This window comes from Mus caroli, unplaced genomic scaffold, assembly GCF_978045245.1.
Source record: "Mus caroli unplaced genomic scaffold, Mus_caroli_1 scaffold_6, whole genome shotgun sequence".
In the NCBI taxonomy this organism is placed as follows: Eukaryota; Metazoa; Chordata; class Mammalia; order Rodentia; family Muridae; genus Mus; species Mus caroli.
Window position 1 is genome coordinate 80,212,184 of NW_028227261.1, and position 144,179 is coordinate 80,356,362.

At 37.9% G+C, this 144,179-nt stretch overlaps 1 long non-coding RNA gene and 2 pseudogenes across 1 annotated transcript; all 3 read right to left on the reverse strand.

Moving 5' to 3' along the window:
• Window positions 1-13,867: 13,867 nt before the first annotated feature.
• On the reverse strand, window positions 13,868-120,399 carry LOC110293773 (uncharacterized). The gene is made up of 3 exons (XR_002377846.2): window positions 120,344-120,399; window positions 111,424-111,479; window positions 13,868-14,279 (listed from the first exon to the last, which is right to left on the reverse strand). It is a non-coding gene; the product is annotated as an uncharacterized LOC110293773 (long non-coding RNA).
• LOC110293772 (transmembrane protein 92 pseudogene) lies at window positions 50,339-50,797 on the reverse strand (annotated as a pseudogene).
• Window positions 120,400-130,874: 10,475 nt separating the features above from the next.
• LOC110293343 (fructose-2,6-bisphosphatase TIGAR pseudogene) lies at window positions 130,875-133,277 on the reverse strand (annotated as a pseudogene).
• Window positions 133,278-144,179: the final 10,902 nt, after the last annotated feature.

The window sequence follows — 144,179 nt, forward strand, 5'->3', positions numbered from 1 at the left end:
TTTATCAATTAGCAATTCTTTATACTAAAATCTTTGCTCCAACATCAGGTGTGGATCTAGGTATTAGACATATCTACTCTCCTGGTTGAGCAAACACTGCATCAAGTACTACGATAATTTTTTAATTCAGAAATATAATTCATAATTTCTCAGGTAAGTAAAGAATTACGTTTAACAGTAGCAGATATGGTTAGTGGTCATAAACTACAAGCTGCGCAGTCTAGAAGAACTATTTTCTATATGATGTATCAATCTCCAAGATAAACTGAATTTAGAGGACTCTGTCCCTTGTAGAAAAAAGTTCATCAACTACTGAATCCTGGACTAGCATTGTCAATACAAAGTTTCACGGAGGGAAAAATTTTCTGTTTATATTGTCTAACAGTATGACTACTTGTCTCATATACTTGAGTACTTGAAGGTAAGCTATGTGATGGAGGGTTTTATTTTAGAGAGAGGAGATTTTGCTTCGTGATAGTGTCTGTTCTGTAGGTCAGAAGATATGGGAATTAGTATATAGCTCAGATTACATTCAAGTTCACAGAAACCCCTTCTGTCTAAGACCTGCAGGTGGTGTGATTATAAGTATGAGCTACCATGTGTGGCTAGGATCTGTTTTTTAAAATATCTATGTATTTTTGTATGTGTACGGTTGTATGTTAGTTCCATGTGTATCTGTGGGTGTTTTACTTGCATGTAGAGATCAGAAGGAGACTTTGGATATTCTGGTAGAAGTGTTACAGGTTGTTGTGACTCGCCAAGTGCTGGGAAGTGAACCCAAGTCCTCGAGAAGAGCAGCCAGTTCTTCTGACTGCTGAGCCATTTCTCCAACCCCTGGAACAGGTTTTTAAATTTCCATAAATTTTAAGTTAGGTACTCAACTGTAGCTAATGATGATATATGGGCAGTTGTGAGGACTTCTGTTGTAGCACAGGCATAGATAAAGACACATTCTCTGGCCTTCTGGATCTGTAATTGCATAGCAGATTCAGACAGGAGGATTGTTGGACTGTGTGCCTATGTGACTTGTGAGTGAGCTTTCACATATGAAAAGACTACCAGCAGCACATCATTCATGCTGGGGCTCACCTCCACAGGTGCCAGGGAGCATCTTGCCGTGGGGAAGAAAACAAATCTATATACTCTGTGATTAGTGTGTGATTATGTCTTACAGATAGGCATCAATGCCTGGTGATTTGATGTGCTTGGCTTTTATCTTGTGAGGTTATTTAAGGAAGCACACACATGGCTTAAAGCCTCAGGGAATGATGACATGAAATAGGAAAGTGTAAGAGGAAGCAAAGGAAGCTGCTCCATCCGTAAAAGGCTCACTCTCCTTTCGGGTACCTCCAAATCTACCACCTGCATCTCTTCTACTTTTAAGCTCTTTGTCTAGTTAAACTCTTACAGAATGCTTTCAGTACCGACATACAGGATAAACTTCATGCTGGATTGTACCACACACAAGATTTTAATAAAAGATGGAAATATGGAGGGATGTTGACTGGAAGATGGAAGTTAAGAAGACAGAAACAGGATGTGATTGTGTTTATAGTGTTTTTATTCATTTGTTTGTTTTCATATACACATTTACAAACATTCAATTATATGTGTCCATATTTGTACTTTACTAATATTTATATCTAACTGCCCTTCACCATTGTTCCTCTCTACTTCAGTCACTGATCCTTTTCCTTTCTCAGACAGTCCCCATCACACAATTCGCACACACACACACACACACACACTTATTTCTGCCTATGAGAAATGCATGCAACATTTGTTTTTGTCCACCTGGCTTATGTTGCTTGATTTGATAAGCTCTAATTCCATTCATTTTTCTATTAGTGACATAATTTCCTTCTTTTACCTTTGAATATATGTGCACTGTTTCCATGTCTCTTTATTCGTTCATGTGCTTCTGGGATTTTAGTGTTATTCCATTCTTACTTATAGGAGCAATAGACAAGTCTGCAAGTCTCTGTGGTCTGATGCCTAAGCTTCCTTTGAGTCTCTACCCTATAGTGATATTGCAGAATCATATAATAGTCCTACTTTGATATTTTGAGGACACTCCATATTGATGCCCTCAGTGTCTGTACTTGTGGACAAACCTTCCTCATTTCTTGCACCCTCTACATATTTGGGTTTTGTTTGTTTGTTTTATTTTGTTTCCAAGGTGATAGCTATTCTAACTGTGGTGACATGAAATTGGAATGTACTTTTAAATTTAAATTCTCTAAGGGCTATGAATGGTAAACTTTGTACTGATGTATTTTTTGAATACTTTTATTTGTTCTGAGAACTGTCTGTTCAATTAATTTGTCCATGTGATGCTTATATAATATTTGAATTTTTTAGTCTTTTATGGATTCTATGTATCAATTCTAAGTTATGTGTGTAGGTGACCAAAACTGTCTCCTACTCTATAAACATTTTCTGCACTCTGTCGAATGTTTATTTTGTTGTTTAGAAGTTTTAACAAATCATTCAATCCCTTTCACCAATTCTTGCAATCATTTCCTGAATTGCTGGCTCTCTTAGTCATTCCTTGGCTTTGTCTGTATCTTAAAGAGCTATACCTGGTTTCCTCTAGAAGTTTTAGTGTTTACAAGGTTCTATATTAAGCTCTTTAATTCATTTTGAGAGATATGAATCAAAATGTATTCCTCTACATATGGATATCCAGTTTTCTCAGCTCCGTTGATCAAAAACACTATTTAAAAATTATATTTTTTTATGCAATAAAAATATTAAAAATCAAAAAAAAAAGATATGCCCATTTTACTATGGATGTTAATTTCCTATCTCTCTTTTACTACTCCTTAGTTTCCGTGTGGTCTTCAAATAATTTTTCCATGTTTTTGGTTGTATCAATAAAATATGCAAAAATGAAAAAAAAATTATATTTTTAGAAACCTTATCAAAATATAAGTTACTACAAATGTATAGATATATTTTCAAATCTTGTATTTAATTTTATTGGTCTATGTATCTGCTTCAATGCCAGTATAATGTGTTTAGCGACCATGTTTCTGCTACAGAACTTGAATCCATGTCCATACTTGCATGGTTTTCCTTTAAGTCAGGATTGTTTTGGCTATCCTTGGTCTTGTTGTACTTTCAAACACACTTTTGGATTCCTTCTCTAGGTCTCTGAAGTATGTCACTGGAATTTTGAATAGGAATAGCACTGAATCTACAGATTATGCTATTTATCTTGGCACTGCATAAGCACAGGAAGCCTTTCTGTCTTCCTCCAATGCCTGCTTCAATTTCATTCATTAGTGTTTGAATTTTTTATTATAGACTTTCTTTTTACCATGGCTGGATTATTTATTTACTTTTATTTTTTATTTATTTATTTATTTTTGTTTTTTTTTTTCAAGACATGGTTTCTCTGTATAGCCCTGGCTGTCCTGGAACACAGTTTGTAGACCAGGCAGGCCTCGAACTCAGAAATCCACCTGCCTCTGCCTCCTGAGTGCTGGGATTAAAGGTGTGTGCCACCATGCCTGACGGCTGGTTTATTTTTAAATTAATTACTTTATTTTATGAATGTATACAACAGAAGAGGGCATCTGATCTCATTACAGGTGGTTGTGAGCCACTATGTGCTTGCTGAGAATTGAAATCAGGACCTCTGGAAAAGCAGTTAGTGCTCTTAACTACTGAGCCTTTTCTCCAGCCCTTGGTATGGTTTATTATTAAGTATTTTGTTTTACCTTTGAAACTATTGTAAATATGATAATTTTCTTGATTTCTTACTCTGTAAAAATTTTATTTATGTTTAGGAAATCTACTAATTCGGGCAAATTGATTTGATATTCTATTCAGTTTTCTCAAATTGTTTGTCAGATTTGGGTGGTATGGTAAATTGTATATGGTTTTTTTGTTTTTGTTTTTTTAGTATACTGTCATTTCATTTGGAAACAGGAATATTTGGAGTCTCCCTTCCGATTTATGTATCTTTCAGAACTTACTTATCTGTGCATTGCTCTTTAAAACTCTGGAGGAATTTGACAATCTGTCTATTACAACCTCGTTGTAATTAGTTTTTATACAGCTGGCTTTTTTTTTTTAATGTCACCTTGTTTTGATTTATGTAGGGAATAGTATCAAGAAATGTATCCACCTTCCTGACTTTTCTTTCTTCAGAATACATTCTCAAAGTATTATTAATAGTCTCTGAATTTCCTTTGTATCTCTTGTAGTACCCTGCTCATTTATCCAGCTGCTGGCTATGGTTTGTCCCTCTTACTTGTTTGTAAGAGTCCATTCTTTGTTTGGCAGAGTCCTAACAAAGACTCTAGGAGGGTCCTTTTCGTCACTACTCTATTGATTTCTGCCTTGGTCTTTATTAATTTTTGCAAGCGCAACTTTTAGGTTTGGTATGTTCTTGTTTTCTGAGAAGCCCACGATACATCATATATTCTTTTTTTTATGATCTAAAATTTTAATCTGAACACACAGAGCTGCAAATATTATCTTGAACTACCTTTAATATATTTCAAAAGTGATTTCAATTTCAATTAACTTTTAAATGTTCTCAATTTTTTCCTGGAATGTATTAGAATATGAGCATGAACACTTAAATATCTAAGTATTTCCATAATCTTGTAGGTTATCTTGCCATTGGTTTAGTGTTTTACTCCACCATAATATATAAGAGAAAATAAATTATCTTAAATTTTTGTGTTTTAAAATTTTCCTATGTACCCTTAAATATAATTCATTTCCAGGTTCCATAAGCCATTTAAAAAGTTGTATATTCTGTAGCTGTGGGTGGAAGATCTGACAAGCTCATATAATGTATAGTAATGAGAATCTCTGAAGTTTCTTTGCTTGTTTTTAACTCTATGCAGCCTATCTGTTGCTGACAGTGCAGTATTGATTTCACCTACCATTATTGTATGAGTATCTATCAGTCCTTTCACATCCATCAACATTGTTTTACGAGTTGAGAACTTAACTTTTATATATTTATAGCTCTTATACCTCCATGATATTTCATGGAGACTCTTAAGAAGTAGGATTTTAATCTGATATGTTTGCTGTTATATGGTGTTGTTTTCCATGCAGCTTTGCATAGCCTTCATTTTGTGTATTTGACATATTAACTATGATGCTACAGAGTGCTTGTTCTTCAGTCATTTTTCTTTGAGTTTCTAGATGATTGTTGGCTTAAATATTTTTCAGTAAAGAAAAGAATCATTTAAATAAAATAGATGAGTAAAAGAGAAGGAGCAACATGTGAGAGACTTTATAAGCTATGCCAAAGTCATAACAGTATGAAGTTATAGTAAAGGGATAACACAAGGCATACAATTTAAGAAGTATATAAAGGGAAGAAATCAGATTGTCCAAATATAAAAACTAAAGTAAACAAAATCTAATAAATGCATAAGGCCTATAAAAGGTTAAATATTATATACGTTTAAATTCACAATACTACTAAAACTAAAGGACTAAAGGGAGAATCAATGGGAATAAATAAGTGAAAGAGGGATAATTTTGAAAAGTGTTGAGACTGCTTGGTCACATCTACCTTTGCAGTTTGTAGTTTGTAAAGGTTTTTATTCTCTCTTGAGACGCCTTGGTTCACATACCCTGGGGTGCCCAAGTAAGTACAGAGCACTGAGATTACCCATATCCAAACTCTCAAAATCCATACTCATCCACCATCCTGCTACCTTGTACAGCTCTGGTCATCAAACAGCCCACACAAACTTTGGAGTTCCTAGTCCCAACAGTAGGAATCTCCTGCCACAGATGTGGCTCCAGAGAGTAATCCACCAGGGAACTGAGATCTGGGGCTATCACATTCCAAAGATATTCTGAGAGATGGGAAAATGGGGTTGTCTCCTAGGTACTGAATACTCTAAAGGACTTCTTGAGATGACCTTTAGCTGCCTGAATCTTGTAAAGTACCTCTCTCTGTTGTCCCCAATTTCTACTGCTCTTTCCTGTGACCATCTCTCACTCTTGAGCAGTGGGAGGATTATTTTAGGCTCTTTAATTGATTACCGTTCATTGATCTCAGACTCCACTGTACCTCAGTTTTAAAGAATATGTTTATTGTCCAGATGGTGCACAGCCACAGTTTTCAGAGTCAAGAGAAGTGACAAAAAAATTGTTCTCCCTTCCTGTCCCTTCCTACTGCCAGAAAACTCAGTGACTGTAAAGTCCTAACTGGATTTGAGACTTGTGGATACTGTATGGTAGTGTTGTGGTAGAGCTGTCTATAACTTTCTCCCAAGTGGCTTAGTGTAAAATTTGAGGCTTCTGCTGCCCCTGCTTTGCTTAGGGCTCCAGGAGGCTAGAGTCAGGTCCTGATTACTTTTTTTTTTTTTTTGCATGCATTCTGTTTTTGTTTGTTTGTTTTGTTTTAAAATCTAAATGCTCCCTTTTCTATGTGAATTCCCAGTGCTCTTCACATTTTTTCTTTAAAATCAGCACATTCTTTGTTATTAATCTTACTCTTCTCTTCCCATACATTATATGCCGGCTGTTTCTAATCTACCTCTTTCTCAAAATATAAAAAAACTTAGCCTTGTTTCTAGATAATGAGTAATAACTATTTTTCCACTGTGGTCTCATTATGTCTTTTTTCCTGGACTGGAACTCATTATGTAGATCAGGCTGGTGTCAAATTCATAGAGAACCCCTTCTTCTGTACACTCTGTGTTAGTATTAAAAATATGACTGATACACCCAGATGATGTGTATTTTTCTTATTTGTGACCTCATAATATAATTACATCATTTCCCTAATCTTTTTCATCTCTCTAAACCCTTCTGTAGGCACCACCTTCTTTCAAATTCATTGTTTATTATTTCACTTAGTGCCACATGCCTGTGTGTTTATATATAAATATATATTCCTAAATACATAAACATAACCTGTTCATTCTATATAATGTTACTTTTATGTTTTCATGGCTCACCATTTGGGATTGGGTAGCCAATTGATGTGTCCTTCCCTGAAAAGACTACACTAACACTCACAGCATTCCTCAGTTGACTACTCCTCTCTGTGTAAGGCTGAGAACCCACTGCCTTTCCCTCATTCACTTTGGCATATCTATTGTTGTCCCTGTTCTCCTTCTGTTTTTCAGTCATGCTTGTAATACTTTAAGGATGTAACTTCTGATATTACTAGCAAACACAGTCTCGCAGCAAACTTTTTCATCCTCTGGCTTTTATAATCCTTCCAAATCATCTTCCAAAATGTTCCTTGTATCTTAGGAGTGGCAGTAGTTTTGTAGATGTACCCATTGGAATGGACCTCCATAACTCTGCATTTTGATCAGTTCTGTTTTTCTGCACGGTCTCTGTCTATTTCTGAGACTTTACTTGATGAGGAGTAAGTAAAAGTATAAATATTTTGAATGTGTTTAGGGATTATGTCTGTTAAGGTAAGTGGTGGTTGTATGTTCTTCTTCGTGTATGTCCATTTGTATACCTATTGTTATTTTTAAAAATTCCCACAATTCAATGTTTATTTTTTTCAATAATATATAGAAATAAATACACTATAATCTTTCATAGTGTCCTGCTTTGCTTTCTTATGGTAGCTTTTTCAATTATGACTCTTCCGTGGCTGAAGGACCCTTATGATATCCGTTATGTTATGTTAATGGTGTCCAGTGACCATTTATGTTCATTTGGTATACATTTGGAAAAGTAGCATTTGGTGTAACTTAGGGAATATTGTATAATTTACCTCTGTTTTACCCTCTACATGTATGCATTACCTTATATGAGTTTGCATACTACTTTATAGCCTGTAAAATGTAAGATACTTCATTAAAGTTCTCACCATTTAAATCATGGAAAGCAAATAGGTTAAAGTTCAGAACTAATGGTAAAGGAAAGACAGAAACAGAACATAGCAAACCTATGTTTTAACAATAGTATTTAAAAATAACTGCTTCTTTAGATTGGTTTCAGCTTCCAAAATTTCCCTTATGAGAACCAGAAATTGTTGTATTTATGTGATCACATTTGCCACTTTTAGTGTGAAGTTGATGGACTTTGATATCTATATATCGACTAAGACATTCTTTTTTTTTCCTTTTTAAAAATATTTTTATTAGGTATTTTCCTCAATTACATTTCCAATGCTATCCCAAAAGTCCCCCATACCCTCCCCCCACTCCTCTACCCACCCATTCCCACTTTTTGGCCCTGGTGTTCCCCTGTACTGGGGCATATAAAGTTTGCATGTCCAATGGGCCTCTCTTTCCAGTGATGGCCGACTAGGCCATCTTTTGATACATATGCAGCTAGAGTCAAGAGCTCCGGGATACTGGTTAGTTCATAATGTTGTTGCACCTATAGGGTTGCAGATCTCTTTAGCTCCTTGGATACTTTCTCTAGCTCCTTCTAAATGATTTTGTTTCTGTATAGCCTTCTGGGAATTGGACTAGTTCCAAATGTGAAAGAGGAACCACGACTTTCTAAGATCATCTCAAAGCTTTAACTGAAACATGTTACTTCTGGAAAGGAATTTTCCTGCCTCTGTCCTATTTTGCTGGCATTTGTTAAATGGTGGCCATACTGGAATGACATGAATTATGCCTTTAGGAGAATAATTTCAATTTTCTTTCTGAGTGTTCATATATGAGCATATCAGAGCTATCATGCATGGATCTTTATAAATATTATTACTTGATATAAAATCTTGGAAATAGGCCTGGTAGATGCTGAAGTAAGAACAAAGATATAAAAGCAGAAATTATTCCTACAAACATCTTCTGTGCCAACAGTATAAAGAGGTATTTTGCTTCATAGAAACATCACTTTACTGTTTATGGTGGTAATTTTTTTGCTGTGAAAAAAATTTTTGTATCCAGTCTTTGGCTACTTTGTGAGTTCTTTTTTAATTTCATGCTTCTCCACCCCTTTTCTTACATAAATTCAACCTCCTAATACTTGATACCAAAGGAAAAAAAAAACGGATAGATGGGAAAGGAAGTAACATTATCATTCGACTGTTTCCTGCTGAGTAGTGGCAAGGAGCTCCTTGGGGAAAGTTTGATCTTCGCCATCAGGATACCTAATTTGTTCTTATTATTCTTTGTGCATGACACTTTAATAAACAGCAACCAACAGCAGTCAATGAACAACCCAACAACAGCCAATAACTTTACCTCTTAGGGCCCTAGCATTCATATACCTTCTGAAAAATCCCCAGAATTCCAAATATCACACACTTGCAAAAACTGTGTAGAGACAAGAAATGATGCAGTTCCCACATCTGGAACAGAGCCACCAGGCATGGGCCTCCACAAGTATTGATGGCTGCTGTGGATATTAGGTTTATTTGTATAAATCTGGAGTTGAGGGTATGAATAATGTCTCAGCAAAATGATAAAACAGTGAGACTTTCAAGGCAGCCCTTTAGGTTGTGGGAAAGAACAATGAAAACATTAGTTCAAAATATATAATTTCCAACTATGTAAAATATAAGAATGTAATATGAATTGTATAAGGAGTGTCCCACATCTAAAGGAAGAGAGGCAGCTGTACTATGATCAAACTTATCAGAAATCTCCTAAGGAAGGAGATAAAGAGATTCAGGGAGTGGTGATCATAGGGCAAGATCCCACCCAACTAAGTTTGTTTATTTGATTGCTTATTTATGCTTTTTTATTTGATTGCTTGTTTATGCAGGCATTTTCCTGAATTCAAGGTCAGCTGGGACAGAGGGAGTCTAGGTTCAGATCCTGGTGTACTAGGAACAGTCATTTCAGTGTGAGATCCCACCCAGCTATCTTATTGCCTATGCTTATGCTTGCTGTCTCTTTCTAAGAATCAAGGGGCTGGTGTCATAGGATGTTGAATATGGAATAATTAAAGGAAACTAGGGTAATGACTGAAATTCTATGTAAATTTAAAACTATGCTTTTGATCTGCAATGTTGTTCTTAATGTCTGAGTAGTTCTCCATTATGTAAATGTACCATATTTTCTGTATCAATTCTTCAATTGAGGTACATCTGGGTTTTTCTAGTTTCTGGCTCCTATGAATGAAGGTGCTACAAACATAGTATGTTCTTGTGGTATGGTGGAGCATCTTTTGAGTATATGCCTAGGAGTTATACAGCTGTTTCTTCAGGTAGAACTATTTCCAATTTTCTGAGAAACTACTACAGAGTTGTTATACAAGTTTGAAAGGATCTGAAGGGGATAGGAACTCTACAGGAAGATCAACAGAGTCAACTGACCTGGACCCCTGTTAACTCTTAGAGACTGAGCCACCTACCAAAGAGCATACATGGGCTAGACTGAGGTCCCCAGCACATATGTAGCAGATGTTCAGCTCACTCTCCATGTGGGTCCACCAACAACTAGGAATGGATGCCGGCCCTAAGGCTGTTGCCTATCTATGGAATCTGTTCCCCAACATGACTGCCTTGTCTGGCACCAGTGTGAGAGGATGTACCTAGCCCTGTAGAGACTTGATGCTTCATGGTTGGGGGAAGACATAGGGGAGGACTCTCTCAAAGAAGGCAAGGGGATGGGAGTAGGATACTGTGATGGAAGTACCAGGAGGGGTTCAGTGAATAGGATAAAAATTAATTAACTAATTAAAAGAAAGGAAAAGGAATGATTAATCAAAGTTGCTTTTAAAAGGTTATGATTTAATATGGGATGCAGTCATCTTATGTAAAACAAACTCTAAATAACTAGGCTACTGAAAATAGAAATATTCCACACGATTGGGAAGGAATGGTGACGTTGTACTAGACACTGATCCACATCTCCAATGGTTAACATGGTGGAGGGAAAAAAAAGGCCATAAATATTGAACATCAAAATAGAGCACGGGGAATGAATATAGTCAAAGATCAGTTGCTGGGTAAAGAGAAGTACTTTGATATACAAGAATGAATTCAAGTTGATGATACGTCTATAGAAAAATGTAGCCTAAGGGCTTTAAGAACTTGGGACAAAGTTGAGGAGCCTGGATAAAGGTCAACCTCATTTTTGAAGATTATGCTAGGCTCTGGAGAAGTCTTTACTGTTTTTTGTTTGTATTTATTTGTTTGTTTTAACAGATTAGTCTCAGATGTTAACAAATTTGTATCAGACCCTGATACAAACAAGAGAGGTGTTGATAGAAACCTTGGTGTATGAAAATATAAATTGTTAGGACCTATGTAAAATATTAAGATCTGGATAAAATGTTAAGGCCTTGGAAAAGTGTTTCCTGGCTAGCCAGCCATTGTAAGGAAACATTCTCATGTACTTCTGCTGTTACTAGGAAACATTATATATTCAGTAATGTTTTGTACTGTTAGAACCTAGTGGGGAAACCCCCACTCAATTCCCGATTCCGCCTGCACCCAAAAAATCATGAAGGACCATCCTGATGTAATTACATGAGGACGTTTAATAACGGAGCTCCGTACCAACATGCATCCCACACAGGAGATAACGGATGTTGGCCCCGAGGCTCAAAAGCTAGGGATTTTTATGGGGTAAGGGGCTTAGAGGTGTGGAATTCAGCATAGCGACACACTATTGGCTTATTCAAACATTAACAGAAAGATTACATGTCAGCAAAAGGGCATCAGGACTTTGTTCCTGTGGGCTGGGGGCTTATCTTTGTTCACATAGTAACCAGTTGATGTATGACTTTACCCGGCGTCAAGGGGCAGTAGACAGAGGGGAGGTTCCAGCCAGGTGGTGTTGACCCAGACAAGATAGCCCTGCTTGTCCTTGCTTTTTTTTCATTTTTACAGTCAAGCTGTTCTTAGGAATGTCTTAACAACAACCCTGTCTGTTCTGCTTTGTTCTCGGCCCCAGGCAGCCTCTAGGCTCACAAACAACCAGCAATTTCTGAGTACTTTATATGACTTACAGGTCTTGAAATTTCATCTTTCTTTCAGTACCCTTGGAAATGAATAGCGAGCTGGGCATGGTGGCGCACACCTTTAATCCCAGCACTCAGGAGGCAGAGGCGGCGGATTTCTGAGTTCAAGGCCAGTCTGGCCTACAAAGTGAGCCCAGAACAGCCAGGGCTATACAGAAATCCCTGTCTTGAAAAACCAAAAAAAAAAAAAAAAAAAAAAAAAAAAAAGGAAACGAATAGCAATAGAAATCAGTAGAACTGTTTTGTATAGTTACCCACTTGCACCTGAACCAACCACCCAACAGCACTCCCTATATATAAGGTTTTATGGTATCTGTAGGAAGGCAGGACTCCCACTGGAGGAATAAGCACACTAACCCATTCACAAAATTTTCAACCCAAAATTTGTGATATCTAAAATTTGCAGGTACAAAAATAGAGCAGAGAATAAGGTAATGGCCAACCCATAAGTAGCCCAACTTGAGTATCATTCCATGGGTAAACCACAATCCCTGACAGTATTATTACTGATATTCTGTTATGTTTGCTGCCAGGAGGCTTACAGACAGGAGCTTAGCCAAACTGTCCTCTGAGAGGCTCTACCCAACAGCTGACTAAAATAAATGCAGATATACATAGCCATAAAGACAAACATTGGATGGAGATCAGGGACTCTTACGGAAGAGTTGAGTAAAGGACAAATCTGTTATTTCTACAGGATGTTATCCTATCTCATCATAAACTTGTTCCACCCTGTTAGCAGGCATATGCTCTTCAACTACTGGGGAATCTGACGGTGGTGATCTCAGAAGCCATGGCCACCCCTTCTCTAACTCTAGCTATGCATTTTGCTCAAGATTATCTCTTCTTTTGAAATAAGCTGTTTCATTAGATTGTTCTCGGGCTTTTCAGCTTTCTGACCTGACTGTCCTCCAGACTAGTTTCTTTCCACCTTTCTTCCTGTAGGAGGCTCTCATTTTTGTGTTTAGTCACTGGGACTGAGCCTTTTGTTCTCCCTTTTCCAGTGAGCCTCACCTTCCCAGCACTTTCACTTTCATACACATTTTTTTTCAGTTGCACCTCCAATTCTGCAACCTTTTCAGAAAAGAGCAGAGCAAAACCTTTACTTTTGCCATTTCAGCCACTATATTTGTTGTTTTCCAGGTCATACTATTTCTACCTGCAATTTTTCCAACTGCTCAGACATTTTAACTTTTTCTAAAACAGAATGTAGGAAAAAAAAGGAAAGGAAAGGAAAGGAAAGGAGGAGGAGGAGGAGGAGGAGGAGGAGAAGGAGAAGGAGAAGAAGAAGAAGAAGAAGAAGAAGAAGAAGAAGAAGAAGAAGAAGAAGAAGAAGAGAAAGAAAAGGAAAGGAAAGGAAAGGAAAGGAAAGAAAAGAAAAGAAAAGAAAAGAAAAGAAAAGAAAAGAAAAGAAAAGAAAGGAAAAGAAAAGGAAAAGAAAAGGAAAAGAAAAGAAAAGCTGTCTGAAAGTAAAACTAGGGATTTATCCCCAGTGGTTGCAGCTGCAATAAACTTTTTGCTATCCTCTTGAAAACATATAGACATTCTTTGTCTTCTGCCATTTCCTTTATAGCATTTAAAATCAAATATCCTATTATGCCTAGTCCTCCACCTTTGTACCACTAGTAACCATACTTTGGATAATTTGTTGGTTCTTCTTCCTCCTACAGTTCTTCTCAGCTTTTCTTCTACCCTTTCAACCTCCAAAAACTAGATAGGAGAGAAAAACAGGGTAGAGCAAAAAGTTTGATCTTCCACATCAGGATATCTAAGTTCTTCTTTTCTCTTTGTTCATGACTACTTAACAAAATGCAACCAACAACACATGAGCAGCCAAGAACTCTTATCTTGGGGCTCTAGCATTTATATACCCTCTTAAAAGTCCCCCAAATTCCATACATTTGCAGAAACTATCTGCAGCTGGCAAAATTCAAGCTCCTACTAGAGCACGAGGCAAATCATAGTTAGCTGCCACGGGCAATTAGAAGGATCCCCATATCCCATAACTGTGATTGAAACAAAAACAAACTTCCATAATATTTCTGTATTTTCAAAGAAAACAAAATTCTTACTGTGTCTTTGTGCTTGTTAGTTCTCTTGTCAAACTGACAGATTCTAGAATTATTTGGGAAGAGGTACATCAACTGAGAAAATGCATTTATCAGATTGCTTTCATGAAATTCTGTGGGGCATTTTCTTGATTAATGGTTGGTTCATTTTACTTCGGGTGGTGCTACCCCTTGGTAGATGGTCCTGGGTAATATAAGATAGCAGGTTGAATAATCCATGGAAAGCAAGCTAGTAAGTGACTTCCCTCCATTGTCAATGCTTCAATTTCTCCTTCCAGGTTCCTACTTAGGCTCCTGTCCAGACTTTCTTTCTTGATGGATTATAAGCTGTAAGCCAAGAGAAGAGAAACACTAATGTAAAACTTTTCATTTTCTAAGACAGTTGATGTTAAGCAAAGCCTGAAAATCATCTAAGATTTCTTGTATAAGTACTAAGAAATTATATTATTATTATTTATTATTATTACATACATATTGCACTTGCAATTGTCTGCATATGTGGTGTGCTTAGGAGAAAAAAAAAGATTTAACTATTTTTAGATACAAATTCTACTAGTAGCCTACATCTCCATTTCTCTTCCTTCTCTCCCCTTCCTCCATTTTCTTCATTTATGTTGTTCATTTTTGACAGTCTCCCTAATTAGCTCAAGCTAGCCTTTACTTTTACTAGCTATATAGTCATACTTTTGCATCATAAGTATTGGAATTGTAGGTGTGGTCCATCTTGCCCAGATCATTCTGTATTCGATATTAATATTCTTTCAAATGTTTTGTTTCTTTAAAAGATATGAATGAAGTCAATATTTCCTACCTTCACACATACATGATATAATACCATTGTATTAGAAATGGCCAAACTATCAGCCCAATTTGGGCTCTATTTCATGGAGGGTACCATAGGCTGACAGTACTACTGATGGTATATTGTTGTTACAGATAGAAGCCTAGCCTGGCTGTCCTCTTAGAGGCGCTACCCCAGCTGACCAAAACACATGCAGATACTAGAAAGCAACCATCAGACTAAGGTCAGGAACCCCTATGGAAGAGTTACTGGAAGGAATAGAGGAACTAAAGGGGATGGCAATCTCATGGGAATACCAACAATCTCAACAACCCAGACCACTAGCAGCTCCCAGAGACTAAGCCACCAACAAAGGAGTATAAACAGACTGGTTCAAGCCCCCACTCTGGCACATATTTAAGAGAGGACAGCCTTGTCTGGCCTCAGTTGGAGAGGGTATGCCTAATTCTGTGGAGACTTGAGACCCCTGAGGAGGGGGTTCCCCAGGGCAGAGGGAGCACCTTCTCTGGGGCAAAGGAGAGGGGGAATGGAATGATGAATTATGGGAGGGGGAACTGGGAGGGGCCAACATGAGGAATGTAAATAAATAAAATAATGAAATAAAATAAAATAAATCTATCCATAAAAAAGAAATGGTCAAACTATTATAAATGAATATTAGTAATTTTTCTTATAAGCAATTGCATAGTTAATTTTATTAACTTTGCCATATTAAATGAAAATGTTTCTTTATGTGCTAAGTTGTCACAATGAGATATTTAGAAAAATCTGCACATTTCAAATATTTTTGCCATCATTTTATATCATAGCCTTTGCAAAATTAAAAAAAAAGTCTGGATAATGCTATACTTCTAAATTGTGTATGTTACATTGCTTCACTGTGCTTTTGTGAACCCAGTGTTCTATGCAGAAATATAATCCAATAGACTTCATCAAACTAAACAACTTTTGGTAGTCTATGATGAATTACTTCATTTTATTAAATTATTTGGGCAAGATGATATTTTCCAAGCATTTCCATAAAATGATTGTCACAAGAAATAGACTTAAAAGTATTGTTTTCCCTCATAAAGTATGCTTAAAAAATATAAATAAAATCTTATAAAGGACCCAGATATGGTGGTTCCTGCCTGTAATATCAAAACTTGAAAGCTAAGGCAGGAAGATTGCCATGAATTTGAAAAAAATTGCCTTTCATAATCAGTTCTAATCCAGGCTAGAACATATAGCAATACCCTGTCTCAAAATAAAATAAAATAAACAAATCAAGTAACTCAAGAAACGTCAAGTTTAATAAAGTGTTTGCTATACAAACAATAGGGCCTAAGTTCACCCTGTAACACAAAGACCGAAAGGAGAGTTTGGTGGTAGACTTCTCATTCCAGGGCTGAGAAAGCAGATGGTTTTGGTCCCAGGGGCTTGCTGGACATCCAGCATAGATTAATCAATAAGCCATAGGACCCAGTAAGAGATCTTGTTTTATGAAACGAGAAAGACAACAGTTAAGAGTCTCCACAAGCCGGTGCACACACATGTACACATGCTCCCACATACATGGGCCTTAATACACACACACACACCCACACACACCACATACACACATATACACACTCATTAGAGACAAAAGAAGACATTTAAATAGACACTAATGAAATGCAGAGGATATTGGAAAATTCTTTGGGAATTTATGTTTAAAAACAACCACAGAACACATGAGAATTCCTAAAAGAAATGCATATATTCTTGAAGATATATGACTGAAAATTAAAATTAGTACATTTACACAGATAAACATAGTCTCTGTCTCTCCCTCTGTATCTTACTCATACACACAATTAAAACTCCTTCATATTAACAGTTCATTAATTTGACTAATTCCTTTTAAAATATGTAACCTATTAGTAAAATGAAATATTTATGATAAAACAGCAAATATAATGTGACAGGGAAATATTTTTGAAAAGTAGAATAAGAAAGACCCAAAGAAGAATTGCAAATCATTCTAAAAGTGAGAACAAGAGAAATAAAAGACAAGAAAAGAAAAAAAAAGAAATTTAAAAATAAAATAAGTTAAGCTAACTTTAAAGAGCAAAGTTCGAGGTGTTTTTCTAGCAGATGTCAACAATAGCCTTAATGCTCAAGTGATAAAAAGAGTGTGGTGCATAAGAGCACCTGAAGAGACAATGATCAGCCAGACAGAGCCCCCATCTGGACACAGTCCCACTGACAGATCAGACGACCTGACACAAATATATTTCCCCAATCTGACAAAGATGACTGCAGACATCATCAGAGAGCAGGACTAACCATGAAGCTGACTGCAGTTAGGAAAATAATAAAAGTAAGATCTGACAGCTGTTTCACATCATACGGAAAGTCCAGCTGCATGGAAGCAATAACTATAAATAAGTGTGGCCTAGAGTCCCAGGTAGTTGGGTGGCTGAGGCAGGAGAAATTTACTAGTTCAAGAGTCTGAAAGCCTTATAGAGAGCATGGCAGGACACCTTCTTAATGACAAAATTGACTAAATATAGAAAATCCACATTCTAATAGGCCACAAAACACTCCCCCAAATAAAATCCCACTATTTTTTTTTCCTGGTTCCACATGGGGAAAAAATCTTAAATGGGTAATTAAAGAAAAAGGAGTAATTCAAGTTTAATTTTTATCTTTTAAAGACTACTAAAGTTGTAAAGATCAGAAATTCCTTTCAAAGTCTTTAAGACTTTATAAGGAGCAGAACAAAATAATGGAATTCTCATAAACTAATAAAGATTAATATTCAGACTTAAGAAATTCACAGTTCCTAAGACATCAAACACCCTGAAGGAAGACTAGGATATGAAGGACTGTGTAGAGTGAGCAACAGGAGCTGCTGCTGGTCTGGGAATATGCCTCCCTTTAACAACCATCAAGCTTAGCTTTGCAATGCTTGTGACAATGATCAACAAAAAAAAATGCAAGGGGATCATCTGTCATTAGCAAGTAACTGCTTCAACATATCAATATCCTCAAACAGACATATGTTCAGTGTACCATTTGACACAGTAAAAACCTAAAGCCATCCCATTATATAATGTTGAAGATCCATAAGCCCAGCATGTGAGAGATGGGGAGAACATCAGGATTTCAGAGGCTAAAAAAGACTGCTCTTAAAACAAAACACATGAAAACATCCCTAAGAGTTCATAAAAGGGATTCATGGTAGAGTGGTCACACAATACAATATGCAATAGTTACAACGATTGAATCATTGTCATGAGGTCACATATCAAAACAGAGTATAGAGTAAAGCAAACAGTTTTCAGAAAGACGCACAATATGCTTTACTCGTATGCAATGCACTTGAAAATGGACATGCTAGGTCTGTAAATATGAGTAAGCAATGGATGCTCATAAACTGATGCCAAAGTGGGAAGGAGTCAAATGCAGTTTTCCATGTCACTATGTTGTCTGAATGCTTACTAATAGCTGAAGCACGTGTAGAAAATATTAAGATGTGCTCAGGCTTCCTAAAGCATCCATGGTGATTTGTTACACTATTCATTAGAGCTATAGATTTTTAAATATTTAACAAATACTTTGGAAGAAAAGGTGAAGTGAACTTTATGAGAATCAAATACTAGCAAATACAATAAGTGAGTAGCCTAACTCAAGATTGGCCTAGACTTCAAGGTCAAGACACCACCATTTGTTGTTTTCTCCCAGCCCTTTCAGGACTCTCTCAACACTGTTCCTGTTTTCAGTTTGAATTGTTCAACCCAATCAATCTTTGGCTCCAGCCTCATATATCACATGTCAATATGTGTGATGTACTTACTACATGGTTCTTTGTTTCTTTCCTCAAGCCTAGCAAGTTTTATAAAAACAAAACAAAAATCCCAAAATAAAAAAAATCAAATAAACAAAAACAAAACCCCCCAAAATCCACTGGTTTCAGCAGGTGTCTTTAGTCCAATATAGCATTCATTTATATTCCTTTACAGACCATTCCCTGGCCTCTATGCTCAGGTATATTCCTAGCTCTTAAGTAGTTGTAGATCGTACTTACTCTAGAATACTACAAGGCTGTTAGATGAATCCCAGCCATATTATTTTACCATGGTAATACCAAACATAACAAGGAGCAAAAGAAGCCCCTTTCTCAATAACTGTTCCCATGGCTGTCCTGATGCATTGTAGTTGCTGACAACCTGACCCCAACAGAAAGTGTGGACTGTCCTTGTCTTCAAGATGGGGCAGCAGGAGTGGCAACAATGACCAGGGCAAAGCTTCCATTCTCATGTTTAATGAAAGCACAGATAGAACACAAATTTATATCGCTGATAGATTTTTAACATTGAAAAAAATTACATGGAGAGAACAAAACTAGAAAAGAAGAGAGAAGAATGAAAATAGATTTTAAAAGAGTCACAATTGTGGCTAAATTTCTCTCCTTATTTTCGTATCCCATCAATACTGTTATATGTTTGTGTAACAAGTTATTTCATGATGTTAAAAAAATGTAGGTCTGCAGACAGAATCAATCTGCAATTTTTCTTGTAATGAACAGTGAGTTTTCTCTGAGTTGGTAATGGGATTCGATTCTATTGTCAGAATGGCAGTTCCTTATAATTCCAAGACAGCCGTTTCCTAATGCCCAGAGATCATGTGTCTTGGAATGGGTAAGACAGAAAGGACTGCTATATTACTGATTTGTCTGAAAATTTCTTCACATTTTGCTTTTCAAGATCTATTAAAATTTAATTATTTAATTTGCATTATAGGAATAATAATCACAGGTTAGTAGTAAGTAGTTTGCATTGGCATGAGCTAATCCTTTGCCCAAATATTTAAATATACAGTTGCATAGAACCAGCATAGGACAGTAAAACCAGCAACAGGAGAACAATGAAGCAATTGTAGAGTTAGAAGTATGACAACTAGTGTGGTCGTTTGAATAGGAGTGGTCCTCATACACTTAACTGTTTGAATGCTTGGTTATTAGGTAGTGGCATTATTAGGAGTTAAAGCTTTCTGGGGTGGGTGTAACCTTGATTGAGGAATCAATTCACTGTAGGTGGGGTTTTAGGTTTCAAATGCTCAAGCCAGGCCCAATGTCTCCCTATCCCTGCCACCTGCCAATCCAGATATAGAACTCTCAGTTACCTTTCTAATACCATGTCTGCTTGAGTGCTGCCATGCACCCCACTATGATGATAGACTAAATAGATGAACTGTAAGTCAGCCCCAACTACATGTTTTTCATTATAAGAGTTGCTGTGGTCATGGTATTCCTTCACAGCAACAGAAATTCTAAATAAGACAACTGATCCAAAGGATAGAATTTGGTGGTCACAAATTCTGGGTTCCAGGTCTAGTGAAACTTTGAGCATTTGGTTGTTCCTTCTAAGTTTACTTAAAATCTGAAGATGGTGAAGAAGGACAGACAGTGTTCATTTGATGGAGAAATGTGAGTATGAATTGAAACAGTGTGTATAACAAGCAGCAGGCCAGAAGTAGAGGCTCAGGAAATAGTGGCATTTATTTCCACCTGCTCTATTTCCCCTAAGCTCTATTAAATGTGATCACTTAGTAAATATGTGGGCCAATTCCAAGCAGACTTTCAGATAGAGTAGTAATTGTCACAAGCTCTAATGCTCAAGGATGTGGCAAATATGGTGAATACCATTATTTGAAGAGGAACCATAGCTGTGGGTTTATAGTAGGGTCCAATTCTCATTTGAAATTTTTTTTTCTCGTTGATGCAGGGATGGTTTATTTATTTATTTTTATTAGGTAATTTCCTCAATTACATTTCCAATGCTATCCAAAAAGTCCCCAATACACTCCCCCCCCAGTCCCCCACCCACCCACCCTCACCCCTTGGCCCTGGCATTCCCCTGTACTGGGGCATATAAAGTTGGCAAGTCCACTGGGCCTCTCTTTCCAGTGATGGCCTACTAGGCCATCTTTTGATACAAATGCAGCTAGAGTCAAGAGCTCTGGGGTACTGGTTAGTTCATAATAATGATCCACCTATGGGGTTGCAGTTCCTTTAGCTCCTTGGGTACTTTCTCTAGCTCCTCCATTGGGGGCCCTGTGATCCATCCAATAGCTGACTGTGAGCATCCACTTCTGTGTTTGCTAGGCCCCGGCATTGTCTCACAAGAGACAGCTATATCTGGGTCCTTTCAGCAAAATCTTGCTAGTGTATGCAATGGTGTTTTTTCTACCTAGAACAAACCTTTACATATGACCACTATAACACAGTGACCTGAGCTCATCACTGCCTGTAATTATCTCAGACACAGTTTTGAGTGGCTAATACTTCAGTAGCCCACATTATCCAAGAAAATAATTCCAATAAGTAAATAGTCTGCATCTAATAGTTTCCCGGCACAATTATAATGAATATGAGCATATCTTTGTTATTAGTTACTTTTTCTATCATTGTAATGACAAAAATAGCTTAAGGCAGAAAGGTTTTACCTGGGTTTACAATTTGAAGGGATTCATTTCATCATCATAGAGAAGTCATAGCAATAGGAGCCTGAGACAGCTGATCACACTTTTATTTAAGTCATAACATTTCTCTTTATTCCTTTTTGAATAATTTACAAGTATTATTCATAAATGCTGTTTCCTGATCAAGGAAGTAAAAGCGAAAAGGGAGAATGGACTGATAGTTTTGATAAGAACTTAGAAAAATCAGGTTTATGTGTGACACTCCTCTAAGACACCAAAGGCTAAACCAACAACATTGTAATATCCTTTCTGGTGGGGAACGTTTGCTCAACTTAAGCGTTGTAAGGAAACCTTCCTCTCTCACTCTCGTCAGTGCTCGCTTTGCTTGTTCTCTCTGAACTTTGTTTATTTTCATTAAAAAAAAAAAAAAACAGCTCTCACAGTAAAGGTTTTTATTTTCCTCCAGGATATTTTAACCCATTTGCATGGGGAATAGTGCCTAGAAAACCATTGGCAATTAAATTATAATGCAAAGAAAGTATCAGAAAACCTCAATCTTTTGTGGTTTCATATTGTTCATCTTAACTAACTCATGATGTCTGGGATTACAATAAATATATGTACTATTGCATAATTGTGGGACACCTAAAAGGTCCTGAACTGGTGTTTTGAAATGGAAAGAGAATGATAGAGTGGGAGCCATGGGAAATATGCATTGTATAAGTTTATCACTCCCAGCAGTCCAGTGCCTCAAAGTCCTATACCACCATCCACACCCCAAGACCCCTTTATGCTCTTTGCATAGGAGTAGGTAATAACATTTATCAATTTCACTTCTTATACTTTTTATGAATATTTTGTTATTTTATATTTTATTTTATGTATTCATTAATATTTTATACATGAATGCAGTGTATTCATATCCAACCTGTTTCCCCCAAATGAGAACTCCCATTTCCCCCATTTCAAACCTCCTGTATTTCCACATACATTTCTTCATTTCCTCTTCTTCCTTCTTTCCTCTTTCTCATTTCCTCCTCTCCTCTTTCCTTTCCTCTCCCACCTCCCTAGTTCCTAAATCCAGCATCAATCTTTTTAGCTGTCATTTCTCCTTTACCTCTGTAAACCCCAAATTTACAAAACAGTAACTTTTGTCTCCCCAGGCTTCTACTGTTGTGGCTTCTTTGACTCTTAATTCCTTCCTGATTCCCAAGTACAGATCTTTACCATATGAAATATATGGAGACATGTTATACAACAATATATGCAGATAACATCTTCAGACACAAATATTAAAAGCAAACAATTTTCTAAGAATTACTAGAAAAGGCACTAGGTGCTGCTGTGACTGGGAGTTGGTGTGATGTTATGGAGGGATGCTGGTGAAATTCAAAGCTCTCCTTGTATTTCTGTTTATGAACATGTATACTTTGTTTCCCTTTATTTAGCCACATTTCAGACTCAATTAAACCATGATTTGATATATCAGCTGCCAATTTTGTTATTCTTCTACTTATTGTTGGCATACCTTGTTAGAAATGGTATTTAAATACAAAACAAAACAGACATGTTTGGAATGGTACATAGTGACATTAATTCCCAGCCTGCTCTGAACATTTATTCAGAGTGTAGTCCCCTCCCATTCCATTTTCCCTACATCTCTGGCCACGGAACTATCCTCAACTCAGTGTGACTGGGGGATCCTTAGATAGCAGGACACTCGTTTTATGTACCCACAGAACTGTTTCTTTGTCCCTTTCCACTAATCCCAATAGAAAATGCTAATGTCCTGGCAGAAACGGAACACAGGCAGAGTGCGAGGCATTGCAGTTTTACTAGACAGAGCCAGAAAATAACCCTTTCACCATAAATATAGAATCTGGTAGGCCTAGTGTGAGTTCTAGGTACCTGGGGCCTCACCAAATGGTAGTCCTATTTTCCCTCTGACTTCTGTACCTGGTCCACATGGCCTGGCTTTATGCCTCTGCTTCCTGCTGAGACTTGAGCTGTTCACTGAGTTCCAGCACTGTGGACACAGGCTTTTCACGTTGCTCCACTCCTCAAAGACCTTTCCCCTGGGGAGAAGAAAAATGCTCCAAGTTCTTGCTCTCTCTCCTTCCTTGCTGCTGACATTTGCTGACTTCCCCACAACTGGCTCCACTCCTGTCTGAACACAGACTCCCAGAGGGGTATCAACCATGCAGTCTTAAATACATCCCGGTGGGAGAAAGTAGCTGAGCCAATGTGTTCAGTTTCATCTGTCAGCATGCAGGAAGGGAACAGAGAGTGTTCTTATCCCCTTCAAGTGTTGTGTAACCACAATCTGTGACAAATTTCACACAGAAAAGGAATCTGAAACTCATGTGAAAGGCTGAGACAAAACTCAATGGGATAATTATGCATCCCTTAGTTCTACACTACTTTACCACATTCCTGATGTACAGGATGCAAATTGTTATGATATATTCTCATTTCAAATATTTTTCCACTTCAACATAAGTCTCACCACTCCTATATAACAATTAACATATCAGTTACTCACTATAGCAAACCTGTATTCAGAGGCCAAGAAGGGAGAGCCACATGGCTAGTTTTAACCTTTCATTTAACATAAGCTACATTGTGTGTCTAATTGTAGACCCAAGACCTTAACCAGTCTTTTTCAAATAGTCCTTAATATTTGAAGTTCATTAGATTATTCTCCCTACTCCTAAATGTTGCCAGATTCTCCCCACATTCCCAACCATCCAATCACCCACAGCATTTGTTTCTGTCTTTCTAAAGAAAACAAATTAACAAACCACAAGAAACACACACCATACACAGATACACACCACAAAAAGCACAAAATCAGAAACCAAATTTTACAAGCAAAAGCATAAGAACAACACGCAAACCAAGCAAGGTATATGACACATAAAGTCCACAAAAATATTACTGAATTCATTTTGTGTTACTCATCTACTTCTGAGGATGGGACCTACCCTAAGGTGTAGTAAATATATCCCATGAGACTCCATTAGAGAAGACCAATGTTCCCTTTGCATGAAGGGACCGATTGCATAGAACTTTTGGGGTAGGGGTGGGAACCTAGGTCTACTTCTCCTTTGCAGCACTTGGATCCTGTCTGGTCTGAATCTATGCATGCTGCCAAGGTCCATGTGAGATCACAGGGATATTAGTCCTATTGTGGCTGGAAGTGTCCTTAGTATAATCTATCCTTGTTGGCTTTTATTCCTAAGAGTAGCCTTACATGCTTCCTCTTCCACATAAGTCCCCAAGCCTTGAGGGGAGGGTTTGATGAAGACATTCCATTTATGACTTAGTGCACCAATATCTCTCATTCTGCACATTTGTCTGTTTGTTGGTTTTAGTTTTAGTTTCTGGGGATTTTCAATGGAAAAAGTGTGGGAGTACAAACCTATGACTATAACATGGAACAGAGATACAGAAGAGGGCTATGAGCAGAGATTTATGAGAAATGAGACGTTAGAGGAAAACCCTTCAAAAAGTTTTTTTTTTTTTAAACTCTAGCTAGTGAAATCTTAGATGGTTATATTTAAAAACTTCTGATATAATCCAGGCTCCCAGTGAATGGCCTTGCCTTTTCTGAATGTGGGTTGTCTATGCACCACAGCGACACAACATTCCAGAAAGGCCTATACCAAGAATCCTACAACATGCTGTGGAAATTGTGCAGTAGTAAGAAAATATAATCTGGTAAATTAGGTGTGACCAAAACAGGTTTACTTTTCAATGGAAGAGCTTATGCACTCCTGCATGCATGCTTGTTTAGTTTTCATCCTGAAATCTCAAGAGGTTCCTTTGACATGTGAATCCAAAATGGGAGCATAAAAGTTGTTCAGGGTCCCCTGGAGTCAGAATTGTTTTCTCATCTGTCTTTAGTCCCTGTTAAGACTTAGATGAATTACTTCTTCCAAACTTAAAATTTTATTGTAACCATCAGTTAACAGAAGCAACAGTAAAGACTTGGTCTTTTTTAATTCATTGGTCACCTGTGTGTATGTATATATATATATGTATTATATGAATGTGTATATGGATTCATGTGTTTGCTCTTCATATATCCACTAGTCTTATTGTAATTTATACTCAAACTATAAATATTGAAAAATCACAAAAGCATACTGTACTGGCTATTTTTGTGTCAACTTGACACAGCTGGAGTTATCACAGAGAAAGGAGCTTCAGTTAAGGAAATGCCTCCATGAGGTCCAACTGTAAGGCATTTTCTCAATTAGTGATCAAGGGGGAAGGCCCCTTGTGGGTAGGACCATCCCTGGGCTGGTAGTCTTGGGTTCTATAAGAGAGTAGGCTGAGCAAGCCAGAGGAGGCAAGCCAGTAAAGAACATCCCTCCATGGCCTCTGTATCAGCTCCTGCTCCCTGACCTGTCTGAGTTCCAGTCCTGACTTCCTTTGGTGATGAACAGCAGCATGGAAGTGTAAGCCGAATAAACCCTTTCCTCCCCAACTTGCTTCTTGGTCATGATGTTTGTGCAGGAATAGAAACCCTGACTAAGACAAATTGGTACCAGCAGAGTGGGGTATTCCTGTGACAACCTGACCATGTTTTGGGGAGGACTGTGGAAGGACTTTGGAACTTTGGACTTGAAGATCCATTCGTTGTTAAGAGCTCTGTCAGATGTTGTGTAGGAGCTTGGAAGATAATGTTGAGAACAGTGCAGAAGATAGAAGTCTGGTTTGTGAAATTTCAGAGGGAAAATTAAAGACTCTTTTCAGGGCCATTGCTGTTTTGATTGTGAAGATTTTGTAGTTCTGGTTAGCTGGGGCTGAAGAATCAGCTGTGATTAACAAGATACCAGAACTACTAAAGCAAAAACTTTGCATTACTGGGACTATTGATGCTGGTTAGCTGGAGCTAAGAAATTAGCGGTGATTAAGAAGAGACCAGCATCATTGAGGTGACATCTTCTGGGAAGTGTTTTCTGAAAGCACAAAGAGGCTGTGTTCCAGAAATAGGCAAGGTTGTACTCCTTCTGCAGCGGGACTTGGTAATGTGTAAGGGTCACCCAGGTGGTACTGGTTTTGAAAGCATGAAGGGGTCATGCAGAGCAGCTGAGGCTCGGCACTGTGAGAGGCCATGGAAGGCCATTGGTGAAGGTGCAGCCTCAGTTGTAATTTAAGGCCCAGGACTGAAGGGGTCATGCAGTGTTTTGGAGATGCCAGTACCATGAGATGTCCACCAAGAGCAGCAGCACCAGTGGAGTACAGGCATCTGGAGCCCAGAGGACAACGTGTGTGCTACAAAGGGCTTGGCTGGAGAAGTGACCCAAGCCCTTGGAGGAGCCCAGAAGATCGTGAGTTGGATCCCAGACATTGGACGGTTGGAGATTGATTTTTGCTTTGATTGTGACTGTGCCCTGATATTTTCCCTCTTGAAGGAAGAAACTGTTTTAGTGGAGCCCACAGTTAAGACTTTTAATTGTAAAAAGACTTTGGATTTTTAAAAGAGATGGATATTTTAAAGAGATTGAAATTTTAAGAATATGTAAAGACTGTGGGACTTTTAAAGTTATTTAGATCTTGGGGATGAGTAAGAATGTAAGGGTTGAGGCTTACTAGTGATGTGTTTGTGTGTCAAGTTGACAAGGGGTCAATTGTACTGGCTATTTTTGTGTCAACTTGACACAGCTGGAGTTATCACAGAGAAAGGAGCTTCAGTTAAGGAAATGCCTCCATGAGATCCAACTGTAAGGCATTTTCTCAATTAGTGATCAAGGGGGAAGGCCCCTTGTGGGTAGGACCATCCCTGGGCTGGTAGTCTTGGGTTCTATAAGAGAGTAGGCTGAGCAAGCCAGAGGAGGCAAGCCAGTAAAGAACATCCATCCATGGCCTCTGTATCAGCTCCTGCTCCCTGACCTGTCTGAGTTCCAGTCCTGACTTCCTTTGGTGATGAACAGCAGCATGGAAGTGTAAGCCGAATAAACCCTTTCCTCCCCAACTTGCTTCTTGGTCATGATGTTTGTGCAGGAATAGAAACCCTGACTAAGACACATACTATGTCTTAACTGTTCAATCATAATCACAGTCTAACACAGGTACTGCTCATACTCCTATTTTATGCATTATCACATTAAGGCTTAGGAAAGTAAATCAACAATGCATTCAGTAAGTGATAGAGCAATCTTCAAATTACCTTAGTATTTGAGAAATTTATCTATCCTATTTAAATGAAGGTATCATACTCTGCTATTAAATTTTGATTTACAGTGAAAACTGGGGATGGAATTTTATACTTGCTTTTAAACAGTGCATGCATTATTAGATGCATGTTAATATATTCTTTAGTATACTTATAATGATCATGTTTCATGGCAGAGAGGGGTCTATTTTACTTCTTTTTTATGTTTTCAAAACAATTTTCCTTAAATATTTTTCTTTTTTTAATTTTTTTATTGGGTATTTTCCTCATTTACATTTCCAATGCTATTCCAAAAGTCCCCCATAACCCACCCCACTCTACTACCCACCCACTCTCACTTCTTGGCCCTGGTGATCCCCTGTCGGGAGGCATATAAAGTTTCTACGACCAATGGGCCTCTCTTTCCACTGATGGCCAGCTAGGCCATCTTCTGATACATATGCAGCTAGAGACACGAGCTCCAGAGGGTACTGGTTTGTTCATATTGTTGTTCCACCTATAGGGTTGCAGTTCCCATTTGCTCCTTGGATACTTTCTCTTAGTTGAAGGTTCATTTACAGTATTCCAGAATATCAAGGCATAGTCTGAATATACTGACAGAGAAACCCAAAGCGTGCCATCCCTAAATAGCAGTTTTCTTTTCTTTAAACTTTACTTTTTAATTGAGTTATAAAGTATTTGTTGTTCTTGTGACGTTTTAATGTACACATAGTTTAGGCTAATCTCTCCACATTTATCATTCTTTTCCATTTCTATGTCCATCCTTCTCACTTGAAACTTCCACCTTTAGTACTTACTCTTCCATTTCCATGTTTTTAATACGTGTAATCATCCTAGTTAATGACTCTTTTACATTCTCAGTGGCCCCTTTCTAGTGTCCTGGACTCCATATATACTTACTGCCACATAACTATACATATATAAAAATTAGGAGGTATGATCTATATATAATAAACAGGTGGTTTTCTTTACTGTGCCTGGGTTGAATTATTTAATATATTTTCCAGTTCCATAATTTTTTCCTGTAGATTATAAATTTAATTTTTCTTTGTGGCTGAATAAATTTCACTTTATAAATGAAACATATTTTCATCATCCTTTCATCTGTTGATGGGCATCTAAGTTCTTTCTATTTCTTTGAAATGTAAATAAAACAACAATAAACATCTATGTACAGGTATCTCCGTGGTAGAGTTTGAGGTCCTTTGGGTATATGCGAAGGAGTGATAGAGCTTTGCCATATGGAAAGAAATTTTCCTTTAGCTTTTGTGTTTTGAAAATAATGTTTTATTTGAGAATTTCATACATAAGTAAACTGTATTTACATCATTTTCACTTCTGCTACCTCCCTCAAACACTTCCTGTGTGTCCTCATCAGCCACTTGAAAGTCATAACTCTTTCTGCTGTATTTAGTTGATTGTGTGTGTGTGTGTGCATATGTGCCCACTTAAGACTGGGGCCTTGTCCTTGATAAACAATAACAAAATAGTGAGAAAATGTTTCTCCTTCTCTTGGCAGCCACTGCCTGTTTGCAGGATTTTTATTTAAGGGTGGGGCCTAACCATAAAGTTGGAAGTTGCTGAGAGCAACATACCTGTATTTTCCAGAAGAAACAATCACACAGCACTTGTTCTGCTCCTTGGGCTCATAAATGGTTTCATCCCATCTTCCATGACATTTCCTGAGCCCTGGGTTTAGGGATGTATTATAGATATCCCATTTGTGTCTGAAAATGCCACAGTCATTTATTTGGCTCATTTTGGCTAGATACAGATCTCTGCTTTTTTTTTTTTTTTTTTTTTTTTTTTAGCAAGCTTCCTTGATGAGAGGTGAGAGGCATATTTACCTATAAATGTAAGAATAGGTACTTAAACAGTAGCTGAAAACTATAGTTTTTTAATAATATGGTAGTAGTAGTTTCATCTTTAGTCTCTTCAATCATGTGGTCTTGGCTAGGTTTACAATAGTAGGCATTAGTTCCTGTCAGTCTTGTGGCCTTTCTTTTCTTTCTTTCTTTTTTTTTTTTTTTTTTGGTTTTTCGAGACAGGGTTTCTCTGTGTAGCCCTGGCTGTCCTGGCACTCACTTTGTAGACCAGGCTGGCCTCGAACTCAGAAATCCGCCTGCCTCTGCCTCCCGAGTGCTGGGATTAAAGGCGTGCGCCACCACGCCCGGCATGGCCTTTATTTTCAATTAGACAGATATTGGTTACCCCCAAGATAGGAGTGTCATGGCTGAGTCAGTGTAGATATCTTGACTGTTGTTGTAGTATAGGCATTGACTTCATAGTTAAGGATAAAAGAAACCCAAAGTAAAGCAACCAGTTTCTTGACTAAAAGCTAGAAATGTCATTTGTACTCCTAGTAGTTTCATTATTTATGCACACCAAAGATCTAAAGGTGCTTTGGAGCTGTGACCTCCATTCTGATTTTAAGAGGTTCAAAGATCTTTAGGGAAGGAGAATTTAGCTATGAAGACCTCTTAAAAGAAAACTTCTGGTCAAGCGAATAGAAAATTTGGCCTAGGTAACAACCCAATATTCCAGTGGGGCCAAGTCAGTCTGCTCTATTTTAGGAATTTGATGACTTGGGGCAATGACCTCCATTGCCTTCCTCCTTCATTACCTGTGTGACTTTTCATAGTAGCAAATTGAGTAAGATTGTGAAATTGTTTATCATCAAAAAGTTTAAAGAGAGAGCCACCACCTGAGGTAGAATAAAGAGAAATATATTCCTGTCTTTGTGTGTGTGTTTCTGAACATATCCACTTTACAAAAGAAAAGATTACCTTGTCCAGAAATACAATTTCAAATTTTCCAACTCCATTTTTCACAGAAATATTTGTAAAGACAAAATCAATAACTGCAAAGTCCTTTGAATAAGCAAAGAATCAATGTTGTCTCTTCCTGCCAGTATACAAAATAGCTGGAAGTGTTGCAATACTTGATTGTTTTGAAACCACTAAAATAGGTAGTATGATACTTGTTGGGTAATAGCCTCAAGGAATGAGAAATTTTATTGTTTTTAAAACACAAAATCCCAAACATTCAATGTTCTAATTAACAGTGAAGACTAGGGAATTACAAGATTGGGTACAAGCCTGCTAGCTCAGAGAGGAAGAAAAATCATCCAGCTGACCTTCCTACTCCACTGATGTCCCAAAAGAAAAATCCCTTTCTCCTTCTTCATGCTGTCCTAAATACCCTTTAACTCAAAGTTCCTCCTTTATCTTCCCTGGGTTTTCTTATGTTAACTCTCAACTGGTTGCTTACTTGGCCTTTTGACCTATGATTGACTTTATTTAATCCTTTGATTAAAGATAGTGCTAGAGCTGAGCCGCACCACAACAAGAAACAATTTTCTAGTACACAATTTCACCATGTTATCAAGTATCCTACGGCACTTTTGGATTAAAGGTGTGTGCAAAGGCTGAGCCATGCCACAACAAGAGGCATTTTTTTTTTTCAGTATACGATCTCAGGGTTCACATTATGATCAGATATATCCTGCAACAGACTTAAGTACTGGTCAATATACCTGAGCAATGAAGAATTGCTTAGCTCTAGTCTGACCATTCTGCTCCACCTGCAGAAATAATATGCTAGGGTATCAAAGACAGCCCACACTTCTTCCAGTCAACTTCCCTCATATACACATAGCTGTAACTTGCTAGTAGCTAGTAGCTATCTAAATATACATGTGTCCTAGCCCCTCTAAATGTCCTCAACCATTATTTCACAAAGAAGGTTGAGTGCTCCCCCTCACTCTTTGAACAAAGCAGTCTTATCCTCTTGAAGTTGAGTCTTCCTGCTTTTCTGCCTCATTTTTCTCATAGTCCCAACACTAAAATACACACACATAAGTTAATGGAATAAAATGGAGGAACTGGATCTACATCCACACATATCTATATACATCTATTTTTGATTTTTTGAAACAGATTCCTAAAATATTTATTGGAGGTAAATAAACTGTTTAAACTGTTTTAAATTGATCCTTGTAAAACTTAATATCTACCAGTAGCAAAAGAAAACTAGATTCTTATTATTTACCGAGTAGAACATAAGATTTAAAGTTCTGAAATTGTTGTAGCTAAATTAAAAAAAAAACAACTTCAAATTATAGCCATATGTAAGAACTTTTGGAAGACACTTCAGTTTTCAGAATATAAAGTAAACAAGCAATACAATTGGAACCTTGTGAAATTAAATAGCTTCTGTAAGTATAGAAAACAATTACTTGAGTGAAGATACAGGCTATAGAGTGGGATTAAATGTTTGCCAATTATATGTCTGGCAGAGGATTCATATCTAGTTTACACACAAAACTTAGCGAGGGAGAAAGAGAGAGAGAGGGAGGATGAGAGAGAGAGAGAGAGAGAGAGAGAGAGAGAGAGAGAGAGAAACAGTACAACCAAAACTCTAAAATCAAATGCACAGAGAGATCTCAAAAGAAGAAATAGTCAATAAATACTTTTAAAAGTTGCACACCATTTTAACCATCAGAGAAATACAAACTAAAACTATGATTCTGTCTCACTCAAGTCATCAGGATAGCAAAGAACAACAAGAACTGGCCTGGAGAAAGGGCAGTCCTCAGCCATTGTTGGTGGGAGCATAAAGTGGTTTAGCTGCAGTGTAATCAGTGGAGACGTTTCTCAGAAATCTAAAAATAAACAGCTCATATTTTCTCTTATGTGTGAATCCTTGATCAGGTTTTCTTCTGGTTGCTGGAAGCAGCTGTCAAAGACAGGGATGGATACAGGGAAAGTAAAAAGTAACCACTGGAGACAGCCTGGAGCAGGTGAAGGAGCAGGACACATAAGCCTTTGTGCCTCCTTCGAGAGCCCAAAAGACCAACCAAGACCCGACTCTGATGCAATCACATTAAGGTCTCTATTACAAACTGGAGCTTGGACTTAGTCACTGCTAACCTGCAGGGTTAGTTTGGTGAAGTAGGTCCGAACTTTCATCCGGACAAGGTTTTATAGAAAATGGAAGCAAGCAAGGGGTTGTCCATCCTGGCAAGCATTTAATAGAATGACTGTTGTAAGCCAACAGGTGGATGCTCTGAAGCAAGACCAGTTAACAATCACAAAGGGTCTGAAAGTACATCCGAAACAATCAGACTAATCTTTGATAAACCATTGCTAGGAAGTAGCTAGGGAGCAACTCTGGGGTATGGGGCAAGGGCAAGTTGTGGGATCCTTCCTGGTACTTGAGTGCAGCTTGGGTTCAGCTGTAGGTCAAGATCTCAAGCTCCCTGCCACCCTTTTTACTTTTAAGATGAAGTCTGGTCCCAAGACGGAGTAGGACTGGCCTTTCAGTGTAAAGGGGGAAAGGTAGAAATGAGGATGTTTAAGTGACTATGTGAGTAGGAGATAATTCAGATAGATTGGGAGAGATGAAGAATCTATGGTGTCATGGGTATCGAGAAAAGCCACAGGGAGAACTCTGCATATATACACATGCTCACACACATGAAAAGTGTATGGGTAGAGATCATAGGACAATTTTGAAGAGTTAGTCCTCTCCTTCAACCATGTAGGTTCCAACAATTGCATGCAAGTTTTATGATCAGGCTTATGCAGTGTTTTTATCTGCTGAGCTATTTCACCAAGCCCACAATATTCATTCTTTTAGTTCAATAATTATAGAGATCTTTCTACCTTTCATTGTGATAAGGTAAGATGATATCAACCTTCAAATTTTATACTGAGTATAAAAGTTTCCACGATAGAGGTTTATAAATTCCTTAGGATGATTTATTGTCCTCATAATAAGTTTTCTTTGTGTCTCACTATGATCTGTTTTAAAGAAAGATAGCTGCTGAAAACAGATTCTGAATTGTTTAGATGGAATGTTCTGTGGCTGTGTAATGATTCCATTTCTACTATCATGTCGTTTAGTTTAGATGTTTCTTTCTTTAATTTTTTTTGTGCAGATTACCTGTATATTTGTACCAGAGTGATATTGAAGTCTTCCATTTTGTTTGGTGTTAAAGTACGACTGTATTTCTTGTAATATTTATTTGATGAGTCTTGATATATTGATATTTGATGTGTAATTTTTAGAACTATAGTGTCTTTTGATAGAAGATTATTATAAGCAGAAGAAAGTAATCTTTAATTTTATCTCATATGTTTAATTTTACTTGGAATCTAGTTTGTCAAGTAGGACAATGACATCTGTTTGATTCCTACTTCCATTTACTTGGAGCACTTTTTTTGGTGTTGTTTCAAACGGTCACTTTAAAGGCTCATTTGGTTTTTATAACTAGATGCATTTCATCAAGAAAACAAACAGGAACACTTTGCTGCTTAATAGATTGTTTCAATTGGTGAGATTGAGGTCATTGATATACAGAGTGATTCTTTTTAAAAGTATGTATTAATTTCTGTCATGGTGCTAATATTGTAGTATTTGGTGTATTCCTATTCTGTTGCAAACTGTGGTTTATTCTTTGTCTTTGTCTTCTGGATGTTTCTGCTTCTCATTATTCTTCAAGTACATTATGTATGGCTTGCCTATTGGCTATGAATTCCTATAGCTCTTTTTTTTTTTTTTTTTTTTTTTTTTTTTTTTTTTTTTTTTTTTTTTTTTTTTAATTTTTAATATTTTTATTACATATTTTCCTCAATTACATTTCTAATGCTATCCCAAAAGTCCCCCATAGCGCCCCCCACTTCCCTACCCACCCATTCCCATTCTTTTGGCCCTGGCATTCCCCTATATTGGGGCATATAAAGTTTGCAAGTCCAATGGGCCTCTCTTTCCATTGATGGCTGACTAGGCCATCTTTCGATACATATGCAGCTAGAGACAAGAGATCCGGGGTTCTAGTTAGTACATCATGTTGTTCCAACAATAGGGTTGCAGATCCCTTTAGCTCCTTGGGTACTTACTCTAGCTTCTCCATTGGGAGCCCTGTGATACATCCAATAGCTGACTGTGAACATCCACTCCTGTGTTTGCTAGGCCCCAGCATCGTCTCACAAGAGACAGCTATATTTGGGTCCTTTCAGCAAAATCTTGCTAGTGTATGCAATGGTGTCAGCGTTTAGAAGTTGATTATGGGATGGATCCCTGGGTACGGCAGTCTCTAAATGGTCCATCCTTTCATCACCGCTACGAACTTTGTCTCTGTAACTCCTTCCCTGGGTGTTTTGTTCCCAATTCTGAGAAGGTGCACAGTGTCCACACTTTGGTCTTCATTCTTTTTGAGTTTCATGCGTTTAGCAAATTGTATCTTAAATCTTGGGTATCCTAAGTTTTGGGCTAATATCCACTTATCAGTGAATACATATTGTGTGAGTTCTTTTGTGATTGTGTTACTTCACTCAAGATGATGCCCTCCAGGTCCATCCATTTGGCTAGGAATTTCATAAATTCATTCTTTTTAATAGCTGAGTAGTACTCCATTGTGTAAATGTACCATAATTTCTGTATCCATTCCTCTGTTGAGGGACATCTGGGTTCTTTCCAGCTTCTGGCTATTATAAATAGGGCTGCTATGAACATAGTGGAACATGTGTCCTTTTTACCGGTTGGGACATCTTCTGGATATATGCCCAGGAGAGGTATTGCTGGATCCTCCGGTAGTACTATGTCCAATTTTCTGAGGAACCGCCAGACTGATTTCCAGAGTGGTTGTACAAGCTTGCAATCCCACCAACAATGGAGGAGTGTTCCTCTTTCTCCACATCCTCGCCAGCAACTGCTGTCACCTGAATTTTTGATCTTAGCCATTCTGACTGGTGTGAGGTGGAATCTCAGGGTTGTTTTGATTTGCATTTCCCTGATGATTAAGGATGTTGAACATTTTTTCAGGTGTTTCTCTGCCATTCGGTATTCCTCAGGCGAGAATTCTTTGTTCAGTTCTGAGCCCCATTTTTTAATGGGGTTATTTGACTTTCTGGAGTCCACCTTCTTGAGTTCTTTATATATATTGGATATTAGTCCCTTATCTGATTTAGGATAGGTGAAGATCCTTTCCCAATCTGTTGGTGGTTTTTTTGTCTTATTGATGGTGTCTTTAGCCTTGCAGAAGCTTTGTAGTTTCATGAGGTCCCACTTGTCAATTCTCGATCTTACAGCACAAGCCATTACTGTTCTATTCAGGAATTTTTCCCCTGTGCCCATATCTTCAAGGCTTTTCCCCACTTTCTCCTCTATAAGTTTCAGTGTCTCTGGTTTTATGTGAAGATCCTTGATCCACTTAGACTTGACCTTAGTACAAGGAGATAGGAATGGATCGATTCCCATTCTTCTACATGTTAACAACCAGTTGTGCCAGCACCATTTGTTGAAAATGCTGTCTTTCTTCCACTGGATGTTTTTAGCTCCCTTGTCGAAGATCAAGTGACCGTAGGTGTGTGGGTTCATTTCTGGGTCTTCAATTCTATTCCATTGGTCTATTTGTCTGTCACTATACCAGTACCATGCAGTTTTTATCACAATTGCTCTGTAGTAGAGCTTTAGGTCCGGCATGGTGATTCCACCAGAGGTTCTTTTATCCTTGAGAAGAGTTTTTGCTATCCTAGGTTTTTTGTTATTCCAGATGAATTTGCAGATTGCACTTTCTAATTCGTTGAAGAATTGAGTTGGAATTTTGATGGGGATTGCATTGAATCTGTAGATTGCTTTTGGCAAGATAGCCATTTTTACAATGTTGATCCTGCCAATCCATGAGCATGGGAGATCTTTCCATCTTCTGAGATCTTCTATAATTTCTTTCTTCAGAGACTTGAAGTTTTTATTATACAGATCTTTCACTTCCTTAGTTAGAGTCACGCCAAGATATTTTATATTATTTGTGACTATTGAGAAGGGTGTTGTTTCCCTAATTTCTTTCTCAGCCTGTTTATTCTTTGTGTAGAGAAAGGCCATTGATTTGTTTGAGTTAATTTTATATCCAGCTACTTCACCGAAGCTGTTTATCAGGCTTAGGAGTTCTCTGGTGGAATTTTTAGGGTCACTTATATATACTATCATATCATCTGCAAAAAGTGATATTTTGACTTCATCTTTTCCAATTTGTATCCCTTTGATCTCCTTTTGTTGTCGAATTGCTCTGGCTAGGACTTCAAGTACAATGTTGAATAGGTATGGAGAAAGTGGACAGCCTTGTCTAGTCCCTGATTTTAGAGGGATTGCTTCAAGCTTCTCACCATTTACTTTGATGTTGGCTACTGGTTTGCTGTAGATTGCTTTTATCATGTTTAGGTATGGGCCTTGAATTCCTGATCTTTCCAAGACTTTTATCATGAATGGGTGTTGGATCTTGTCAAATGCTTTTTCCGCATCTAACGAGATGACCATGTGGTTTTTGTCTTTGAGTTTGTTTATATACTGGATTACGTTGATGGATTTCCGTATATTGAACCATCCCTGCATCCCTGGGATGAAACCTACTTGGTCAGGATGGATGATTGTTTTGATGTGTTCTTGGATTCGGTTAGCAAGAATTTTATTGAGGATTTTTGCATCAATATTCATAAGGGATATTGGTCTGAAGTTTTCTATCTTTGTTGGGTCTTTTTGTGGTTTAGGTATCAGAGTAATTGTGGCTTCATAGAATGAGTTGGGTAGAGTACCTTCTGTTTCTATTTTGTGGAATAGTTTGTGAAGAACTGGGATTAGATCTTCTTTGAAGGTCTGATAGAACTCTGCACTAAACCCATCTGGTCCTGGGCTTTTTTTAGTTGGGAGACTATTAATGACTGCTTCTATTTCTTTGGGGGATATAGGGCTGTTTAGATCATTAACCTGATCTTGATTCAACTTTGGTACCTGGTATCTGTCTAGGAACTTCTCCATTTCATCCAGGTTCTCCAGTTTTGTTGAGTATAGCCTTTGGTAGAAGGATCTGATGGTGTTTTGGATGTCTTCAGGATCTGTTGTTATGTCTCCTTTTTCATTTCTGATTTTGTTAATTAGGATGCTTTCCCTGTGCCCTCTAGTGAGTCTGGCTAAGGGTTTATCTATCTTGTTGATTTTCTCAAAGAACCAGCTCCTTGATTGGTTGATTCTTTGAATAGTTTTTCTTGTTTCCACTTGGTTGATTTCACCCCTGAGTTTGATTATTTCCTGCCGTCTACTCCTCTTGGGTGAATTTGCTTCCTTTTGTTCTAGTGCTTTTAGGTGTGTTGTCAAGCTGCTAATGTGTGCTCTTTCTAGTTTCCTTTTGGAGGCACTCAGAGCTATGAGTTTTCCTCTTAGAAATGCTTTCATTGCGTCCCATAAGTTTGGGTATGTTGTGGCTTCATTTTCATTGAACTCTAAAAAGTCCTTAATTTCTTTCTTTATTCCTTCCTTGACCAAGGTATCATTGAGAAGAGTGTTGTTCAGTTTCCACGTGAAGGTTGGCTTTCTATTATTTATTTTGTTATTGAAGATCAGCCTTAGTCCATGGTGATCTGATAGGATGCATGGGACAATTTCAATGTTTTTGTATCTGTTGAGTCCTGTTTTGTGCCCAATTACGTGGTCAATTTTGGAGAAGGTACCATGAGGTGCTGAGAAGAAGGTGTATCCTTTTGTTTTAGGGTAAAATGTTCTGTAGATATCTGCCAGATCCATTTGATCCATAACTTCTGTTAGTTTCACTGTGTCCCTGTTTAGTTTCTGTTTCCATGATCTGTCCATTGGTGAAAGTGGTGTGTTGAAGTCTCCCACTATTATTGTATGAGGTGCAATGTGTGCTTTGAGATTTACTAAAGTTTCTTTAATGAATGAGGCTGCCTTTGTATTTGGAGCATAGATATTCAGGATTGATAGTTCCTCTTGGAGGATTTTACCTTTGATGAGTATGAAGTGCCCCTCCCTGTCTTTTTTGATGACTTTGGGTTGGAAGTCAATCTTATCTGATATTAGAATGGCTACTCCAGCTTGTTTCTTCAGACCATTTGCTTGGAAAATTGTTTTCCAGCCTTTCATTCTGAGGTAGTGTCTATCTTTTTCTCTGAGATGAGTTTCTTGTAAGCAGCAAAATGTTGGGTCTTGTTTGTGTAGCCAGTTTGTTAGTCTATGTCTTTTTATCGGGGAGTTGAGTCCATTGATATTAAGAGATATTAAGGAAAAGTAATTGTTGTTTCCTGTTATTTTTGTTGTTAAAGTTGGCATTCTGTTCTTGTGGCTGTCTTCTTTTAGGTTTGTTGAGGGATTACCTTCTTGTTGTTTCTAGGGCGTGGTTCCTGTCCTTGTATTGGTTTTTTTCTGTTATTATCCTTTGAAGGGCTGGATTCGTGGAGAGATAATGTGTGAATTTAGCTTTGTCGTGGAATACTTTGGTTTCTCCATCTATGTTAATTGAGAGTTTGGCTGGGTATAGTAGCTTGGGCTGGAATTTGTGTTCTTTTAGTGTCTGTATAACATCTGTCCAGGATCTTCTAGCTTTCATAGTCTCTGGTGAAAAATCTGGTGTAATTCTGATAGGCTTGCCTTTATATGTTACTTGGCCTTTTTCTCTTACTGCTTTTAGTATTCTATCTTTATTTAGTGCATTTGTTGTTCTGATTATTATGTGTCGGGAGGTATTTCTTTTCTGGTCCAGCCTATTTGGAGTTCTGTAGGCTTCTTGTATGTTCATGGGCATCTCTTTCTTTAGATTTGGGAAGTTTTCTTCTATAATTTTGTTGAAGATGTTTGCTGGTCCTTTGAGTTGAAAATCTTCATTCTCATCCACTCCTATTATCCGTAGGTTTGGTCTTCTCATTGTGTCCTGTATTTCCTGGATGTTTTGAGTTAGGATCTTTTTGCATTTTCCATTTTCCTTGATTGTTGTGCCCATGTTCTCTATGGAATCTTCTGCACCTGAGATTCTCTCTTCCATCTCTTGTATTCTGTTGCTGATGCTTGCATCTATGGTTCCAGATTTCTTTCCTAGGGTTTCTATCTCCAGTGTTGCCTCATTTTGGGTTTTCTTTATTGTGTCTACTTCCCTTTTTAGGTCTAGTATGGTTTTGTTCATTTCCATCATCTGATTGGATGTGTTTTCCTGTTTCTCTTTAAGGACTTCTACCAGTTTGGTTGTGTTTTCCTGTTTTTCTTTAAGGACTTGTAACTCTTTAGCCATGTTCTCCTGTAGTTCTTTAAAGTCCTTCTTGATGTCCTCTACCATCATCATGAGATATGCTTTTAAATCCAGGTCTAGTTTTTCAGGTGTGTTGGGGTGCCCTGGACTGGGCGAAGTGGGAGTGCTGGGTCCTGATGATGGTGAGTGGTCTTGGTTTCTGTTAGTAAGATTCTTACCTTTACCTCTCGCCATCTGGTAATCTCTGGAGTTGTTATAGTTGTCTCTGTTCAGAGGTTGTTCTTCTGGGGATTCTGAGTATCCTCTCTCAGCAGACCTGTACAGACTAAGTTCGGCGGAGTCCCGGAGCCAAGATGGCGCTCCCTGCAGGGCAGGTCACTGTTCTCCGGCTGGGAGGGTGTCGGATGTCTGCGGCCCCAAAAGGGTGCTGCCTCAGCGGTTCTGTGGCTCCCGCCTGTCCCAGAAGCTGTCTGCCTCTGTGGTCCTCACTCTGACCTGTACAGACTAAGTTCGGCGGAGTCCCGGAGCCAAGATGGCACTCTCTGCAGGGCAGGTCTCTGTCCTCCGGCTGGGAGGGTGCCGGAAGTCTGCGGCCCCAAAAGGGTGCTGCCTCAGCGGCTCTGTGGCTCCTGCCTGTCCCAGAAGCCTTCTGCCCCCGTGGTCCCCACTCTGACCTGTAGAGACTAAGCTCGGCGGAGTCCCGGAGCCAAGATGGCGCTCCCTGTAGGGCAGGTCACTGTCCTCCGACTGGGAGGGTGCCGGATGTCTGCGGCCCCAAAAGGGTGCTGCCTCAGCGGCTCTGTGGCTCCCGCCTGTCCCAGAAGCTGTCTGCCTCTGTGGTCCTCACTCTAACCTGTAGACTAAGTTCGGCGGACTCCCGGAGCCAAGATGGCGCTCTCTGCAGGGCAGGTCTCTGTCCTCCGGCTGGGAGGGTGCCGGAAGTCTGCGGCCCCAAAAGGGTGCTGCCTCAGAGGCTCTGTGGCTCCTGCCTGTCCCAGAAGCCGTCTGCCCCCGTGGTCCCCACTCTGACCTGTAGAGACTAAGCTCGGCGGAGTCCCGGAGCCAAGATGGCGCTCCCTGCAGGGCAGGTCACTGTCCTCCGACTGGGAGGGTGCCGGATGTCTGCGGCCCCAAAAGGGTGCTGCCTCAGCGGCTCTGTGGCTCCCGCCTGTCCCAGAAGCTGTCTGCCTCTGTGGTCCTCACTCTAACCTGTAGACTGAGTTCGGCGGACTCCCGGAGCCAAGATGGCACTCTCTGCAGGGCAGGTCTCTGTCCTCCGGCTGGGAGGGTGCCGGAAGTCTGCGGCCCCAAAAGGGTGCTGCCTCAGAGGCTCTGTGGCTCCTGCCTGTCCCAGAAGCCGTCTGCCCCCGTGGTCCCCACTCTGACCTGTAGAGACTAAGCTCGGCGGAGTCCCGGAGCCAAGATGGCGTTCCCTGCAGGGCAGGTCACTGTCCTCCGACTGGGAGGGTGCCGGATGTCTGCGGCCCCAAAAGGGTGCTGCCTCAGCGGCTCTGTGGCTCCCGCCTGTCCCAGAAGCTGTCTGCCTCTGTGGTCCTCACTCTAACCTGTAGACTAAGTTCGGCGGACTCCCGGAGCCAAGATGGCGCTCTCTGCAGGGCAGGTCTCTGTCCTCCGGCTGGGGTCTTTTTTTTATCATGGGAAGTTTTCACTCCTTCTTCATTTATGACAAAAAACTTTGCTTTGTATATCATTCTGCCTGACAATAGCTGTGTCTTAGAACTTTAAATTTCATCTCTCCAAGCTCTGTTACCTTTAAAGGTTTTGTAGGAAATTTTATTTGTTCTGATGGGCTTGTTGATACATGTGACTTGGTGTTTCAAACATGCTTTGTCCTAGTTACTTAGTGGTTATTTATAATACAACAGGGTAAAGGTTTATCCATCTTGTCTCAGCTGAGGTCATTTTGGTTTTCTGCCTCCTGCTGTGGAAAAGACCCATGGAAATGCACCTAACCCTGTTCTAGAAACTCGGGGCAGAAATGCCCCAGCTAACTGCATGTTCTTAGCTCTTGTTAAGCTGCTTTTTGCTTCCCCCTGTGACTGCCAACCAGAATTGTTTGTGTGTATGTGTGTGTGTTCTCTGACTTTAAAAACTCCTTGTAATATGTATTCAGGGCTGCTCTGTGGAAAGTATTTCTCTTCAGACTGTCATCAGATTCTCAGTAGTCTCTAGGTTTTAACACATAACAATAATACGATGATACATTTTTTTGCTTTAATTTTATCTAATTTTTAAAAAAAAAATTTAGTTTTTTTTTTTTAAATTTTCCAAATGCCACCTGTATCAGGGGTAGCAATCTCTATTCCCAGCTTTGAAAATTTCTCTAATAATTTCATTTAACATGTTTTCTATGATTTTAGAATGTAATTCTTTTTCTATGTGCATAATACTCAGATTTTTGTCTCTTCGATTTGTATTTTCATATAATGTACCTTAAACTACCAGTCCACACTTCTAATTAAATCCTATGCGCTCTTGTGGGAAATTTTCAGAAATTCCACTTGTCATCAGGTTCAGTTACTCTGTTTTCTTTGATCAATGCTATTGATGGGGTTTTCTTTTCTTTTTTTTTAATTTATTTTTTTTATTAGGTATTTTCCTCGTTTACATTTTCAATGCTATCCAAAAGTCTCCCATACCCACCCCCCCCAATCCCCTACCCACCCACTGCCCCTTTTTGGCCCTGGGGTTCCCCTGTACTGGGGCATATAAAGTTTGCAAGTCCAATGGGCCTCTCTTTGCAGTGATGGCCGACTAGGCCATCTTTTGATACATATGCAGCTAGAGACAAGAGCTACGGGGTACTGGTTAGTTCATATTGTTGTTCGACCTATAGGGTTGCAGTTCCCTTTAGCTCCTTGGGTAATTTCTCTAGCTCCTCCATTGGGGGCCATGTGATCCATCCAATAGCTGACTGTGATCATCCACTTCTGTGTTTGCTAGGCCCTGGCATAGTCTCACAAGAGACAGCTATATCTGGGTCCTTTCAGCAAAAATCTTCCTAGTGTATGCAATGGTGTCAGCATTTGGAAGCTGATTATGGGATGGATCCCTGCATATGGCAATCACTAGATGGTCCATCCTTTCATCACAGCTCCAAATTTTCTCTGTAACTCCTTCCATGGGTGTTTTGTTCCCGTTTCTAAGAAGGGGCAAAGTGTCCACACTTTGGTCTTCTTTCTTCTTGAATTTCATGTGTTTAGCAAATTGTATCTTATATCTTGGGTATCCTAAGTTTCTGGGCTAATATCCACTTATCAGTGAGTACATATTGTGCGAGTTCCTTTGTGATTTGGTTAACTCACTCAGGATGATGCCCTCCAGGTCCATCCATTTGCCTAGGAATTTCAAAAATTCATTTTTTTAATAGCTGAGTAGTACTCCATTGTGTAAATGTACCACATTTTCTGTATCAAGGGGATAAAAATTGGAAAGGAAGAAGTCAAAATATCACTTTTTGCAGATGATATGATAGTATATATAAGTGACCCTAAAAATTCCATGAGAGAACTCCTAATCCTGATAAACAGCTTCAATGAAGTAGCTGGATATAAAATTAACTCAAACAAGTCAATGGCCTTTCTGTACACAAAGGATAAACAGGTTGAGAAAGAATTTAGGGAAACAACACCCTTCTCAATAGTCACAAATAATATAAAATACCTTGGCATGACTCTGATTAAGGAAGTGAAAGATCTGTATGATAAGAACTTCATGTCTCTGAAGAAAGAAATTAAAGAAGATCTCAGAAGATGGAAAGATCTCCCATGCTCATGGATTGGCAGGATCAACATTGTAAAAATGGCTATCTTGCCAAAAGCAATATAAAGATTCAATGCAATCCCCATCAAAATTCCAACTGAATTCTTCAACGAATTAGAAAGGGCAATCAGCAGATTCATCTGGAATAACAAAAAACCTAGGATAGCAAAAACTCTTCTCAAGGATAAAAGAACCTCTGGTGGAATCACCATGCCGGACCTAAAGCTGTACTACAGAGCAATTGTGATTAAAAACTGCATGGTATTTGTATAGTAACAGACAAGTAGACCAATGGAACAAAATTGAAGACCCAGAGATGAACCCACACACCTATGGTCACTTGATCTTTGACAAGGGAGCTAAACCATCCAGTGGAAAAAAGACAGCATTTTCAACAAATGGTGCTGGCACAACTGGTTGTTAACATGTAGAAGAATGTGAATTGATCCATTCCTATCTCCTTGTACTAAGGTCAAATCTAAGTGGATTAAGGAACTCCACATAAAACCAGAGACACTGAAACTTATAGAGGAGAAAGTAGGGAAAAGCCTCAAAGATATGGCTACAGGGGAAAAATTCCTGAATAGAAGAGCAATGGCTTGTGCTGTAAGATCAAGAATCGATAAATGGGACCTCATAAAATTTCAAAGCTTCTGCAAAGCAAAAGACACCGTCAATAACACAAAAAGGCCACCAACAGATTGGGAAAGGATCTTTACCTATGCCAAATCGGATAGGGGACTAATATCCAATATATATAAAGAACTGAAGAAGGTGGACTCCAGAAAATCAAATAACCCCATTAAAAAATGGGGCTCAGAGTTGAACAAAGAATTCTTGCCTGAGGAATACCGAATGGCTGAGAAACACCTGAAAAAATGTTCAACATCCTTAATCATCAGGGAAATGCAAATCAAAACAACCCTGAGATTCCACTTCACTCCAGTCAGAATGGCTAAGATCAAAAATTCAGGTGACAGCAGATGCTGGCGAGGATGTGGAGAATGAGGAACACTCTTCCATTGTTGGTGGGATTGCAAGCTTGTACAACCACTCTGGAAATCAGTCTGGCGGTTCCTCAGAAAATTGGACATAGTACTACCGGAGGATCCCGCAATACCTCTCCTGGGCATATATCCAGAAGATGTCCCAACCGGTAAGGACACATGCTCCACTATGTTCATAGCAGCCTTATTTATAATAGCCAGAAGCTGGAAAGAACCCAGATGCCCCTCAACAGAGGAATTGATGGGGTTTTCTTAGGAGGTTTTTGATTGAATTGTTTGTTTTTGTTTTTTGTTTTCCCTTCAACATTTCTTATATCTTGTGTTGAGTTCATTGTTTTATTTAGCTTTTTATCTCTTGTTGGAATTCTTGCAAAAAATTATTTTCTTCTTTGACTTCTTTGAATATATTCTTATTTAATTTGAGTTCCCTGGGTTTTAATAACCTAGCTCACTGTCATTAGAGGCCACTCTGAGATCAACAGTTTTGAAAAAGTTAGGGTTTTTGTTGTTTGTTCATGTCTCTGATTGGTTGGTTGAGTTTTTTGTTTGTTTGTTTGCTTGTTTGTTTTAGTGGTTGTTGTTCATATATTGCTTTAGGGTTTCTACAGTTGGCTTTACTTTATTGCTTAGATTTATTTTCAGAAATATAGCTTCAGTATTTTTAAAACATAGAAAAAGCATGTATTTATTAATTTTGCCATTTAGAGGATACATACTTGCCATAGTATCTGTGTGGAATTCAAAGGAAAAGTTGCCAGAATATGTTCTCTTTTTTACATAATGCAGGCTCCTGGGAATGAATTCAGGTTGCTTTGTAGAATCCAAAATAAATTCAAGACCACCTAACCCCTTCCCCTCTAATGGGACTTCATAAACATAGCCATCAAAATGACTGAGACTACAGCTGCCAAAACAAAATTAGCTGTTCTCAGAAAAATAACCATAACAAGATTAGCAGTTCCCAGAGAAATTTCCCCTACCCACCCCACACTGAATTCTGAGAAAAAACACAAACCGCCCTGACCTTGCTAGAATTCCCTGTGATGATAATCGCTGTGACATTAATAGGTGACCCATAAGTTCAAAATATACTGCTGCTTTTCTGACCAAATCATAATAAACCACCATAAGGGCAGGCAGAGTGAGTCACTAGGCCAAAGGTAGTCACCCTATTCAACCAATCAATGTCTGAAAAGGTTACTTGCTACACCAATGAGAATAAGCCAGCTAGCCCTGTTGCCTAAATCTGCCCCTTACAAGGTATACAAAGTGTGTTCTTTGTTTGTTCTGAGTCTCTCCTCTGGCCTGTGTACTCCCCTAGGGGGAGGGGGAGGGGCCACTGGTCCCTAATGAGTTAGATCAATAAAAATCCTCTTGCAGTTTTCAGTAATGGCAGTCTCTGTGGTCTTTGTGAGTGAGGGTCTTTTGATGGACTCCAACAGCTTAACTTTGCAGCTAATATATTTACAGCTCATCTATCTCACTATGCAAGCATCATACTAGGCAATTAACATTGGTCCCTTTCATGTCAATAAATTTTGTAATGTATTTCATATAGAGAAATTTTAACCCAGCAACATGGCTATTCTGATACCATCCAAAGAAGTCTATGTGATCTGGTTGCAGTACAGACACTCCAGCATAGAAGTATATAACTTTAATTCTTCTGTCTGTAATTCTTTAGGAATAGCCCATTCAGTCAGTCAACAACTTCTCCAGTGCAGGAGCGAGGATTGAAAAGAAAAAGACAATTAGACAATGCTGCAGCATGACCCCAGTCAATGAGACTGAGACTGAAGCCAGATTTATTTCTACCAATCCACTTTTATACAATTTTAATTACAGGCAAGTATTAAGGGCAAGTGATACAATAAGGAACTAGCAAGGCAATAAGCAAAGTCCAGCGATTACTCCCATGACAGTTGTTTCTAAAGACTTGTAAGAATGACCAAAATATCTGAGCCCACTTCCTTGTCCAAGCCCAAAATCTGATTCTTGCCTGAAGCCTATTTCTTTTGTTCCACCCTAAGATTAAAATTCCTGCCTGAACCTACTTCCCTATTATAGCCTAAAGTTAGATTCTTGTCTGAACTTAATTCCTTGTCATGCCCTAATGTCAGATTCCTGCCTGAAGCCCATTTCTTTGTCCTTGGCCAATGTCAGATTCCTGCCAAGTGGTCTCCCAAAGGCTCTCCACATAATCCAAAACAATGACATCTATTTCAGGGGAAGACAAACTGACAAATCAGAGAAAGAGTTAGACAATGAGTTAGATAGACACCCAACTCTTTTTTTTTAAATTTCTTTTTAAATTTTTAATATTTTTTTATTATGTATTTTCCTCAATTACATTTCCAATGCTATCCCAAAAGTCCCCTATACCCTCCCCCCCACTTCCCTACCCACCCATTCCCATTTTTTTGGCTCTGGTGTTCCCCTGTGCTGGGGGATATAAAGTTTGTGTGTCCAATGGGCCTCTCTTTCCAGTGATGGCCGAACGCTGACACCATTGCATACACTAGCAAGATTTTGCTGAAAGGAACCAGATATAGCTGTCTTTTGTGAGACTATGCCAGGGTCTAGCAAACACAGAAGTGGATGCTCACAGTCAGCTAGTAGATGGATCACCCAACTCTCTTGAGAACAGCACAGGAGAGAGAGGCTGTTTAAGAGCAGAATATGGAGAAAGAGTTGGAAGTCAATGAGGTGAGTGCAGGTCAGTGGAGTTGAGTTTGTTTGTGAGTTTATGCAGTTCAATGGAGGTCATCCAAGACAGTTGAAGCCAGAGAATAAGCATCCAGGAGTTTAGAGAAAAAAAAATTGCTAGAGGTAGTTTTAGGTGAAGCAGAACAATTTATCGAGAAGCCGAGAGAAGCCAGATTGAATCAGACAGTTTGGAGAGAAGTTTGAGCACTAACAGCTGAGATAAACCAGCTAGCTAGAGTTCACAAAAACTAGAAAGAGTGAGCTTATTCAGCAGTAAGCCTCTGAGATGACATTTTCTCCAGATGAATAAAAGTTACTTTTAGATAAAAGTGCTTTTTACAGTTTCTGAAAAATTTTTGTTGACTAGTGATATAATTCTCAGCTTCCTCCTTGGTAATCTCTGTAGCTCAGCTCTAGCCATTTTCAAAGTAATGTTAAGAAGAAAAGCAAGAGCTAGGAGTTATCATTTGCAAAAGATCAGTATTGTAATTTTAGTAATTTTAAATTCTAGCTACAACTTAATAAGTGAATAGAAGAAATGAGAAAATTCTCCATCATGGTATGATTTTTCTTGCCTATGGAATATTCAAGTAAAATATACTGCAATCATCAATGAAGTTTGGAATTAAAATTAAAAGGATGTAATATGTTTCATAGGAATTCTCCTGGCATACAGTTTAAACCTACAGTGTTCACCCTAGGGATTATAAGCCCTTTGGGGGTGGTCACATATCAGATATTCTACATAGCAGATATTTACATTGAAATTCATAACAGTAGCAAAATTAAAATTATGAAGTAGCAAAGAAATAATTTTATGGTTGGGCAGTCACCAAAACATGAGGAACTGTATTAAAAGGTTGCAGCATTAAGAGACTTGAGGGCCACTGATTTAAATAATGATGCACAAATGCATTATAGAAAGAATGGGATGAACAACCATATTTTATTGAGTGTTCATATTATATAACTTTGCTGAAATAAGTTTTGTCTCTTTTAAGCACAAGAAATCTCAGAGTTACAATGGTTTTTAAACATGTACCCCTACATATCATCTCTGGGAAAAGGGGAATTTTGGAAGATATAATAAGCATCCTATCATCTTTCCTACACTGAGAATTTTCCCCTGGATATTTTTTACATCATATTTCAAGAAGATAAAAAAATATGTATCTGTTCATTGAAACTTTAGGCAAGAAAAGTTGGATTCTGAGATTGAGTCAATTGCCCGCAATTGTCCATAGGCAGTTTCTTTCAGGGTTGATAAATAGTGTTTTTTTCTTTGCATCAAGAGGTTTGGGCATGAGGTTGTCTTTAATGTGTGTGTATGTGTGTATGTGTGTGTGTGTGTGTGTGTGTTGTTGGTTTTGTTTTTTTCTTCTTTTCCTTTTTTTTTTTTTTTACCTGAGGGAGCAAACTGAGTTAATGGAACTCATAAACTTAATCCTAGATGAGTTGAATTAGGATTCAGTTCTAATGACTCTGGCATTTGCTATTTTCGTAGAGTTTCAGTCTGTCATTGAGGAAGTAATTCTTTTTTTTTATGTAATGATTAGGTTATTTTACAAAGCTTGTCTTTTCTCTCAGTAAGACAGACACAATGTAGGTTGTCATGGCAGATCCCTCATCCTTAGGGGATGGGTGTTCAATGTGAGTGCATGTCTTACAGAACAAGCTTCTATAGGACAATGGCTATGGACCATTGTTTCAAACCCCTCCCGGTCTAGTACACCAAAAGAGCACATCTTTGTGAGCCTGGCCTGTGGGCCTTAGAAGTTGCCCTGCACCTGGTGTCATCCTGGTGTCACCCAGGACAGGAAGAGTAGAGCAGTGGCTTTATAAATATTGGTGGGACAGACATTGCTAGGTGACCTCTGAAAAGGTGACATCTCATCACTCTCACCCACAGGAGTAGCAATACTGAATGGGAATAGACTCACTCAGGGGACTGGAGAGATGGTCCAGTGGTTTAGAACAGAGACTGCTCTTCATGACCCAGATTCAACTCCTAACAGCCACATGGCTGCTTGAAACCATTTGGAACACCAGTTCTAGGGGATCTGACACCCTCACAGCACACCGAATCACATTTTAAATAAAATATTTCAGCCACTGAACTTGAGGAAAGTCACTCTCTGCAGGCCATATCACTGAATTGAAAGTCTAATACCATCTTCAATGTCAGGTAGGTGACAAGCAGGCTGAGGTGACCTCCTACAGGGAAAAGCCCAGTTCTCATAGCTTGAATCTAGCTGGAATCCCTGTCCTGCCCTCTTATGTGGTGGCCCAGGCATGAGTATTCTTGAAGATCCTAAATTTGAAGCCAGCCTGGTCTACAGAGGGAATCCAGGGCAGTCACACCTGCCCTGCCTGCACACCTAAGCAGTGAGTTTTGGTAGTGTTGGCCTTCAACCTTCTGCAGTACACACAGTAAAGACAGGGGTAAGGTGCCAAGACATGGGTACTAGGAACTGTCTTCAATCAGCCCACCACCTCTGGACAGTCCAAGTACCAATAAGTCCCTCAGTCACAGGACAAAATCTTCTTCCCTCCAGGAGTTAACTTTGGGCGGGGTTGAGCTATAGAGCCTGGAACTCAGGCTCATCAGGAGAAGCAAGGTGGGGGCTGCCTTCCTTCTAGCTCTAGGGGGTTCCTGGAGAAGAATGTGGAAGGAAGTGTTCCTTGGCCTCATTGTACACAAGTCTAACCATGCCTGCTTTCCAGGCTTTCTTCTCACTTTCCCTTTTCCTAGAAGTCAGTTTTCTGGCTTGTATCTCTCTAAGAGTCCAATGCTTAATCAAGTTCTGGTCTTCCAGGAAAGCAGGTCACAGGACTAATATAGGATTGCAGGAGCTTTTCAGTTCATTCCTTTAGTGCCACAAGGTATCAGGAAGATGATGGTCTAAGCATTCATTCATATCTTCGATGCTCAATCCTCCCAGCAGGTGGTCAGTGCAGTCATTCACCACTGGATGAAGCTGGAAGTGGTTCCTCAGCTTCTGAACTTGTCTCCATCACGACTTAGCAGACAGCCGTGGAAACTCAGTACTTGTGTTGTTTGCAATGCTATAGAGGTATAGTGAGGTCCACTCTGCCCAGGTATGGTCAGAAGATGGCTCAGAGTCTGTGCAGTTCAGTCTTCAATCTCTTCCAAGCACCAGAGTGCTTCTGTAGGATGGCAAAGCAAGCTGTGCAGTCAAGATTGGCAGTCCACTAGCAAAGATCTCTACTACAGGCACCCCCAATTCTTAAAAATGTCAACAGCCTTTAGTGTAGGACAGAGATTATGGATGCTGAGGTCTCATGACAAAAGGGGAGGGGGCGGCAGTATATAAAAACAATAAATCAAAGGACAAGAGACATGATGGGATAGGCAGGCATTCCAGGGTCCTGAGCTCGACCCAAGAGGTTTGAGGGTGGAATAGCTCAAAGGGTTGCATAGGCAGTCCCTCTCATCTGGCCAGTGGGTATATCAGGCCTCAGGTTGTAGGAAGGAGGTGGTTTTGTAGGAGTTGGCTTCAGAACAACCTGACTGGTGGGGGATCCAAGGAGGTGACCCAAATGCTCTCTAGGGGAGCAAAGGAGGGAGGTTCTGGAGGTGTCTGATGATCCTCTGTTCTGACGTCATGTTGTAGCTCTCTCCACTTGTGACAGGAGTGCCTCACTAGGTCACAGATGAACAAAAGGGGTAAGATGACTCATATGATCATGAACGCAATCCTGACCTTTCTTTTCCAGGCAGCATTCACTGTCACAGCATCTGAATCCTCTGGGGCAGTTTAAGATGGCACTTGTGTTTACAGCCTCATTGGCACTTACTTGTTGGAGACTAGAAGGCAGGCCAAAGATCAAGGTGAGTGCATCATGGAACCAGGTATCCTGCATCCTGGCAAGGGGGCCACTGAGCTTCAGTGTGTAAGGACAGAGTGACAGGTCAAGACCTTTCCCCCTATCGGTCCCAGTCTCAGGATAGGGGCAGAGTAAACACACTGAAGTTGGGTGGGACCAGGGCTTCCAGCTGAACAGGAGCTCAGGGAAGAAAAGTGGAAAGGAGCTGGCCTTGCTTGAGTTTGAGGAATTGGGACTTGGAAGGTTAGAAGAGATTGATTTGTCAACTTTGTAAGTGGAATGGAGCGGAGCACTTTAGGAGGTGAATTCTTCATCTGTGAAACATTCTTAACTGTTTAAACAAACATTTAAAAAGATTTACTTTCAGTATATTTATCTAATATGTATGTGTGATCATGTGAGTGAATGCCACATGTGTGCATTTGTGTCCTGTAGAGGCCTAAAGAGCGTGTCAGATATCTTGCTACTGGATTTAAATGGTTGTTTACTGATGCTACTAGATTAAGTGGTTATTAATGCTAATGGATTTAAACGATGCTGGGAATATGACATTGGCTCTTCTGGAAAAGCAGAAAGTGCTGTTAACTACTGAGTCATCTCTGGAGACCCTCAGGTATGTGTGTGTGTGTGTGTGTGTGTGTGTGTACAATTTCTATATTTTTTTCTTCTGTGGTTTACTTTTTTTTTTTTTTTGAGACAGGGTTTCTCTGTGTAGCAAACAAGGAAGTATTATTCATGAAAAAACACATTAGTTATATAACCAAAATCTATAGAATACAACACACACACACACACACACACACACACACACACACACACACACACATTTCAGACAGCCATTAATACTGACAGATTAATTTCTGGGATCAGCTACAGTGACACAGCTCAACTTTGTTGGTAAATTAGGGGCTGTACAGATCTTGGGAAGTGGGTAATGGTTTGAGATTTTCAAGGTTGGTGAACACTATTGGCTAGAACAGAGGCCTGAGAATGTTTCATTTACATGCAGAAGAATTCCAAGAACTTACTGGGCAAGTTCTTATAGGGAGAGAGGAAGTTGAAGTTTTGATCTGGCTATAGGCTATGAGACTTTCCTCAGAGGTTCTTTTGCGGGTTTACCTGAGGCAAGAGTGGCTGACTCCTGAGGAAGAAGAATGAGGTCAACATTTGACCTTCACACACATGCTCCCATGATGTGCAGGTATATCACAATCCTCATATCTACCTTTGTACATTAAAAGACACCACATATACATACTAATTAAATATAATTTATTTATCCATCAGGGATTCATTATATTTTTGCTAGCTTATTCTCACTACCCCAAACTATAAACAATCTAGATGGTCCTTAGAAAATGACAAGATAAATTATTTGTTTATCCTCATATTTATTTATTTATCTGGTCACCTTCTGGAAAATATTTTTATTGTTTAATATTTTATGGCATCAAAAATAAACTGTCATAAACATTTACAAATAATACATAAATTTTGTCAATTTTTCCTAACAAACCAGGAACATTCATTGATTATTTAAAACATTACTAAATAGTATTTTACGTATTTCTTTTATTTTTAGCCATTGGATATACTATAACTTACTTCAGTTCTTTCTACTTGCCAGGCATTGTGAAATACATATTTATTTCCAAGCACTCTGAAATTTGAGGCCTGTTGGAGTTACACAGGGAAACTTTGTTCCCCAAACAAATGACCAAACTCTAAACATTTATAATTAAATTGTTTTTCTTTATGTTCAGTGCCAGAAAGGCTTTCAAAACAATAAAAAAGCTAAAAATGTCACCAAAACATAAAACAAAACGAAACAAAAAAGAAAAGAAAAGAAAAAGTGCTCAATAAGTGCTTCTTTTCATTTTTTTCTATAATATACATGAAAATATTGGACATTCTACCAGAATAATTTAAAACATGTTCCAAATTCTGTTTCTAACAGTTCCTTCTCTTCTTCACATTTTTTCTTTTCTTTTTTTTTTTTTTAAGTGTTGGTTTCCTTTGCCAGTTTTCTGGTTTTCCCTTGATAATAGCCTTGGGTAATGAAGGAAGCCCCTTACCTGTGTTCTCATCACTTAGAAGGATAGAAACTGTCCAATGAAGCTCAGGATAGTCGAGTTAAGTGTTATGTTCCTCTTATTCTGTGATGTATGCTCTTATAATATATTAGCCAAACCCAAACCAATGATTCAAAAGATACAGCAACAGAACAAAAACTAAAAATGTGATCAAATCAAATCACTGACAGCAGAAACTGGAGCAGGAGATCTGGAGGGAGCAGAGGCTTTAAGTTTGCCTGTTTGTGTTAATCAAAAAGCTCCTACCCGCATTATCAGCATTGCTTAGACGAGCAATATATTTTATGCATGTTTCTGTTCAAAGTGTCCTGAGAAGCATTTTCCTGAGGAAGAGAACACTGTCTATACTTCCATATTTTATCTTAAAACATGGTTATGCTCATCATATTTAAATTCAGCTCCTGTAGATCAGCAGTGCTCTTCTGTCTCTTTCTGTGTTTCCTAGCCCAAGCTGTGGATTCTGGGGGCACCTCATTCATTCTCTTCCATTCTTTGTACTTGCTTGGCTTGCACTCATACATTCTTTACATTTTTGTTAAGATAAAAAAAAAAATAAGCGCTGGAAAAGTTTCCTACACAGAGATTTTTGCCATTTGCTCAGTTTGTCACTTTCTTCCCTTCTTATCAATATATTTATTTTTCTGTCTTGCTTTCCCCTAGACACTGTAGTTCATAGCTCTATGACTTCAGGAATGTACATCCCTACTCAGACAATGAGAGAACTCAACGTGTGCCAAGGGCTATACCTTGTCGTAACAATTGACATAGCATGATATTAAATGGCCAAAGTCCTTCTCTAAATATTTCTCTCTCTCTCTCTCTCTCTCTCTCTCTCTCTCTCTCTCTCTCTCTCTCTCTCTCTCTCACACACACACACACACACACACACACACATACACACACACACACACACACACACACACACACACACACAACTTTTCATTCTTTCTCTCTCCTCAGATCCCAGGCTGCTATCTGTCATCTTTCCATTGGTTAGGCTAAGGCATGGGAAAGGTAAATTTGAGGAAGCTAACTTGGGATATATTGTAAGAATTTCTCTCTCTCAAACACACACACACACAAGTAAAGTAAAATAAATAAAAGCAACCCTCTCATAGTCTCATAATAGTTCAGGAGATCTGATCTTTATATTTTTACAAATATTGCAATCTGATTAATAAATTACCAGTAGCCTGAAGTAAGTCTTGATGAGTATGCAAAAAGGCACAGAATATAAGAGATGTGCTAAAAACTGATTTTTTTAATTTAAAAGAGATTATACCAGTGAACATGTTAAACTGGATGGAGAAAATCCCATAATGTCTCAGCTTTATACAAAGAGCAACTAAGGAAAGCGAAGAACTGGAGACATGGCCTTCCATAGAGAAGAGGATATGAAACTGTTTTTCAGTGCAAAACTGTCAGCACTAAAACCATGCATAGAAGTAACATTATATGGACAAGATATATTATATTTAGGGATATATATGCATGCATGAATAATTATTAGCAAGAAAGAGGCCATGAATTTGAAGAAGAGTTGGGAGTGGTATATGTAAGAGTTTAAATGGAGAAAGGGAGGGATGAAATATTGTACTTATAATATAATCTCAAAAATAAAGTAGTATCTAACAAAAAGTCATAGTACTGGTTTTAAAGAATTTATTTTTTTAGTTAAATTCTTTAGTGAGGTAACCCAATCACAAAAGATATGCACTCACTGGGATATTAGCCCAGAAGCTCAGAATACCCAAGATACAATTCACAAAACACATGAAACTGAAGAAGAAGGAAGACCAAAGAGTGGATACTTTGATCCTTCTTAGAAGGGGGAACAAAATACCCTTCATGGAGACAAAGTGTGAAGCAGAGATTGAAAAAAAGGCCATCCAGTTACTGCCCCACCTGGGGATCCATCCCATAAACAACCACCAAAACCAGACACTATTGTGGATGGCAACAAGTGCTTGCTGACAGGAGCCTGGTATAGCTGTCTCCTGTAAGGGTCTACCAGTGCCTGACAAATACAGAAGTGGATGCTCACAGCCATTCCTTGGATGGAGCACAGGGCCCCCAATGAAGGAGTTAGAGAAAGTATCCAAGGAGCTGAAGGGGTTTGCAGTCCCATAGGAGGAACAACAATATGAACTAACCAGTACCCCCAGAGCTCCCTGCGACTAAACCACCAACCAAAGAAAACACATGGTGAGTTCATGTCTCTAGCTGTGTATGTAGCAGAGAATGGCCTAGTTGGTCATCAATGGGAGGAGAGACCCTTGGTCCTGTAAAGGTTCTATATCCCAATATAGGCGAATGCCAGGGCCAGGAAGTAGGAGTAGGTGGGTTGGTGGGCAGGGGGAAGGGAAGGGGATAGGGGCTCTTTGGAGGGGAAACCAGGAAAGGGGCTGACATTTGAAATGTAAACAAAGAAAATATCTAATAAAAAAAAGAAAAAACATCTAAGAAAGGGACAAAAATCTTTTATCATCTTTGTTCTTAGAGTATTATCTTAGTTATTGTTTTATTGCTGTGAAGAGACACCATGACAAAGATGATGTATAAAAGAAATATTTTCATTGATACAGTTTGAGATGTTGAATGATGACAACCATTGCGGATGCATGGCAGCAGGCAAGCAGGCATCACCTGGCAGAGAGAGAGAGAGAGAGAGAGAGAGAGAGAGACTGAGCACAGCCTGACCTCTCCACCCACAGTATACACGTGCATGTGTTCCTGAAAACATGTATGAAACACAGAGAGGAAGAGAGAGAGAGAGAGACAGAGACAGAGACAGAGACAGAGACAGAGACAGAGACAGAGACAGAGACAGAGAGAAAGAGACAGAGAGAGAGAAAGATGAAATAGATCTCATCGAAGTTCTCTCTTCTGTGATATAGCACTGAACACTCAAGTTTTGGAATTAAAAGTCTCGAATTCTCTCTAGTGTGGCTTTAGTAGTCTAACTAACTAGAATAATAAAGAAAACTTAGTTGTTTATTTACACAATGGAGTATTACTCAGCTGTTAAGAAAAATCACACCATGGAATTTCAGGCAAAAGAATGGAACTAGAAAAGATAATCCTGAGTGAGATAATCCAAACCCAGAAAGACAAACATGATATGTATCACTTATAAGTGGATATTAGGTATTACATAAAGGATAATCATGTAACAATCCACAAATCACAGAAGCTGAGGAACAAGGAGAATTACAGGGGGATGCATAGATCTCTCTGAGAAAAAGGAAATAGAACAGATTATGAGGGTGGAGTGTAGGAGGGTAGAAAGACCAGGTGAAGTAGGAAGGCACAGAGGGAGAGAGTACTTTCATAATTGGGTAGTATCTGTGGGGAGGAATAAGAAATCCTAGTCCAGTGAAAACTTCCTGGAACCTATGTGGGCTACTTTAGCCAGGACTATTAATAATGTTAGATATGGAGCTTGAATCAACCATCTCCTATAACCTGGAAAGGCTTTTGGTGCTGGGACTGGGCCACCAATTTTGCCATAATAACTTTGACATTCAACTTATCTAGTCTGCAGGATATGGTGGAGCAATGGTGGCTCAGAGCTTGTGGGAGTGGCCAAACAGTGGAAGAAAGGAAGTCCATGCCTAGATGCCCAGGAACCAGCTTTTCATTGGCCAGGAGACCTAGGATAGAACAGAACACATCTGCCCAAACAAACAAACAAACAAACAGCCCCAAAAGATTCCTAACAATAGTCTGCTATACTTGTAGATTACTGCCTAGCCCAATCATCATGAGAAAGGCTTCCTCCAGCATCTGATGGGAGCAGATGATGAGAGCTGCAGTTAAACCTGAAGCAGAGCTCAGGAAAGCCATCAGAAATGGGGTATAGTGGTTAGGACTCAGAGGTGTCAGCGATACTAGAAGAACATGGCTAACAAAATCAACTAAACAGGGCTCAAAAATTCTCACAGAGAACGAAGCATCCATCAGGAGCCCGCACTAAGACTCTTCACACAAGTTGTGGTGGTTTAGCTTGGAGTTTTGTTTTTGTTTTTTTTTTTTTTTTTTTTGAGACTCCTATCATTGGGATCAGGGTGTCTCTGACTCTTTTGCCTGCCTTTGGGACTCTTTTCCTCCTACTGGGTTGCATCTTCAGAGCCTTGATATGAGGATTTGTGCTTAGTGTTATTGCAGATTGTTATATAATGTTCAGTTGATATTCCTGGGAGGCCAGCTCTTTTTTAAAGGGAAACAGGAACAGTCAGTCTGAGGGAAAGGGCTGGTTGGGAGCTGGGGGAAAAGGAAGGAGAGGAAACTGAAATCAGGATATATTTTCATGAGAAAAAATAAAAGAAAATGAAAAAGAAGCTTTGATTTTTCCATCAAAGGAAATTTTATCTCTTCTTTCTTTCATTTCCTTCTAAGGAGTCATAAAAATTTATATAAACATAAAATTTTAATTCTATAATTTTTGCCAATTATTTCTAGAATACATGATGCCTGCTGCTTCATGTTTGCATAGTATTTTGAAAAAAAGTATGTTCACACTCATTATTGTATTTGGTTAGATCATGAAAAGTTTCAGACTTAAGATATCATTCACTTTATATCATTAGTTTGGTGATTTATTGGTAAAATCTGAAGCTGTGTAGAGATTGTTACTATATTTATTTATGTAGAAAATTATAACTTCTCCTGACTTATCAACCCATCAAATCACATGTGATATATAATATATTTAAAATAATATATCATATTTTATAAAATAACTTACATAAAAATAAAATATTAAAAATAAAATACAATAGATAATAATAATTATTGTTGAAGAGACTCTGAATGTAAATACTAAAGGTTAACTCAATTGGTTCCAAGAACACACACACAGGTAATTGGTAAGAGATTATGTCTAAGTTTATCTGTTTCTGAAAGAGAATAGTATTTGAAAATATGGACCAGGTAAGGATGCCATAGTTTGAGGGGATATAGTCCCCCACAGCATGAGGCCTGGCAGCAAGAATGTGAGGTGACAGTCTCACTGTATCTGTGGTGAGGAGTCAGAGAGAGATCAATCCTTGTATTCTAGTCACTTTCTCTCATTTTACTTTTTAGTTTTTTTTTAGTTTGGAACATGTCCCACAAGATAGGATGGCTCACACACATGGAGGGTTTTCTAATCAATTAAACTTCTCTGTAAGCACTCCTACAGACACATACAGAGGTGTTGTCTTTGCTTTGGAAGGGTTTCATTGCTATGAAATGACAGCATGACCATGGCAGCTCTGATAATAGAAAACATTTGATTGGAGCTGGCTTACAGTTTCAGAGGTTCAGTCCATCGTGGCAGTATCATCATGGCAGGAAGCATGACAATATGTAGGCAGACATGGTACTGAAGTGATTGAGAGTCTATATCTTGATCCACAGGCAGCAGAATGGGTCTGTGTCCTGTGGTCAGGAAGGTGAAGATTGGAATTCCACACTGAATGGAAGTTAAAGATGAGAGACATCAAAGTCCACCTTCCACAGTGATACACTTCCTCTAACTAGGCTACACCTATTTCAGCAAGGCTATGTTTCCTAATAGTGCCATTCTGTATGGGTCAAAATTTCAAACACATGAGTCTATGGATGCCAAGTCTATTGATACAACCACAGATGTGTTTTCCTGGTGATCCTAAATCCTATTAGGTCTATACCCACATAACATCTTTCCCATTTGGAGCCTTGATACTTAATGTCCATTGCTTCATGTTTCACTGTATGTGTCTACAAAATGAAAACTCTAGCAACCTTAAAGGTTTCCCAAAAGTGTTGCTTGAGATAATAGGACAGTAATTGGTCATCTACAGCTAACATCAATACATACTTGTAGAATGTAACAAGACTGAGAATGACAAATCACTCAAAGGCAAAACAAATTTTACAACTCAAGAGTCATGAACAATCTTTTAAAGTCACTCATACAAAGATAGGAGCAAAACCTAAACTTAACAAATCTAGCAGAGACATTCTCTAGGTTTATTAAGGCATTTCCAAGCTTTTTCATAAGAATTTCTGTCTTTAAACAATTTCTAATTGATTATAGGACTTTAAGCATGTATCTATCAGTTGCATTCTGATCACAAATACACACATGATTTATGATATATATTAGAACAGTTTCACAGGCTTCAATTACTCCATCCTGGTTATCTACAAATGCATGGTATATATTTTGATAGAGAAGAAGAAAATTCAGAATTTCTATAAAATAATAAAGTAAAATTGAATACAAACTTAGTATTGCTATCACAGCACAGTTAAGCCAAAACTGCACAGCAAATGATTTTGACAATGATCAAACAGACATTCCACAAGGTTAACCAAAATGCTGTGTTCCTGAGAATAATGAATTACTTTAGTGTGACAGTTATTACAGCCATTGACACAGGTATTCCTTTGCTGGCTTCTTTCTTCCCTCCCTCCCTCCCTCCCTCCCTCCCTCCCTCCCTCCCTCCCTCCCTCCCTCCCTTCCTCCCTCCCTCTCTTCCTTTCTCTATAGGAGAATATCATTTCATTCATATTTTATCTTACATTAAATTATCTGTTTCAACTACATGTCTTTGCTTTGTTTTGATTTTGACTTGCCAAAGAAAACATTTGACAGAGGTTTCGCCTCTAGCGGTAAATAACAAGAATAAAGGTAAATTACAAAGCTGATGACACAGAAGTGAAACCTTTTGTAAGTATGATGGTTTGAATATGCTTGGTCAGTTGGAAATAGCAATATTAAGAGGTATGAATTTTTATTGGAGGAGGTGTAGCCTTGTTAGAGAAACTGTCTCACCATGTGGGCAGGCTTTGAGAACTTGTTCCACACAGTGTTTAATGAAATCCTCTTCCTGGCTGGCTGCAGAAGACAGTTTTCTCCTAGCTGCCTTCAGATCAACATGTAGGTAGACCTCTTAGCTCCTCCACCAGCATGACTGTCTAGATGCTGCTATGATGATAATGGAATGTACTGAACCTCTGAAACTGTAAACCAGCCCCAATTAAATGTTGTCTTTTATAAAAATTGCCTTGGCAATGGTGTATTTTAACAGTAATAAAACCTTAACTACTATAGAAGTTAGTACCAGATACTGGGTATTGCTGTGATGGTCTGACTATGTTTTTGTTTGAAGAAAGGTGGATTCTGGAACTTAGGATTTGTAAAGTAGTAAAATGCTTTAAGTGGGTTTTAATGAATCACCTGAGTAGGAATATGGACATTGATGCTGAGGGTAATTTGAACTCTGGGGTCCTGGCTCAAGAGGTCTTAGAGGACAGGAATGTTTGTATGTGGCTTAGAGACTATTTTTTTTTCTGCAATTTTGGTGAAGAATGTGGCAGCTTTTGCCCTTGTTAGAAGAGTCTGCCTGAGGCTAAAGAGAAGAGATTTAGATTAATTATTTTGACAAAGGACATCTCAAAAAACCCTAATTTAAACTACTCACCCTATTAATAAAATTTTTTTGGGCAAGTGTAGCAAGCTTAGAAAGAAAAAAAAACTCAAAATATACGGTTCAAAGAGTAAAGGGGCCCAAGAAAATAGAATGAAACTAAATCCTGTGTTCAAGAATATTAAATGGATTTAAGGGAGTTTTGACATCAAGTTCAGATCCCAAATGGCTGAACTTACTGTTTATATGTTCCCAGTAGAACAAGTGATAGTTATATCATGTTAGGCATTATTATGACCTAGTTTTTGTTTTCATTTGAACATAAGGCGATATGATTATATATTAAATTGAAAAGAGATGGATATGATGACTATCCTAGGTTGTAAACTTGAATATACCTGGAATAAACTTCAATCCAGAACTTAAAAATCCTGTGAAAAGGAAAAGAAAGGCTTAGGTCCAGGTTTGGTGGAACATGCCTTTAAATCCACAGCATCTAGGAGACAGAGGCATACAGATATTTAAGTTCAATATCAGGTTACAGAGCACATTCCAGGAAAGCCAAGCTTAAGCAGGGAAGGAATTGGAAACAGAAAGCTACTGCTGCTGATGAACAAGAGGACCATGTTCCAGCCCCAGTAAGCAGCAGAACTCAGTAGCTTAAGCCATGTGTCTCTACATTTACAGTCAAGAGTAGAAGGGGTTACTGGGACAATTGATGCTTTTTAGCTGGAGCTAAGAAATTAATGGGAGTTAAAAAGAGACAAGCATCACAAAGGTGAAATCCTCTAGGAGGTATTTTTTGATGACACAAAGAAGCTGTGGCCCAGAGATAGACCTTGATATAGCAGCAGGACTTGGTAATGTGTAAGAGTCACCTAGGCGGTTTTAAAGGCATGAAGGGGTCATAGAGAGCAGTTGAGGCTTGGCACTCTGAGAGGCATGGAAAAGCTTTTAGGGAAGTTGTAGCCTTAGATGCAGTTGGTGGCACAGGTCTGAAGGTATCATGCAAAGAATTTGAAGCTGGGCAGAATGAAAAGAGCCCATGAGAGGTTAATGGTGAAGCTTAGTTGTAGTAGAAGAACCCATCATGTTGGAGATGCTAATATCATGGGATAACTACCAAGAACAGCAGCAGCAGTGTCCACAGTGCTACAGAGGACAGAGCCAGAGACATTACTCAAGCCTTTTGGAAGAGCCCAGAAGATAATATGTCGATACCAGATATTAGAACAAGAAGATGTGAAGTTGAAAATGCTATGGATATTTCAAGATGTGGGAGATGCTAGAGTCATGGTATACCTGCCATGGAAAGTGGCTAACAGAGATGAAACCAGCCAAGAGAAAGAAATTTGTTGTAGTCTTCAAAGAAAGGAGTTGAAGATCTGAATAGTGTTTTGACATCAGACCTGGAGCTGTACAGTTTCGAGTTTGCAGATCAGTTTTTTTGTTTATTTCTTTGCTTGTGTTTATTTTTGTTTTGCTTTTGCCTAGTATTTCCTCACTCCGATGTTCTGGAATGCTAATGTATATCCTGTGATGTTAGAAGTATGTGATCTGCTTTTTGGTTTTGATTTTATAAGGAATTACATTTAAGAGACTGTATGAATCTCAGAAGAGAATATAAAATTTTTACTTTTAAACAACGTTGAGATTATGATAGAGTATGGGGTCAAGCAATAGTAAATGTAGTTTTCATTATGCTATGGCTAGGTATGGCCCAAATAGGGTCATGTGTTTGAATAAACAGGGGGGGGGGGCAGGGAGTGGAATGTGGTGATATATATATGTGTGTGTGTGAGTGTGTGTGTGTGTGTGTGTGTGTGTGTGTGTGTGTGTGTTTGCCCATTGGAAGTAGCACTATTAGAAGTTGTGGCCTTATTGGAGGTGATGTAGCCTTGTTAGGGGAAGTATGTCACTGTACAGATGGCCGTGAGAGCTCCTATGCTCAAGCTCTGCACAGAGTAGAATAAGACCCTCCTTTTGGCTGCCTGCAGAAGACAGTATTTCTCTGGATGTCTTTGGATCAAAACAGAGAACTTGCAGCTCCTACTCTACCTCCATATTTACCTGGCTGCAGACATGATTCTCACTATGATAATGGAATAGACTGAAACTCTGAAACTGTAAGCCAGCTCTAATTTAATGTTGTCCTTTATAAAAGTTGCCTTGGTAATGGTGTCTTTTTACAGTAATAAAGTCCTAAGTTAGACAGTAGGTAATTCATTATGAAGACTGCAACATCATTAAGGATACATGGCTTTTTGGAACTGGTATAACATTAGTAGTTCGGTCCTAGTTGTCAAAAGCATGTCAGTGTAAATGCCTCAGGTATATATCATATATGGCCCCTCATCTGCTTTTTATCCATCTCTGCTTGGTGGTCACCATGGTGTGAGCAGTTTTAGTTCACCACAAGCTTGCTACCATAGATTTTAAAAGGCCCAGAGTAGCCATGGATTAAAACTTCTGAAGCTGTGAGTCAAAATAATCCTTCCTTTTTCTGAATTCATTCCTCCCAGGTAGTTAGTTGAAACAATGGAAAGTTAACAGTTATTTAACAGGTGTAAGCTATAGTTTCTTCATTATATTCCATCATTGTCACATAGTAACAACAACTTCTAAAACTGTTTGTGAGGATGAAATGTGAGGGTACATGTATACTACTTAGTATGCTACTTTATATAGCATCAGACATGTGGGTAGCTATCTGCTGTTGTAAAGACACCACAAGCAAGGTAATTCTTATACAAGAACACATTTTATTGGTAGCTTGTTCACAGGTTTCGAGGGTTAGTCCATCATCATCATCATCATCGAGAGAGAGAGAGAGAGAGAGAGAGAGAGAGAGAGAGAGAGAGAGAGCGAGAGAGAGAGAGAACCTGGCTGGCATGGGCTTTTGAAATTTCAAAGCCCACCTGCAGTGACCCACTTCTTCCAACAAAATCCCACATACTCCAATAAGGTCAAACCATAGAAATCTCCTGGCTGATGACTAAGCATTGAAATGTATGAACTTGTACAGCCATTCTTATTCAAACCACCACATTAGAACATTTTTCTTTGGCTATCATTTCATAGACTGAGTCCTTATTTTCACTTAGTATTGTTTTCCCAGTTTTTCCTAGAGTCACAGATGATTGATTGTAGAATATAAGGACATACATACAGGCGTACACACACATGCACACACAAGTATATGTAACAATAATAATTAAGAAGAGGTTATGAATTTGCGAGGGAGTGGAAAGTTTAGGAGGAGTTGGAAGAGTATAGAGGGGTACAGAAATAAGTTGAATAAAGTGCTTATTTGAGACCCTGAAAAAATAATTAAAAATTAGGTCAAAAATAAAAATAAAATGAATAAGAATACTGTTATGGATATCCACTAATCAGTGAGTGCATACCATGTGTGTTCTTTTGTGACTGGGTTACCTCTTTCAGGATGATACTTTCTAGTTACATTTGCCTAAGTATTTCATGAAGTCATTAAAACAAATATTAAAAACAAATAGCTGAGTAGTATTCCACAGTGTAAATGTGCCACATTTTCTGTATCCATTCCTCTATTGAGGGGCATCTGGGTTCTTTCCAGCTTCTGGCTATTATAAATAAGGCTGCTATGAACATGGAGCATGTGTCTTTCTTACCGGTTGGGACATCTTCTGGATATATGCCCAGGAGAGGTATTGCAGGATCCTCTGGTAGTACTATGTCCAATTTTCTGAGGAACCGCCAGACTGATTTCCAGAGTGGTTGTACAAGCTTGCAATCCCACCGACAATGGAGGAGTGTTCCTCTTTCTCCACATCCACATCAGCCTCTGCTGTCACCTGAGTTTTTGATCTTAGCCATTCTGACTGGTGTGAGGTGGAATCTCAGGGTTGCTTTGATTTGCATTTTCCTGATGATTAAGGAAGTTGAACATTTTTTAGGTGCTTCTTAGCCATTCAATATTCCTCAGTTGAAAGTTCTTTGTTTAGATCTGTACTCCATTTTTAATAGGGTTGTTTGGTTTTCTGGAGTCCAACTTCTTGAGTTCTTTGTATATATTTGATACTAGCCCTCTATTGGATGCAGGGTTGGTAAAGATCTTTTGCCAGTCTGTTAGTTGCTGTTCTGTTTTATTGACATCATCCTTTGCCTTACAGAAGCTTTGCAATTTTATGAATTCCCATTTGCCAATTGTTGATCTTAAGAGCATAAGCCACTGATGTTCTGTTCAGGAAAATTTCCAGAGTGTCCATGTGTTCAAGGATCTTCTATTAGTTTCAGTTTTTCTGATTTTATGTGGAGTTCCTTGATCCACTTGAACTTGAGCTTTGTAAAAGGAGATAAGAAGGGATCTACTTGCATTCTTCTACATGCTGACTCCCAGTTAAACCAGCACCATTTTTTGAAAATACTGTTTTTTCCCACTGGATGATTTTAGCTCCTTCGTCAAAGATCATGTGACCATAGGTGTTGGGGTTCATTTCTGGGTCTTCGATTCTATTCCATTGATCTACATGCCTGTCTCTGTACCAATACCATACAGTTTTTATCACTATTGCTCTGTAATACACCTTGAAGTCAACTTCTATTAGTTTCAGTTTTTCTGGTTTTATGTGGAGTTCCTGATCCACTTGAACTTGAGCTTTGTACAAGGAGATAAGAAGGGATCTACTTGCATTCTCCTGGGGGATGGTTATTACCCCAGAAATTCTTTGATTGGTGAGAATAGTTTTCGATATCCTGGCTATTTTTTTGTTGTTGTTGTTGTTATTCCAAATGGATATTCAAATTGTTCTTTCTAATATGAAGAATTGAGTTGGAATTTTTTTTTTTTGGTAGATTGTTTTTGGCAAGATGGCCAAAAGCTTGAAATCATCAAGATACAATACACAGACCACATAAAGCTCAAGAAGAAGAAAGACCAAAGTGTGGCTACTTTGATCCTTCTTAGAAGAGGGAACAAATTACCCCCAGGAGGAGATACTGAGATAATTGTGGAGCAGAGACTGAAGGAAAGACCATCCAAAAACTCCCTCACCTGGGAATCCATCCCATGTACAGACATCAAACCCAGACACTGTTGCAGATGCTAAGAAGTGCTTGCTGACAGGAGCCTGACAGATATAGCTGTATCCTGAGAGGCTTTGCCAGTACCTAACAAATATAGAGGCATATGATCGTGGCCAACCATTGCACTGAACACGGGTCCCTAATGGAGGAGTTAGAGAAAGCACTGAAGGAGCAGAAGGGGTTTGCAACCCATAGGAAGAACAACAATATCAACCAACCATACCCCCCAGAGCTCCCAGGGACCAATCCACCAACCAAAGAGTACACATGGAAGGAACCATGGCTCCAGCCACATATGCAGCAGAGAATGGCCTTATCAGGCATCAATGACAGAAGAGGTTTTTGGTCCTATGAAGGTTTGATGCTCTAGTGTAGGGGAATGCCAAGGTGGGGAGGTGGGGAGGAGGGCTGGGTGGGGAAGCACTGTCACAGCAGCAGGGGCAGGGGGATGGGATAGGGAGCTCTGTAAGGAAAAACAGGAAAAGGGATAATATTTGAAATAAAATTTGAAATGAAATGAAATAAATAAAATATCCAAAAAAGAATACTTTTATATTCCAAGTTTGGATTATGATTAAGATAGTATAGGTCATGATCATTATTTCCTTTTCTTTATAGGTTTTCATTTTCTTATAGCAATTTTATTTTTTTAATCTAGTCATTTATTGTCATTGTAAAGTGTATCAGAATGAGCGCAAGATTTAGACATCAACCTGGGAAATGACAGCAGGCATTCAATAAAGACATATTTCTAATGTATGCCATTGTAAGGAAGATCTATTTTCCATATGGTTATAAATTCATACCTAACTATTAGTACATAGTGTACATGTGTGATATTATATAGCTTACAAGTTTTAAGATATTAATTTATCAAATGCTTGATCCATTCTTGTGATACTTTGGCCAAGCATGGAATTATCCTTAATTCCAGATACTTACTACTTAGAATATTTCTGATCAAAGATATGCTTGTAATAGTAATAACAAAGAAATAATTCTTCTGGGAAAAAATAAGGAAAATGTAGGTTATCATGTGATTCAGGCAAAAGAGCTAGGAGGGTATCCAGTTTGATATTTTAATTTTCTTCCCTTCCCTGACATTGCCAGTTCTTTTATTTCCTTCAGTTTATTCTTAAATATCTTGGTATTCTATTCTCATCAATGTGGCTAATTTTCCTGATTCTAATTTTTAATTTTCCTCTTGTGTTCCCTTTTTATTCTTGCTAAGTTGCTTTATCTTTCTTGCCCAGTATCAGTTTCTAACCTTTTCCCTTAATTTTGTCTGACTTCTCATCCCCCAGCTAATCTGGTGACCTTTCTCTAATCTCTTTTCTTTGCACATTATCTTGTTTGGAGCATTGTCCTTACCTTCATAGCCTACAGTCAAGTTCAGGGGAGCATTCAATCTGAAAAGTCTGTGTTCTGTAAATGGATTATTAGTTGTCTTAAACACTTGGCTCAGCAACCTGTCTGGAAGAACCTTCTGTCTGCTTGCTCTCACAAAGCCAGAACTTTTGCAGGCATTTTTTCCTCTTTTCTGCCTCCCCACATTCTGAACCCCTCAGGCAGGCATCTAAGAGAAAATTCACATGGGAAATACTTTTTTTCCAGCTAATCATTTATCTTCTTCTCTCTATTTCCCCTCTCCCTTCTGTTTCAGGACTTTTTGAGGGTAGGGGCAACATGTCACAGGCCTCCTTACATCTTTCAGATTTAAACTGATACTAAAAAGAGGCTGCCCACCTCCAAGGCAAATGTTTCCCAACTTTCAATTTACTTTTCATTAGGAATTGGACAACCCCATGCCAGCCTGCCTGTCCATTTAAACAAGGCCTCTCTCAAGGGAATGTGCAGTTGCAAGCTGAAACATCTATATGCAAATGAGCCTTTCAGTATTTGCTATCAGCCACCACAGAAATTTTCCATCCCTTCAAAGCTATTTTTAAAATCTAGAAAAAAAGAAAGAAAAAAATTTCTTTAGCACAGAAACAGAAAGAAGAAAGAGGTATAGCTCTCACCATACACACCCCACTTCTACTACTGATATCCCTTCAAACAGCTACAGGGATTATAGCTTCCCCCTTCTCTCTAGAAACATAAATATGTAGCCAAAGGCAATGTTACATTATTATTATAATTTTTCCAAAGTGAATATCTGAGGTATAATAGAAGAAAGAGTTTCTTGAGGTAAAAATACATAAAAATCTCTATCTAGATTAAAAGTCAATAAATCAAATGTTTTCTTAAAATACTGAGTTTACTATTATTTTCACAAATAACGAGAAATTACACTGCAAATACAATGGTTTATGTGTCATATCTAAGTATTTTCTTTTGATCTCTAAGGTCCATGGAATGGCTGTTAGATTGTGTAAGGCCCAGGTCACCGTGGTTATTCCTGTTTAAGTTCTTTTGGTGTTAATTTCCCTGTATGTAAATGAAAATCTATGAAACAGAATGGATTGTAAATTTTGAGCCTTTCCTATTTGGTTTGTTGTGTTTATAAATGAGTTAAAACCCGAGAAAAGGATAAGAATTATGTGGAAAACACAATTTTCTTAGGTTCACCTGTAGCTGTCATTTAAAAAAAAATCTTGTTGTTTTGTTATTATTTGTATTACTATGTATTAATTATACTCAATGCATTTCATTATGACATTTCATACACATACATAGTCATATGTAATAATAAATTCATAGGTCATATTTAAGGGCTCCTATCCATTCTTGCCACCATTCCACCATTTCTTATAACTTCCTCTTCCAAATAATCCCTTTTATCCATTCATGCATTTATGTTTATGTGTCATATCTAAGTGTGTGTGTGTGTGTGTGTGTGTGTGTGACTTTGTGATTTTAATTAGCATTCCTTATAGGACATCTATGAAGGGATATGTATAGGAACACAAGCTTCTTAACAGTGGCTGCATCATGAAGAAAATGTCTCTTCCTCCTCCTACAGCCATTACATGACTATACATCATCAGAGAGCAATGATGCCTCCTGAACTGCTTGCCTCCTCTATAATAGAAAGCTGACTTGCCCAGTTTCATGCAGATCATGCACAGGGAACCTCTGCTGACTTGGGCTCTTGAGTGCAACAGTTATGTCATGGCCAGAAAAGAACATTCTACAATGCTCCATCTCTCTTTTTTTTTTCTTCTACTGTTTCTGCATCTTTTTCCTCCATGTTTCCTGAGCTATGGGGAGAGTCATAGACCCTAGATGCCCCATTTATGGATAAAGGTCCCTTATTCTTAGCATCTGGACTAAATATAATTCTCTATAGTAACCACAGATTCTTTTCTTTTTTATTTGAAAAGAGTCTATGTCCCTAAATCAAAGAATGAATAGAAAAAAATGTGGTTTATTTATACATCAGAATGCTATGTAGTTATTAAAAACAGGGGCATCATGAATTTTGTAGGCAAATGGATGGAACTAGAAAATGTCATCCTGAGTGAGATAACCCAGACTCAGAAGGACATGCATAGTATATACTCACATGTACTCACACATGAAGCATATTAGCCAAAAAGTACAGAATATCAATGTTATATCCCACAGATCCCAAGAAGTTAAACAAGAAGATCCAAATGAGGGTGCTTCAATCCCACTTAGAAGGGGGAGTAAATTAATCATGGGAGGCAGAGGGAAGGAGGGACCTGGCAGGAGAGGGTAGGAGGGAGGGGAAAGAGGGGTCAGGATCAGGCATGAGTCTGGAAGAAGACAGGAGAAAAACCCAGAGGGCCAGGAGACTGAATATAATTATGCAGCTGCTGGGGTTGTGGGGTGGGGGAACCTCTAGAAAGTCTCAGAGAACAGGGATGGAGGAGGCTTCCAGGACTCAGTGTGGTGACCTTAGTCAAAATGCCCAACAGTAAGAATATGGAACCTGAAAAGAACACTTTTAGTAGATTGAAAGGGCTCCCAATGGATGAATGGGAACAACAAAACACCTTCAAAAATTTAGACCCACTATTGTTCTTGCCTAAATGAAATGCAGGGACAAATATAGAGAAAAGATTGAATGAAGAGTCAAACAGTGACTGGCTCAACTTGGAAACCATCCCTTGGGCTGGTACCAAACTCTGACACTATTGCTGATGATATGTTGTGATTGTAGACAGGAGCCTAGCATGCATATCCTCTGAGAAGCTTTACTAAAGGTGACTGAGAAAGATCCTCACAGCCAAGCACTGGACTGAGGTCACCGACACCTATGGAAGAGTTAGGGAAAGGGTTGAAGATCTGAAGGGGACAGCAACCCCATAGGAAGACTAACAGTGTGAACTAACCTGGACCACTGTGAGACAGTCACCAACCAGAGAGCATACATAAGCTGGTCAGAGGCCACAGGCACATATGTAGTAGAGGACTGCCTTTTCTGGCCTCAGTGGGAGATGCTGCAACTAATTCTGTAGAGACTTGATGCCTCATGGAGGAGGCTTGCCAGGAGGTTACCCTTTCAGAGCCAAAGGAGTGGGGAGAGTGGGGAGAAGAACTCTACATAGGAGGACGGCGTAGTGATTAAAATTTAGAATATGAATAAAATAATTAAATAATGATGATGATAATAATAAAAGAAAGGAGACTCTAATCCATATTTCTTAGAGAAAGAAAAGGGGGAACTAACTTTCTACTGATCTTGAAAAAAAACAAAAAACTTAACCCCTGATTGCTTATTGTAGTTTATCTCAGTTCTTATACTTTTTCAGGATACATGACCACATGGTGTTCCATGCATCCTTTTTCAAAAGTTCACACCAAGTTTAAACATAAATTCAATTGAAAAAAATTAATAAAAGGTTATAACAGAGATGTTTCCCTTAGGACTAGTTAACCATTCATTATCTGCCACTCACTTCAAAGGTTCATTAAGAGTTTAAAACAATAATTCTTATGTCTAAGTTAGCAAGGTTTTGTCTTCTGTACTTGCACATACAAAAAAATGTATAAAAATTCAAAAATAAAATAAAATGAAATATTACCATTTCTAGTTTATAAACTTTATATATCAGATACTGGTTTCAAGTTGGTCTGAAGGGAATATTTTCCCTGACCATAAATCAGTTTTAACTGATTTGTTTGTTTTCTACTCTAGTGTAATTAGCTTGTGACACATGAAGGTGTATCCCTTTTATGGCTAATCATTCAACGGTAACTTATTCTCAGCACCTGGACCAACTATAAGTATCTATTGTAACCATAGAATATTTTCAAAGGAAGTTTCTTGGAGTAAGACTGGTAGCAGCAATAATCCTTTGGAATGAATTTCTGAAACGATTGACATGAATGGAAGTATATTTCTTAGACTCTCTTTTCACTTAGTTAAGCTCAGGTTAGTGCTATATGGGGAAGGAGCAACTTGGAATCCCTGGGATTCAGCAGATATTTGGGGATAAATGTGGAGGTGAAAGTCAGAGTACGGGGAGTGGTGTTGGAGGTTTTAAGTCGGCCTGGTAGTTTCCAAAGACCTTCTAGGCTCCACATCCTGCTAAACTTCTGTTTTTACAGGTTATTGTTGGTAAGAATCCTGTACAGAGCAGTTTCCACTGCATTTGTCTGGGCAGCTTTTCTCTATTCATGCCTACTTGCTACAGTAGATCCTACCAGCTTTGGTTCAGGCATGTAAAAAACCACTAAGGTCTATTTTTATTTTATTTCACTGCAGGGAAGTGCCATTTTAGATATAAGACTTATTTTAGGATGGAAATATTGCCTTAAAGAAATAATTTCATTTTGTAAAGTTTACTTTATAATCACTGAAACTGATACAATAACTAGCATGTTCTTTCAGGTGCTGAGATAGACTTGAAACTGTCTATCACATTTCTTTCTAGCTCCACTTTCTCTTATTTATTCATTGGCCAGAGGTAGCAAGACAGTAAGCAATGCTCCATGCTTCTGTTTAAATTCTTAACTCTAGGTTCCTGATAACTTCCTTTGATAATAAATTGTTACATGGAAGTGTAAACTGGAAAAAAATTTCCCTATACCCCCTCAAAGATGCTCTTGTAGACAGCATTTTATTACAACAACCACCAAGTAAGACAGAAGCAAACAGTTTTTTAAACTAACCTTCTATGTTATAATGCCTTCTGTTGCTGTAATAAAAAAAATTACCTTAACTAGACAGAGTTTACTTATCTTACAGATTACAGTTAAACATTGAAGGAAATCAAGTTAGGAATTCAAAACAGGATCCTGTAGGTAGGAATTGAAACAGAGCAATGCTTTTTACTAGATTGTTTAACTACCTCACTTATATAACTCAGGCTCCCCTGCTAGGGATGGTACAGCACACAGTTTTATATCAGTTAATAATTTAGACAATAGCTTATAGATATGACCATTGATGTGCTCAGTCTGATGGAGGTAATTATTCAAGTAAAATTTCCTCTTCCCAGATGTGTCAAGTTGATAAGCAAGATTAGCCATCACATCCTCTAAAATATCAACAAGAAAATGTCCTTTTCTGGTAACCAATAACTTGATTTCAGTTTTCTTGTCTTTATTTAATGATTAAATGAGTAGAATGGTGAATATCATTTCACACTTGTTAACTTTGTGCAAGAAATATATGAAGGTGAGTTTTGTTTATGGCAAAATAGAGTTAAAGTTTGATGTGATTAGATATATATGCAATAAAAAGGATGGGGAACATAAAAGAAATGATAGTTAATATCACTTCAAATTGGACCTTCTAGAAAAGGTTTTCATAGAAGTTAAAAATGAGATGAAGGTTGCTGCCTATCCACAACATAGAAAAGTAATCCCTATTACCATAGCTACTTTATAAGTTAGGAATTAGCTAGAAATAATTCCAGAAGTACATAGTAATTTGCACTTCCTTTCTCAGTTTGGAGCTACTGCAGACTGCAGTATCATTGGAGACTCAGTCAAACCTGAAATTAGCATTATGTCCAAGATGGCTGCTGGAGCTCCAGCCCTTACATTCCCATTCTCAGTAGGAAGTATTAGAAAAGATACTCCATAAAGAGCTCCTTAAGCCTGTCAGTATGTTTTATTCTTTTTTCACTATCAAATATTTTTGTTTTTTCTCATTATCCAGATTAAGCTAGAATATATCAAACCAGAAAGAAATCAGATTTTGTTTGAAAGAAAAGGAGAGAATTGCTATTGGATGAAAAATTAAAATGCTTTGATTCGGGCATGCAAAAGTCTCTGTTAATTTTAATTCATCACCAAACAGGACTTGTACCTAGTTGGTTTGAGTAGTGACTTGGGAAGCAGATACGTGAGGGGAAAAAGGATCCAGACAACAGATTATAAAAAAAACAAAACAAAATAAAAAATTTAGTAAACTTGATGTGTGTACTCACTTGCATGGTGCTGCTATCAATTAATATATCACGGTCAGTAGAACTGTGAGACTGGCCAAGGCACTGTTACATAGTATGCAGTGAATCCTCCAGTGAGATGACTTATAAAGGACATCATCCAGTAAGTCCTCCACCAAGATGGCTGGCTCTCTGCAGCCCATAACTTCGTACAACCTGAACCACATTTACTCTATTCAGAAACTTTACATAAATCCCTACTTTCTATGTTGACAAATTGAATTTTGTTTTAGACACCATTCTTCCTGTGATTAAAAACAGCCTGTTTTATGTGAATAGTTTAGCTTTAACCACAATCATTCTTAGCTAACTAAAATTACCTGGCTATTACTGGAGCATATTTACAGTATGAGTCTTGGATAAAGCATGAACACTCATTTCCAAGTACAGTTCAACTATCAGCAAAGGAAATGCAAGGCTTCTTTGTTTCTTTCAAGCATATGACCAACTCTTATAGGCCCAAAGCACACAGGGTAATAGGTGAAATCAAATCACTGTGTATTCATTTCAAAAGAATAGTTAGAAAATGCTAGATACCATTGCTTTTAAACATAGATACACTTGAGCTTGAATTTCAAAGCTTGATTAAAATCCATGGCTTCCTGGTTATTGGAAGTAGAGCTGCTTTTCCTGTGTTTCAAGCCTAGCTTCCTTTTCTTCACTGTAGGTTTTACTCAAGAATTCTCTGGACTAATCTCTTCCTTTCACATGTGTAACTACAGATGTGCTTAGAAAAAGGCAAGTCTTGGAGATCTCAGAGTAAAGCACACGAGGAACAAGCTTTAGGATGAAGAAAAAAGCATCATTTAAAAGAAACAATGTGTGTGCACTTTTCCTGCCATTTAAACAATGAACGCTCGTAATATCAGCTTCTTAAACATTCACTTTAGATCTAAATGTTAATATTAAGATCAAAACAGAATGAGAGGATGAATAAGTACTTCTCAGATGTAGCAAATTTGAAATGGGCATCTCAGACACCATGTTTTGGCTGATATAAAGATTTTACTAGGTAATTTAAATTAGAATCTTGGACTTTTGGAGTCAACTCTCTCAGGCCATGAAACTAAGGAAACCAAGAAAGTCCAATTATTTCCCAGGGTCATTCCACTACCACATGGCAGAACTGGCATATGATATATCTTTATGCCACCAATCAACGCTGTTTCCACTGAACTATATTATCTCTGCTTTACAGAACCCAAAATATTTTACAAATGGAAAATAAAAGTATACAGTCATTATCCACTGAGTTCCATCATTGAGATATAACTGAGTTACATTAGAATGTGCTTTGTTTGGTAATGATTATGTAATGCTCATTTATAGACTTACCTTTCTTTTCATCCACTGACTATATAAGCAGTACTCAATTGCTTCAAATTATAATGAACATGTAACTGTCCATCAAAGAGACAAGCTCAGCAGACCTTCTGAATATTCTATTATTTCATTCATGTTTGAATTCATGTAGACTCGACTAAATTAACATATTTTAAATAAGACTTATGTTGGCATTGCTTGGTAAATGGTGTGGACAGATGCAGTGCTAGAACACACATAATCATGTATATAACATCTCACAACACACACACACACACACACACACAGACACATATAATCATCCTTCATGAGAGGTGAAAATATGAACAATAAGAGAATTCTTGAAGTTCTCAGTCATTTCCAGGAGTTCAAACAGAGCCACTGTTTTCATTAATTATACTTAACTGGGCAAGCTGACCTTTATAGCTATTGGCTTCCAGTACAAACACAGCCTGAAAGATCAGTTACCTAAAAGCCATTGGTCAGTTGCTTCCTACTGAATTTCTTTGTCACTGGCACAGAAGTAAGAGCTCTTAACTGAGTGTTTCAGTGATAGTTTTGCTGCTGGGAGCTTACATGTGGTTTCCTCTGGACTGAGCAGGTTCACAGAAAAGGAGAGGATATATTACCCTCATATGTCTAGGACCAACAGTGGCCTAATCTCTTTCCTACTTAGTGCTAACATTTTCTACTTCATAGAAAGTCTTAAAAAAAAAAACAATACTTTATTTATTTCCACTGAGAAAATGGGATGTAAAAATCATTTTCAGTCTTTGATAAAATGCTACTGACATTTTATCAAAGCCTTACTTTGTTCTGATTATGCTGGTGTGCCAGTCCTCTGCTAAAAACTTACAGCTCTGCAGAGAGCAAAGTTGGTTTGCTATTTAGCCCACTTAATTTTCTTATATTCAGATTATATGAATGGGTGGTGACTCACTGAACTTCAAGGACCAGATTCATATAGATCAAGACAAATCATGGCAAAGTCACAGATTCACAATGACTATCTAACTCAGTGTCATCATTTTACACACACACACATACACACACAGACACACAAACAAACATACACAAAATACAAAAATACAAACCTATGTGTTTTTTATTTGACAAATATTTATGAGAATATTAGCCTATTTATTATACTATAATTATAATATGCATGTATTTATACTTTCAATAAAATGAAAAATCATTGAAAACATACATTTTTAATTTAAATTTTTGGTGATAAAGATTTAACCTTCGGTTTGTCATACACTATGTACAGTCTGCATTACTAAGCAGGCCCAACCCACTTTGGTAGAGTTTGAAATCTGTCATGTCCTTGAATGGGCCATACAAATTCATGTGTGTATTTTCTTTTGTACACTTTATTGATATATTTTTACTTTGACAGTTAATGCCAATAAAGTTAGTATTTTAAACTCAATTTGACATATAGTTAAACGTATATTTTCTTCTTGTATTATATATTCTTCTAATTCTTTATCGTCCAAAAGCACATTATATAACACATTCAACCTTACAAAAATATTCTATTCTCAAAGTTATAAAAAAGAAACTACAAATGTATCTAACATTCTAAATCTTTTACTTTAAGTACTTCTTGTATATGTTGTGGAAGGCAGCCTTAACTGTATGCCTTCATAAGATTCCACTGGAAGACAATACTGTAGTTTATTTTGTTTGTGGCTATTCATCATTTGTATTCAGTGTGCTGTTAAGTGTATGTGATTACAAGAGGATGAATGTAGGTGGTATGTGAGAAAAACAATAGCATCAGTGTTGGCTTAAACATATTTAAATTGGATTCCTTCTTTAAGAATTTATCAATGTCTGTAATATGTTTAATCTCTCAAACACATTTGGCACATTTGGTAAAATTGTTCCAAAATGATTTGTGTGGCAAACACTATTTAGGAGACACTCTTTTTAAGTAAAACTTTCACCTTAATTGTGATTACCATTTTGCAACAAGCTTTGACTTTTATAAGCAGCAAAATATTCTTCTTATGCTATTATTCCTGAAAGTTAAAAGATACATTCTGACAATAAATAGTTATCCAGTTACAAAAGCTATGTGTGTGTGTGTGTGTGCGTGTTTGTAATATAGTTCCCTAGAATTACCACTGTAATTTAAACACTGAGGCAATTCCATCTAGAGGTAACCCTTTGAGCATTTGGAAAGGGACTCCATAATCACAGGTGAGTCTGTTGTATATCAAAGGAGCATAGAAAACAAGATGCAATAATTTTTGCTCTTTATCACTGGAGAACAGAGTATTTGACCTTTCTAACATGAGAGGATATAGTAACACCATCTTTGACCAGAGACAGAAGACATTGAATGCACTAGTACTTGAGTCTTGGCATTCTCAGCCTCTGGAAATAAAAACAATACACATCTGTTACTTCTTAATTTCGCATCCTATGAAATTTTATTATAGATGCCAAAAGAGACTAAAACAAGTTAATTTTCTAATTGATCTTCCATAACACAAATGCTGAGTTGTTATTTCACATATATAATCACATTCATTAGTATTTTTGTTCTCTAAAACATATGAATACATTGACTATTTTCTAAGTCCAAACTAATGGAAATCTCATGAATATCAAGAAACTATAGAAACAAACACAAATTAGACAGTGATATCATATATAAATTGTTTATTATCTTAAATTAGCAAAAGAAATCTTTTTTGGTTCCTTGCATAAAATGTTCATGTTTTACAATGTTAGCTGAAACATTGAAAAAAAAAATGAAAACCCACTGAAGAAACATGCAATAAAAGAAAGTAATTCAAAGAAATTTTTTTTTTTTTGGAGACAGGTTTTCTCTGTGTATCCCTGGCTGTCCTGGAACTTATTCTATAGAACAGGCTGGCCTCCAAATCAGAACTCTGACTGTTTCTGCCTCCAAAGTGCTGGGATTAAAGGCATGCACCCTCACTGCCCAGCAAAGAATTCTCACATTGGGGACCAGAGGCATCCCAGAGGGCCTAGGAAAAGCAACTGGCAAAAATTTGCTATAGTTGATTCTGACATCACTGGAGGAAAGTGCAGATGTGCCCATCATCACTGGAGATATCACACTGTAGCCTGAGAAAATCTGCCAATATGTTCTTTAGTACAGAATGATTTGATTGTCTGATGTTCTTTGCAATCCAAATTCTCTCCAGATAAAAATTACATTTCAGGACATGGGAAGCAATTTTCAAAAGAAATCATGTTCAAACACACAAAAGTAGTCAAAGATGTTTCTATCTCTCCTTCCTTACTTGGTGTCAGAGAATTAACATCAACTTTAATATATATATATATATATATATATATATATATATATATATATATATACATACATATACATATATATGTATATGTTTGCTTTAAGATTGGCTTCTCCTAAAGTAAACAGTATATATATATCACATATACACATACATATATGATAAAATGCTTATGGAAATTACACATTAGTAAAATTGAAAGGTACTAAATTGTTCTTCGTGTTTCATGGTGACACTAACATTTCTTTGTTCAGATTGTTTTTATCTATCTTAGAATGTTACAAGGAAGATCATGAGATAAATAGCTGGTGTTTTTTTTCAAATGCAATTTGGTACATAAGGCTAAAGCATACTGAATATAGCCACATTGATCAAATATTGTTTACCAAGCTTTGATATCACCATTGCACAAACTTCAGTTCTGGGTCCAACTCTTCTTATATCTTTACTCTTCACCTTAGCTTTCTTGTTTATAAATTAGAGTTTCTATTTGCTTCTTAACACAAGGATTTATATAAGAGCCCACTATGGAAATATTGCTGGAATGACGGAAAATACTGTGTGTATTGAGGATTTTACCTCCAGAGAGTAACCATTAGGTGCACATGGAGAACAAAGTAGATGAATGTTTCAGAGGGAGACAAAGGACTGTCATAGAAACAGGAGTGAGAAAAAAAGCATTGTCCTCTTCCCTCCCATGCCCTGCCCTCCCTGGTCCTTACAATCTTTGATTTTGACTCAATGGAAATTGAAATGAAGTAGGAGTAGCATATGAAGGAAAGGAAATGTCTTAACTAGACTTCTGTTATTGTGATAAAGTGTCATGGCCAAAAGCAACTTGGGGAGGAAAGAGTTTATTTCATCTTGTAGCTTACAGTCAGTCCATCATGACAAATGTCTGAATGGGAATGGGAAGCAGGAATCTTGAGGCATGAACTAAAGAAGAGGACACCCAAAATACTGCCAGCTGGATTGCCAAATTTGCTTTTGAATATACCCCAATTTTAGTTATTCATTTGTGTTTCATCATTTACCTAGCAGTAGCTATTTCTTTCTGTATTAATGGCTCACATGAAAAGAATAAAAACACTGTCAAATATAAGCTCCTTCACATACTATTATAAACAATCATAAGGTATGTGTGTATGTTGTGAATGAAAAAAATAATGGCTTCTTAAGAACCAAATAAATGTGTTAATGTGGCTAGAATCATGAAATTTTCTGAATAACAAATGCTTGTAGATTCTCCCATAATTTCTCCCAAAATTATAAAACAAAACAAACAAAATTTAAAAACCAACTCTCTCTCTCTCTCTCTCTCTCTCTCTCTCTCTCTCTCTCACACACACACACACACACACACACACACACACACATGTTTTATAATCACAATCTCTTTTAATTTCTCATTTCAAAATCTCAGGTGTGGTGCAATAAAACTTCAGAATAATTGGGAAATATTCAGAAAGAAAGAGAATAGGTATTTGCTATGCTGTAAAGTCAATGTAGTAAGGTGACAAAATGTCCTACTACATCTTAGCAAGGAAGTCTCATTTTGGTTATCTTATGTCTTGACTGTGAAAAGTCTTTCACAGGGCTATATGTTTAAATACCTGATTCTCAGAAGAAGTTACTCTTTGGGAAGGTTGTATACTTTTAAAGAGTTGAACAAAGGTAAAGTGGATTGCTGGAGACAGGGCATATACTTTATAAACAATCATTGGTTCTAAACTGATCTCTATGCTTCCTTGTCCACAAACTCAAGTCTCTTGTTGCAATTGTTGGAAACACCACCTCACTTTTTCTACCATGAAGTAGTAATCCTAAAGCAGTACTAAGCTACTCCCACTGCTACTTCTTTCAGGTACTTTGTAATGAAAACACGAAGTGTGTTTCTTTGTTTCTGTAGCTATCCTGCGAACCCAGAAGTATTAACCTCTTCCTTTACCTACTCCTTTTCCACCCCAAGGAAAAGGAGAGCAGAAATCAATTAAAAGCAAAGCTACCTAGGCTACTATAGATCTAGTAATCAGCTTGCTTTTGAATGGAATGTATGGATTTCTGTCATGGCCACAATAATAATCATGGATGAAGGACTCTCTCCAGTATCTTAGGACATATAAACCTTGGGGTTGTGGGGTGTTCTACAATCTAATTCAGAGAGTAATAACTTTGAAAATAAAACATTTCTAACCAATCTGGGCAAGTAAAAACTGATGACTTCCAATAACAAAGAATAGCATTGTGAAGCAAAATACTTAGTTTTCATATTGGTCTCTAGAATAGAAATATAGATATTGAAATTTGCAACATGTTTCCTGGGCTTTTACTTTAATTAAACCTGATCCTATTTGTAAGAAATGGTTAAAGAAATCAGCAGATAGACTTCCAGGAGGGTAGCCTGATAAGGTATCAGTCACCCATCCTGTATTACCAAATGTGGTGAGCTCCAGCCTCCTCTTAGCATTCTGTGAACTAGAATTAATGGACTTTTGTACAGAACATATGGCAGAACAATGTGAAAGTTATCACTGTGGATTACACATCTGAGTTGATTGACCCTGCAGCTTTGACTAGAGTCTGGCAGTGCTGGCATTCCCATGGCAAGCTTGTAAAGAAGTTATGTCACTGTTTCTGGACAGGGAAAGGGATCAGCTAAGATTGAAGTAGCCCATGTTACCCTATCCTCACTAAACATAAAATACTTTTTTAAAAAATCTTCTTGTCCTAGAGAAAATCTGAATGGCCTAATATGAAACTCCCGTTTGTTATAAAAGAGTCTGTAAGTTCTCTGGAGCCTCACATTCCAGAATACTATGCATCTCAAAAATATATGAGCAAATGTATGTGAATTTTATAAGAGATTTTATAAATGGATAAGCAGGAAAAATGTGTTCTTTTTTCTTCAACTGCATTTATTATAGTAAGACCCCAACAGACAGCAGAAGAGAGCTGCACGATGTCTCCCCTCACCCCTAGCTCCACTGCCTTTCCTCCTGAAGAGGCCTGCCAGGCCCCATGAATAACCAGGTTAGACCCAAACCCAGCAATCCCCTGACTTCTTGTTCCACTTAGGGCAAGGCCAATAGAAGTGATCTTCACTCTGCTTCCTACGTTCCATCATCAGACACTCAGCTCTGCCTCCCTTCCAAAGGAGGCCTGAAGGACACTAGGAACATTCAGTTCCACCTGGGAAAAAGCCAGCAGAGCAGAAAGCAGCATGTTCTTCCCTAAGTGCCATTGTAAGGCCCAAGAATCTACCTGACTTCCAAAGGTCCTAATGATCACTGGGTCAGGGAAAAAATAAAGAAGGAAATCAAAGACCTTCTAGAATTCAATGAAAATGAATGCACAATATACCCAAACTTATGGGACACAACAAAAGCAGTGCTAAGAAAGTTCATAGAACTAAATGCCTTCATAAAGATATTGATGAGATCTCATGTTAGCAATTTAAAAGCACACCTACAAGCTCTAGAACGAATATAAGGAAATGCACCTAAGAGGAGAAGATAGCAGGAAATAGTCAAACTCAGGGCTGAAATTGATAAATTAGAAACAAAGAGTACAATCCAATGAATCAATGATTCCACAGGCTTGTTCTTTGAGAAAATCCACAAAATAGACAAACCCTCAGGCAAACTAACTGAAAAGCAAAAAGACAATATTCAAATTTAAAAAATCATAAATGAACAGGGAGTCACAACAACAGAAAATTAGGAAATTCAAAGAATAACTAGGTCTTATTTCAAAAGCCTGTACTCAAAAAATTAGAAAATCTAAAAGAAATACATCATTTTCTTAATAGATTTGATTTGCCGAAGTTAACTTAAGATCTTGTAAACAATTTCAATAGTTCTATAACTCCCAAGGAAATAGAAGCATTCATCAAAAGTCTCCCACACACAAAAATGAAACCAAAACAAACTAAAACCAAAACAACGCCCTCAGGTGCTAATAGTTCAGAATTCTGCCAAACTTTTAAAGAAGAGCTAACACTCCTCAAACTATTCCACAGCTTAGAAACAGAAATAATGTTGTCAAACTCATTCTGTGAGGTCACAGTCACCAAGATAACTACCAAAGAGTAAATTTCATACCAACTTCTCATATGGGTATTGATATAAATTTACTTAATAAAATACTCTCAAACAGACTCCAAGAACACATCAAAATCATTCTCTACCATGATCACATCAACTTAATTCCTAGGATGCAGAGATGGTTCAACAAATGAATATCCATCAACATAATCCATCATATAACCAAAATGAGGGGAAAAAATCACATGGTCATCTCATTAGATGTTGGATAAGCCTTTGACAAAATCTAATCCCCCATTCATGATAAAAGGCTTGGAGAGACCAGGGATCTAAGAACCATACCTAAACACAATACAGGTAATATACAGCAAATATATCTAATGTCAAATTAAATAGAGACAATTTTAAAGCAATTCCACTAACAGTAGGAACAAGGAATGGTCAACCACTCTCTCAAAGTCTACTCAATATAGTATTTGAAGTTCTAGCTAGAGCAATAAGACTACTAAAGGAGATTAAGGGGATACAATTAGGAAAAAGTCAAAGGATCTCTATTCACAGATGATAGATAGTATACATAAATGATCCCAGATATTCTACCAGAGAATGACTCCAGTTGAAAAACACCTTCAGCATAGTGACTGGATACAAAATTAACTAAAAAGAAAAAAAATATCAGTAGTCTTCCTTTATATAAATGACAAATGGACTGAAAAAGAGAGTATGGAAACAAGATCCTTTATAATAGCCAAAAATAATTTTAAAATATTTGGTAACTCTAACCACGCAAGTGAAAGACCTGTATGACAATAACTTCATGCCAAACTCCCTGAAGAAAGAAATCAAAGAAGACCTCTGAAAATGGAAATATCTCTTATGCTTATGGATCCTTAGGATTAACATAGTGAAAACAGCTAACTTACCAAAAGTAATTTGCAGATTCAGTGCAATTCCCATCAAAATTTCAACACATTTTTTTATAGACTTTGAAAGAGCAATTCTAAACTTCATATGAAAAAAAAAAAAACAACCACGATATCTAAAACAGTCCTATATGATAAAAGAATTTCTGGAATTTATCACTACCATGATCTCAAACTGTACTACAGAGCAATAGTAATAAAAAAAAAAAACCTGCATGTTAGTGGTATAGAAACATTAAACTGAATACACTATAATAAACCCACACCCTTATGGACACTTAATTTTTGACAAAGAAGGCAAAACCCATACAATGGATAAGAGAAAGCATCTTCAACAAATGGTGGTGTTCTAACTTGTTATCTACATGTAGAAGAGGGTATATATATATATATATATATATATATATATATATATATATTCTTCTATAATATATATATATATATATATATACAATCTTGCCCAAGTCCAAGCAGATCAAAGACCTCAATGTACAACCAGATACACTTAATCTGATAGTAGAAAAAGTGGGAAATAGCTATAAATACACAGGAGACAACTTTTTTATCAGAACATCAAGAACTCAGACACAAAGATTCACAATTAATAAATGGGACCTCATAAAACTATAAATCTCCTATAAAACAAAAGACAAAATCAATAGGGAAAAATGCAGCCTACAGAATGGTAAAATATCTTCACCAACCCTTCAGCTGACAGAGGGCTAATATCCAAAATATATAAAGAACTGAAGAAATTAAACAATAACAACCCAAATAACCCAAGTAAATATGGGTTATAATGCTAAACAAATCATGCTGAACAGAGGAATCACAAATGCGTAAGAAGCACCTAAAAAAATTTTCAATGTCCTTAGTCACCAGAGAAATGAAAATCAAAAGGGTTCTGAGATTCTATTTTATTCCCATCACAATGGCTAAGATCAAAACTCAAGTGACAATACTTGCTGTAAAGGATGTGGATTAGGACGAACACTCCTCTATTATTGTTGGGTGCACAGACTTGCACAACCATTTTGAAAATCAACCTGGGAATTTCTCAGAAAATTAGAAATAGTTATACCTCAGGACCCAGTCATACTACTCCTGGGCATATACCCAAAAAAAGTCCCATGGTACTATACCATGAGGACACTTAACTATCTTCATAACAGCTTTATTCTTAATAGCCAGAAACTGGAAATAACTGAGATGTGCCTCAGTGAAAGAATGGATAATGAAATGTGATTTATTTACACAATGGAATACTATTCAGGTATCAAAAATAAAGACATCATGAAATTTGCAGCCAAATAGATGGAACTAGGAAATATCATATGGGGTGAAGGAACCCAGACCAAGAAATACAGAATGGTATTTTCCCTCTTATAAGCAGATATTAGTCATAAGTTACAGGGAAACTATGTTGTAATCCATGGACCCAAAGAAGCTAAGTAACAATGAGGGCCGAAGAAGAGGAAATAAAATAGTGATTGGAAATGAATAGAAAGAGTGAACTATGTGAGAGAGCTGGTGGTATGAGGAATAGGGGTGGGGATCAGGTTTTGGAGGGTGAGGGTTAAGAGAAATGGGAGAGAGATAAAAATAAATCAGTGTGTGGAAATCTCTGGGACAGACCTAAGATGACATCTGGGATGGTCAATGCTCCTAGAAGATGTGGGGGTGACCCTAGCTCAGACACATAGGAGCTGGGGATATGGAGACTGATGTGGCCACCTTCTGTAGTTGGGCAGGAATTACAGTGGAGGGAGGAAATCAGCAACCCACCCACAAAACCTCCAACATAAAACATGTCCTCCCTACAAGATATGCAGGGATAAAGATGGAGGAAAGATTGAGAGAATGGTCAACCAATGACTGATCCAACTTGAATCTTATCCTGTGGAAGAGAGCCAAGCTCTGAGACTATTTTTTTTTAATTTTTAATATTTTTATTACATATTTTCCTCAATTACATTTCCAATGCTATCCCAAAAGTCCCCCATAGCGCCTCCCACTTCCCTACCCACCCATTCCCATTCTTTTGGCTCTGGCATTCCCCTATATTGGGGCATATAAAGTTTGCAAGTCCAATGGGCCTCTCTTTCCATTGATGGCCAACTCGGTCATCTTTCCATACATATGCAGCTAGAGACAAGAGCTCAGGGGTTCTGGTTAGTACATCATGTTCCAACAATAGGGTTGCAGATCCCTTTAGCTCCTTGGGTAAGTTCTCTACCTTCTCCATTGGGAGCCCTGTGATACATCCAATAGCTGACTGTGAACATCCACTCCTGTGTTTGCTAGGCCCCGGCATCGTCTCACAAGAGACAGCTATATTTGGGTCCTTTCAGCAAAATCTTGCTAGTATATGCAATGGTGTCAGCGTTTAGAAGCTGATTATGGGATGGATCCCTGGATACGGCAGTCTCTAGATGGTCCATCCTTTCATCACAGCTCCAAACTTTGTCTCTGTAACTCCTTCCCTGGGTGTTTTGTTCCCAATTCTAAGAAGGTGCACAGTGTCCACACTTTGGTCTTCATTCTTCTTGAGTTTCATGCGTTTAGCAAATTGTATCTTATATCTTGGGTATCCTAAGTTTTGGGCTAATATCCACTTATCAATGAATACATATTGTGTGAGTTCTTTTGTGATTGTGTTACTTCACTCAAGATGATGCCCTCCAGGTCCATCCATTTGGCTAGGAATTTCATAAATTCATTCTTTTTAATAGCTGAGTAGTACTCCATTGTGTAAATGTACCATAATTTCTGTATCCATTCCTCTGTTGAGGGACATCTGGGTTCTTTCCAGCTTCTGGCTATTATAAATAGGGCTGCTATGAACATAGTGGAGCATGTGTCCTTTTTACCAGTTGGGACATCTTCTGGATATATGCCCAGGAGAGGTATTGCTGGATCCTCCGGTAGTACTATGTCCAATTTTCTGAGGAACCGCCAGACTGATTTCCAGAGTGGTTGTACAAGCTTGCAATCCCACCAACAATGGAGGAGTGTTCCTCTTTCTCCACATCCTTGCCAGCATCTGCTGTCACCTGAATTTTTGATCTTAGCCATTCTGACTGGTGTGAGGTGGAATCACAGGGCTGTTTTGATTTGCATTTCCCTGATGATTAAGGATGTTGAACATTTTTTCAGGTGCTTCTCTGCCATTCGGTATTCCTCAGGTGAGAATTCTTTGTTCAGTTCTGAGCCCCATTTTTTAATGGGGTTATTTGACTTTCTGGAGTCCACCTTCTTGAGTTCTTTATATATATTGGATATTAGTCCCTTATCTGATTTAGGATAGGTGAAGATCCTTTCCCAATCTGTTGGTGTTTTTTTTGTCTTATTGATGGTGTCTTTAGCCTTGCAGAAGCTTTGTAGTTTCATGAGGTCCCACTTGTCAATTCTCGATCTTACAGCACAAGCCATTACTGTTCTATTCAGGAATTTTTCCCCTGTGCCCATATCTTCAAGGCTTTTCCCCACTTTCTCCTCTATAAGTTTCAGTGTCTCTGGTTTTATGTGAAGTTCCTTGATCCACTTAGACTTGACCTTAGTACAAGGAGATAGGAATGGATCAATTCGCATTCTTCTACATGTTAACAACCAGTTGTGCCAGCACCATTTGTTGAAAATGCTGTCTTTCTTCCACTGGATGTTTTTAGCTCCCTTGTCGAAGATCAAGTGACCATAGGTGTGTGGGTTCATTTCTGGGTCTTCAACTCTATTCCATTGGTCTATTTGTCTGTCACTATACCAGTACCATGCAGTTTTTATCACAATTGCTCTGTAGTAGAGCTTTAGGTCCGGCATGGTGATTCCACCAGAGGTTCTTTTATCCTTGAGAAGAGTTTTTGCTATCCTAGGTTTTTTGTTATTCCAGATGAATTTGCAGATTGCACTTTCTAATTCGTTGAAGAATTGATTTGGAATTTTGATGGGGATTGCATTGAATCTGTAGATTGCTTTTGGCAAGATTGCCATTTTTACAATGTTGATCCTGCCAATCCATGAGCATGGGAGATCTTTCCATCTTCTGAGATCTTCTATAATTTCTTTCTTCAGAGACTTGAAGTTTTTATTATACAGATCTTTCACTTCCTTAGTTAGAGTCACGCCAAGATATTTAATATTATTTGTGACTATTGAGAAGGGTGTTGTTTCCCTTATTTCTTTCTCAGCCTGTTTATTCTTTGTGTAGAGAAAGGCCATTGATTTGTTTGAGTTAATTTTATATCCAGCTACTTCACCGAAGCTGTTTATCAGGCTTAGGAGTTATCTGGTGGAGTTTTTAGGGTCACTTATATATACTATCATATCATCTGCAAAGAGTGATATTTTGACTTCATCTTTTCCAATTTGTATCCCTTTGATCTCCTTTTGTTGTCGAATTGCTCTGGCTAGGACTTCAAGTACAATGTTGAATAGGTATGGAGAAAGTGGACAGCCTTGTCTAGTCCCTGATTTTAGAGGGATTGCTTCAAGCTTCTCACCATTTACTTTGATGTTGGCTACTGGTTTGCTGTAGATTGCTTTTATCATGTTTAGGTATGGGCCTTGAATTCCTGATCTTTCCAAGACTTTTATCATGAATGGGTGTTGGATCTTGTCAAATGCTTTTTCCGCATCTAATGAGATGACCATGTGGTTTTTGTCTTTGAGTTTGTTTATATACTGGATTACGTTGATGGATTTCCGTATATTGAACCATCCCTGCATCCCTGGGATGAAACCTACTTGGTCAGGATGGATGATTGTTTTGATGTGTTCTTGGATTCGGTTAGCAAGAACTTTATTGAGGATTTTTGCATCAATATTCATAAGGGATATTGGTCTGAAGTTTTCTATCTTTGTTGGGTCTTTTTGTGGTTTAGGTATCAGAGTAATTGTGGCTTCATAGAATGAGTTGTGTAGAGTACCTTCTGTTTCTATTTTGTGGAATAGTTTGTGAAGAACTGGGATTAGATCTTCTTTGAAGGTCTGATAGAACTCTGCACTAAACCCATCTGGTCCTGGGCTTTTTTTAGTTGGGAGACTATTAATGACTGCTTCTATTTCTTTGGGGGATATAGGGCTGTTTAGATCATTAACCTGATCTTGATTTAACTTTGGTACCTGGTATCTGTCTAGGAACTTCTCCATTTCATCCAGGTTCTCCAGTTTTGTTGAGTATAGCCTTTGGTAGAAGGATCTGATGGTGTTTTGGATGTCTTCAGGATCTGTTGTTATGTCTCCTTTTTCATTTCTGATTTTGTTAATTAGGATGCTTTCCCTGTGCCCTCTAGTGAGTCTGGCTAAGGGTTCATCTATCTTGTTGATTTTCTCAAAGAACCAGCTCCTTGATTGGTTGATTCTTTGAATAGTTTTTCTTGTTTCCACTTGGTTGATTTCGCCCCTGAGTTTGATTATTTCCTGCAGTCTACTCCTCTTGGGTGAATTTGCTTCCTTTTGTTCTAGAGCTTTTAGGTATGTTGTCAAGCTGCTAATGTGTGCTCTCTCTAGTTTCCTTTTGGAGGCACTCAGAGCTATGAATTTTCCTCTTAGATATGCTTTCATTGTGTCCCATAAGTTTGGGTATGTTGTGGCTTCATTTTCATTGAACTCTAAAAAGTCCTTAATTTCTTTCTTTATTCCTTCCTTGACCAAGGTATCATTGAGAAGAGTGTTGTTCAGTTTCCACGTGAAGGTTGGCTTTCTATTATTTATTTTGTTATTGAAGATCAGCCTTAGTCCATGGTGATCTGATAGGACGCATGGGACAATTTCAATATTTTTGTATCTGTTGAGGCCTGTTTTGTGACCAATTATGTGGTCAATTTTGGAGAAGGTACCATGAGGTGCTGAGAAGAAGGTATATCCTTTTGTTTTAGGATAGAATGTTCTGTAGATATCTGCAAGATCCATTTGATTCATAATTTCTCTTAGTTTCTCTGTGTCCCTGTTTAGTTTCTGTTTCCATGATCTGTCCATTGGTGAAAGTGGTGTGTTGAAGTCTCCCACTATTATTGTATGAGGTGCAATGTGTGCTTTGAGATTTACTAAAGTTTCTTTAATGAATGTGGCTGCCTTTGTATTTGGAGCATAGATATTCAGGATTGATAGTTCCTCTTGGAGGATTTTACCTTTGATGAGTATGAAGTGTCCCTCCCTGTCTTTTTTAATGACTTTGGGTTGGAAGTCAATCTTATCAGATATTAGAATGGCTACTCCAGCTTGTTTCTTCATACCATTTGCTTGGAAAATTGTTTTCCAGCCTTTCATTCTGAGGTAGTGTCTATCTTTTTCTGTGAGATGAGTTTCCTATAAGCAGCAAAATGTTGGGTCTTGTTTGTGTAGCCAGTTTGTTAGTCTATGTCTTTTTATCGGGGAGTTGAGTCCATTGATATTAAGAGATATTAACGAAAAGTAATTGTTGTTTCCTGTTATTTTTGTTGTTAAAGTTGGCATTCTGTTCTTGTGGCTGTCTTCTTTTAGGTTTGTTGAGGGATTACCTTCTTGTTGTTTCTAGGGCGTGGTTCCTGTCCTTGTATTGGTTTTTTTCTGTTATTATCCTTTGAAGGGCTGGATTCGTGGAGAGATAATATGTGAATTTGGTTTTGTCGTGGAATACTTTGGTTTCTCCATCTATGTTAATTGAGAGTTTGGCTGGGTATAGTAGCCTGGGCTGGAATTTGTGTTCTTTTAGTGTCTGTATAACATCCGTCCAGGATCTTCTGGCCTTCATAGTCTCTGGTGAAAAATCTGGTGTAATTCTGATAGGCTTGCCTTTATATGTTACTTGGCCTTTTTCTCTTACTGCTTTTAGTATTCTATCTTTATTTAGAACATTTGTTGTTCTGATTATTATGTGTCGGGAGGTATTTCTTTTCTGGTCCAGTCTATTTGGAGTTCTGTAGGCTTCTTGTATATTCATGGGCATCTCTTTCTTTAGATTTGGGAAGTTTTCTTCTATAATTTTGTTGAAGATGTTTGCTGGTCCTTTGAGTTGAAAATCTTCATTCTCATCCACTCCTATTATCCGTAGGTTTGGTCTTCTCATTGTGTCCTGTATTTCTTGGATGTTTTGAGTTAGGATCTTTTTGCATTTTACATTTTCCTTGATTGTTGTGCCGATGTTCTCTATGGAATCTTCTGCACCTGAGATTCTCTCTTCCATCTCTTGTATTCTGTTGCTGATGCTCGTATCTATGGTTCCAGATTTCTTTCCTAGGGTTTCTATCTCCAGTGTTGCCTCATTTTGTGTTTTCTTTATTGTGTCTACTTCCCTTTTTAGGTCTAGTATGGTTTTGTTCATTTCCATCATCTGTTTGGATGTGTTTTCCTGTTTTTCTTTAAGGACTTGTAACTCTTTAGCCATGTTCTCCTGTAATTCTTTAAGTGAGTTATTAAAGTCCTTCTTGATGTCCTCTACCATCATCATGAGATATGCTTTTAGATCCGTGTCTAGCTTTTCCGGTGTGTTGGGGTGCCCTGGACTGGGTGAAGTGGGGGTGCTGGGTTCTGATGATGGTGAGTGGTCTTGGTTTCTGTTAGTAAGATTATTACGTTTACCTTTCGCCATCTGGTAATCTCTGGGGTTAGTTGTTATTGTTGTCACTGTTTAAAGATTGGAGCAGAAGCTGTGTTCCACTCACCAGCAGTCTCAAAATCCTGTGGCGGGGGTCGTGGGTAGCTGGAGGTACCCCGGTGCTGGAAAAGGCCTGTGGTCCTACTCAGGCCGGTTTTCTGCTTCCCTAACTAATGCAGTCTCAGGTCCTGCGCGAAATTGGATTGGAGCATAAGCTGTGTTCCACTCACCAGAAGTCTTAAGATCCTGTCCTGAGACTATTAATGATACTATACTGTGCTTGCAGACAGGAGTCTAGAACAGCTGTCATCTGGAGGCCTCATACAGCAGCTGGTGGAAACTGAGGAAGAGAACCATAGCCAAACATTAAACAAAGATCACGGAGTCTTGTGGATGAGGTAAGGGAAGCCAAAGGGTGAAGGACAGAAAACTAACTGGGGCCTATTGAGACTTATAGAGACTTAACTACCAACCAAAAGCATGCACGGACTATACTTAGACTCCTTACACATATGTATCAGATGTGCAGCTTGGACTTCATGTGGGTCCCACAGCAATTAGACCAGAAGTTTTCTCTGACTGTGACTTTGTTGCCTGCCTGTGGATCACTTGCCCTTAGCTGTATGGCCTGGTCTGGCCTCCAAGGGAATGGAAGAGCTTAGTCCTGAAGAGACTCAATGTGCCAGGATACAGGGGAGGTCGGGACTCTTCTTCTCTGAAGAAGGGGAGGGGTGAATGGGAGAAGGAGATGGGAAGGTGAGACTGGGAGGAGAGGAGTACGGAGGGTTGTGTTTGGGATCTAAAGTAAATAAATAAAAATAAAGTAAGAAGGGTAAACAGAAAGAGAGAAACTCCCAGAGATCTTGAAAACTAAGTCTTTTTTTTTTTTTTTTTTGAGAAATTATAGGACTGTCTATGATCTCTTTCCTATTCAGAAGTTTTCGTGATTCCAGTTATAATATAATTAACACAGTGTAGGTACGATAACAATTCAGTAGCCTTCTTGTCTCTTTTTATGTCTGTGACTCTATGACTAGTGGGAAGCATGCATTATGAATGCAGGTAGCTTTAATAATTGCTATACATTAAAACTTGCCAGGCTGAAGCTTCATTACAAACCTGTGAAGAAAATATTTTTGTGCATGAAGCACTAGCTGGATGGGGTAAGGAAAGAGAGGGAAATTTAAGGGCTAAAATAAATAAAAAAGAAGTCAAGCCATATTTTATTTGCAAGTGACATGATGTTATTCATGAGAGAACACAAAAATTCTACCAGACAGTATTTAGGAAATATCACAAAATTCAGCAATATGGAAGGATGTAGAATCAACTTTATAAAATGAATAGCTTTTCTGAATACACACACACACACACACATTTATTCTATATAGAATAAAAAAAGGTCATTGACACATTCCCATTGACACTGGTTTCAAAGAAATTAAATTCTTTAAGAATAAATCTAACCAATTAGATAAAAGTCCTCTACAATGAAAAATTGAAATCTCTGAAGATATAAAGACTCCAGAAAATGGGAAGATATCCCAAGCATAGATTTATAGAGTTAAAATTGGAAAAATGTCTATTCTACTAAAGGCAATATATGGATTTAATGCAATTCCAATCAAAATCACCAACTCATTTTTCAAAAAAAAATAGAAAAATAAATATTATAATTCCTATGGAACAACAAAAGTTCCAAGATAGCCAAAACAATCCTGAGCAAAATGTGCAATGTGCTACTCTGGAGAGTAGCACTCCGGACCTCAAGATTTACTATGGAGCCAAATTAATAAAGACAATATGGACTTGGCATAAGCAGATCTATAGAGCAATAGAATAGTACCTAAGACCCAAATATGAGTACCTGTAACTAAAACTACTTAATATTCATCAAAATTGCCAAAACACATGCTGGAAAAGAGACTCATTAACAAATGGTGCTGGGAAATTTAGATGTCCACATATAGAAGAATGAAAGTACATATACATGCATCGCCTTGAATAGAAACTAACTCCAGACAAATCGAATATCTGAATATGAAACATAAAACACTGAAACTTCTACAAGGAAACATAGGCAGTACCCTATAAGATCCTGATATAGAAATAGATGTTCTGAATAAGATCACTTTTCTCAGCAGCTGAAGCCACCAAGTGATTAAGTGGAACATCATAACACTAAAATGCTTCTGGTACAGTTAAAGCAACAATCAATCAAATGTCGAGGAAGCCCAGAGTCAGAGAGAATCATTGCAAATTATATATTTAGCAGAGAATTTATATCCAGAATATATAAAGAACTCACAAAAACTAAAGAAAAAAATAACAATACCCCCACCCCAAAAAGGCTTGTGAACTTAATAAAGAGTTCTTAAAAGAAGAAAATTTTTGAGGAAATATTCATTGCTCTTATTGATTAGGGAAATAACAATCAAAACTAGTTTAACATCTCATCTATCCTCAGCCAGAATAGCCAATATCAATAAAACAACTGACAAATGCTGGAGAGAAGTAAGAAAAAGAATGCAATCGGGCGGTGGCACACGCCTTTAATCCCAGCACTCAGGAGGCAGAGGCAGGTGGATTTCTGAGTTCGAGGCCAGCCTGGTCTACAAAGTGTGTTCCAGGACAGCCAGGGCTATAAAGAGAAACCCTGTCTCAAAAAGCCCCCACCCCACCCCAACCCCACCCCACCCCCAAAAAAAAAGAAAAAAGAAAAAGGATGCAGTGTCAGGCATGGTCTTGGTAATGGCAGAAAGGGCAGAATGACATAGTTCCTGTCCCTGGGACAGGGCACGAAACCTGTGGACCTCGATAAATGTCAATGGCTATGGTGGGCTCAAGGCTTGATTATATAATAATGTACATGTTTTCACATTCTTTGGGGAATATCCTCCCTGATAACGTAAATGGTTAATTAGACACAGAAAACAATCCACGGGACAAGGGTTTGTCTATATTTTTAGCAACATGGTAAATATTGGGACCTTCAGAACAGCCCTTAAGGATATGGAGAAGAAATCGAAAAACATGAGTTTGAAAATATATAGTTTCTCAAGTAGGCAAAAATTTAAAATGCAATATGAATTGTATAAGAACATTCACAGATCTAAAGGAACAGAGGCAGCTACACTATGAACCAGCTTTTCAGAAAGATACAAAGAAAGGTAAATACAAATGACCTGTGTTCAAGGTCAGCCTGGGACAGAGCAAATTTAAGTCCAGGTGTGGTCAAAATGACGATTCCCAGATATCTGTGTTTATTGTTGCTGTCTCTTCCTAAGAGTCAGGGGGCTAATGTCATCTAATGTTGATTCCTGGGATGGTCAAGAGGCAACTTTGAACAAATAACTGAATTGATATAGACAAAAAAAAAAAAAAAGCTGGACTAGGCATTGGCACTCCTTTAATCTCAGCACTTGGAACCAGAGGAAGAAACAGGTGGATTTCTGAGTTCAAGGGCTACACAGAGAGAAACTGTCTCTGAAAAAAAGATAACCAAAACAAACAAACAAACAAAACCCAAACAAAACAAAACAAAACAAAACAAAAAAATGGGCTTTTGTTCCAAAAGGAAAAAGTGGTGGCAGTATTCCCCCTTCCCCCTCTGGAGATGAACACAGTGCTTCAAAAATATTTACGGCATCATTTCTGATTTTTATCAAAAAAAAAAAATCCATGGAGAGAGACACACGACACACAGCTCTTTTAGAATTTTTCATACCTCTTTAAGATTTTTTTTCTTAAAAAAAAAAAAAAGATTTTTTTTTCTAACAGGATTTCTGACCTTGGCTAGAAATTTCAACAACTACTTGGGAGAAAACAATGTTTTTAGAATGTTTTTCAGCCTTATCCAGAGATGGCTGTCTGAAGAGCGAACACAGCTCCTGTAGAAATTTTTATGAATTTATGATTTTGATCGGAAAATCCAAGAAACACATTTATAAGTTTGCAACAGAATTCCCAACTTAGTCAGAAATTCCAAGAATTTTTTTACATTATATTATTTTATTTATTCTTCTCTTATACACTACATAACAACTGTATTTTTTTTAAAAAATTTATTAGATATTTTCTTCATTTACATTTCAAATGCTATCCCAAAAGTCCCCAATACACTCACCCTGTCCTGCTCTTCTACCCACCCACTTCTCGGCCCTGGCATTCCCCTGTACTGGGGCATATAAAGTTTGCAAGACCAAGGGGCCTCTCTTCCCAGTGATGGCCAAGTAGACCATCTTCTGCTACATATGCAGCTAGAGATATGAGCTCTGGACTTACTGATTAGTTCATACTGTTTTTCCACCTATAGGGTTTCAGACCCCTTTAGCTCCTTGGATACTTTCTCTAGCTCCTTCATTAGGGGCCCTGTGTTCCATCCAATAGCTGACTGTGAGCATCTGCTTCTGTGTTTGCCAGGCACTGGCATAGCCTCACATGAGACAGCTATATCAGAGTCCTTTCAGCAAAAGCTTGTTGGCATCTTCTGTTTGCCAGGCACTGGCATAGCCTCACAAGAGACAGCTATATCAGGGTCCTTTCAGCAAAAGCTTGTTGGCATATGCAAGAGTGTCTGCGTTTGGTGGCTTGATTATGGGATGGATCCCCATGTGGGGCAGTCTCTGGATGGTCCATCCTTTCGTCTTAGTTCCAAACTTTGTCCCTGTAACTCCTTCCATGGGTATTGTGTTCCCTATTCTAGGGAGGAATGAAGTATCCACTCATTGGTCTTCCTCCTTCTTGGTTTTCTTGTGTTTTGCAAGCATTATTTTTTTTATTTAGGAACATAAACATGTTATACATAAGAACCTCTCTCTCTTTCACTGTGTGTGTGTGTTTGTGTGTGTGTGTTTAATGACTATAAGACAGAGTAAGTGGGTACACTAAAGGGATTAGAGGGAAAAAGCAAAAGGAGAACAATGAAATTATATTAAAATTTCAAAAACAATTAAAAGATTGTAAAAACAAGAAAATGTCTTTACTGAATGGGAACTAAGAAACAGAGGATTGTGGTAAGTTACCAGGGTCTGTGTAGTCAGAAAAAAGCATATACATTAGTTCAAGTTAGTATATTTCAAAGTCTAACCTAGGCCAACATACATCTTTTTTGAAATCTCATGTACTAGTTTCATAGATATCTACAAATTCTGCTTAAATAAGTTCAGATTACTTCACTAGACATAGTCTCAAATACAAATTGGTTATGTATGTGCTATTTACTAATACCTGGTGAGACTATTCCTAGTTAGAACCAGAAAGCAAAATAGAAGTCTGTCTGGTCAGAGGCAATGGAGTACTATGACTATTCTGACATGTGAGCTTATTCATGTTAGCTCATTTTAACAGAAGGCATATTAAATCTATTGTGCACTCAGACCTGTAATCAGAGGATATTCATTTGCCAGCATAGATCGTCCTCCATCAAACAATTACTCTTTAGGGATATTATTTCACTAAGTTGGAGTCAACATAGGCCCCTTGAATGCAATGGAGAATGAGAACAGTGGAGAATGGCACAACTAACAGTGGGCATATAATTATAAACTTGACTATTGATATGAAAGGAGAAATGAAAGTAGTATAAAGTATCATGTTGCTTGAGAATCAAAAACATAAGTAATATAAATGGCAAACTCATTCTTCCCTTTCTACCCATTGTGCTCTGGGTCCTTATCATGTCAGTGTTAAAGGCAGCTCTTTTGCATTCCGTAGGATATCTTTTGTTGACTGGCACAATTGGTTTCTACTGATGGGCTTAATACTTTCTATCTCTGTCTCTCAGTGACACAGCCATGACTGAAGACTCTACATTTTTATGTGGTACTTAAAACTTATTTTTGTGAAGTTGAATTCTATTCAATCTCAATTAGAGGTCTTTAAAAGGTAAGGAAAGTCCTTGATGATTCTTTCAACAATAATTTTGAGAACTTGGCATCCATAATTCCTGTTGTACTATATTCATGGGTTTTTTTTTTTGCAAAATCCAAACCATTCATAAATCCACCCCATCTAACTCATTATAACCCTTGAAAAAAAATGATACATCCTACAGCATAAACTCTCGCTTTTTCTACTCTCAGAATTGTATAAAGATGACAAGAATACAACCTTGAAACCTAACTAATCAGTTAAGATAAACACTGTCATGCCATTATGTGAAGATGCCCAGCTGCATTCTATGATGCTATATTTCAACAGTACAACTATGCCTTATAACCCTAGTGAGACTGTGGACTCCTGAAAACTTGCTAGTAGGACAGTATCTTAGTTAGGGTTTTACTGCTGTGAACAGACACCATGACCAAAGCAACTTTTATAAAGACAACATTTAATTGGGGCTTACTTATAGGTTCAGAGGTCCACTCCATTATCATCAAACCAGGCGCATGACAGTGTTTATGCTGGCATGGTGCAGGCAGAGCTGAGAGTTCTACATCTTCACCTGAAGGCTATTAGCAGAATACTCACTTTCAGTCAGCTAGGATGAGTGTCCCACAGTGACACACCTTCTCTAACAAGGTCACACCTACTCTAACAGGGCTACAACTTAAATAGTGCAATTCCCTAGGCTGCACATGTACAAAATATCACAGACAGAGTTTCTCTATCCTACAACATGTTATGCTGAGTGAGAAGTTAATATTTCATGCTATCACAGGCATAGGGAGCCAGGGTATGAATGTAACAAGATTATCTGTTATGGAAGGATACACAGAAGGTTAACAGTATATATCACATTCCAGACCTGTTTTTTTTTTTTTTTTAGTAGATAATTCTTGCCTCTAATAACAAATGCTATAAAGAGTAAAAAGAAGTTTCACTCTTAATTGAGGTGCTTCAGTTAATTCAATAATTTCCATCCAGAAGTGATACTATTTGTCTATAGATGCTTATCTTATTTAATGTTTCCATTTCTGTGAAGAGACATTATGACCAAGGAAACTCTTATAAAGGACAAAATTTAATCGTAGCTGGCTTACATTTTCAGAGGGTCAGTCTACTATCATCATGACAGGAAGTATGGCAGTGCATAGGCAGACATGGTGCTGGAGGAGCAGAGAGGTCTGTATCTCCATCAAAGTGAAGTTAGGACCAAACTCTCTTCCAGAAAGCTAGGTGAGTATCTCAAAGACCACCTGCCTTGTGACATATTTCCTCTAACAAGGCCACAAACTAATAGTGCCATAGGCCAAGCGTATTCAAACTACCACAGTGCTGTAGCTGCTATAAAAATGCTATTACGATTTCTGCGATTCAGATTTGAATTTTGTTACCAACCTTGAAATCCTACTTGTTCCTCTCATTGACAGTCTGGCTTATTCTTCGCTATAGCTAGAGTTAAAAAGACCTTAAAAACATGTATCTAAAGGTATCAGCACAATTTCTTATGCTTGACATTTGTCATGAGGCAACTTGTGGCACAATACGCATTCTCTGTGGGGGGCAAGTAGCTGTGTGAGATAGGAAAGGCACAGGGAACATCATCCTGTGCTGTCTCTTACCTCTGACTCAGAAGAATCTAGTTCAAATATTATATCAGGTTCGAAACTGTCAGCAATTAACCCAACTATGAAAAGACAGCAAGGAAACCAAAGCTAATTCTGATTAACAATATCAACTGATATTGTTCTGACCATAATGGCTAAAGCATTTTATTCTTCAGCTCTCCAGAAGATAGGATTTGGGTGAGGACTATGAAGAAATTAAACTTATTAATTCACTTTTTACTTCATTTTTACACACACACACACACACACACACACACTCCTATAGATCCCAAAATAGTAGTCCAAAATTTCACCAGCTTATAACCAACATCAAATGAAATGGAGAGAAATTCAAAGCAATTTCACTAAAATAAGGAACAAGACAAGGTTATCCAGTCTCTCTGTATATTCAATACAGTACTTAAAGTTTTAGCTAGAGCAACAACACAACTGAAGGAGAACAAGGGGATACAAATTGAAAAAGAAGATACATTAGTGACCCTAAAAATTCTACCAGAGAACTGCAACATCTGATAAATACCACAGCAAAGTAACTGGATACAATGTTAACTAAACAGTCAAGCAAAATTCAGTAACACTTCTGTACATAAATGATAAATGAGCTGAAAGAGAAATTTGAGAAGCAATAACTTTTTGGGGGGTGTTGGTGGTGTGGAATCCTAGTGCAGAGGATACTTCCTGGAATTTTTTAATCCTACTGGGGACTCCTAGTAATGGGAGATATGGAGTCTCAAATGGCCATCTGTTGTTGATAGGTGAAGCTACTTGTTCAGGAACTGGGTTGCATTCAATTTTATTGTTGTCCAAGGAGGTCCTATGGAAGTCCTTTATCAATCTGAGCTGTTGCTAAGGCAAAGAGTTGCTCCCTGCAAACTGAGACCTAAGCTGTTGGACTTAATTGCCAAGGACAACACACACACACATACACACACACACACAGACAAAATTCATTGAGCATAAAGTTAAAAAACAAAAGAATCATAAATGCAAACTATGGTGGTTTAAATAGGTATGGCTCCCACAGACTCATGTGTTTGAATGCTTGGCTCATAGGGAGTCATGTTATTAGGAGGTAAGGCCTTGTTAAAAAGAGTATGTCACCCTGGGGTGGGCTTTAAAGTTTCCTATGTTCAAGCTATGCCCAATGTGGTACACAGTTTCCTTTGCTGCTAGCAAATGAAGATATAAATTTCTCAGCTCCATCACCATCACCATGTCTGCTTGCATGCTGCTATGCATCCTACTGTGATGATAATGGACCAAACCTTTGAAACTGTAAGCCAACCACAATAAAATGTTTTCCTTTATAAGAGTTGCCATGCTAATGGTATCTCTTCACTGTAAGAGAAACTGGAAATAAGATACCATTCAGCCACAAAACATTCAACCTACAATCTGTCCTGACTGCAAAATATGCTAGGGCAATTGTGGCACTTAAATTGTGAAAGTAACAATTGAATGTCTAATTCAATCTAAGACCCACACCATAGAAAGAACTCATACAGGACAGTGCTAGGGTAAACAAGAATCAGAGACTAGATAACCCAGAGACCTAGGGTAAAACCAAACACTACTGCTCAATATATATATATAAATAAAAATTATATATTATGGTATACATAGAGATCAGTGCCTTATCAAGTCATCAACCTAGGAGGTTACTCCTGCAGCAGATGGGATCAGTTACAGAGACCCCACAGCCAGACATTATGTGGGGAGAGAGAACGAGAGAGAGGGAGGGAGAGAGAGAGAGAGAGAGAGAGAGAGAGAGAGAGAGAGAGACTAAATGGCAACTTTCTCACCTCAGAGTTCAAAGAATCTTGAAGAGTTTGTAAGAGTCAGAAGAAAAAGGAGGACAGCAGGAGGACAAGACATTGTAAGTCAATTAAGCAAGGCACATGGGAGCTCATAGCAACAGAAGCACAGGGCCTGTGTGGGACTCCGACTAGTATAGTATTTTTATGGGACTCCTGACTGTGAGACTGAGTAGGTGTCTGACTCTTGTACTGCTCTTCAGACTTTCTTCTGTTAGTTTGCTACACCTAACTTCAGTGTGACAATTCTGTGCTTCATCTGATTATATTTTATTTTGTCATGTTTGGCTGTTATCTCTTAGAAGCTTATTCTTTTTAATGAGTGAGAGAAAAGGAGTGGATCTAGAGGAGAGGACAGATGGGGAGGAACTTGGAGGAGTATATAGAGGGGAAACCGTGATCAGGATATAGGTATGAGAAAAAAAATCTACATTCAATGGAAGAAAAAATAAAAAATAACCCCCCCCCACATAATCATTTATGTAGAGTGAATTGCACAAATCATAAACATAGAGCTCAATAGTTCTTTTAAAGTATCTGGAAAGTTAATTTTCAAAAAAAGGCATGGAATATATTCGTCACTCCAGGAAATTATCTTCTTGTCACTTTCTATAAATAACATTTTGGAAGAAGATTCTACACATATATTTACCATCATATGAATGAAATAATAAACTCTGCAATGTATCTATATTCTTTAATATGACATAAAACTTTTGAGAGTCCTCTACAATGTTGCATATATGAGTAATTCATCCCCTTCCAATGCTGGAAGTATGTTATTACAAAATAGACTGAAAATTCTTTTGTTTATTGATACCATAGTTTCTTCTTGTTTTCATAGTTTCAGACTCAAATGAAGTTGATTCTAGTCACCAATTATTTTTAATTTTGATATATTATTTACAAGTGTGACATAACAAAAATTAAATCTTCTATAGATGGGAGGTTGGAATTTTATACTTTGAAGTTGCTCTTTTTTAATAAGTATTTTACTTCCCCCAACTGATGGAGTCTTTTAGAGCTTCTCTCAAAAGGACAAGGTTCTATAAGGATTGCACTCAAAGCTCTGTTCTATCACTAACGCATCCATATCTTAGTTTTGTTTTCAGTGATGTGTCTATTTTGTCTACCTTCCTGTTCCATCATCTAATCTCAACATAATGTAAGATACTTTTAGCACATCAGGAGTTCTTGAAAAGGTAGCTCTGCCCTTTGTGCCCTTAAAGTGTTAAAACTATTTCAGAATCAATTTATGTATAAAAATCTCCCTGTCATTACTGATTATGTGTGAGATGAGTGACCTCAAACAACCCTTTTACCAAGCATGATGACAAGAATGTGAGGTTCAGCAAGTATTTCAGATTCTTTTTTTCTCAGCTACTAATGAGACCTGGTCCTAAGTTGCAAGTTTGATAAAGTTCATTGATAAAGTAATTAACTATAAGATTTTCAAATGTCCTAATTTTATGGAAAGAATCCCTACTCAGGACTCCTGGGATCATCCATAAGATTATTTCTGGCTCTAGTTGATGGTTAAGAACACCTAAGTTGCTCCTTCTACTGCTTTGTTGGATGTGACTTTGTTGTGTCCTCAGAGGTAATTCCCTTGAGGGAAACTAGGGATGTACAAACACCTTGAAGTATTCATGCACTGTAGTTAGAGGTTGATTTTCAGTAGAGATGAGATTCAATGTGGAGCATTTCTCCCTCTGCTAGTAAAGCAAGCAGAAGTTCAGGATATAGCAGCCCGGTACCAGAAAGATTTGACCTGAAGTTCATTAGGAAGTTTGATCTTTAAAAGAAAAAAATGTAGAAAAACTAATATGTGTGGAGAGAATGTAAAGGTCCCCTGGTTACTGATGGCTATAGAGCCAGTGATGCAAATGAGGCCTGAAATTTAAATTGCTTCAGAAATAGAAGAAACGGCAGTGTTCAGTGCCACTTTATAGTAAGTGCCACCGTTTAGTGCTCCAGACTGGCTTTTCGTGTATTTATGTAAGTACATTGGCTGTCCATCTGGATCTTTTAGTCTATCCATTTATATGCTTGGGTGTGTTACCTCATTAATATCTTTCTTCCCAAGCCTCAGCGAAATGCATGAACAAATTAGGGTGGGGTATATTTTGCTGATTAGAAAACAAAGCAAGAATGTTGAGAGCAGCAGGAGATCTGTGTGCCTGTTATGGAAGGGGTTAATGCATGCTTTTGGAGCACATAAACCCTAGCTTTTCCTGAAAACATGACACAGTGAACACTCCTATTAAGACATCACAACACCCTCCAGGGCAAATCACCACTTGATACACTGAAAAATGCAGCTCTGTAAGTTGTAGTAGCCTCCATCTTCCTCCACACTCCCAGAAAGCTCTGCAGAGGCCCAGGAATTCATCCAAAAATCAATGTGACCATGTAAGAGAACTGCAGGAAAAGTGTGAGGAAGAGATAACCCAAAGCAGTCTCTTGCATCTGTCATTAAATTCCATTTTCTCATCTTAATTTTCATCCGAGAAACTTTTGGCCATGAGGGCTATGGAGTTAGAAGGTGCTAAAACCAGGAGAGAGCATGGGTTTTCTCCCTGTAGTCTCCTCACTATAGTTATAAAGCCATGACCCTTTATAGGACCTTGAGTCCCATGGCTTAATGTCATTACAGCAAGGTAGACATGAAAACATCAGTTGCTACTATGTGTTGTTCTTCGTATTGCTGCTAAAATATGTAAAATACACCATAAACTCAACATGAACACTAGATATTATAAACACTCTATAGAATGGTTGTATTTATTCTGAAAAATATTTAATTTTTTCAATATTTCTTTCATATTAGAACCAAAGATGCATGTGAATGAAGGACAGCTTTGATTCTGTCTAATACTGGGCTCTAATACTGTCCAAGTGATGGACTTGCCCTGAACAATTATTCATAACTAACACCCTTCATTTAAAAAGATGCTTTTTGAGATAAAAGTGTGTTCTTGCTTTTTGTGTAATATCCCTGAGATACTTTTCTTTTTCAGTATGAACACCAATGAAGTAAGGATCCCACCTTCTTCCTCACTGTGGTCTCAAAGGACTATTGCCAAAGTAACTTTCTTACAGATATTTCTGTTTCATTATTCATGCATACACTCAGCCCATGAGCAGTGCACACCCATATTTACTTCTTCTTATACTTTTTTCATTAAGTATATCTCCTTTTTAATTCTCAAACCCTTAAAATTCTCTTCAAAATGCCTTTACTAGCCTCTAACAAATGTGCCATGTTTTTAAACTCTCATGTGCTTCCTCTGTGCCCCTGATCTGTCCATGCTTTCCTGCCTTCAGAACAGCTGTAGAAATTACACTAAGTTCATACTTGACCTATGACATCAGACCTGGATTCTTTTCTCTTGATTTAGAGACTACCATACTCACTAAAAACTAAAGGTTTTTACAGTGCTGTGAATATATACATTAGATATTTTAGTCCATAATCTAAACATTTACATACTTTTAATAGAATTTGATTTGTTTTTTCAATATCTGTATGTTCAACTATAAGATCTATTCCATTTGAACTCATTACAAGAAGCAGCTTGGTAACCTGCAAACATTTGTTCTTATCCAAGCCTTGTTAGTATTTGGTGATCAAACTCAGCAGAACATTGAAAGAAATCTGGGAGATATTTTTCAGGATGTATTTATTGAGGTAATTAGGCAGTTTTACTCTTTGCTGATCATTTTTGCTTACTTCCCATGACCCTTACTTCCCAGACTGGCTTTTCGTGTATTTATGTAAGTACATTGGCTGTCCATCTGGATCTTTTAGTCTATCCATTTATATGCTTGGGTGTGTTACCTCATTAATATCTTTCTTCCCAAGCCTCAGCGAAGTGCATGAACAAATTTCCCTGTTGTGAACTTGAGTGGTGACAATAGATAGCTTTCCTTGGAGAATTTTTGTTTCCTTTACTTTCCACTTTAACCCCCCCCCCCCGAATCTATAACTCCTTAAGGGACTTGTCTAACATTTTCTCCAGAACATATACTATCAGAAATCATTGGGAAGATGAAGGTGAAGTCAGAGAACCTGGGAATTCTCTTTGTGCTCCAGGCCTCAGTTCACGAGCAGCACCTGTTGATAATGGAATGGCTCCATGAAATAGCAGGTCTATTTTAATCCTTACTGTAGTCATTTGCCTACTAGTCGCAATGAAAAAGTAGCTGGTAAAGATTTCTATTTTAAGAATTAGCTTTGATCAAGTCACTTCCAATTATTGTTGAAAGCAGACAAGGTATAAATTATAAATAAATTGATTAATGAAGTCAGATTAGTTTAGCTGTTACTCATTATAGCCATGCATTTTAAAAAGTCATTTAATGAAAGCAATGGAATTATATGAAAGAAATTTTATGATTGGATGTGTGTGTGTGTGTGTGTGTGTGTGTGTGTGTGTGTGTGTGTGTGAAAGAGAGAGAGAGAGAGAGAGAGAGAGTTGTGTATGCATCTCTGTAGATGAATGTGAAAGAACACTCATACATGTCAGAGTGTGCATAGACTAGAAGTCAATATCCAGATGACTGTCTTATGACTGTCTTATTCACCTTTCCACCTCATTTTCTGAGAAAGGGTCACTCATTAGACCCAATGCTTACTATTTTAGCTAGATCAGTGAGTCAGAAAACCCATGGGATGTGCCTGGCTCTATCCACAGGATGAGAGCATTACAGACAAAGCTAGTTATTTTTTTTTTAAGCATAGTTTTTGAGGGTCTAAGCTCAGGTCCTCCAGTGCCTACTCTGTCTCCTATTTTATTAAAATTGTTCTATTCCTAGGTCTTTGTCCCCCAACCTATAAAATATATAAAGAAAATAGTCATCCTTACAATGTGTGTTCCTGAGTGGAAACATCCTTTATGTTTGAGAAATGTAGGCAAAAATGTACTGTCTTTTCAATCAATGGATTAAGCAAGATAAACTCCACTTAAAAAAATGTAAAGAAGCTTTTTAGCAGATATTCAAAATACCCCATGGTCAGTGTTTCTTTAAATCAAAATATGTGCCTATGCAGTCAGCCCTAAACACATATTATGTATGAGCAACAATAAATAAATTTAGAGGGTTGTATTTATAAATTTATATATGTGTGTGTGTGGGTATGTGAAGTTTGAAGAGAGGGAAGGGAAATTATATATAAATAAATAAATAAATAAATAAATATATGTATGTGTGTGTGTGTGTGTGTGTGTGTGTAAGAAAAGAAAGATATGTGCTAAAGGTTGTAGTCTTTGGTCAAAAATCACATTCTGCTTGTCATCTGGGTTATTTTAAATCAGTCAGATGCATAAGACTCTGAGGGGTCAAGCTTTAACCACACAAAGCCAAATGGAGGACTATTTCGTGCTAGGAATAAAAACCTTGTGGTACCTCCTCTGTGTGTTCTTGCTTGCTTTATTTGTTACTAATAATCTACCCTTCTAGAGAAGTAAAAAAAAAATAATTGTATTGCAGAAATACTTTGGATTATGTGATCATTTTCTCTTTGAGATTCCAGACCTATTTATACCAAGGAGTAGCAGCCACTTCAGAAGGCACAGTGGGACACTGCTATCATCCTTACATTACCAAAGAAAAATTGGAGCTCAGAAATGTGATATTGTATGCCCTAGAGCTGGTGCATGGATCAGGACAGAATTTGAACCCAGGCTTATTTGATTCCAAACCTCAGGTTTTTTCCCCCTAGTCTCTCTGTGATAATTCCAACTTCATGAAGTGATTAGTCCTTATTGTACAATGTAGTTCCTTACATCTTCTCATTTCTAATCACACTGTGGGCTCTGTGTTAGTTTCTTTACACTACTATAACAAATTATTCCAAATGTAAATACATCTCATTTTTTTCAAAATAGATATCAGCACCAAATAAAAGCAGAGAAACCACTGAATTATACATCATACATCAAATGGACCTAATGGATATTTGATGAAGATTCCACCTAAACACCAATGAGTATACTTTCCACATAACAGTATCTGGAAGCTTCTCAAATATTAGATCACATGCTGAAATACAAGAAGACCTTTAAGTATTATTTAAAAAATTAATTTCATGTATCCTTCATGATCATTATGCAATGGAACATAAACTGGACAGCAAATAAAATTCCAGTGGGTATTTAAAACATTATGGACGTGAATAAAACATAATACTGAGTGATAAATGAGTCAAAGAAGAAATCAAGAAGAACTAAAACTATTCTTGGAACTAAATAAAAATGAAACTACAATATAACAAAAGGCTTTTAGGCATATTTAATGCTCTAAGAGGAAAGTTCATAGACTTAAGTACTGACATAAAAAAATCAGAAAGACAACAAATAAATGATTTAATGATGCAACAATTTGGGAAAAAAGAAGAAATTAAAATCAAAACCTAGTAGATGAAAAGAAATTAACCACAATCAAACCAAATTAAGTTTATCCAAGATCAGTAACCTAAGGAAATCCATGGAAAATAGGAGATCTGACTAAGAAAAATCTGAATAAGAAAAGACCAGGACTAAGTAGATTCAGAGCAGAATTGTATTAGACTTTCAAAGATGATTTACAACCTATACACCTTAAAATAAATTTTAAAAATAGAAATAAAATATTATTTCAACACTCATTCACGAAAACTGTATTACTCTAATACCCAAACACATATAAAAATAAAACTACATATCAATATTTATTATGAAGATAGATGTAAAACTCCTCAATAAAACACTAGAAAACTGAATAAAGGCATACATTAAGAAGACCATACGTCCAAATCAAGTTGTCCTTATTTTTCTAATGCAGAGATGGCACAACACACAAAGATCAATAAATGTAATGAATCATATGAAAGATTTTAAAAACAAACATCACACAATCTTCTCAATGGATTCAGACAAATCATTTGACAAAACCCAACTTTATTTCATGACAAAAGTCCTAGAGAGACCAGGATTGAAAGAAACATTCCTCAACATAATACAAGAAATATACATTAAGCTCACAACTAATATTATGCTAAATAGAGAAAAGCTCAAAGCAATTCCATTAAAATAGAAAAGGGCTGTGTTACTATCCACACTACTTTTTAATATCATGCTCGAGCACTACCTGCAGCAATAAGGCAAAAGAAGGAAATTAAAGAAATTAAAAATTGCAAAAATGTCTAAATCCCTATTTGAAAGTAATGTGATCTTATACAGGATAAATGTCAAGAAACTCTACCAGTAAACTCTAGAAATACTCAACAGGAAAATGGCTGGGTATAAAAATCAACTTACAAGAGTCAGTGGTATTTCTATAGAGAAACAGTAAATACAACAAGAAAGGTATCATGGATACACACCAGCTTATAATTGTATTAGAAAAATAAAATATAGAGAGAAATAAAATGAGCCAAGGAGGTTAAAGATCTCTACAACAAAAAAGTTAAAATCTCTGAAGAAAAAGATTAACACATATAATAGAAATTGGAAAGACAGCCATGTTCATGGATCAGTAGAATTAACATTGTGAAAATAACTGCACAACCAAAAGCTATTAACAAATTAAATGCAATACCAATAAAAATTACCATGTCACTCCCTACAGAAATAGAAAAAAATATTCAAAAATTCATATGGGAAAAAGTACCCTCGTAGCCAAAATAATCATTAGCAAAACAAATATTATTGGAAGAATTGCAATCAGACTCCAAGGTATAGCTAGCAACAAAAACAATATTGTACTTACAGAACTACAGATATGCATACCAATGCAATAAATTTCAAGACAAAAAAAAGAGTACATTGACTATGGGCATCTGATATTTGAAGAAGATGAGTGGGAAAACAGGATCTTCAACAAATGTTGCTTAGAAAACAGTATGTTCACATAATGTTAGACCCATATTTATCACTGTACATAAAAATTAGTTCTAAGTAGATTTAAGACCTCAGTTGGAAATACTAAATACTAAAACTGCTAAAAGAAAATATATGCAGTACATTTCAAACTACAGGTTTAAGAATCTAGGGTGGTGAGGCAAGAGTGGGTAGGTGGGTGGGAGAGCACGCCCATAGAATTCAGGTATGGGGGATAGGATAGGAGGTTTGCAGAGGGAAAACCAGGAAAGGGGAAAATATTTGAAATGTAAATAAATAAAATATCCATTAACAAAAGAAAAAGAAACAACTTGTTGAGTGAGGAAGAATGGTAACCATATAAAAAATGGACCATAGGTCTAAATGGAAAATTCTTAATAGAAAAAATAAAAATTACTAAAATATACCTCAAAAAGTATGTATCACCCTTAAAAATTGGGAACGATCAAATTAAAACAACTTTGAGATTTCATCTTACTACAGTCAAAATAAATAAAATCAATAACAAAGGCTGAAGAAGATGTGGGGAAAGGAAAGCTCTCACTCTTTTGGAGAATACAAACAGATTTATCTTTTCTTCAAATCATTTCACAGAGTTTTCAAAAAACTAAAAATAAATCTACCACGTGACCCAGCTATACAATTCCTGGGCATATTCAGATACTTGCTCAGCAATGTTCTTTCCTGTACTGCTCATACCAAGCTAGAAATTGTGAACAACTTAAATGTCCTTCAACAAATGCATGGACATGGAATATATTATACATTATGCACTACGCTATGGTATACAGATATAAAGAAACTGAAAACATGAAATTTGCATGTGAATAAATGGGTCTAGAAAAGATTGCAACAAATGGAGACCCTTACAGAAAACCAAAAGTAGGCATAAGAGATCAGCCCAAATTGTCAGGAGCTCAGCTGAAGTGAATATATCTGCAGTACAGATACTGTATCAGTGTGTCTGACAACACTGCAAAAGAAGGAGCAGAAAGATTTAAAACCAGAATGCCAGGAAACAGCTGTGATACTGCCTCTCTTAGAAGTGGATGCATATCACAGAATAAGGTTGATCTTCAAAAACAACAAAAATAATAGAAAGTCCACATACACATGGAAGCTTACCAACACTCTACTCAATGGTAACTTGATCAAGGAAGAAATAAACAAATTAAAGACTTTTTAGTGTTTAATGAAAATGAAGCCACAACATACCTAAACTTATGAGACACAATGAAAGCAGTTCTAAGAGGAAAACTCATAGCTCTGAGTGCCTCCAAAAAGAAACTGGAAAGAGCATACACTAGCAGCTTGACAGCACACCTAAACGCTCTAGAACTAAAGGAAGCAAATTCACCCAAGAGGAATAGATGGCAGGAAATAATCATACCCAGGGCTGAAATCAACCAAGTGGAAAGAAAAAGAACTATACAAATATTCAACCAAACGAGGAGCTGGTTCTTTGAGAAAATCGACAGAATAGATAAACCTTTAGCCGGATCAACTAGAGGACACACAGACAGTATCCTAATTAACAAAATCAGAAATGAAAATGAAGACATAACAACAGATCCAGAAGAAATACAAAAAAAGTCATCAGATACCACTACAAAAGACTGTATTCAACAAAACTGGAAAAGAAGGTTGAAATGGACAATTTTCTAGACAGATAGCAGGTACCAAAGTTAAATCAGGATCAGATTGATGATCTAAATAGTCCCATATCTCCTAAAGAATAGAAACAGTCATTAATAGTCTCCCAACTCCCCCCCCCCAAAAAAAAAGCCCAGGACCAGGTAGGTTTAGGGCAGAATTCTATCAGACCTAATACCAATATTCCTCAAACTATTCCACAAAATAGAAACAGAAGGTACTCTATCCAATTCATTCTATGAAGCCACAATTACTATGATACACCATCGACACAAAGACCCAACAAAGGAAGAGGACTTCATACCAATTTCCCTTATAAATATTAATTCATATTAATTCATATTATTAATTAATATTAATAGTAAAATTCCCTGTGGCTTGTACAGACATCCCTATTGTTTTACCTACCTCCCTTTGATATTTACCTTCCTGCTCCCCTAAGATGCTACCCTTTTTCAATTTTCCACATCAGATCATTTGTATTCTAGCATTACCATCGATTCTCTTTCTTCTTTTGTGCCACAGTCTCCGACCCACGGAGACAAGAACAATACGGACAAGACAGGTTCACGCAGCTTCCGCAGCTTCCTTTTTACTTGTAGCTTTTTTTACTTAGGGCAAGGGCTATATTTTTACAATAGCAGCAACTGACCTCATCTTGCTCCACACCACCTCATCCAATCAGAACCACACAAGCTCAAGGCACGAGCTCAGATCAGTCACAGATAGGCTGACAGATCTGGATCACGAGGAATAATCTAACTTGGCAGGCAGTTTACACATGCAGTTTCACTGCGCATGTTCGGGCAAGGCAGTAGACATGGGGGTTTCAGGGGGCCTGGCAATGGGCCAGGGTGCCACCTTGGCTCATGTGGCCACACCCACTTCCCGCATCTCCCCCTTTTTGCTTTATTAGTAGCTCTGGGATCAACATCTGTCTTAGGTTGCCCCCATTTGTGCCACATCCTTACCCATCATGGGAGTGATGAACTCACTTTCGCAATCCTGTCTTAGGTTGGTATGTGCACATGAGGGTCTTACCCATCATTGATTACTGATCCAGCATGTTGAGCCAACATTTCGGGGATGTTCCTGCTTCTAAGGCTACCATAGCCTGCACTAAGGCTCGTTTATTAGCCCTGTGCTGCCTTTGCTTACGTGCCATCCACCAAAGCATTCCTCCACACACAACAGTCAGCAGGAGCGCCCAAAAGTCCATCCCTCCCCAATTTTTTAAGAATCCCACAGTTCCCTGGATGATCTCCAGCCATTGCTTTGCAGTTGCAATCTCCACATGGGTGTTGTTCACGGCAAAAATCGATGCGCACAATTCCTTCATCTTTGTGTCGAGATCATGACTCCAACTTCCTAGCAGCATCACACCAATTGCATGCAACAGATTTGAAGCTCTGGGAAAATTCTGATACTGAACAGAGGTTACACACATTCCTGACATATGAGTAATGCAGGAAACAAATACTAACTGCTCCAACAGCTTGTGCAGATTGATAGGGAAATACATGAACTTGGGATTGATTTCCTTCAACATAAACTACTCCCACGCCGCATTTGGATCAATCAGTAAACACATTAACAGCACCTGGGATTGGCTCAGTCCGGGTAATTCTGGGGTATATCATAGGATTTCTCATGACAAACTGAAGCCAATTAGTGGAGGCAAGTACCTCAATCTGTTTTACATCAGGTTGTTTACCAAAAGCTCCTAGCCCCACCTTTATAGGAGTATATGGCATGATTATAAGATTTGACTGGGCTACGTGGGACTCAAGCTGAATTACAGTAAAGGTAGCCTGGACCCCATTAGTTGAAACTGACTCCTTCAATCTTTGTACAACCTTCTCATGATACTTTTGCCCCTGTTGATCTTGAAATACTGGGAAGGCCCCTGCAACTGCGAGCACATTTTTCCAGACTTCTGCATGAAGACTACATTTTCCCCTTTTGTCTCCCTCATCTTTACAGGGGTGGGGGTGGGGAGAAAGGGCAGAAGGCAACTGAGGGGCTGATGGTTTGGGCAGCCTACTGTGCCTCAAACTCAAGTGGGATATCGGACTATAGATGTCACTGGCACTATCAGTCCCGCCGCTGTCAGTAGTAGACCTTTCAGAGCTAGATTACTTCTTTTCTTTCTTATCTTTGGTTTGTTTAAGCTGTTTAGGTTTTTGGCTGCTAGCCTGAGAAGCAATCTCCTTAGCCTCCTCAAGCGCCACCACTCTTTCCTCTATTTCAACATTGTACTTTCCACTGGTATCCCTCAAGCACACCCTGACCAAGTTCCAGATGGCTAACATCCCTACAGGTAGAGAGTTCTTCATATCAGAAGCTTGGAGATACCTTCCCAAACACTCCCAGCACTGTTGATTAATATACCCTTCCTCTAAAAACCATGGGGCTTCCTTGGAGAGGGTATCCAAAAATCTGTCCACCATCTCTGCTTTCATGTTAATACCGCTTCTTTTAAGAAGCTGAATCAACGCCATTTTAACTTTCATTTTAGATGCAGTTGAACCCATGTTGCTTAAATTTCCTTCTTTTCTATTCCTGAGAACCTTAGTGCTCCATCCACTTTTTTCCGGGGAACCTGTCAGGCCTATGCTTTCTTTACTTACGTTGCTTAAATTCCCTTCACTCTATATCTGAGATCCTTAACGCTTCATGCCTTTTTTTCCTGGGAACCTGACAGGCCTGTACTTTCTTTACTTACCATTTCTGACCAATGCGATGAGTTCCTACAGGGCACCACTTGCAGCTGTCTCCAACCTGCAGAGACAAGAACGACAAGGACACCAAGACAGGTTCACACAACTTCCACAGCTTCCTTTTTACTTGCAGCTTTTTTTTACTTAGGGAAAGGGGTATATTTATACAGTAGCAGCAACTGATCTCATCTTGCTCCAAACCACCTCATCCAATCAGAATCATACACGCTCCAGACACGAGCTCAGGTCGGTCACAGATAGGCTGACAGATCCGGATCACGAGGAGTAATCTAACTTAGCAGGCAGTTTACACATGCAGTTTCACTGTGCATGTTCGGGCAAGGCAGTAAACATGTGGGTTTCACGGGGCCTGGCAATGGGCCAGGGTGCCATCTTGGCCCATGCATCCGCACCCACTTCCTGCACTTCTGTATTTACCAACTTCTCTTTCCAGTTTCCCTGATCAGACCAATGTTACCTTGCAATTCCTCTCTCTATTGTTCCTAAACACCTGTATCCTGCCAATGTTCCTGTTTTTCTTTCTTAGTCTGTGGTTACTGTTAGGTATAAATCATATCTGACGATGTGGAGCTAGGATCCTCCAACAAGAGAGAGCATTAAAGTACTTGTGAAATGAGACGAGGGTTGATGCTGGAAGCTTTTTTTTTTTTCAAACTCCATTACTCTCCAAATTATTAATATTTTTTCAGAAACACCCTCTCACTGAACTTAAAGTTCACTGATTAAACAAGACTTATCAGAAACATCCCCCCTTGTCTCCATCAAACCCTGCTTCTTTTTTTTTTCCGTTTAATTTTTGAGGTTTTTGGCACAATTACTGTTTCTATCCCTATACACTTTCCTTCAAATTAATGGCCTCTTTACTGTTCTGCATGAGTATATGTATATACACATATACTTAAATATAACATTTTCAGTCCATACAATGCTCTTTCAGGGTTGATCATTTGACATTGGACTACCAATTGGTGTGCTCTTCCCTGTGAAAATACCTGTTTCACCCTCTGTTCTCTTCAGTTGCCTCTAAATTTTGTGTAGTATTGTGTAGCATTGTGGGCTTTTACCTATCCACTCTGGCATTTCTATTAGAGTATTCCTTGTTTATCTCTTATTTGGGCACTATATATATATATATATATATATATATATATATATATATATATTCAGGTCCTCCTGCTTGTGTGACAAAATGTTACTGACTAAGCCATTTCCTTAGGCTTTCTGTTTAAAATTATGCTGAGCTGATATATTAGGCAAAAAAAAAATTGCTTAGAATGTTTTGTGCCTATTCTTTTCCCACATATGCAGCCATCATTGTATTCTTTTCTGATTTTCCTACTTCTGCCTTTAAACGTCTAGGTCAACTTTACATCATCATATTTACTACTCTGTCTACTCACATCTAATTTTGAAACTTCTTCCTCTAAAGCTGTTCATCAAAACTGCTAATACTTACAGGCTACTTTCTCATCTTAATTCGCACTCTCTTTAGGTGTACATGCATTCTTACCTCCAAAATAGGGTTCTTTTTATTGCCCACAGCCCATCACAGGATGTCAAAAGTCCTAAATACTTTCAGAAGTCTCCTTTCCAACATATCCCTCTCCTGGACTGGTTCATGATCACTATCTTCTTTTCTTATTTTGGTAAAAAATATATATATATATATCAAACTGCCCTAAGTGGAGGAATAAATTCACACTACCAAGAATTTTGTTCAAAGTCTTTTGGAACTATTGGCTAGCTATAGCTCTTCAGTTGAGTATTAGCATCTTCACCTATAAAATGAGATGGAATTTTCACAGAAAATATATAAGCCTCTAATAAGATAATGCACATGTAACTGAGTTTAAGTAGTGATATACTTTTTGAGAGTATTTATTGCAAACACAATAAAATGCCAACAGATAATTGCTATGGTTGAGTCAAAACTCAATGAGCTGCAGTTTTAGATATAATCTAAGAAGTGTACTATATAAAGGTGCCAACTCTACAATACCCACTGCTTTCTCTTTTTTTCATAATCTAATATAAATGACAATACAATGTGAATGTAGATGCAAGAATTTGTTTCTCTAAACCTCATTTTAGGTCCCTTGCTGGCTATAATTGCTAGAAAAGCCAGAAGAACTAAGTAAGATCATGTATTTGGTGAAGTACAAGCCTAAAGTATAGTTAGGTACTCATTTGCAATCCTCCTTCTCATCATCATCAACTGTATTAAAAGGATGTATTAAATTGTATTAAAAATGTATTAAAAAGATGCATTAATAAGATAAAAAAAACAATGATGCACTTTCAATAGAGCCCAAATTCCATTGTATAAGCAAATGTTTTGACTCAGCTCTCTCACTGGCAGGCCATTCTTATTTTTTTTTGTCTGTTTGTTTATTTTGTCATTTTTTAAGAAGCTAGTAGATTTGAAATCTGTATTATTCAAATAGTAAGTCCTGTAACAAGCTCCAAAAGATTACCAAAAGTAATTTTTCAATAAATTCTTCCTGCTTATTACTTAGGTTTCCTAATATTTTGGTTTTGCGTGATTTTCAGACAGATTTTACTATATATCCAAGACTGTCCTAGGACTTACGATGTTTTTTTCTACCTTCTAAAGGGTTAGGTTACAGGAATTTGTTACCATGCCTTATTTAGTATTCCTAATTTCAAAACTAACTTTTGTTCAGAAGTCACTCTGAAATATAAACAGAAATGCGAACAAAATGAATTAAATATAATTAGCAGATTAATCTAGAAGACAATCTATATTTAGTATTACAAGATAAAGGATATTATAGATAAATCAATGCTAAGAGAGTTAACAATACAAAAATTTCATCCATCATCCATGAATCCATTCACACATCCATCTGCTTATTCATTCATTCATGTATAATTCACTTTTCTTCATTCTTTATCAGGTATTTAGTCACCTCTAGGCACATAGTAAGGCCTCTAGGTCTAACAAACTATTAGGTAGACTTGCCTGCTGGCCTTAGCCTAGTTGCCTATGAATTGATTATAATGTAAATAGAATGAATGAGTATCAATGTATATTTATGAAATAAGAAAATTTCTTAAGATCTGGCACGATGTCTCAGTTAGTAAAGGTCTTTGTCCAGAATAATAACCCGATTTTGATATAGAGAGTATACATGGTACAAGGAAAGAACCAACTCCCTCAAGATATCTTGTGACCTCAGCATATATACTATGGCATGCCACCCACCGAATAAATGAATGAATGAATAAAATTTATTTTTTGAAATGTAAATAAAAAATACCTAATAAAAAAAGAAAAAAAGAGAAAAATCATAAGTGAACAAATGGTCCAGAGTAGTGTATGTAGAAATAGCTGGACCTTGTTATTAGCTTGTTTGACATATAAAACTGAGGAACACTTTCGTTAATTTCTTCAGGTCCTGTATTTTCTAAAACATTGACAATGTATTCATTAAGTAGAAACTATCTTAATATTTCAATCCAATATATTAACTCATTTTCTCTATTTTAGCAGATGTTGTCAAGTGTACAAATATTCATGGTTCAAAATCTTTAAGTTATTATGGAGATTTTATTTTCCACTACATATACTGATTTTTTTTATTGCCAACTGAGTAACATTGTAACATACCCATAGTTGAAAGAATAAAGTAAGGACTATCTTCAATATCCTTCTGTGAAAATATTAATAAGCTCTCTTCTACATCTATCTATCTATCTATCTATCTATCTATCTATCTATCTATCTATCATCTATCTATCTATCTATCATCTATGTTTCTTTTTAAATACTATACATCAAGAACATATAATTCAATTAAATCCAATTTTTTGATTCATCATTAACATGATTTATTCATTTATGGGTTCCTTTTTTCATTTAAACATGAAACAAATATTCATTAGGCTTAGAATACATATATATTGTCATTTAGATACTGGTCTTTGGAGATGCTAGTGAATTTGATTGTTTCAGCTCTTCATTTAGACAGAAAATGAATATTAATTGAAATTTAGCAAAGATATATCTTATATTGGAGGATGAATAAGAATAGTGGACATATGCTCAATCGAGACAGAAAGAGAATGAAAGCCTATGAGAAAAGTGCAGTGATAATGACTTGCAAAAGAAAAATTATTTTTCTCCAATAAGGTCTCACTGGATATACAAATGATACTTAAGGGCAGGGTCCACAGCTAACAAAAGACAGCCGAAACAAAACATAGTCAATGCTATTTTTGAAGGTTTTGTCTCATAATTCTTTGACTATTTTTTTTAATCTTATAGGTCTTTCACTTACATTTTATCATTCCCAGTTTTATATTTTAATAGGATTTGTGTGTGTGTATTTATGTGTTTCTTGTGCTTTGTTTGGGGCTTTTATTTCTGTTGGCTTGCTTTGTCTTATAGCTTGCTTGTTTTTTTTTTTTTCTCTTATTTTTTTTTCTAGGTGTCTGATTTCTAATGAATGTGAGCAAGCTTGATTTGGGTGGGTTTGGAGATGGGGAAGATCTTGGAGGAGTTAGTAGAGTGAAAATTGTAGTTAGAATACATTGTTTGGAAAAAGTCTATTTTTAATCAAAAGGAAAAAAATAGTGAGTGACTTGTACCATGCTAAAGCACAGAGCTGGAGGAAGGTATGATGTTAAGGCTTGTTGGTAATATTAAGTTTTATTTTTACATTTAGAACAGTAGGACACAGAAAGGGAAACTATCACCAGAAAATTGTGACTGGGTTTGATTTGGAAGACATTCTGATTATAGTGTAAAGACTGAATTGAAGATGTGCCAGGATGGAAACCAAGGGAGAGGTGGGAGATATTATAGTAGTTCAGGGCAAAGATGGTTATCAGTTGGACAAAAATAGGTGGTAAGGTGAAAGATAACTGAAATATAAGAGTAATAGGATAGTAATGTATAAGACTTCATAGTGAGAGCAGAGATAAGTGACAGTCTGTTTTTACTAATGAGTCAAATGTGACAGAACTAAGAAAAGTCTTCAAGGGGATATTGTGTTTTAGTGTTCTCAATAATACCTTCCTTCTTCTTATTCCTGCTAGTGGTACTTTAGTAAACTTCAGGTTGTAGTTTCTCAAATTCTTTAAGTTGGTCCTCTCCTTTTCTGCCCTTCTCTCCTCTTCTCTCCTTCACTGAAATATCCTTATAGGATGTGGTGATATATTTCCACTCCCCAATTAGTGCTTGATTTGTGATCAGTAATGGTTTTATAGTATCAAGATATTTCACAATGTCTGGAGATACATTTTTTTCTTCCAACTAAAGTTATGGCATGTGGAATTTGGCTACTGATATGTACTGGATAGAAAAGAGGTATATTTATAAGCTTTGTACAATGTACAGTATAAGCTCTAGAGAAAACCTAGAAATCTCTGCCCCAAATAACAATAGAGTCAAGGTAAAAGCAAATTATGTCACAGAAGTTGACATTTTATAAAATTATCTAAATATAAAAATACTGCAGTAGCTACCTGCAAAAGATAAATTTAAAACTCTAAGGAGAAATTCAGATTCTGGGATATAGCACAGGAAAAAATCCATTATGAAAGAACAGTAATGGGAGAAAAAAATCTGCACTGTTGCATTTCTGAATTAAAGGCAAGAGCAAGGCCAGCCAGACAAAAGTATAATTTATTGCCTAAACCATTAGCTGATTAGATTTTCCATAATATGGGTTTGAGGCTCAAATGGATTACAATGGTGATCTTTGGGTCCAAACTAGAAAAATCATCTATCACATATGAGAATGGAGCAGGGAAAGAATATAAAATATTTAAAAGCTGCTGTAACTAACTTAATGAATTACAACAGTAAGGGCAAGACATAAAAGTCCTTAATCCAGGGGAATGCCAAGGAAGAATTGGCAGGTAGTTCCCATCTTGTCCTGTTGTGAGAGATTGCAGCCCATATGTTCCTGCACTTGGGGCTGCAGAACAGTGGAAGCTTTTAACACTATATACATAGAAATCCTGCATCTTGCAGAGAGTGAAAAGGTTAAAAAAAATGTCCTTGAATTCTGGACCTTCTTGGGCATTTTCTTTCTGGCTCAATATTAGTTTCCTTTCCCCCAGATGGTATTTTTAACTTATTGTATTTTATCTTTAATGTAATCATCTTGGGGATTTTAATTGCTTATTTCCAATACTAATTTCCATTCCTCTGAATTCAGAGGAAGTGGATCTGCTTTCCTTTCAATAATACAAAAACAATTTTGAAAACTACTGAGCATGAATTGTATTTAGTTTTCCAATGAAAGGTCTGCTGTGTGTCAGCTATATGCACCTGCACGCATATGTGTATGCTTAGTATTCTGTATTTGCATTTCTGGGTGTTGCTGGAAGGAAATGACTGATTAGATGCTCAAATACCATTGTTATTTATATAATAGTTTGAGACCTGTATGTTTGGAAAGGATTCTTTTGACTATTAGGATAAAGTATTTATACTTCATTTGATATTAAACTGAAAAGTTTAGGCTAGCAAAACCTCAGAAAACTCAGGGTGTTTTCTAAGTGGAAGGAACAGGCAGACATTTTGGGGACCTTTTTATAATGCCACTCTCAAGTATACAGCAAGAGGCAAATGAATGGCAGGAGCTGTGTCCGTGGATGCATTTCTTCCCTTTACTTTCAATTGTCTATTTTCATTTCCCTTTCTGTGTGTCAGATCAGCTAGTGAAACTTCACATACTAGTGATCACTGATGTCTTATATATTCAGCATCTCAAACTGGAGTTAGCCTGTTGACAGGCTTTATTTTCTGAGTCCTTCTGTTGTGAGCCACTGCCATCAATCACACCAATTTCCACCCCACCTACCTTCTTAAGATGAAGCTTTCAGTTTTTTTCTTTTGAAGAAAATCATGGTAAATATCTGAAAATTTTCAGTTTTGTGCATTTCCAATTCCATGGACATTTTTGTATCTGTGTTCTGTTTCCTTTCAGTTGTCTATGCAAGGTCTTTGCTTTTCTCTGGAACAATTGTGTGTCTGTGATCTCATGATTCAGGTACTTCGTCCCTTTTAGTCCTTAAGTCTTGAAAACTAAACATCTGAATATGGCCCTCACCTTGGGTCTTCCCCACTCTCATCTCAGCAGGGTTGTATGGGAAGGTTTTCTCTCCTCCCACCTACCATCACTGCAGATCTTCATCCAGTTACCCTTCCTGACACTGCACTGGCTCTCTCAGGACTGCATAGCCTGAGCCATAGAACAGTGACTAAGACAGAACTAACATTTTCTTTGTTTCTCTTTTGATGCCCTATGTCCATGTCCATGAACTAATTGTGAACTATGGCAGCGTACATATAGGTACATACCCACCTGAAGTCTATGTTTGGCATTGGCATTGTTGAGCTCTTATTCTGTAATTTTTCTTTTTCTGTTAGTGTGGCTTGTTCCTGGTTCCTGTCTCTGTTTCTCCTTAGGCCCCTTTGGGAGTTTCTTTCTGCCCTGACCTACTTTTTTTTTCTTTTTTAAATCTTAATACACTATGCTGTTAGCTTCAGTAATACTACTGTAGAATACTAAAATTTGCGTGATGTTGAATTTACATTTTTTCTTATACTCCAATTCTATTTTGAACATAATCTTTTTCACGTTTCCTTTGTAAGTTCTATTTACTCTTCAAACTCACTATATTTTAATCTATGTCCAATATTTACATTAAGCCTTCATTCTTTATTTTCTCCAGTGTGTTTGTTACTCTTCCTGATAGGCTGGTCCTAATGCAGCCAAATCCACTTGAGACAATAACTTACTTACAAGGAGTCAATGCAAATTCTCATATCTTCTCCACCTATCTGATTATTTAGTTTTACTTACTTTATTTTTCACATAAAATAATAGCTTTTATGCATGTGTGACCAGTGCCATAGTTTACAATTAGTTCATGGACATAGTACATCCAAACAAAAACAAAGAAAAGATTACATCTGTCTTAGTCACTCTTCTAGTGCTATGAAAAGATACTATGACCAAGGCAACTCTTATAAAGGAGACTATTCAAATGGGGCCCTGCTTATAGTTTCAGATGGTTAGTTCATGATAATCATGGCAGAAAGCAATCAGATATGTGCAGTAGCTGAGACCATTACATTCTAATTTTCAGGTGAGAGAGAGAGAGAGAGAGAGAGAGAGAGAGATAGAGAGAGAGAGAGAGAGACCTGGTATGGGCTCTTAAAACATAGACTACTCCCAAGTGACACACCTTCAAGGAGGCCACACCCAATCCAATAAGGCCACTCCTCCTAAGTTTTCCCAAACAGTTCCACTATATGGGGACACAGCATTCACATATATGCATATATAGCATCATTATTATTCGAAATGCCTACTCTTCTAGAACAAAGAAGAGGCTACCAGTAACCTGTCTCGGGGTAAAAACCTCAAGCAGTCACTAAGTCTGAAGATTGCTGACATGATTCTGCAGTTTTAAACTTCTTTCATGATGGTGTATGTCTTGTATAGAACACAGTACACATGATTTTTTTCACAGAAATCCTATATTAGTATAAGCTTCATGTCACAGTCTGAAACTAGACAGGAGAACCTTCTTTCTGTTCCTTCATATACCTGGAAAGATCTCTTTCATATTATATTACCTCTTTTGTTGTTTTTTCATTTAAAATGCTTTAGATTTTCTTACTGATTAAGTTATTTGTTTGTTTATTTAGTGTGTGTGTGTGTGGTATGTGTGTGTGTGTGTGTAAACCTGAGGAAAATTTGGAGGAGTCCATCTTTTCCTCCAGCAACACAATTCTCAGAGAATCAAACTCAGGTTGACAGGCTGGGGAATAAGTACCTTTATTCACTAAACTATTGCCACTATCTATCATTTTTATTTTATTAGTTTTTGAGACAGGACCTCATGTATCTCAGGGCTCACCTTGAACTGGCTATAGTTGAGAATGATAGCTTCTGTTTCTCCTGCTTCTGCTTCTTGAGAGTTGGGATTAGAGTTTTTCACCAACATGGCCAGTTATATAGTGCTAGCGATCAAAACAAATGTTTAATGCATAATAAGCAAGTACACTACCAACTCTACCCTCCTGTGTTTCCTTAGTCTAAGCCTTTCTGTACTCTAGCTCCCTGTTAAACCCATGACCTCTTTTTCTTTAATATTATTGTTTTACACACACCTATAAACACAGACACACCAATAAATATACAATAAAGCTTCCTAAATGCATTTCTGTTTGATTCTTTTGGCTGACCACTTAGTATTATGTTGTTAATCAGGGAACTTATCCCTAGTAAAGACTCACTTCCCCCTCTCTCAGCAGTTGATAATTGTTTGTCAGTTTTCATCTAGAGAACAGGTCACCTGAGATTTTACCCTATGCATATTTACATGTCATGTGGTGGTAGAATTGTTCCTTTCTTATTTAGGTAGCCGTTGTTAATATTTAGTAGGTGTAGCTTATCCAGTCATATCTAGAAGATACACTCTAATAGCAGACTTTCTGATTTATTGACTCTTAAAATTCTCCCCACTCTTTTGCAATATTCCCTTTGCATTAAATGTAAGAGTTATATTATAGATATGTTAATTACTATAAATGTTCCTTTTATTTTCTCAGATGAAGTGATGGCATGAAAGCTTTACCAAAGCTGAGCAAAGACACAGCTAAGGCTGAACCCAGAGCATTTATATCTGTGTCCTAACTATTCCTATGCCCAGATCTGGAAGCTTCTAGCCTCCTTACAATCCAATCTTGCAAGATGACTGATTCAATCTGGATTCTTTCAGCTTCTAAATAAATTTCTCTGCCTGGCCTCATACTAATTTTGGCAATATGCCCTAATACTTTGGCTCATTCTCATTATCTGGCTAATTTTCTCTATTTCTGTCTAGCTTGTTCTATCTTTAACCTGTTTCTGTAAGACTTTCCCAGTAAAACTGCCATATAGATTACAGATACACACACACACACACACACACACACACACGCGCGCCACCTTTTCTTCTCTCTCATCGCTTTTCAGTAGCCTACATTTCCTGTGATGTTCCTATGATATGAGCTGCACATATCATATCTCTGAATCATTCTTTCACATCTTTCTCTGATTGCCCCTCAGTTACATGTCACTTTCAAATATGGTTGCTTCTGGATACAAACAAAACTTATCCTCATTGTTAGGGATATTAAAGGTGTGTACTAAGTGTATATCTATCTGTATTACAGCTAGATCATACCATAATTCACGGCATGTCTTCATTCCAGCTTGGTTATATCGATCTAGAATATCGTTGGATATGATTCCTTGCTGGAGCAGCTGTGTTGCTGGATTAAAATTCTTCTACAATTGGTGCTGTCATGGCCACAGTCAGTTGTTACTGCATTTTAAGCTGTTATAGCATTTTGAAATGGTCTTTAGCTACTGAAAAAATTTCTTTCATGAGGGGTAAAAGCTACAATTATCTTTGGGAATAAATATGTAGAATGTAATTAATATGTATACTGGCTTAGAAAAGTGGCAGTAGCATGTTCTCTAAGACCCAGGATCTCACTAGTTACAAGAGGTACTAGCCTAGGTGTCCAGGACCAATCATAATCTTCCTCCTGTTTAATGTGTATGAACTCCAATTAGATATTTATTGGTTACCACAAAGGTATAGGGTATTATACCTTTCAATTTTTTTCTTTCAATTTTTCTTTCAATTTATCTTTCAATTTTCATCACTGTTGAGTATGCTGGCTAATTTTATGACAACTTGATATAGGTTAGAGTCATCAGAAAAGTGAAAGCTTCAATTGAGAAAATTAAGGGCCCAGCTCACTGTGTGCAGTGTAACCCCTAGGTTGATCATCCTGGGTTCTATAAAAAAGCATGATGAGCAAGCCATCATGGAACAATCCAGGAAGCAGAACTCTGATATGACATTTACATCATCTCCTGCCTCCAGGCTCATACCCAGATTGAGATCCTGCTTTTAGTGCTTTTGATGATGAATTGTTATATTGAGTTATAAGTTAAATAAACCCTTTCCTCCTCAAGTTGCTTTTGGTCATGATGTTTCATCACAACAATAGTAGCCTAAGACATTGGGCATATAGGAATCATAGCTGGATAAAATTATTGATCACTTTTCTTCCTTGGTAGATTACACAGTACCTTCCAGTACTATGAAAGCTACTGTTGATGGAGCAGGCTTTCAGGTCAAATTCAAATCTAGTTTTGAAGTCTTGTTTCCAACATACATGGTATTATCAGCAATATGGACTTTCAACCTCAGAGATGCAACCAAGGGTTATAGAAATAGTTTATATTACTTTGAGAATCTATTGCATTCCCTTGACAACTCAGAAAAATATTTCTCATGAATAATATTTGAGATTTTGTTATTCATTTCTTCTGGGATCTATTCAGAATACCACTAAGCTTTTCAAAGCAGGAACTTTCCAAGCACAAGGCATTTCTTGTCCTTGAGGTACCGTACTAGCTTCCTTTGGATCATGATGGAAAAGTGACAAAATGAGAAATTGATGGTGTATGGGAGAAATGTCTCTGTGTTGGGCTTTTATTACCCTGACAAAATACTCAACATAAACAAATTAACAGGAGAAAATACTATAGCATATGGTTTCAGAGGTGTCAGCATATAGTGACCTGTGGACTAAGGGAGAGACACTTTTAAGTCAATGGGAGCCATACATGACAGAGACTGCTCAAATTATGATAGCTACAAGCAGAAGACTTAGGGAAACTAATACAAGACATCACCCTGCAATGACATTGCCCTTCTGACCTTCAAGCATGTTCAACCTCCAATGATTTTCAGCATCTCTCAAAATATAATAGTGCTAACTACAGTTAGACAGTTGTCTGTGGGGCGGCAGGCTGTGAGAGGAAGCCTGGTAAGGTTGAGCTAAGGTTAGAAACCCCAGAGACCCTGAAGGGTCAGTAGGAGCTTAGCCTGATCCTGGAACCAGCTCTCCCACACCCCTCACTGGCTAGTTAGCCTCCTGCCTGCTCAGACGTCTCAGTGCACAGAGCAGGCTGACAGGTGCAGTGTCTTGGAGCAGCAGAAGCAACAACAGGAGGTGACTCTCCCTCCCTGCTTAAGTTCTCCCCACTTTGTCTGAACCCTCACACTTGGTTGGGCCAGAGATCTCCATGAAAAACCTGCAGTTTTCCATGTACACAGGCCCACAGTTGTTTACTGTTAATAAATAAGTATCACTATTTATCCTTTTAGGAACATTTGTGATGCTTGTCTTCTTTTGTGGTCCATAGGTATCATATTTTGGTGGGACTGTTGATTCCTTCCCTCCCTTGGCAGCTTGTATCACACTTTCTGAAAATAGGATTTTAGATATAGCTCAACTCTTCTAAGTCATGTTTTCTAAGTAAATAATTTCTTCAGCAATAGGAATTTTCCTTCAACCTCTGAGAGACTATACAGGGCAGCAGGAGTAACCTGTATTGATTTTTCAATTTCCTGATGGCTCCCTGACTAACAATTTGAATCAAGGGTTCTCAAGCCTGATACTGTTTCTTCTGTTAGGTAGTCTATGGTTCTTGTGAGAAACATCGTCAGCCCAAGGAGCATAAGTTCATTTAAGTTATATCTATTTAGGTAATCTATATCTATGTGTATATCTGTACTTATATCTGCATCATCTGTATCTATATCCACAAATACATGTATCTATCTCTCTAATTTAAGTAAATATAAAATAATATGATTTCTTCAGGCTTGAGCAAACAACTTTAGTGTGACATGTCCCTCTTCACCTCTTGCTCGTCTGTACTAGCCTATTTTCATCTTCCCAGTTAGAGGGCCCCCTTCCTTCTCTCCTCCAAAGTTAGAGGGCCTGTTTTGGATGACATCACAAAATAAAATTGTTTCTATGTCCACCCATTGTTTACAAATCTCATGATTCTATATTTTCTTATAACGGAATAGTATCCCAGAGTGGATATGTTCTATATTTTTATTATGTACTCATCATTTGAAGGACATTTTGATTTCCATTTCCTAGTTATTGTGAATACAGTAGCAAGAACATGGCTAGCAAGTATTTCTGGAATAGGATGCACTAAATTTGGTTTTGAGAGAATATTTTCAAGTAGCTTGAGGATTACAGAACATTTATATTTCAGAGACCCATTTCCTGGGGCTGAGTAAAGTCTCAGGATTATCTTTAGAACCTGACCTGTTGATGACATAACAGCGGCCACCTGAGTTCATGACAAAGGGCTTTAAGTGTAACATAGACAGAAGCAATTGGAATACCATGAGTAAAGCTGCGTGGAGAGTGATATAACTGCTCTGCCTACTTAAGTTTCTGAAGCTCTGGATTTCTGAGCTTCCTGGAAGCCAAAGCAAAGAAAGAAACAATTCCTTCTAAGTGTCAAAAATGTCCCCATTATAAAGGTAACCAAACTGCTTGAAAAAATGCACTTTTTCTTAGAACAGAACCAATGCTGATATGTCTCAAGATGTTTTGAAGAGACTCACACACTTTGTAACATGATGTTGTCAGTAGCATGCCTTCATAAAATTCCATAGAACTTATGAATGCTGCTTTCTGAGATGCAAAATATAAACAAAAATCAAACCAAGCCAACACCTCAGAAGGGTTGGCTTTTTTATTTTTTAGCTAAAGTAGCCTCGAGTAAAGTCTATGTCACCAGAACCATTGATAAATGGAATTTGTGATTTATACTTTTTATTTTTAAATCATTTCAACCAGAGAGAGATAATTTCTTAGTAGTCCCTCCTCAACCTTTTCCTGGACTATTGGAGTTTCCTTCACGAAGGGTCTACAAATGAGACCTCATCCGTCTAACCTAATCATAACTATTTAAACTAAGGGAAGCCTCCTGACAAAAAGGAAGCCTCTTTTCAGGCTAAGTTGAGATACATAGTTTCTTTCCACTGTAAAATTAAAACAAGGAAAACAAATTCTAATAAAATGACTTATTCTAGAAGGGTAAGTTACAAAATGGGTGTTCAGATGGGTGTTCTAGCCAGCCAATACACACACACACACACACACACACACACACTTGGAAACAATCATGCAGAGGAAGTCAGAGACTGTACATCTTTGCAGTCTTGTCTACCTGTGTCTTGTCAGTGGTGAGCAATAAAGGTGCCAGTTCCTAGGTTCTTCTCTCTTCCCAGCATCCAGATTCTCATCTGTACCCCACCTTAGACAGCCTTCCTAACAAAGTAACAGCATACCCTAGGGATTCTCAAACTGATGGGGACAAAGTTACAGAGGCAGGACCTGCTGTAACTGGCTACAGAATCCTATGTGTGATGACTACAAGGATATGTGACGCTTGCTGTTAATGTATTCATATATGAAAGTGTAGATGCAGCACTTGGGACTGACATACTTAAAAACTATCCAATGCACTTTTAGAGACAATGCTTCAAGTTCCTCAAGGAATTAATTGATACTCTACTCTACAGGAAACAGGATGTCAAGCATTAGCCTGAGGTTTTGCAGATTAAGTTGGCTGTGTGCTGCAGCAGGAGGCCTGGGAAAATCAATACTGCAACAATTACCTCTGTAGCATGAAAGCAGTGGCCGATATAAGCACCGTGGAGATCCCATTTCATGCTACAGACCAGCAGCTCCATTTCCTAAGGGATGATCATTTCAGCTCCTACTGCTTAGGTTTACAAAACACTAGAATCTTTTCAAGAAAGCCTGCACAGGCCTCTGTTATCCTCCTAGATGACTGTGAAGCAGTACATTTTAAGAGAAGTCCCTCACCAGAAAGAAAGCTTGCTCTTTCAGAGAGCAATGCCTTCCTCAGCCACTACAGTAAGGAACATTCTGCCTGCTTTCTCAAGTACTATTCCTTTGAAAGTTATGCAGCTCCTTGATTTAGCTCAGCTCCCAAAATGGGAGCTTTCAGGACAGCTACAATGCATTGGAGTGTGGCTCTGACTGAGCTGAAAAACACTTCCTGCTGAGCAGATCCAAACTTATATCTCTGCTGTGTACCCACAATACCTATCTAGTCACCTGGATCACCAAACAGATTTAATATAAGCTAGTTCCCTTTTTATTCCAGGAATTTTGTATCACATGCCTGGAGATCCTGATGGTTTCCCAGAACCTTTCAGTTTTCAATTTCAGAACTTTATTCAAACTGTTAACAAATCTCTGTCATGGGAAAGTTATTCATAGTTTTATAGTTTTCTTAAATATCCTTCTGGTTTGGATCTTGGATACTGTACAATTAGAAATGAAAAGGTATGATGTGACTGACCATGGCCAACCCTTAAGGGTAATTGGATCTAGATGACTTTGATAGCATTCTAACCAAATTACCAAAGTACAGGATATTTGTCACCAAAACTACCAGTGATCAGAGGCAGTAACTGTATACTTAAGCTGTACTTTATTCGAAGAAATGGTAATTGAAATGGCAACAGATCTGATGGACCTAGGAGGGACAGTGGAGAGGGGAGAGGTTAGGAGAGGGGAACATGATCTGGCATTGGGTGGAGGAAAAGGACTGAAGCCCTGAGGGCCAGCAGAAAGAATGGAAGCAGGCAACCTCAGGAGATAGGAGGTTAGGATGTAAGAGACCTGGGAGGTGAGAGACTCTCAGAACTCAAGGGGAGGGACCTTAGATGAAATGTCAAACAGTGGAGAGAAGGAACTTGTAGAGTCCACCTCCAGCAGAAAGACAGGGTATCAAGTAAGGGAGCAGGTGGCCATCCCACAGTCACAACTCTGACCCATTTTTTTTTTTTTTGTCTGTCTGAAAGAACTGCAGGGATGGAAATGGAGAGGAGCCTGAGGAAAAGAAGATCCAGCAACAGGCCCAAAGTGGGATCCAGCTCAAGGGCAGACCCAAGGTCTGACACTATTACTGAGGCTATGGAGTTTTCACAAAAAGGGACCTATCATTATTGCCATCCAAAATACTCAACAAGCAGCTGAAAGAGTCAAATGCAGATATTTGCACTCAACCAATGGTTAGAAGCTGCTGACCTCTGTGATTGAATTAGGGAAAAGCCGGAAGAAGCTGAGGAGGAGGGTGACCCTGTAGGAAGACCAGCAGTTTCAATTAACCTGGACCCCTGAGATCTCCCAGACATTGGATCGTCAACCAGGAAGCATACACCAGCTGAAAGGAGGCCCCCAAAACATACAGAGCAGAGGACTGCCAGCTATGTGCTCATTCAGAGATGTGCCTAACTCTCAAGAGACTGAAGACCCAGGAAGTTTAGAGGCCTGGTGTGTGTGGGACATCCCTGTGGAGACAGGGGAGTAGGGCAGAGGTATGGGATGTGAAACAGTTGGAGGGTGGACTGGGAGGGTGAACTGCAGTATTAAAAAAAGAAGAAGAAGCCGGGCGTGGTGGCGCACGCCTTTAATCCCAGCACTCGGGAGGCAGAGGCAGGCGGATTTCTGAGTTCAAGGCCAGCCTGGGCTACAGAGTGAGTTCCAGGACAGCCAGGGCTACACAGAGAAACCCTGTCTCGAAAAACAAAACAAAACAAAACAAAACAAAACAAAACAAAACAAAACAAAACAAAACAAAACAAAACAAAACAAAAACAAAAAAGAAAGAAGAAAAAGGAAGAGGCAACAGAATCATACTCTATAAAATTACAGTACATTTACCTCAAGAGAGCTGGTAACATAGGGAATAAAACAAAGGCAATTAATAATTCCTGAGCGTCCCGATCATGACTGACCTCATCCTGTGATCTATGATATCTATCTATGTCTATAACTTTGTCATCTCTTAGGATATGAACTGTTTAAATTCAAGATGTGTTCATTTAGTGTCTTCAGGTCCAGCATTCCTCCAAGAACCAAATAGAATGAAGGGTTAATTTATAACAAGTCCACTGTTGGCAGTGTATCTTGCTGAGCTATGTACAGTGTATACTTGCAGATTGTTACCTACACTATGGACTACAAAACGTGTTCTCGTGATAGACAACATGGAAGCAGTACTATGTATTCCTTTGGTTCCCTTATAATCCTAGAATAATAGGTGGATGGAAATTTTGTTTTGTTGTTGTTTTCTTTTGTTTGTTTGTTTATTTGTTTGTTTGTTTTGAGGGGGAAGAAAAAGTGAGTGAAGGAATGGAAGCATAATCAAGACATGTTGGGAACTCTCAAAAATTTAACAAAGCTCTCCTGAAGAGTAAATCCACTTTTAGGCTATAATTTACCATGATGAATTCAACAAGTACTTAGTAAAAACTATTCATAACATCTGGTACTAACCACAACTCTTTCACTTGTTGAATATGAAATAGGACAATAAATGAACACTTTTCATTATGCCAGTGCATTGCTAGGCTTTAAGAAGTAAATAATAAATTGAAGAACTGTGGTTTTAATGAAGAGGAGGCCTATCAAAGAGGTCAATGCATAGAAATTAACAACAAGAGTGGTTGTACAGCCTTGTGGAAAGACAAATCTTCAGGGAAGCAGACTGGAATTCTCTCAGTTCCAGACCCAGGAGGCCTATTTGGTGTATCCTTGAAATAACTCCGCTTCTTATTTAAATAAACTTGACTGGGTTTTATTTTGGTTTGGTTTGGTTTGGTTTTGTTTTCTTGTACTGACACCAAAGTGGCCTAACTACAGTAGAAGCATTGAGATAGGGAAATATAAGACAGCCAGAGGGAAATAAGAAAATTTGAATAATCTATCAAGAAGACATTCTAGTTCCACTAATGGAAGACAAAGAAATTGGAACACATTATTTGAACTGACTTAAGTGTTAGCTGCTCTATATACCACATTATTCTTTATAGAAAAGAGGATGTGTCTTGTGCAGAAAGGTAATTTAATTCAAACAGTAATGGATGGTGGTTCTTAGTAGTCTATCTGCAAACTAAGATTTCAAAGGATTTGTTTTGGCTTGTGAAAAAAATGTTGTAGTGAAAGACCTGGAAAGATGCCCATGTTTTGTAAAATTTTAACTCAAAGCGTTCTAAGTCAAGTTTCTATTCTAACATGTGCCATTTGAGTTGTGCCGTCACAATTGTGTTGTTCTTTAAGATACTTTGAAAGAAGTAGTCCCACAAGATCACAATCAACTTAGGAAAGAAAAATGAAAAAAAAAATGTCAAAAAATGCAAAGGGATTTCCCTCGTTTCATAAAGAAAGAGTGACAGAAACTGCACTGTGGAGCTTGCTCTGCAGTTAGATCCCAAATATTCTTTGTCAGTAAACCCATGCACTTGGCTCCCATGGTTACTGGCTGTGCCTATGCTCTTGAAATAAAGACAGTAATATATTCAACCTAGGACTGTTGTAGTTTTAAAAGAATCAAAGATATGAAATGTTCTCATTTATAAAGAGCAATTATTGATGCCTTAAAGTTTTCACTGTCAGTCTCATTTACTTCTATTTTTATGTATTTTACGTGTATGTGTGTGTGTGTGTTCATGTTGAATAAGGATGCGTTCTTGCTTAATTTCTCAGGGTATTTGTCAAAGATGTGGAGAAAGGCTACTTGTTTGTATATTAAATTTGTTAAATAGTGATTGCTGAATATGTTTATTAGCTCTAAGTTTTTTATGGAGTCTTTAAAATCTTTTATGCATTGTGTATCAACTGCAAATATGATACTTTGACTTCTTCTATTTGTGTCATTTTTATTTCTTTCTTTTGTGGATAATCTAAGTAGCCAAGAACTATATGGAATGTGGCTACAGAGAGAAGACTCTTGTTTTAATTTCTGATCTTAGAGGGAAGATTTTGAGTGTTTCTCTATTTAGCCCAATGTTTGTCTTATTTTATTATGTATAAGTATGTTCCCTCTGTTCCTAGACTTTTCATAACTTTTATCGAAATGAAATATTGAATTTTGTCTGTGACCTCTTTTTCCAACTGAGAGGGACATATATATTTGTCTTAAAGCCTATGTATATATATATAAATGGATAAAATGTATTTATTTACATATATTCAACCATACCTATGTCTCTGAAATAACACCATTATCATGAATGAGCCTGACAAAATCTTAAGATTTATTGTATTTTTTTTCTGATGCAATCACTGCAAATAGGAAGTGAATTATTGAAACCATTCTTTCTTGCAAGCACTTGGTAAGCGAGTAGAAAACCATACAATTATCTTCAAAAGCCAACACCATCTAGATATTAAAAAGGCCAAGGAAAGGAAGCATGTAGAGAGAAGGCTACACATCCCCAATGGCAATACTGAATGTCCTCATAAGTTAATAGTCAGAAACATAATGGTACAGAGTGACAACATCACTGTAGAAAATGATGTCTCAGAAAAACCAGGTTGCTGTCAGTCGATTCCCACTAAGTCCCGCGGGGTAGGGCTTTATCACAAGAATTCTCCACTGCTTCTAAATTGGCAGGAGCAGAGGACGAAAACACAAGAGGCCAAGGCACTCCCTTCAGAGGCTCCACTGAACAGGCTTTACAGTCAGTGCTTTTAAGTCACTCCATTCACGTACTCCTGGAGGTTCATACAAACACACTGAATTGATGGCTCACATGTTTACTTACAGACTATGATGAAGACACTGATGCCAGTGTTGGGAGTGATAGAGGAAAGTTCAAATTTGTCTCTTGTGCCTGGCAATGAGCATCTGAGGTCACTTAGAAAATAACCAAAGAGGCTTCTCATGTAAGCACCATAGCTCACAACTAATATGCTGCCTGCTAAGCCCTTTGGGAATCGCCCCCAAGCTGCCATGTTTTCCCAAAAAGGAAAATCTCTGCCAAAGAGCTTCCAAAACAGCTGCCTGACACTCCAGGGAAGAAGCTTTCTCTCTGGTCTGCCTTGCCCAGGATTGGCTGACAAATGAAATCAAAGAAATCCTTTCCAGGAATTTTTACCTGCTCTACTGTCTCTCCTCCTGGTGGGATGAACATGGGACACTTCCCCAGCGGCTTTGGCCAGAGTCCAAAGCTCGCTTAGTGGTTTGACTTCTGCGAACCCATACATCCTTTCAGGAGTCTGGAGTCACACTTCACTGCTATGTCTCTGCAAAATCTGCTTTTCTCCAAAATGCCATGTATGGTCTGCTTAGTCCTTGTGAGATCACCGGAGAAAGCATGTGTAAACTGCACTTTGCTCAGAAACCACTCAGCAGAGGCAGCTGCTTGCCTGGGAAAGGGGCGCATCTATGTCTTGTCCTGCCCCCTCCTCCTACCCTCCCCCCCCCTGCAAGTCATTAACAGTGAAGCACAGCTGGGCAATAATCCGATGAGATCAATCTTGAATGATATTCTACTTTTTAGGAATCCCTGCAGTTGGGAGGCAGAAGCAGGCAGATTTTTGGGTTCGAGGCCATTCACTACACAGAGAAACCCTGTCAAAACAAACAAACAAACAAACAAACAAACCAAAAAAGGCTTGTTTCAGCCATAGCTGATGTGGTCAAGACAAAGCGCGGCAACTTGACGACCCACCTGGCTGCGCCTGACTGAGGGACCTTAAATTTTAATATATTAAGAATTTTACTTCTGTTTTCATAAGGGAGATTTTTGTTTGTCATTTTTTTCTTGTGTCTTTAGCTATTTTTCTTATTTATTTTTATTAGAGTAATGCTGGCTTCATAAGAGATAGTTTAAGGGTATCCTTATTGAATCTGTGGAATAATTTAAGTAAAACTAGTGCTCTTCTACAAAGTTCTAGTAGAATTCTGTTGTAAATCCATCTGTTTCTAGGCAAGTTTTAGTTGTGAGAAATTTTTATTAGCACTTAAGTCTCCCTGTTATTAACTTTTTTTTCTTCAATTTTCTCCAGAAGAGTGAGTTTTCGTTAAGGGTGGTGACTCCAGATAAGTCAACATCATGCTAATGAAAGACCTCACATCCAGAAGCACATGGACAGCAGAAATTCAAAATTGCAGTTGATGAGTTATGAAATTAAATAAGTTAACTAAATAAATTAAATAATTTAACTAATAGATAAAACAAGAGGTTAGGGTAAGTGATTGGATTAGGGAAAAGTTGAACAAGAATATGATCAAAATACATTTTATGACGTTCTTAAACAATAAATATATATATATATATATTAGTTTTATTTAACATTGGTTTAATTTTGAATGTTTTATTCATCTAAAAATGTACTTATTTATTTTAAGTTTTCCAATTTAGCAAAATAGAGATTTTAAAGTATGTCCCTACGATCTCTGTCTTTTAATCTCAAATTTTACTTGTTACTTTTCTTTGTTTCCTTCCAAATAAAAGCTCATGTTATTGATTCTTTGAATTTTTATTTGCATATTTTTATCTCATTAATTATAGTACTGATTGAGGTGATTATTTCCCATCTAAGGTTTTAATTTTTTACTATTTTTGTTTTGATAAGGTTTTAAAGTGCATTATTAAGTTTTTTAGTTGACTTTTCTGACTTTTATTTGGAATGTAGCACTAGGAACTTTTTGGGACTCCCTTCATTGTAACCCATAAATTCTGGTATGTTGTATTTCCATTCCACTCTAGATATTTTTCCCCACCCAATTCTAGATTTTTAAAAAGTTCTGCTTGATTTCACAGTGAATCATTTTTCATTTAATAGTATGTTTTTTAGATACCCTGAATTTTGTGTATGTTCTGCAGTTACAATGGCTAGTGATTTCTAGTTTTTGTAGGGGACATACTGATGCTAAGTCCTGTCCTTGATCTATTAGTAAAGAAAGTCATGGGCATATTACTGTGCAGAAGGAATAGGTCGAACCTCTGTGTCCCTGGAGAAAAGAGAGAGATGTAAGGAAGGATGGAGTTCACCATGCTTTGGAGAAAGAAAAGCCAAACAACAATGTGAAATCTTGAAGTGTTGTGGCCTCACAAGCTGCTCCTGAAGGCAGGTAGTCAGGGGCATTTATCAGGGGCTAGATGTGACTGAGATGCTAAAGTTTAGAGCAGGTAGAAGGAGTGGAAATAAGAATATTATTAAGGGCATGCTTTTCTAGGCTGAAAGTAATAGAACCCAGCAACTGTGTCCAAAGACAATTTGTAAAGGAACAACTATGTGTGTGTGTCTTTTATCTGTGGGTTCAAGGAAAGCTAGGTGGGGGCTGGTTGCATGGCCCATTCCCAGAGATAAGGCAGGCAGCATAAAAATACAAGTTTTATCCCACTCTGGTCAGATAAAATACAGTAAATTATTTCAATTTTCTTCTATTGGCTAAGACTTCCTTTCTGTTCAGAAAGAAAAAAAAAATTTAAAGAATGTCCCACGGGTTGCTAAGAGTGCATATTCTATCTTGCTTTGACAGAAAGTTTCCTGTTCCAGGAAATATTTAAAAAGGTCAACCCGCGCTCATCCAGCCGGATCAGCACCGGGGTAGCTGGAGCGCAGGGTTGCCTGACACCCGCCAGCTACCCACGACCCCCGCCACAGGATTTTGGGACTGCTGGTGAGTGGAACACAGCTTCTGCTCCAGTCCAATCACGCGGGACCTGAGACTGCTCGGGTTGGGGAGAGAGAAATCCGGCCTACATAGGGCCACAAGCCTCTTCCGGTCAGAAAAGCACCTGGGCAGCTGGGGCACAGGGTCGGCTGACACTCGCCAGCTACCCACAACACCCGCCACAGGATCTTAAGACTTCTGGTGAGTGGAGCACAGCTTCTGCTCCAATCCAATTGCGCGCGGGACCTGAGACTGCATTAGTTAGGGAAGCAGAAAACCAGCCTGAGTAGGACCACAGGCCTCTTCCAGCTGGACCAGCACCCAGGTACCATCAGCTACCCACGACCCCCGCCGCAGGATTTTGAGACTGCTGGTGAGTGGAACACAGCTTCTGCTCCAATCTTTAAACAGTGACAACGATAACAACTAACCCCAGAGATTACCAGATGGTGAAAGGTAAACGTAATAATCTTACTAACAGAAACCAAGACCACTCACCATCATCAGAACCCAGCACCCCTACTTCGCCCAGTCCAGGGCACCCCAACACACCGGGAAAGCTAGACACGGATCTAAAAGCATATCTCATGATGATGGTAGAGGACATCAAGAAGGACTTTAATAACTCACTTAAAGAATTACAGGAGAACATGGCTAAAGAGTTACAAGTCCTTAAAGAAAAACAGGATAACACAATCAAACAGGTAGAAGTCCTTAAAGAAAAACAGGATAACACAATCAAACAGGTAGAAGTCCTTAAAGAAAAACAGGAAAACACATCCAAACAGATGATGGAAATGAACAAAACCATACTAGACCTAAAAAGGGAAGTAGACACAATAAAGAAAACCCAAAATGAGGCAACACTGGAGATAGAAACCCTAGGAAAGAAATCTGGAACCATAGATACCAGCATCAGCAACAGAATACAAGAGATGGAAGAGAGAATCTTAGGTGCAGAAGATTCCATAGAGAACATCGTCACAACAATCAAGGAAAATGTAAAATGCAAAAAGATCCTAACTCAAAACATCCAAGAAATACAGGACACAATGAGAAGACCAAACCTACGGATAATAGGAGTGGATGAGAATGAAGATTTTCAACTCAAAGGACCAGCAAACATCTTCAGCAAAATTATAGAAGAAAACTTCCCAAATCTAAAGAAAGAGATGTCCATGAACATACAAGAAGCCTACAGAACTCCAAATAGACGGGACCAGAAAAGAAATACCTCCCGACACATAATAATCAGAACAACAAATGCTCTAAATAAAGATAGAATACTAAAAGCAGTAAGAGAAAAAGGCCAAGTAACATATAAAGGCAAGCCTATCAGAATTACACCAGATTTTTCACCAGAGACTATGAAAGCCAGAAGATCCTGGACAGATGTTATACAGACACTAAAAGAACACAAATTCCAGCCCAGGCTACTATAGCCAGCCAAACTCTCAATTAACATAGATGGAGAAACCAAAGTATTCCACGACAAATCCAAATTCACACATTATCTCTCCACGAATCCAGCCCTTCAAAGGATAATAACAGAAAAAAACCAATACAAGGACAGGAACCACGCCCTAGAAACAACAAGAAGGTAATCCCTCAACAAACCTAAAAGAAGACAGCCACAAGAACAAAATGCCAACTTTAACAACAAAAATAACAGGAAAAAACAATTACTTTTCCTTAATATCTCTTAATATCAATGGACTCAACTCCCCGATAAAAAGACATAGACTAACAAACTGGCTACACAAACAAGACCCAACATTTTGCTGCTTACAGGAAACTCATCTCAGAGAAAAGGATAGACACTACCTCAGAATGAAAGGCTGGAAAACAATTTTCCAAGCAAATGTCATGAAGAAACAAGCTGGAGTAGCCATTCTAATATCTGATAAGATTGACTTCCAACCCAAAGTCATTAAAAAAGACAGGGAGGGACACTTCATAATCATCAAAGGTAAAATTCTCCAAGAGGAACTATCAATCCTGAATATCTATGCTCCAAATACAAAGGCAACCACATTCATTAAAGAAACTTTAGTAAATCCCAAAGCAGACATTGCACCTCATACAATAATAGTGGGAGACTTCAACACACCACTTTCACCAATGGACAGATCATGGAAACAGAAACTAAACAGGGACACAGAGAAACTAAGAGAAATTATGAATCAAATGGATCTGGCAGATATCTACAGAACATTCTATCCTAAAACAAAAGGATATACCTTCTTCTCAGCACCTCATGGTACCTTCTCCAAAATTGACCACATAATTGGTCACAAAACAGGCCTCAACAGATACAAAAATATTGAAATTGTCCCATGCATCCTATCAGATCACCATGGACTAAGGCTGATCTTCAATAACAAAATAAATAATAGAAAGCCAACCTTCACGTGGAAACTGAACAACACTCTTCTCAATGATACCTTGGTCAATGAAGGAATAAAGAAAGAAATTAAGGACTTTTTAGAGTTCAATGAAAATGAAGCCACAACATACCCAAATATATGGGACACAATGAAAGCATTTCTAAGAGGAAAACTCATAGCTCTGAGTGCTTCCAAAAGGAAACTAGAGAGAGCACACATTAGCAGCTTAACAACACACCTAAAAGCACTAGAAGAAAAGGAAGCAAATTCACCCAAGAGGAGTAGACAGCAGGAAATAATCAAACTCAGGGGTGAAATCAACCAAGTGGAAACAAGAAAAACTATTCAAAGAATCAACCAATCAAGGAGCTGGTTCTTTGAGAAAATCAACAAGATTTAGCCAGACTCACTAGAGGGCACAGGGAAAGCATCCTAATTAACAAAATCAGAAATGAAAAAGGAGACATAACAACAGATCCTGAAGACATCCAAAACACCATCAGATCCTTCTACCAAAGGCTATACTCAACAAAACTGGAGAACCTGGATGAAATGGAGAAGTTCCTAGACAGAGACCAGGTACCAAAGTTGAATCAAGATCAGGTTAATGATCTAAACAGCAAAGAAATAGAAGCAGTCATTAATAGACTCCCAACTAAAAAAAGCCCAGGACCAGATGGGTTTAGTGCAGAGTTCTATCAGACCTTCAAAGAAGATCTAATCCCAGTTCTTCACAAACTATTCCACAAAATAGAAACAGAAGGTACTCTACCCAACTCATTCTATGAAGCCACAATTACTCTGATACCTAAACCACAAAAAGACCCAACAAAGATAGAAAACTTCAGACCAATATCCCTTATGAATATTGATGCAAAAATCCTCAATAAAGTTCTTGCTAACCGAATCCAAGAACACATCAAAACAATCATCCATCCTGACCAAGTAGGTTTCATCCCAGGGATGCAGGCATGGTTCAATATACGGAAATCCATCAACGTAATCCAGTATATAAACAAACTCAAAGACAAAAACCACATGGTCATCTCGTTAGATGCGGAAAAAGCATTTGACAAGATCCAACACCCATTCATGATAAAAGTCTTGGAAAGATCAGGAATTCAAGGCCCATACCTAAACATGATAAAAGCAATCTACAGCAAACCAGTAGCCAACATCAAAGTAAATGGTCAGAAGCTTGAAGCAATCCCTCTAAAATCAGGGACTAGACAAGGCTGTCCACTTTCTCCATACCTATTCAACATTGTACTTGAAGTCCTAGCCAGAGCAATTCGACAACAAAAGGAGATCAAAGGGATACAAATTGCAAAAGATGAAGTCAAAATATCACTTTTTGCAGATGATATGATAGTATATATAAGTGACCCTAAAAATTCCACCAGAGAACTCCTAAGCCTGATAAACAGCTTCGGTGAAGTAGCTGGATATAAAATTAACTCAAACAAATCAATGGCCTTTCTCTACACAAAGAATAAACAGGCTGAGAAAGAAATTAGGGAAACAACACCCTTCTCAATAGTCACAAATAATATAAAATATCTTGGCGTGACTCTAACTAAGGAAGTGAAAGATCTGTATAATAAAAACTTCAAGTCTCTGAAGAAAGAAATTATAGAAGATCTCAGAAGATGGAAAGATCTCCCATGCTCATGGATTGGCAGGATCAACATTGTAAAAATGGCTATCTTGCCAAAAGCAATCTACAGATTCAATGCAATCCCCATCAAAATTCCAACTCAATTCTTCAACGAATTAGAAAGTGCAATCTGCAAATTCATCTGGAATAACAAAAAACCTAGGATAGCAAAAACTCTTCTCAAGGATAAAAGAACCTCTGGTGGAATCACCATGCCGGACCTAAAGCTCTACTACAGAGCAATTGTGATAAAAACTGCATGGTACTGGTATAGTGACAGACAAATAGACCAATGGAATAGAATTGAAGACCCAGAAATGAACCCACACACCTACGGTCACTTGATCTTCGACAAGGGAGCTAAAAACATCCAGTGGAAGAAAGACAGCATTTTCAACAAATGGTGCTGGCACAACTGGTTGTTAACATGTAGAAGAATGCAAATCGATCCATTCCTATCTCCTTGTACTAAGGTCAAGTCTAAGTGGATCAAGGAACTTCACATAAAACCAGAGACACTGAAACTTATAGAGGAGAAAGTGGGGAAAAGCCTTGAAGATATGGGCACAGGGAAAAAATTCCTGAATAGAACAGCAATGGCTTGTGCTGTAAGATCGAGAATTGACAAGTGGGACCTCATGAAACTACAAAGCTTCTGCAAGGCTAAAGACACCATCAATAAGACAAAAAAACCACCAACAGATTGGGAAAGGATCTTCACCTATCCTAAATCAGATAAGGGACTAATATCCAATATATATAAAGAACTCAAGACGGTGGACTCCAGAAAGTCAAATAACCCCATTAAAAAATGGGGCTCAGAACTGAACAAAGAATTCTCACCTGAGGAATACCGAATGGCAGAGAAACACCTGAAAAAATGTTCAACATCCTTAATCATCAGGGAAATGCAAATCAAAACAACCCTGAGATTCCACCTCACACCAGTCAGAATGGCTAAGATCAAAAATTCAGGTGACAGCAGATGCTGTCGAGGATGAGGAGAAAGAGGAACACTCCTCCATTGTTGGTGGGATTGCAAGCTTGTACAACCACTCTGGAAATCAGTCTGGCGGTTCCTCAGAAAATTGGACATAGTACTACCGGAGGATCCAGCAATACCTCTCCTGGGCATATATCCAGAAGATGTCCCAACCGGCAAAAAGGACACATGCTCCACTATGTTCATAGCAGCCCTATTTATAATAGCCAGAAGCTGGAAAGAACCCAGATGTCCCTCAACAGAGGAATGGATACAGAAATTATGGTACATTTACACAATGGAGTACTACTCAGCTATTAAAAAGAATGAATTTATGAAATTCCTAGCCAAATGGATGGACCTGGAGGGCATCATCTTGAGTGAAGTAACACAATCACAAAAGAACTCACACAATATGTATTCACTGATAAGTGGATATTAGCCCAAAACTTAGGATACCCAAGATATAAGATACAATTTGCTAAACGCATGAAACTCAAGAAGAATGAAGACCAAAATGTGGACACTGTGCCCCTTCTTAGAATTGGGAACAAAACACCCAGGGAAGGAGTTACAGAGACAAAGTTCGTAGCTGTGATGAAAGGATGGACCTTTTAGAGACTGCCGTACCCAGGGATCCATCCCATAATCAGCTTCTAAATGCTGACACCATTGCATACACTAGCAAGATTTTGCTGAAAGGACCCAAATATAGCTGTCTCTTGTGAGATGATGCCGGGGCCTATCAAACACAGGAGTGGATGTTCACAGTCAGCTATTGGATGGATCACAGGGCTCCCAATGGAGAAGCTAGAGAAAGTACCCAAGGAGCTAAAGGGATCTGCAACCCTATTGTTGGAACAACATGATGTACTAACCAGAACCCCGGAGCTCTTGTCTCTAGCTGCATATGCATCGAAAGATGGCCTATTCGGCCATCAATGGAAAGAGAGGCCCATTGGACTTGCAAACTTTATATGCCCCAATATAGGGGAATGCCAGGGCCAAACGAATGGGAATGGGTGGGTAGGGAAGTGGGGGGCGCTATGGGGGACTTTTGGGATAGCATTGGAAATGTAATTGAGGAAAATATGTAATAAAAATATTAAAAATCAAAAAAAAAAATCAAAAAAAAAAAAAAAAAAGGTCAACCCGCTATCTCTCCTGCCCCACAGGTCAGCTTTCCCTCTCTAGTACTGCTACTGGAGGGCCACAACACTACATGCCAGCAGGGTCCTGCCTCAGCGTGTTCTCACCTCTGAGCTACTCTCTCCCAGCTAGCAAGCTTCCATGCAACACCCCACATACCCCACGATCAGCCTTCTCAACACCTATTTTCCCAGTAGAAACATGACTCTTAAAGCTTAATTATCCAATCAGATTTATATAACAATAAGATTACAATTTACAAGAAGCCAATACAATAATTTCAGAGCCAGCACCTGGGGGAGCCATCTGGGTTCCCAGATCCCTCAGAGACTGGTCTGCACAGGTGAGAGTGTGGTCTGCAAAAGCTAACAGCTTCTGGGACAGGCAAAGGCCACACAGCTTCTGGGACAGACCCCGTTTTGGGCTCCAGGCAAATGATCACCTTCCCTGCCAGAGAAGAGGTGTCCACCCCACCTGGGAGGGCTTTGCTGGAGCACCTGGGGGAGCCATCTTGGTTCCCGAATCCCTTGGAGACTAGTCTGCACAGGTAAGAGTGTGAACTGCAGAGGCTGACAGCTTCTGGGACAAGCAGAGGCCACACAGCTTCTAGGGCAGACCCCATTTCAGGCTCTAGATGTCTGGATAAGTTCCCTGCAAGAGGAGAGGTGTCCACCCCTCCCGGGAGGGCTTTGCTGGAGCACCTGAGGGGGTCACCTCTGGTCCAGGATCTATCAGAGACTAGACTGTGTAGGTGAGAGTGCCAACTACCGAAGCTGCACAACTTCTGGGACAGGCAGAAGCAGCACAGCTTCTGGGACAGGCCCTGTTTTGGGCCTTCATCATCTTCCAGGAGACAGGTCTGAAGGTCAGTTATCTGTGCACCTACCCTGCAAATGGAGAGCGTGCCTGCAAAGAATTAGTTGACCACTGAAACTCAGGAGAGAGCTAGTCTCCCAGGTCTGCTGATAGAGGCTAACAGAATCACTGGAGGAACAAGCTCTAACTAGAGACAACTATAACAACTAACTCCAGAGATTACCAGATGTCGAAAGGCAAACTTAAGAATCTTACTAACAGAAATCAAGACCAATCACTATCATCAGAACCCAGCACTCCCACCTCAGCCAGTCCTGGATACCCCAACACACCCTAAAAACTAGACCCATATTTAAAATCGTATCACATGATGATGGTAGAGGACTTTAATAACTTTAATAACTCACTTAAAGAAATAAAGGAGAACACTGCTAAAGAGATACAAGTTCTTAGAGAAAAACAGGAAAACACAACCAAACAGGTAGAAGCCCTTAAAAAAAAGAAGAAAACACATCCAAACAGATGATAGAATTGAACAAAACCATACAAGACCTAAAAAGGGAAGTACAAACAATAAAGAAAACCAAAAATGAGACAACACTGGAGATAGAAACCCTAGGAAAGAAATCTGGAACCATAGATGTGAGCATCAGCAACAGAATACAAGAGATGGAAGAGAGAATCTCAGGTGCAGAAGATTCCATAGAGAACATCGGCACAACAATCAAGGAAAATGGAAAATGCAAAAAGATCCTAACTCAAAACATCCAGGAAATACAGTACACAATGAGAAGACCAAACCTACGGATAATAGGAGTGGATGAGAATGAAGATTTCCAACTCAAAGGACCAGCAAACATCTTCAACAAAATTATAGAAGAAAACTTCCCAAATCTAAAGAAAGAGATGCCTATGAACATACAAGAAGCCTACAGAACTCCAAATAGGCTGGACCAGAAAAGAAATACCTCCCGACACATAATAATCAGAACAACAAATGCTCTAAATAAAGATAGAATACTAAAAGCAGTAAGAGAAAAAGGCCAAGTAACATATAAAGGCAAGCCTATCAGAATTACACCAGATTTTTCACCAGAGACTATGAAAGCCAGAAGATCCTGGACGGATGTTATACAGACACTAAAAGAACACAAATTCCAGCCCAGGCTACTATACCCAGCCAAACTCTCAATTAACATAGATGGAGAAACCAAAGTATTCCACGACAAAACCAAATTCACACATTATCTCTCCACGAATCCAGCCCTTCAAAGGATAATAACAGAAAAAAACCAATACAAGGACGGGAACCACGCCCTAGAAACAACAAGAAGGTAATCCCTCAACAAACCTAAAAGAAGACAGCCACAAGAACAGAATGCCAACTCTAACAACAAAAATAATAGGAAGCAACAATTACTTTTCCTTAATATCTCTTAATATCAATGGATTCAATGCCCCAATAAAAAGGCATAGAATAACAGACTGGCTACACAAACAGGACCCAACATTTTCCTGATTACAGGAAACCCATCTCAGGGAAAAAGACAGACACTACCTCAGAGTGAAAGGCTGGAAAACAATTTTCTAAGCAAATGGTCTGAAGAAACAAGCTGGAGTAGCTATTCTAATATCGAATAAAATCGACTTCCAACCCAAAGTTATCAAAAAAGACAAGGAGTGACACTTCATACTCATCAAAGGTAAAATCCTCCAAGAGGAACTCTCACTTCTGAATATCTATGCTCCAAATGCAAGGGCAGCCACATTCATTAAAGACACTTTAGTAAAGCTCAAAGCACACATTGCACCTCACACAATAATAGTAGGAGAGTTCAACACACCACTTTCATCAATGGACAGATCGTGGAAACAGAAACTAAACAGGGACACAGTGAAACTAACAGAAGTTAAGAAACAAATGGACTTAACAGATATCTACAGAACATTTTATCCTAAAACAAGAGGATATACCTTCTTCTCAGCACCTCACGGGACCTTCTCCAAAATTAACCATAAAATTGGTCACAAAACAGGCCTCAACAGATACAAAAATATTGAAATAGTCTCATGCATCCTATCAGACCACCATAGACTAAGGCTGATCTTCAATAACAACATAAATAATGGAAAGCCAACATTCACGGGGAAACTGAACAACACTCTTCTCAATGATATCTTGGTCAAGGAAAGAATAAAGAAAGAAATTAAAGACTTTTTAGAGTTTAATGAAAATGAAGCCAAAAAATACCCAAACCTATGTGACACAATGAAAGCATTTCTAAGAGTGAAACTCTTAGCTCTGAGTGCCTCCTAAAAGAAACTGGAGAGAGCACACACTAGCAGCTTGACAACACATCTAAAAGCTCTAGAAAAAAAGGAAGAAAATTCATCCAAGAGGAGTAGACAGCAGGAAATAATCAAACTCAGGAGCGAAATCAACCAAGTGGAACAAGAACTATTCAAAGAATCAACCAAACGAGGAGCTGGTTTATGAGAAAATCAACAAGATAGATAAACCCTTAGCTAGACTCACTAGAGGGCACAGGGACAGCATCCTAATTAACAAAATTAGAAATGAAAAGGCAGACATAACAACAGATCCTGAAGAAATCCAAAACACCATCAGATTCTTCTACAAAATGCTATACTCAACAAAACTGGAAATCCTGGACGAAATGGACGAATTTCTAGACAGATACCAGGTACCAAAGTTAAATCAGGATCATGTTAATGATCTAAACAGTTCCATATCCCCTAAAGGAATAGAAGCAGTCATTAATGGTCTCCCAACCAAAAAAAAAAAAAAAAACCCAGGACCAGATGGATTTAGTACAGAGTTCTATCAGACCTTCAAAGAAGATCTAATTCCAGTTTTTCACAAACTATTGCACAAAATAGAAACAGAAAGTATTCTACTCAATTCATTCTCTGAAGCCAAAATTGCTCTGATATCTAAACCACATAAAGACCCAACAAAGATAGAGAACTTCAGATCAATTTCCCTTATAAATATTGATGCAAAAATATTCAATATAATTCTTGCTAACCGAATTGAGGAACACATTAAAATGATCATCCATACTGATCAAGTAGGTTTCATTCCAGGGATGCAGGGATGGTTTAATATATGGAAGTCCATCAACATAATCCAGTATATAAACAAACTCAAAGACAAAAACCACATGATCATCTTGTTAGATGTAGGGAAAACATTTGACAAAATCCAAAACCCAATCATGAAAAAAGCCTTGGAAAGATCAGGAATTTGAGCCCCATACTTAAACATGATAAAAGCAATCTACAGCAAACCAGTAGCCAACACCAACGTAAATTATGAGAAGCTGGAAGCAATCCCACTAAAATCAGGGACTAGAAA